This window comes from Phoxinus phoxinus (assembly GCF_949152265.1).
Source record: "Phoxinus phoxinus genome assembly, chromosome: 5".
Classification (NCBI taxonomy): Eukaryota; Metazoa; Chordata; class Actinopteri; order Cypriniformes; family Leuciscidae; genus Phoxinus; species Phoxinus phoxinus.
The window spans coordinates 22984968-23127374 of NC_136880.1; the positions used below are offsets into that span (position 1 = coordinate 22984968).

General features: G+C 37.7%; 10 protein-coding genes across 17 annotated transcripts in view; 6 read left to right on the forward strand and 4 right to left on the reverse strand.

The window, feature by feature from the left end:
• Positions 1 to 7374: 7374 nt before the first annotated feature.
• Positions 7375 to 17411, reverse strand: dusp12 (dual specificity phosphatase 12). The gene is made up of 7 exons (XM_079612149.1): positions 17236 to 17411; positions 9685 to 9953; positions 9244 to 9357; positions 9048 to 9166; positions 8810 to 8897; positions 8306 to 8489; positions 7375 to 8071 (listed from the first exon to the last, which is right to left on the reverse strand). The coding sequence occupies exons 2-7, from the start codon at positions 9945 to 9947 to the stop codon at positions 7922 to 7924; spliced, it is 918 nt and encodes a 305-aa protein (XP_079468275.1). The 5' UTR covers positions 9948 to 9953; positions 17236 to 17411; the 3' UTR covers positions 7375 to 7921.
• Positions 17004 to 32438, forward strand: rxrga (retinoid x receptor, gamma a). Of its 2 annotated transcripts, none has more exons than XM_079612147.1 (10): positions 17004 to 17207; positions 22697 to 22902; positions 26607 to 26745; positions 26863 to 27042; positions 27146 to 27306; positions 29632 to 29761; positions 29844 to 29976; positions 30243 to 30334; positions 31561 to 31666; positions 31818 to 32438. In XM_079612147.1, exons 1-10 carry the CDS (start codon positions 17177 to 17179, stop codon positions 31963 to 31965), a joined length of 1326 nt encoding a protein of 441 aa, XP_079468273.1. In that variant the 5' UTR covers positions 17004 to 17176; the 3' UTR covers positions 31966 to 32438. The 2 variants fall into 2 exon arrangements, with proteins under 2 accessions (XP_079468273.1, XP_079468274.1); XM_079612148.1 differs by lacking the exon at positions 17004 to 17207 and adding an exon at positions 21135 to 21301.
• A 5184-nt stretch (positions 32439 to 37622) lies between these two features.
• On the forward strand, positions 37623 to 44004 carry prg4a (proteoglycan 4a). 4 transcript variants are annotated; one of them, XM_079612560.1, is made up of 15 exons: positions 37623 to 37682; positions 38117 to 38171; positions 38897 to 38997; positions 39078 to 39194; positions 40139 to 40252; positions 40434 to 40487; positions 41097 to 41162; positions 41308 to 41385; positions 41882 to 42211; positions 42465 to 42551; positions 42636 to 42775; positions 42863 to 43019; positions 43105 to 43212; positions 43605 to 43733; positions 43869 to 44004. In XM_079612560.1, the coding sequence occupies exons 1-15, from the start codon at positions 37652 to 37654 to the stop codon at positions 43973 to 43975; spliced, it is 1674 nt and encodes a 557-aa protein (XP_079468686.1). In that variant the 5' UTR covers positions 37623 to 37651; the 3' UTR covers positions 43976 to 44004. The 4 variants fall into 4 exon arrangements, with proteins under 4 accessions (XP_079468686.1, XP_079468689.1, XP_079468687.1 ...); XM_079612563.1 differs by lacking the exon at positions 39078 to 39194; XM_079612561.1 differs by lacking the exon at positions 37623 to 37682 and having other exon boundaries at positions 38121 to 38198.
• A 4-nt stretch (positions 44005 to 44008) lies between these two features.
• On the reverse strand, positions 44009 to 68829 carry LOC306998462 (nucleoprotein TPR-like). Its single transcript, XM_079612559.1, has 51 exons — positions 68594 to 68829; positions 68020 to 68124; positions 67863 to 67918; positions 67670 to 67766; positions 65411 to 65514; positions 65123 to 65287; positions 64940 to 65032; positions 64768 to 64848; positions 64595 to 64682; positions 64120 to 64260; positions 63900 to 63994; positions 63588 to 63785; positions 63380 to 63487; positions 63045 to 63265; positions 62723 to 62883; positions 62507 to 62634; positions 62124 to 62272; positions 61069 to 61231; positions 60846 to 60980; positions 60623 to 60763; positions 60297 to 60465; positions 60046 to 60218; positions 58833 to 58985; positions 58618 to 58734; positions 58307 to 58510; positions 57193 to 57383; positions 56932 to 57079; positions 56534 to 56671; positions 55911 to 56042; positions 55615 to 55745; positions 55299 to 55509; positions 55072 to 55218; positions 54051 to 54249; positions 53177 to 53373; positions 52898 to 52971; positions 52615 to 52805; positions 52282 to 52530; positions 51822 to 51970; positions 51137 to 51217; positions 50841 to 51041; positions 50641 to 50775; positions 50411 to 50501; positions 49764 to 49951; positions 49568 to 49639; positions 49389 to 49480; positions 49192 to 49301; positions 46370 to 46468; positions 46111 to 46270; positions 45901 to 46010; positions 44539 to 44634; positions 44009 to 44277 (listed from the first exon to the last, which is right to left on the reverse strand). Exons 1-51 carry the CDS (start codon positions 68742 to 68744, stop codon positions 44222 to 44224), a joined length of 7044 nt encoding a protein of 2347 aa, XP_079468685.1. The 5' UTR covers positions 68745 to 68829; the 3' UTR covers positions 44009 to 44221.
• Positions 68820 to 79881, forward strand: odr4 (odr-4 GPCR localization factor homolog). 3 transcript variants are annotated; one of them, XM_079612571.1, is made up of 15 exons: positions 68860 to 68959; positions 69659 to 69762; positions 69839 to 69976; positions 70073 to 70168; positions 70375 to 70481; positions 70572 to 70608; positions 71678 to 71815; positions 71927 to 72022; positions 72100 to 72159; positions 72256 to 72387; positions 72830 to 72917; positions 73309 to 73494; positions 74918 to 75034; positions 75325 to 75429; positions 78994 to 79881. In XM_079612571.1, exons 2-14 carry the CDS (start codon positions 69664 to 69666, stop codon positions 75390 to 75392), a joined length of 1362 nt encoding a protein of 453 aa, XP_079468697.1. In that variant the 5' UTR covers positions 68860 to 68959; positions 69659 to 69663; the 3' UTR covers positions 75393 to 75429; positions 78994 to 79881. The 3 variants fall into 3 exon arrangements, with proteins under 3 accessions (XP_079468696.1, XP_079468697.1, XP_079468698.1); XM_079612570.1 differs by lacking the exon at positions 78994 to 79881 and having other exon boundaries at positions 68820 to 68959; positions 75325 to 76199; XM_079612572.1 differs by lacking the exon at positions 78994 to 79881 and having other exon boundaries at positions 68895 to 68959; positions 72262 to 72387; positions 75325 to 76133.
• pdca (phosducin a) lies at positions 76193 to 80742 on the reverse strand. The gene is made up of 4 exons (XM_079612573.1): positions 80483 to 80742; positions 79423 to 79488; positions 79021 to 79169; positions 76193 to 78161 (listed from the first exon to the last, which is right to left on the reverse strand). Exons 2-4 carry the CDS (start codon positions 79466 to 79468, stop codon positions 77643 to 77645), a joined length of 714 nt encoding a protein of 237 aa, XP_079468699.1. The 5' UTR covers positions 79469 to 79488; positions 80483 to 80742; the 3' UTR covers positions 76193 to 77642.
• A 20017-nt stretch (positions 80743 to 100759) lies between these two features.
• On the reverse strand, positions 100760 to 105069 carry ptgs2a (prostaglandin-endoperoxide synthase 2a). Its single transcript, XM_079614397.1, has 9 exons — positions 104447 to 105069; positions 104200 to 104316; positions 103965 to 104108; positions 103549 to 103853; positions 103348 to 103431; positions 102788 to 103034; positions 102416 to 102702; positions 101959 to 102106; positions 100760 to 101522 (listed from the first exon to the last, which is right to left on the reverse strand). The coding sequence occupies exons 1-9, from the start codon at positions 104505 to 104507 to the stop codon at positions 101110 to 101112; spliced, it is 1806 nt and encodes a 601-aa protein (XP_079470523.1). The 5' UTR covers positions 104508 to 105069; the 3' UTR covers positions 100760 to 101109.
• Positions 105070 to 105630: 561 nt separating this feature from the next.
• On the forward strand, positions 105631 to 122050 carry pla2g4aa (phospholipase A2, group IVAa (cytosolic, calcium-dependent)). 2 transcript variants are annotated; one of them, XM_079614392.1, is made up of 18 exons: positions 105631 to 105754; positions 105982 to 106072; positions 106757 to 106838; positions 106927 to 107075; positions 108930 to 109043; positions 109166 to 109203; positions 109341 to 109485; positions 109595 to 109731; positions 109827 to 110049; positions 111437 to 111551; positions 112135 to 112272; positions 113087 to 113176; positions 114271 to 114336; positions 115567 to 115806; positions 117188 to 117372; positions 118346 to 118535; positions 119769 to 119926; positions 120020 to 122050. In XM_079614392.1, exons 2-18 carry the CDS (start codon positions 106040 to 106042, stop codon positions 120149 to 120151), a joined length of 2235 nt encoding a protein of 744 aa, XP_079470518.1. In that variant the 5' UTR covers positions 105631 to 105754; positions 105982 to 106039; the 3' UTR covers positions 120152 to 122050. The 2 variants fall into 2 exon arrangements, with proteins under 2 accessions (XP_079470518.1, XP_079470519.1); XM_079614393.1 differs by lacking the exons at positions 105631 to 105754; positions 105982 to 106072; positions 106757 to 106838; positions 106927 to 107075 and having other exon boundaries at positions 108952 to 109043; positions 109352 to 109485.
• Positions 122051 to 125915: 3865 nt separating this feature from the next.
• arpc5a (actin related protein 2/3 complex, subunit 5A) lies at positions 125916 to 128291 on the forward strand. Its single transcript, XM_079613576.1, has 4 exons — positions 125916 to 126148; positions 126700 to 126773; positions 127861 to 128037; positions 128119 to 128291. Exons 1-4 carry the CDS (start codon positions 126010 to 126012, stop codon positions 128179 to 128181), a joined length of 453 nt encoding a protein of 150 aa, XP_079469702.1. The 5' UTR covers positions 125916 to 126009; the 3' UTR covers positions 128182 to 128291.
• A 5908-nt stretch (positions 128292 to 134199) lies between these two features.
• The window catches only part of ivns1abpb (influenza virus NS1A binding protein b), a 10951-nt gene continuing 2743 nt past the window's right edge, over positions 134200 to 142407 (forward strand). The window contains exons 1-12 of the mRNA XM_079614498.1: positions 134200 to 134620; positions 136255 to 136403; positions 137307 to 137427; positions 138513 to 138685; positions 138779 to 138854; positions 138946 to 139119; positions 139213 to 139338; positions 140105 to 140212; positions 140483 to 140600; positions 140900 to 141124; positions 141845 to 141966; positions 142049 to 142175. Coding sequence (XP_079470624.1) covers positions 137317 to 137427; positions 138513 to 138685; positions 138779 to 138854; positions 138946 to 139119; positions 139213 to 139338; positions 140105 to 140212; positions 140483 to 140600; positions 140900 to 141124; positions 141845 to 141966; positions 142049 to 142175 — 1360 coding nt within the window. The 5' untranslated portion in view covers positions 134200 to 134620; positions 136255 to 136403; positions 137307 to 137316. The remainder of the gene's footprint in view (positions 134621 to 136254; positions 136404 to 137306; positions 137428 to 138512; positions 138686 to 138778; positions 138855 to 138945; positions 139120 to 139212; positions 139339 to 140104; positions 140213 to 140482; positions 140601 to 140899; positions 141125 to 141844; positions 141967 to 142048; positions 142176 to 142407) is intronic.

Genomic DNA, 142407 nt, shown 5'->3' on the forward strand with positions numbered 1-142407 from the left:
GACTTATGCACGACACAAATCGGCACAAAGCCAAATGATTTTGTCTCATTTATCATTAACAGCAGAAACTCCGTCTTACTCCGTAAATACATCATTAGAAACTATGAAGGGTTTATTTTTATTTGTGTAAATTCACAAAAAAAGCTTTTGTAAAATGAAGAAAACAAACAGGATGCCGCTTTCTGCCGTCCTAGTTTCCTTGCTGTGAAGTTTGTGGAGCGTCATTAAAATGAATCAAAACTTGTCACAGTTTTTTCTTTCGTTTTGTTAACCTGAAAGTTAAATTTAAATATATTTAATCAAATTTAAATATTTATAATAAAATAAAAAATCATTCTGTTTTTCTCCATTTACAGAAGCACTGCAGGTGCGTGATGACAATGTGAATTGGCATGTTCTGTTTTTTTATGCTGCTATTTGCACATGTAAAACTGAACAAAACAAATGGGTCACAGACACTTATCTATTCTAATCAGGAAAGAATAGATATATTGTGGCCCTTGAGTTTAAGATGAGACCCTAAAAAAATACAATTATGGCTATGCCACTGCAACAGGATTTTATGGCTCAAAAAGAATGATATAGGAAAATATGGAGCTCATACTCAAGGAGGAAAAACACCTCAATTTTATTCAAAAGTGCAGGTTCTTATATTAATATGGCCAAAAATAAAGATGAAATTCTGGTATAGCTTGTAATGTAATTCAATGAGATCTTATAACAGTAGCAGACTATACGCCTACTGTACAAAAAAAATATATAAATATCAGTTGTCACTCTATATATACCAATAACTGTTCTTCTGTTTTATGATCAAAGCTCTGTAGTTTTTTTATTGTGGACGGCAAAAATATAATGCAATACAATACAAGGATAGAGAGGTGTACAAATAAACATTGATTCCTTGATTCCTCAAGATGTATAATATTTTAATATGATCTTTTTTTGTGGATAGTTCAGTAATTTGAGCATTTTCCATGAATGTAAAACTTTAGGACAGGTAGCTCAATGGCTTATGGAAGGAGGAAATGTAACACCAGCTCTCAATGTTCCACAATGTTCTCTATGTCATCTGGTTGTCAAGCCACATTACAACAATCAGATTGCATTAAACCTTCCTGGATAGCTATATATTGCATTGGTGATAGACTCTCAAAGGTCGTTGAAGGTTCTTTCATGTGGACAATGTTTTCAGTTAGGGATCTGTGCTTGATGCAAAAGACTCCTGATAACTGGTTGATTACAAGAGACTTGAAGAGTCAAGCCATGCACACAAATCAAAATCAGCTTGTACAGCAGGAACATGCACAGCAAGTGTGTCTGACAGGCGGTTCTGACCATTTCACTGATTACAGAATCTGAGCCTCCTGTATGATATGATGTGGACTAAACTCACAACACTCCAATGCAATCACACACATGACATGTGATGTGAGAGACTTACATGAAAACTCATTTGCATTTAGAAAAAAAACTATGGGTTTGAAGTCAAAGTTGGAAATATAAGTCATGATGAAATGGATTTATGTTATCATTTTCCATTCTCCAAACTGACCCTGAAAACTGTGGCCAGACAGCAGCTAAATGGTCACGCAGCTGGTTAATGCAACTGTGTATTTTGCAATCTCTTTACTTTGCATAATAAGTGTCAGAATATCAGAGTGAAACTTTGTTAATCGACAAACTGTCCTACTAACACGTGACAAGTTCCATAGTTCTATTCTATGGAACATGTCACATGCAGCAGTGCTGTATGTGTATGAATAATACACAGCTATTGACCAATCAGAATCAAGAACTGGAAACGAACTGTTTTATAATAAAGCCCCACACATGTGCAGTGATTCACGTTCCAGCTGCTGCCCTCCACTGTACCGCACAGCTGAGAACAACAACACCGAGCAGACAGGTGCAGCTGCGGCAGTGGAAAAAATGACATGCAAACATTAAATATAGCTTAATTACCACAGCCTGTCGAAAAATAATTAGATGCTAACAAGCATTATAACTGTCATATAAACTGTGGAATAATGAGGTCATTTGATGTATTACTTAACTGGTTATCTAATATGGCCAAGTAAGGTAAAGAGAAATCACTATGGGGGGCAGAGCATGTGAGCGGTGTGAAAGTGGAAAAATGACAAAGTGTTTCTGCCGCATATTAAAATAACTATATAACTGTATATAGTAAATATTGGAAATAAAATGTATATACCATTTATAGAGTCGGTAAGAAATCTCTTATGCTCACCAAGGCTGCATTTACTTGATCAAAAATACAGTAAAATCAGTAACATTGTGAAATATTATGAAAATGTATTTAAAATAAATATTAATCCATTTTAAAATGTCATTCATGCGATTGCAAATCTGAATTTTTCTTCAGTGTCACATGATCCCTCAGAAATCATTCTGATGCTGATTTGCTGCTCAAGAAACATTTATTTTTATTATCAATGTTGATGAATAGAAAGTTTAAAAACGACAGCATTTATTTAATAAAAAATAAAAACTTTTGAATGGTCATGTATATATAGAAGTCTGCATGCACATTTTACTATGGAGTGAACTCTGAGAGGGGTTTCTCTCAACAGTGAATGGGGAGCAACAAAGGAACGGGAAATGGAAAACCCAGAGCGGAGAGATTACACAACACTTTGGGAGGGGAGGACAAATTGCCGGTGCTCCACTTTACTCATGTGCTTTTGTGCGGAGGAGAAAAAGAAAAGGACTTAAACACAAAATTCTGTGCAAGCGTTGGTCTATAGAATAAACCATATGACTAGCGCTTCAGTGGTCCTAGCTCTCTTGCCCATAAACACATGAAAAAGGTCACAGGAGAATGTCCTCAATGTCCTTGAGCAGCAGAAAGCCCTCAGTCAGCTCATCTTCAGACCTGCTAGGGTCAGTTGGTGTAGGCCATCTAATAGCTTTGGCTTTATAGCAGTTTAGGTTCCAACCACAATGTTGTATTTGGTTTCCAAAGAAACCTTTTTAAATCTGGGAGCACAGCCATCTGTGAGGTCTGTAGGAAAAAAAAACTTTTCTGGAAATGGAATAAAGGACTGATATGTATGAGGAAAAACCCTGAGCGATCATGCTCAGCAAAAAACCTAATAAGGTTCCTGTCTTCATCTATGCCATATTGACAGCGGGTGCTGTCAATATGACAAAGATGGAGACAGGAACCTTATTCTTCTGCTAATGCTTTTGTAAACACAGAGATGAACAAAACTAAAGAATCTATGCTGTCCAAATCATAATTGCATTTTTAAATGCTAATTCGAGGTTGTGCAGGATTGCGGCTCTATTTGTTTCGTCAAGGAGGAAGACTTTTTAAACAACCAATTCTCAATTGAACACACTTTGCAAAACCTCACACATATCCTCTTCTGGAAAGCCTGAGGCTCTCTGATGACCTGAAATGACCAATGACACAAAATCATTTTTACGGGATGTCTCTTTAGCCATTTAAACAAATGCCAGATAGCTAAATATTTAGACATAACTGCACTTTAAAAGGGGTGAAAGCGTTTTAAAGACCACCCTTAAGAACTCATTTTTACACACGCATTCAGAATGATTTGAAAACTGAATCATTATTAATATACTGTAGTAGCACAATAACTAACTAAACCAATAGAAATGTCATGGCCACAGAGCCAAGATTTGTGTCAAAAGAAAATCCTTTCTTTAGAAGAGAGATTTAATTCTGGGCTTTGACTTCTACCACACAGCAACAAATCTGGCTTTCAAAGACTAAGATGCTGTAAATTTCGGGGGGACAGGGGGATCTGAGAGCTTTTCCACTGACCGCATCCTCCATTAAAGATCAAACAGTCCTTAAGAAAAACTGGACTGGACTATAAGATTAATAAGCCAAGTAAACATCCAATACAAAAGGCAAAAATACACAAAATCCTGCAAGTTTCACTCAAATTACATGAATGAGTATTAGTTGAGTGTAACTGGTGAATTTTTATATAATATTTGCATACATAAACACATTTTTTAATGAAATGATTTACTCTCCAAGGATGAATTACACTGAAGAAATGTAAAAAATGCTGTTCTTTTGAATGTTCTCTTCATCAAAGAATCCCCAAAAAGATATGAATTAATGACATTACGGGCTTGTGATGCAACTATATTGCATAACTGCTCATTCACAAGAGAAGACAAAGAAGGAATCAATAGTTCATGTTTAAAAAGAAGCGTCTCGTTGCAGATCATGCTAAAGATAGAGGCGGCGGATCAACTGTAAAATATGTACTTTGATGACATTTTCTGCAGCTGCTATGTCCACTTACAGTATGTGTTTTTGGATGAAAGAGTTACTGCATATCAATGCTGTGACACATCTTAAAGCGAGCATTTGGAGACGTGGCATGAAGAGCTCAATCCCCCTGAAATCAATTAAAACGAGTCCAAGGTTGTTTCAGTTAAGACTGTGTCAATCATGTAGACATGCCATGTTTTTGATTCAGACTCCAAAGCTAGACACGTGGGCAAAATGAAATCTGCTAGACATATTTGAGAATCAGATCTACTCTAGTTTAGCTGGATAATCGGATTAGAAAAGCAACATCATAACATTTCACATGTTAAAGGAATAAGCTGCTTATTCAAAATGCAAGATTGGCTCAAATGAATAATTTAACCAAGAATTAAAATTCAGTCATTTACTCACTCTCAAGAGTTTCTTTGTTCTGTTGAACACAGAAGATGATATTTTGAAGAATGTTGGTAACCAAACATTTTGTTGTCCCCATTGACTTCCATTGTACAATAATAGTACTATGGAAGTCAATGGGAATGATAAACTGTTTGGTTAGCAACATTGTGTGTGTGTGTGTGTGTGTGTGTGTGTGTGTGTGTGTGTGTGTGTGTGTGTGTGTGTGTGTGTGTGTGTGTGTGTGTGTGTGTGTGTGTGTGTGTGTGTGTGTGTGTGTGTGTGTGTGTGTGTGTGTGTGTGTGTGTGTGTGTGTGTGTGTGTGTGTGTGTGTGTGTGTGAACAAAGGAACTCATACAGGTTTAGAACAACTTGAGGGTGAGTAAATGATGACAGAATTTAAATTTGATTTAACCAAAAACTGATTTAAAGCAATAGATCTCTGAAAAATACCAATTTAGCAGAAGTCCATCCATGTGCTCAACATCTGATCCAGACATCTGTGGTTTGCTACTGCTGTTACGCAAATGCATTCACTTCATAGATCTGCAGGAAATAGCAGGGAAACTGTCTACTGCTTGTTTGTGTTGCTACACGGACTCATCTGATCTGAGACAAATAAATACTTGTCTTGCATGTTAAATCATTTCAAATGTGGAACTACATGTTACAATATATTGCAGCATACAATATTGGTATCACGTATAATAGCATTTTATTTTGAGTCATAAAATTTAAAATATAGGCAAACTACACTTTTTATGTTCAGTCTTACACACTCAACCGATAGCATTTTCACATTTGTAAGAACAGCATCTTTTCTCATTTCCAGATGAATGGCATGTCTGTGAAAACAGATATTTACACTAACTACTATTGAAAGGAAAGAATAAACAAAAACTGTGTATTTTAGGCCAAATTGCTACTACTGAAAAGGTCAAGACTATCACACACAGCTTAAGTGGGTCTCTGAACCAATCAGATGTCAAACTTTTCCTCACCTCCATCTCAGCTCTAACCAAGACCATGACTGCAACATCGGGAGTGGGTTGACCAAGCACTTTCCTGGTTTCTCCTTTATATGTGATGTGTACCACACATACTCCAGCCAAAACTTTTATACCATTACATTGATATTTAATGTTCCTGAAAAAGCAAAAACAACTGCATATATCGTGTTAGTGAATATCATTTTGAGGAGATACATTAAGTTTACTCTGCTCCTCTATTCCTGAAACCCTGCTCCTCTCTCAACTGATGTCATGTCTCTTGCGCAAATACACAGCGGGCGACTCTCTTCACACTTCACAGAAAGAGTTCAGGTCATTACATAGAGGATATGACCCTCATAAACACAACAGGATTTCACAACTCAATGCCATAACCACCCACAGTGAAATGCAGACTCTCTATATAAGCATCATACAAACATGCGCTGCGGGTCAAGAGAAAACTACATGCCCATGAATCTAAATTAGTGCTACATATCATACAAATACAAAGTACATGATGACAAATTATGGACCAAATTCTGTGGCAGCATTAAAAAAAAATCTAATTTTGTAAGAGGCAGATTTAGCAAGTCAGGAGTCAAGCATGTTATATCATCCTCATATATCTAGTACTTCTCAACCAAGTCAAAGTGTCTCACATTTCCACTAAATGATGATCATCTGTCATCTATAGTGCAGGTGTAACCAAGAACTCAGTCCTTGTTCTCCACTATTTTGAACAGCACGCACAATGTAGTCCAAGTACTAGTTATTTGTCGCCACCTACTGGATAGAAAACCCACTTTGCAATATATATGCAAGATCTTTGTTTATTTATTAATGCAAAAGTTCACCTGAATAAAAAATTAAACTTACTGGTTAATTTAAACATACATACATACATACATACACACATATATAATATTATCTTTTTTATTTTTTTAAGAAATGTGTACTTTAATTTAGCAAGGATAAATTAAACTGATCAATAGTGACAGTAAAGGCATTTATAATGTTAGAAAATAATTTCATTTATAATAAATGCAGCTGTTTTGAACTTCATATTAATCAAAGAATCCTGGAAAATGATAATAATAATAGTTTCTCGAGCACCAAATCATCATATTAGAATGACTTCTGAAGAATGATGTGACACTGAAGCCTGGATAAAATATGCTGAAAATTCAGCTTTACAATCACAGCATTTTTTTACATTTTAAAATAAATAAAAATATAAAACAGTTATTTTAATTTCACAATAGTTTTGTTTTTACTGTTGATCAGTGTAGGGTGTAACTAATTACTAAGTAATGAGTTACTGTAATTTAATTACTTTTCTCTTGAAAAAGTAAAGTAAGGGATTACTCTTAATTTTTCTGTAATTTAATTACAGTTACTTCTGATGTAATTGAGCTAAATACTGTGTATAGACCAATCTGATCACACGGTAATTCGTATGCATTTTATGAGGTGGCTAAATCGTACGACCTCACTCGTACAAATTCGTATGAATTAGCCACCTTGTAAAATCCGTATGAAATGTCATGAGATCAGACTGGTACAAACCAGTGGTTCTCAACTCCAGTCCTCGGGACCCGCTGCTCTGTACATTTTGTATGTCCATTCATGATCTGAATCAGGAGTGTTAAATAAGGGAGACACACAAAATGTGCAGAGCAGTGGGTCCCGAGGACTGGAGTTTAGAACCACTGGTATAAATAGAACAATTCTACATAAAACAATAGTGGGTTTAACATCAAAATGTATTGTATGATGTTAAAAACTATGTTTATCATGTAACCTTCTCCCTTTAAATTGTTTGGTCAGTTTAAGCATAATTCCTGCCATTTTTTAGTATTTATTTGAAAGAATTAAAACAGTTTCATGTCTATCCTTCTGATGTTGATATGCGATTTAGAAAGTAATTAGTAATTAAATACTTTTTAGAGAGAGTAATTAGTACAGTAATCTAATTACACTGTTGAAGAGGTAATTAGAAATGAGTTATTTTAGAGTAACTTACCCAGCACTGCTGTTGATCAAATAAATGCAGCACTGGTGAGCATAACTCTTTTTATAAAGGCCTCAAACTTTTGAATGGTGGTGTAGATAAAATAAAACTTTACAATCAAAGTAAAGCACAAGGCTATTTACATGGTATTTCTGATATATGAAATGTTTTTATGTATTATTTCAATTTAAAACACTAACAATGACAAAGATATCGGAGCATACAATACAGATCTTTATTTGTGGGTCATTTGAGTGCAGATATACTGATGTGTTTGATTTCATCCACTCTGTTCTTGTGCATCTGGAAGGCCGGCGTCACCCAGCGCCCACACGAACACTGTTCACCGTACCAGTTAAACGAGCCCAGCTTCGAGCTGCACTTGGGACACAAAAGCTACAAGAGAGATTTTACAAAAGCTATTACTTTGAAATATATTAAAAACACCAACAAAGAAACAAAACGGCAAAGCCACTACAATCTCTAGCCACAACCTACCCACATAGAATATCATGCGATTATCAATCTTAAAGCCAATAGTTAAAAAAAAGTAAATGGACATACAGGACATACAGGTTTGATAATACTATTTAATTGTGTGTCCAGATGTGTGAAGCAGTCAGGTACTACCTGTCCATCCAGAACACCTAGTAAGGCTTGCTCCATCCATTGCACCGGCTCTATAAAGAAGGATGTGCACTGTCTCTGATCTTCAGCTGTAAGGCTCACTATCCTCGTCTTCTTATGAGAGAACGAAGAGGCTCCTTCTCCCACAGAGTGACTGAGGATGCTGGAGTGACGGAAAAGTGTGCGTCTGTTGGGAACGAAAGAAAACAGCAGGTTAAGACACTTTAGTTGGTGAACGTGCTTTCACAAAAGTACAACTTTGTTGATCCTGGAACAACATTCCAATCAACCAATCCGATTTGAGGTTTGCAGTTTATGTCAAGATTAGGCTTATAACCAGGGTTAGGTGCTTCTACATCAGTGTTATTCACCTATCATTTCCCTCTGATTTTAGGGAGACCTTATGGGTAGGGGTAGGTTTAGGGTTAAGACTACATTTTCGGAAAGAAATGCTGTTCCAGGATAAACAAAATACGTTGTGTATAAAAAAAATATATACAAATTTACCTGCATTTTCTACATCTGTATACAGCTTCTGCATTCTGGGTTTGTGCAGGATCAACAGCGAAGACTTCTTTTGGCACATTTTGGAGCTCTGAATTAATCAAAATACATGACTTTAATATAAGTTCCTTTCATTACTGTATTTAATAAATATATAGACCATTTAACTATGGGTGTATAAAGTTGAAATAATTAACACATATTTACCAAATATATTAAACAAGTTTAAGTATGTCCATACCTGGATATTTCTCTGTAATTTTCTTCAATCTAAACTGTTTGTATAAGGGATTTGTGGTATCTACTTTACAGTCCATTAATTCATAGAGTGCCAGCTGGTCCAGAAATTCTTCATTCATTCTGAGAAAATGAGCGGAACGGAACGTTCTTCAATAATAATGCTAGTCATCACAGGATAAATAATGAAAAACACTCACTTAACATCTGGTTTTAAGTTTTGGAGTTTAGAATATGCATCATGTAGATTCAGGTGTTGTGTTTTCATCAGGTAAGCAGTCACCACAGCAGCACTTCTGCTTTGCCCAACATGGCTGCAAACAAACAAACAAATAAATGAATACCCTATATAAAGAAAAAAAGTGGAATAAAATAGCCAAATAGCAATAGAAAATTATATATAATATTTATAAACATATTTAATAAAAATATTATATATATATATATATATATATATATATATATTCATCAGAAAGAAAAACACTTTCTTACAACTTGCATACATTTGAAAATAAAATATAACATTTCACTTTATTAACATCAATTTATTCAATTTGTGAGTATACTATGCACTGTTATGCATTATATAATGTATGAATCTTAATCATTCCATTTTTTTTTATATAAATGATTAAACCTACCAATGCACAAGAACTGCTGGTGATTTGGACTCATCTTGTGTGCTGAGAGCGTCACATATAAAGCTGACACAGTCATCCAGTCTGCTCAGGAGATCTGTGGACGCATCATCCAGAGCTCGGACAAATTTCGTGTGGAATCCAGACACAGCAGGATCCTCTGAGTCAACGCTGAGTATGTGTGTTACACCGGCGTCTGTCAGGCTCTGAGTATCCTTCACATCGGACACAGATCCAATGTAGAGTCCAGCCTCCACTCCTATCATGGTGTTCTGGGTAAACACAACAACACTTTTCACATCAATATGCACGGAGAGTGTAACTTCTTAGCTACACGCCTGTTAATAACTGCTACATTTCCTGGGCTTTTTTATTTTTTATATATATAAATTCATAAGAGAATAGATTTTATTCATACAAATGGATTTAGCCCGCGGATCTTCTAATGATGACTTTAATGTAAACATCAACGCTACTGAACTCACGTGTTACTTGCTGTCAAGATGGAGGTCCAGTATAATAAAAAAGTCCGTGGGAAACAAAAATAACTTGTTAGTTCCGGACATATTATGGCTTCACGATGCCTCTAGGTGGCGTTAATAGAAAATAAATACTTCGTTGACATTGCAATGTTGAAAAACGTGGTATGATTTGTTTAGCTAAGTCTTGTCATTTGTCATTGATTTTTAAAACAATAAAATAAAAAACATCTTCTTGTTATTATAATTTTTTTAATTTGTGGACTTCAGTTGAGTTTGTAGGCTAATCATTTAGGTAGCTTCTGGGGACACATTTTTAAAACTAGGCTATAGTTAAACATAGGCATATATAAATGACATTAGCAAATTAACTCTTACAAACTTAAAATTGATCTACAGTCTGTGCTGTTTTAGAGAGAAAAAAACAACACCTAAAAAGCATGTCCAGCCAGAAGTTCCTCGAGAACACATGCTTGATTTATTGTAGTTAGCCTACTAAAGCAGTTTAAAATCGAGCTGTACCTTACAATATTGCCAACTCAGGGAACTGTGCTGTATTAGATCTTATTTGAGCTTTGAATCTTTTTTGCATCCTATCGAGTTCCCATGGTGTGTTCTGTATTTTTGCCCTTTTGGAAGGCTTTTGGCTGTCCTGCATGTGCTCAATGAAAGCCAACACTATGACATTTAAACATGAGTGAAGGAGTTCAGTCAACTGCACCTCATGTCAGACACATGCTGTCTTTTTCAATTACATAAATGGCTGCTCATCTAGCCTATAGCATGCCATATACATAAAGTCTTATAATCATGAAAATTGCATCTTTTCTCAGAAACTGACTAAGATATTATAGACTACAGTGGGATTAGAAGTATTCGGTGAGCATGATGTCAGAGTATTCTCTATGGCATATGATGTGTTCTTGGTGGACACAAAAACAAGTCACTGTCCCATTGCAGAGCAGATGCCTGTGCTTTAAGCTGACTGGTCCTCTCAGGACAAGTCCAACTTAGCCTCATGGTCCCTCAGAATCCCTGTCCAACCTGTTGCACGTATGTCTTTCTTGGGATGCACAGCATTTGTACATTGTCACATGAATCCCCAATCAGCAGAAACACACACATTGTTCTATTTTTTTTTCTTTTGTAAGCAACTGTCATGGGATGATTAGGGTTATTGATTTTGATAAGAACATTAGAAGTTTGCACCAGAATCTTCGATTTGTCTAGACCCGCAAAGGCAGATTTAGGATTAAGAGCTTAAAGCAATGCAAGGACTGATGCTTTCCTATGAACATCTGTGCGGACCTTCTCCTGCACTCTTTGTGATTGCTTGAGACATTAAGAGTTCTTCATTTGCTCTTGCAACAGGACATTGTTTGATAGGAAATGATTAGTACAGATAATTGTCAAAGTTCCTCTGTGACTCAACATTTTCCATGAAATGTCATTTACACTCAATGATTCTTCGAGAAGAAAAAAGGCACATACAGATGTATATTGCATTTAAACAAATATTTATGCATTTAAATTTATATTTCTCACATACTAGTAGTATTCATGATCACAGTTAGGCCAAGAGACCAGCTTTTTAGTTCAAAACAAATAGTGTAAGACCATTATCAAAACTAACTTAGCATTTCTGAGTATTTTTCATCCTCTCTCTCTCTCTCTCTCTCTCTCTCTCTCTCTCTCTCTCTCTCTCTCTCTCTATATATATATATATATATATATATATATATATATATATATATATATATATTCTTACATACGTGCATGCATATACATACATACATACATACATACATACAGTATCGGTCAAAAGTTTGGAGACATTACGTTTTACTGATATTTTCTTAAATTAGTCTCTTGCTCACCAAGGCTGCATTTATTTTATCAAAATATATGGTAAAAACAGCAATACAGGATGATTTCTGAAGGATCATGTGACGCTAAAGACTGGAGTAATGATGATGCTGGATATTCAGCTTTACCAACACAGGAATAAATTATATTTTAAAATATATTACATCAGAAACCAGTTACCGATAATATAAATTGTAATAATATTTCACAGTATTACTGTTTTTATTGTATTTTTGATCAAATAAATGCCTAAAAAAAAAAGTAATGTTTTCAAACTTTTGACCGGTACTATATATTTGTATATAAGTATATATTTGAAAAAAATCCCCGCGAGTAAGTTAATTTGGTCCATTGTTTAATAATTTCAAACATGAGGTGACATGTTTAGCTTAAAAACTATGATATTTATTTAAGATAAATTACAGTTAAACAATGTCATGTAAATGCAAAGATTTGTGGCTGAAGTGTCCAAATATTTTTGTGATTACTACAATAAAACTTCCTCTCCATAGCCTATACCTTTCCTCAGATGCACCTGGCCTTGGCAGCCTGCTTGAATCCTCCCTGCCGAGCTCGTGATTGTTATTCATTCAAATGACTCTAGCAGAGCTGAAGCAGAACGCATCAGAACATTAGTTCTCCTCAGCTGGCAGCCCAAGACGTGTGTGTTCTTGAGGCACAATTGATTTTGCCCTGTTGCTTCCTCTTTAAAGTTCACTCAGGGTAGCCCTACTTCGGCTGTTTCTATTTCGGTGCTTCAAAAACCGAGAGCTTCATTGCCAAGTGTGTTCCTGCATTTGCCTATGGTGATTAATTAAACCATTGTGTAATATATTTTTTGATCGCTGTGTTCTTTCCTCTTTTCTATTTATGTACGTTTTTGAACACGTTACTGCCATTGAAGAAAGTGTCCCATGATCACGATGACAGAACTTTCACTTCACATTTACTATATTGACTGATTTCAAAATGTTGTAGTTCTTTTCTGTAATTACAGTTCTGTTTTAGGCTATTATTACTCTCATGTTTTCCATAGTTTGGGAAAAAAATATGTATCTCGGCTATGTTAGTTTCATTCATTCATTAAATCAATCAATCAATCAATCAATCAATCAATCAATCAATCAATCAATCAATCAACTAATTAATCCATCCATTTCAATTCAAGTTAAATTTTATTAGAAACCAACAAATGAAAGCCAATCAAGAAGCCAAAATCAAGACCAGAGAAACTCATCCGAGTCATCTGATTCGGACATGCATTCTTTACTTTAAACCTTTAACCTCTATTTTTAAACACCTATTAATTTGCCGGTTTTACAATGGTTTCCCCAAATACACTTCCCTTATTTTATAGTTACTCCTCTTTTGTGGTCCTGCATGTTGGCTTAAGTTTAGCACCGATGTGTTGATCAGTATGTCACGGGTCACGTCCCATGAGCTCCTCTGTCATTCGGCTTGAGTAAGATTTATGACGCACATCCTGTGGCGAAAGAGTAGCAAGACGCCTCTTGTGAGGTAATGCTGGCAGTCCTTTCTGGAGGTCAGCTCCAGCTCTCTTTCTCTCGCTTGCTCACAAAGCATTTGGAGGAAATTTGATATTATGCCGCTCTGACATGATACTGTGGATTAACTTCCGATAAAGTTTAACCCAGTTTTCTAGTTTTCGATAAAGTCAAATTCAATCGAATAACTCGTTTGAAGTGCGAAGTGTTTGGCTTTTCCTGTCTTACACGTTCTTGAGTGGCTTAATGTGATGATTACTACCATGTACACAAATAAGTTAGTGTGCAACGACATTAGGGTCCCTCATTAGATGTCTGAAGACCAGAGTTAACCAAGCAATAAAATAGTGATTGACATTTTTTTTATAGCTGTGAACCAAATTAATAAGTATAAAATTCAAGAAGTTTGCAATCATGCAATCACAACATTTTAAGCAGATCAACATGCTGTATTTTGTGATTTGTCGAATTGGTCTGCATCAAAAAAGAGGTTTCACACCCAAAAATTTCAGCATGTTTTGCCTTTGTGCTCAGAGATTAATGACCTGTGAGATTGATGATACATGGCGTGGTTGAAGCCTGTGTGTGTGTGTGTGTGTGTGTGTGTGTGTGTGTGTGTGTGTGTGTGTGTGTGTGTGTGTGTGTGTGTGTGTGTGTGTGTGTGTGTGTGTGCGCGCGCACGTGAATGGGCGTGGTTTGTGTATAGGGACTGATTAAAACATGGTGGGGCTCTGTTAATGAGTGTTTGACAGATGGAGAACCACCCCCCAAACACACACACACACACACACACACAATCTATTCGATGCGATCAGTTGAGCAAAGAGGAAGGTTGTTTCTCAAACAGGTTTTCAATTCACTCGATCAGATACAAAAGCTGAATATTATTAGTCTAATTCAGTCTAATAGTTTAACGGAATATTCCTGGTTTAATACAAGTGAAGCTCAATGACAGGAATTGTGGGATAATGTTGATTACCACATAAGTATATTTTTACTTTACCTCAAAAAGTACAAATCTGGGTTATAGTGAGGCACTTTAAATAGATGTGAATGCTCACTGTTAAAATGCTCACGGTTTTAAAAGTATAAGATGAAGTGTTGAAATGAAGTGTAAAAAAATAGTTTACTAACATTTTCTTTGTAAAGTTTCGTAACATCGTAACTTTTAACAATTGATAAAAATGTTACATCTCATTGATACTTTTTGTGCAATCTGCTTACTCCCCCACTGCGGGTTATCAAATCGTATTAATTCATATACAAACTCCCCTCATGTCATTCCAAGTCTGTATGCATTTCCTTCTTTTACTGAACACAAAAGATATTTTGAAGAATGTTGATAACATCCCATTATGCTTATCCATACAATGGAGGTCAAAATATTTTCTCCACACAAAGTCATACAGGTTTGAAATGACATGAGGGTGAGTAAATGAGGATTACCTTTAAGTGCTTTTATAATATTCTAAGCTTCACATTTTAAATTCAAACATTGACCACATTTACTTAAGTGTCTCAACTTAAGCACCATTTTTGCTTTTTTTTCAATGAGGGAAATCAACCACAAATACTGTTGATTGAGCTTAATGAACTCTGAATATTCCTTTAATAAGAAAAGGACTGACAAGCAGAGTGTAAATCACTGTATCAGTCAATAAGAGCAAGTTAGGGTTTGATATTCATGAATATCAATGTGTGAGAGTCAGTGAGACCCCTCTCGCATGGAAAACAAGCTTGAATATGCACATTTCATAAATGTGTGGCACATTTGTCTGGCTGTGTGTGTGTATTTGCCACATGGTGCCCCCAGACACGGGCTGTTGTCTGAGGGGGAGATGACCAGACTGCTCGTTTCTCTCGGCTGGTCTCAGGACAGTGACTGTTAGGTTAAGGGGTGGGCCGCTCTGCTTTTAACTGATGATAGATGATTGCAAGGGTGAGGTCTCCGACACTCTGCAACTGAATGGTCCATTGGCAGCCATTGTTGTGGACAAACAGCAGGATAATCCCGCAAGCCTTCCCTCAAATCTGCTGTGATTTAGGGTTATTCTGGATCTCTTGACCACCTGATCTCCTTTAATTTCATCATATTTACATAAGCCATATAAAAAGCAATTACACCTTGCACGGTGAAAGGTGTTTGCCGTTCTCCTCATTAATGAAAGCAACAGGATTGAATACATCACCAGGAATCATTACGTCGCTCATGTTCGCACTGAAATCTAATCCTCATTCTTGTTACCCCCTTTTCAGCTCTAATATACTTTGCAGATCAGGGCGATTGTAATGCTCTGGAACATGTGGCTCCATTAGAGGGATAAAAGGGTGGTTGATAAATTGTCCTTTTAGTCCCTTTCTTTGACTCCACAAATTTACATTATCTAACAGGGAACAAATGAAAAGGCCCTGATTAGTGTGGAATGAGTTGGAAGAGAAGCCATTCATCTTTGTTAGCATCCCCCTGTGTTCTTTTATGTTGTGTTTTTACAAGGATGGGAGCCAGTGTGCTTTTCCCATTCGACAGCCCAGCTCATGGACTGACAGAGTGGTCATCACTAACGCTCTCTCTCTCTCTCTCTCTCTCTCTCTCTCTCTCTCTCTCTCTCTCTCGCTCTCTCTCTCTCTCTCAGTGTCCCCCTTGAACAGGAGTTCAACACTCTGAATGCCGGTGACTTCTGAATAACCTCCTGAGGTAGTGGGAGCTCACCCTTAAATGACCCCTCACTCTGAAGAGATCTTGGGGGGCGTCGAGGGGTCTTCAGACCCTCTGGTAGCCTTGTGGGGACTACTGAGTGCTTGGAATTTGTAGAATTTTTTTCCCTTCTCCAAAATCTCAAAGGCCATGGTCAGCAGATCTTGCACTAAGCAGTTTGTGGACAAAGAATATTATAATAATCCCCCGACCCAGTAAAACTGCAAACGAGAATGCTAATCTAAAATAATTACTTGGTGTTGATACAGGTTTAATGAAACCTCTTATTAGCCTATACGCTAGTCATTTTTTAGTATTAAACATTTTATTGTTTAGAAATTATATATTTATTTCATTTGACAACCCTATGGCATCTTCTTGCTTTCAGATGTAGCTAAATGAAAACATTTAAATTAGCTTTATTGACACTACAAAGGTTAGGCTACAGTGTGCCAAAGTCTTTAGTGGATGATTCACCAGCACTAGTCTGAGTATAAGACAATAAATAAAAAGAAGAAATATTATAATAAAGCTGAAATATTAAATGTTTTAAACCACATTCACACAAAAACAAAAAAGTAGCTAGTATGTGCATGGTGGTGTAATATAGAAATAGCTGTATTGCATATTACAAAAATGCTTTGTATAATAGTTTACAAAAATATTTAGTAAAAGTATTTCAGTGTTTCTCTTCTTAACTTTAGTGGATCATAATACGTTATTATGAGGAAAAAAATATTTTGTATAATTTTCATTTTGTGAATTGTACAGTTTGAGTAGGCTGTCATTGGGAGAGGTCTTGGCTTCGCCACCCCCTCGGTGGGGCCCCAAGTGTGCGCAGCGAATCCTCAGTCAGATCGCGGACAGCAGCGGGGAGATGCTGCCGTCCACAACGGCAAAACAAGACACTTTACGGGAAAACTGGACAGTTCTTTCATATTCGCCAAAACATGGATAATAACGACACATATCTGCATCTTAGTAAGTGCTTCGTAGTTTTATGTCTTACTTTATTCCCGGAAGTCTGTTCTGTTTTCTTTTCAAGCCTCTGTGTTTGAGTGTCCCCCCGTGCCGTATGTTATCTGAAGTACGGATTCTTCAGACGGACTTTGATTTGCTCATAAATTGTACGTGCGTGAGTTATCGGCGCAGTCGTGTCATGTGTATTGACTTGGAACCAGTGCCAATGTTAAAATCAGGTGATAAAGATTGTGCCTCTCAGTCAGGGTCAGGGGTTGGCACTTTAATTGCGGTTATGTAATTTATAGCTTTCCAGAGCGCCTCTTGTTAAACTGTTTGCTGTCGGGTAGTTATTAATGGCTCTCAGTCGGTATCTGGACAGCAGTGTGTCGTAGGTTATTTATTTATTTGTTTATTTATTTATTTTGCAACAGTTTGAATAGAAGGTGTAGGCTATAAAATCACCCATATGATCATCCATTCACGGATATAGAATATCAGAATTCAGAAAATCAACTATGTGGAAAATGTCTATTTTTACTCATCTCATGCCGAACGAATTTCTACGTAACGTTACACGCTCGGTTTGAGTCATGAAGTGATGAAATTCCTCAATTCGTTTTTCACCGTAAATACTTCACATTCTACCCTGTGCAGTAGGCTTGGGGTTGTGAAAATCATTATTTTGTGACATTATGTTAACATTTTTGTATTATCATTTAAGAGGACGTTATTTTAACCACCACGAACGACTTGTTTAATTTAGCTAGGAAATCCTCCTGAGAATGGTTTACTGCTTTCCCAGCTTGTGAATGACTGAGGCAACTCATTTGTCGTCCAGCTTTTGTTAGGATGACTTATTTGGTGTGATTTAAACGGCTGAACTATTATTTATCACCTGTACAGTCCATCATTCAGGTCTCTGGGGTGAAAGTGTGTGGACATTTCTCACAAAGGGCCCGAACTGCTTGTCACAGCACATAACATCCAGCCTGGAGTCAACTATTGCCTTCATTAACACCCTCCTTGTTGTGTTTATTAATCTCACACTGGGTACCGTTGCTATTTTGAGGCAAATTGTGGACTATGAAGTCTATTTTAAGATTTTCTCAGGCTCTCGATGAGTTGCGCGCTCTTTTATAATGTCAGTCGCTGCCTCGAGCTGCGTAATTTGCGTTACGCGCGTGTCATTTCACGCACGGAGAATTTTCGCACGCATACGGCCACAACGGGGTCATGCTAAGAGATAACCGTAGGTATGGGTAGCCTATAGCAAAATGAATGTAACAAAACAAAAAAACAGTGGAAGTCGTCACGCTATTCATTGTGATACACGTAGGCTATAGCCAGGACATAAGGGACACACAAGAAAAAAGAGAGCTACAGCTGCATAGAATTTCTCTTAATGTCTCCAAATTTGGAATGGACAAATCATATCTGATGATTAATGACTTTGTGTATCCTGCAAGAGAGAGGACTTGGCAGGCCCTTCAGCAGTGTTGTAGTCGTGTGTTTAGCTCATGTTCCAGTAAACAGTGAATAGAGGGCATGATGAACACGTACAAGGCCAGTGTTGTGTCTTGGGTGTTTAAAGACCCTTTTTCCTCCTTGTGTTTGTGGTGGTCTCTTTAGATAAAGACCGCCGTATCCTATTCCACCTTCACTGTTGCAACTGAAAGCAAGTGTTGCCCTTCTCATGTTCTAAAAAGAAACCTGGCAACCATTGCTAAGACTGGCCTCTCATCTGTGTGTGCTGTTAAAAAAAGTATTGAAAGATTCAACATTGTATTGAATTTTACTACAATAACATAACACACGCTTAGCTGTTGGCCAAATCTGTTGGGATCAGGCTCTGCATGCATTTGCTTGCATTAAATGTAGATTGCTATTCTAGACCAACACAAAAACACTGGAACGCAATGCCTGATCCATTAGATAACATTCAGTTGAAAAAGCCCCCACCACCAATGGTGAGTACCTTCAACTGGGTTGTTATTCAGCTTGCTAATCTAATTGACAATTTTTCTGCCCCAGTTATGCCAGTCTCTCCCAAGGACAGTCTCAGAGAAAAAAACATGTTCCAGATCGCTCTTTGTTGTGTCACTCCTATTCCAAGGTCATTCCTAGATATACATTTATTTCAGTAGCTTCTTTTACTCATCTGCATCGCTTTCTGTGATATCAAATATCATATTAAATTCAAATCAAGCCCCGCCCCACATTTTTCTTGTTCGAGAAGCCATTTCACTTGGATATACGTCACAGTAGGGAAGAAAAGCCTATCGCAAACTTCTTTTTCATGCCGACTTCAAGAATTTGAAAATGTTTGTCTTTGAAGTAGTGATTGATAGACTGCCTATCAAATAGTTTCATTAAACACACAACCACAAAGCCAAACCAGCACACATTCCTTCCCTGACATTTAGAACTAAACCTTATTATCAGATTTTGGGCTTGCATCAATAAACCAGTTCCCCTGTGAGCCACAGGATGATAATCTCTTTAATCTGAGTAGGTAATCCAGCATCAGTCCGCCACACATCCCCAGGGGAATTCTTCCATCCAGCCTCACCCCCTTATTCATGGATACTTTAGGATCCAGCATATATACATGTTCCTGAAAGATAAACAAACAAATCAACAGCAGGTTGTCAAAATTGCAAAGTATAGGTCATGGCGATGGCAAAACAGAAAAAGTCAACACTCTCATGGCGATTTGTAGCGATTTTACGTTTTGACAATTCAAAGCATTTCTTCTTACACCCGACTGACAGTTATAGCTTTGGATTGGACTTTCATCCATTTTCATCCTCAACTCCCCCCAATTTTTTTTTCCATTAGAATCACATTATACGAATTCATGCAAAATCCCCCATCTCATATTTTCTCAATAGATTGGGTTGGGAAAAGTAGTCCACATTTGCATGATGGCATGATGTTCTCTGTTTGAAAACCAGTGCCAGTCTTGAAATATGTACAAAGCAGCAAGTACAATCAAATAACAAAGATGTTCTTCTACAAGGTCTTACTAAACGCTTAGAAAACACAATGTTCTCTATCCTAGAGTCAAGGTTTCTTCTTTCAAGCTAGACGTCAATGTTTTTGTGTTAATAGCATTGTTAAAATACTAAACAATTGAACTATACAAGTCATCTCAGGTTATTATTGTGTTTTTGTTTTTTAAATGAGTTCACTGAATTCGATTTTATATTGTATAGCCCAGTTGAAAGAGTTTTTCAAATTAATTCAGTTTTTTATTGCTCATAAAACAATCTAGGTTACCCACATGGCTCCGATACACCATACATTTTATATGTGTGTGTGTGTGTGTGTGTGTGTGTGTGTGTGTGTGTGTGTGTGTGTGTGTGTGAATATATATTATATATATTATATACAGTATATTATATGTTTAATTGTGCAACAATACACTTCATAGGCAAATCTCCACTCCAAATCCTATCGAACCACTCAGCGTAGTAATGACAGCCTCATGTGTCTTTACATGATGCAGCCATATGGTAAAGCAAGCTTATTGAATGTTTGAATGATTGAGTGTCGGTATTGATCTTTCATAATCTTCTCAACTAGAAAGCAAATTATTGCTTATCATTGCTTCGCAGCAGTTGTCTGAGGCCAAAACCAGAGTAATGGCTAATCTTGGCTCCGATTACAGTGACACAGAACAGTGACACGAACTCTGCTGACCTGCTGAAGTTGTGTGCTTGAGTATCTACTTCCGGTTTCCTTTTTTATCTGGCCCTAAATGTGTTTTACAGTGGAATCCATTTGAATATCACGTTCCGTCTGATCTACAACCAGCAAGTGTGAAAGAAAGTCGATGTGCCCTTTGAACATATGCACACCCAGTCATTCCAAGGATAGCTGTTCCTTCAGATCAGAATGTGACATTTAGAAGTCATTAATACCACCAGAATCTAGCCAGGACACGGAGACTAGCAGGCTTGAGTAAGTGTGGGTGCTGAGGACAGCTTTTGCATGGTCATTCAGGGCATGTCACGGCGGCAGAGACATTTCTGTGTGAGGAGCAGGAGGCGTCACAACAAAGATACACTTGGGAAACAGCCGCTCTATCATGCCTTTAAAATACAGCGAGAGTGAGTGAAAATGCCTTGCTGGAATGATTTGACTGACTTTGAATTAATTTTGTGCACGTGCTTGATTATAACATGACCGTTCAAAATACAACATGTGTATTGTGAAGGTTTGGTGAGGGACGGGTCTGCATCTAATCTCCATATTGCATGATAGACTCTTTATAATTATCCATGTTGGTGTTAGTATTTAAACTGAAATTTCTATTTTAAGGTATTTAACTTATGTTAAAATAAACTTTGCTTAATATATATATATGTATAGTATAACCTTTTAATCGTTTAATCTTTAAAAGAAGATTGTTAATATGAGTCAACCAATCAGGTTTTTCAATGACCAATGCCGATATCTAGAGAGCTGATAAAATGTAAAATTCAATTATGACAAATGAGATGTAGATTCCTATTTTACACATTATTTACTCAAAATTCACTTACAATGTTTATGTTGATTATCCATTGACGAGGATTAATTATCAAACATTATGCCGATTAATTATCTGGCTGATTTTGGCCAGTCATTTGTTAATTAACAGACAATTTATTTATATTCATTTATATAATGTATAAATAATGAATATGTGTGCATTTTGCACCAAAGAGTGAGAGATCTGAAATTTGATGTGTGTCTGAAATTTGATGTGTGATGATCCATGAGTGCTCGCAGTCACAGCTAGTCACTTTTATGACCCCTATACTGTGCAAATGCCACCAACCATTACCCCATCACTGACACGGCCCCCAGACGTCTCACAGCATTTCTAGCATGAAAATGTCAAACTGTCACAATACATCTTCTGTATTTATATAGTGGATGAATAGAGAAAAGAGAGAAATATGAACAGGTCAACCATGTATTCAAATCTTTTTCAAGATTATTAATTATTATTCACATTATTAATCACAATTACAATTATTTAAGTTTAATATTTATATTTTTAATATTAATAGTTAAAAAATATTATTTTCCTAACATAATAATGGAGAAAAAAAAGTTTATATTAATTTTCAGTTCCATTTACTGTTGATGGCGGATACAGACCTATATATTCAAAGAACATCTTGCTAATGTTCCCATTAAGAAATGAAAGTGTTATTTCTGAACGTTATCTGAATGTTAAACATTTCCAGTTTATTACATGTTCTAAAAGTGTTTTTTCTTGGTTATATTAACATTAAAGGAACAGTTCACCCAAAAATGACAATTCTGTCATCACTCACCCTCTAGTTGATTCAAACCTGTATGAATTTCTTTCTTGCTGAAGAATATGATCAGACATCATATTAACGTTACTGGAAGAATGTTTGTTTATAACTTTGAAAGGACCTTCCCACATTCTCAAAGTCCTGAGAATGTTCCCTGTTTGCTGGAGACTAATCACCTTTTTCTGTTCTCAGGTTCTTCTTTGCAGGTAACACATGGTCACCTGAGCTCTCCTCCGTCCCATCCTCCTCTCAGCTCCATGGTGTCCCACCATCACCCCTCCATCATCAACGGTCTAGGGTCGCCATACTCAGTCATCACTTCCTCCTCCCTGGGTTCGCCTTCAGCCTCCATGCCCACCACCTCCAGCATGGGTTATGGAGCACTCAACAGTCCACAGGTACAGTCCAGAGAAAGACAGTCTATGACAGTGGTTCTCAACCAGGGGGTTGTGGAAGCAAACGTCCACGCAGGCCTCAAAATTAATTAAAATTATTTTAAATAAGAGTAAGCTATGCTGTTGAAAGTAGATGAGCACAACAACACACTTGTAGCCAATCAGCAGTAGGGGGCGTGTCCGCTCGTGATGGGGGAGGAGATAGAGTGAGCAAAAGACTGTAGAAAGAGAGATGGCTGAAAGACATTACAATAGAGAAAAAGTCAACTCTGGAAAAAGAACGACTATAATCAGGCAAGATCTTTAGGACCCGCTTATCTTTAGGATATTAGAAAAGCTTTTCAGCGCTTGAGAGACCTAAGCGGGAAGACCTGAAACCGGACACCAGGTTGCATTGTTTCTGCTCCATACATGAGTAACATTGGTTTAGACTAGAGTGCGCTGCTGGTGACTAACAACCAACTCTTGCTTGTATATCTCGTGTACTGTATGGTCATTTTTTCTCTTTATTTTCGCAAATCTTGATTTTGCCTCACTTCTGCTATGATAAAGAGACATCCAATCTTGCATTGCGTGTATTTTGGGGGGTGGAGCAATGAAGAGAGGGGGGTGTTTTTTTGGGTTGAAATCAACAGTGTTCAACAACGATTCTCAGAAATCACTTTAAAATAAGATAAAACAACTAAATCAAGATATTTCTGTGTTAATTTAGCGCCTCAACAACAGGGTTGCCACTGTTTAGAAAATGTGCAGAGCAGCGGGTCCCGAGGACTGGAGTTGAGAACCACTGATTTAAATGAATAAAATCTTAAAACTCTATGTGCATTTTTAATTTAATGAATATTTTACTATACCAAGCTAGTAAACCATGAGCAGGTCATGTCAACTTATTGGTTAAAAACATTGGGAACACTGAAGAACTTTCAGCTCCTAAAACTTTAGGAATCCTGAAATGTTATTATTTACATTTTTTACTTACAGAAGTTACTTTTTAAATTTACAGAAAGGTGTTCTCTTTATAAGAAGTTGAGAAAGAAAACAAAACTAGGACTAGGGGGCCTGGAGTAAAAAAGGTTGAGAATCACTAGTCTATGAAAGATTGTAATGCTTATATCATGAGATGGAGCATAAAGTCAGCTTTTAACATCAGAAATGACAAACATGACATTTAATGATTCGTGTACTATAGCATACTACTGCAAATTCTCCATTATACCATATCCTCTCTAAAAGAGCACAACCTCTTTTCTTTGGATAATTTGTGCTATTTCATGGAAGAGTTAGCGGAACATCCAAGCTTCCGATCAGAGGAACTTTCACTGCAAGAGGCAGCGAGGCAAATGCAGAATGCTCTTTTAATGCATCTCTCCTTTCCTCTGCAGGGCCTCCCTCCAGCCCGAGGGAGAACAGCCCATTCAGTTTAGTCTAGCCTAAAAAGAGCTAATGTAGCGTGACGGACAGCCCTAGTATAACCTTGGCTCACATGGAGAGAGATATCATTGCATCGAGGCTGCGCTGCAGCGAGCGCAATATGCAAACACTTCAAGAAAGCTGTGGAAACCTGCCATACTATTAGCTGTAAATAGTGTCATGTGTGAATGTCTTGCCTGAGAGCAGGGACGCCTCTATAGAGGAATGCTTCTCGTGAGCGAGGGCCAAGAGCTCTGAATAATATATGGGCTATAGGCAGCAGATTAAAGAGAGCGAATGTGATGGTGGCCGCTGTGCATCACCTTCCCGGCATCTTTCTGCCTCACTGAATGGCTCGCCGTTTCAGGATAGCGCTCTCAAAAAAACACATGTTTGTGTGAGTGTGAATGCGTGAGTGCAAGCAATTCTGCAATGTTCTCCTGTACTGTAGCATTAAATGACTTTTCACAGTGAAGTAGCTCACCAATACCCACACAATGACACTCTTCCTCCATGCTTCACTGTGGTAGAGATGCATTTATTATTATATTTCTCTGCAGATTTTCTAAGACACCGCTCTCTGGAGCATCATTTCATTGTGATTCATCACTCCACCACACACAACTTCCCATATTCTGCCAAAAACTTTATTCTGTCTTTGATGTTTATCTGAGACAGCAATGGATTTTTAAGGAGTGCACTTGCTTAACTTTAGCTCATTACTGACCAATAATTTGTGGTTAAGACCATTAAAAGCCTTGTTTTTAGTCATTTTGTGCTTGGCCCCTTTTTCTTTCTTTTTTTTACCCAGGAGTACTGCCGAATACACTGACAAGTATTTATAGTGAACTAAAATATGTCATTTGCTGACATATTTAATACATTTAAGTTGTGATTTAATACATTTAAAATATATTAACTTTAAATGTAATGTCAAATAACAGTTCAAATTATAATCAAGTACTTTACATGTGCTTAAGTTAGTCAACACATCAGAATAAGTGTTCTTCTAAAGCATTACAAAATTATTAAATTATCAAAACCTATTGATTTACAATGTACTTTAAAAGTAAAATGTTTAATTTGACATTATTGCAAAGTGTACTTGTGAGTTTTAAGAAACAATGTTGAAAGTGTGCTTTCTTTGAGAACACTTAAGTGGACCTTTATTAAATTAATATTATATTATCTGCAAGTGCAGTTATTTTAGGAATACTTTTAATATTTGAAGTACACTACAAGTGCACATTCAATTGAGCACGCTTCTTTTTCACAAGGGTTAACAAGCTCATATTCAGGTCTGATACTCTTCTGGTATGGAACTATCCAGTAAATTCAAATAAAGTTGAATTGTCAAAAATACATGAATTATTCTGCATTTGTGCAGCAGGAGTTGGTTTGTTGTTGCGTATAATGCTTGAAGATTGAGATTAGTGCACTGTTGAGTTGAAAGCTAAATACTGCGTCTTTGCAAAGTTTGGGGAAAGATGACATTTTATGAAATATGCATTAATAATTGCACAGCTCTAAGTTTCATTAAAAATGCACATCCTGACATTGTACACTGTAAAAAAAATGTTGGTTTAACTTAAAAAAAAGCAAGTTACCTTGTTGCCTTAATTTTGAGTTTGTTGTAATTAAAAATTTGAGTTAATACAATGAAGAAGAATGGTTTAATAAACAGAAACTCAAAATTGTATGTTATCTTCACACATTAGTTATCGAAGTTGATTTGACAAAAGATAAAAAGTTGTGATAACAAATCATGAAAATATTTTTTTACAGTGTAGTTTATGATCCACTTTTTAAGCTATTATTGGTCTATTAACCCGTTGGGGTTTAGTTGGTTTGTTTTCAATTTCCATTCATTGACCTTTCTATCTCTCTCTGGGCATGCGTGTCTAATTCTATAACAGCCATCTGATCTGTACTTGACCATCATCTTGTTTCGCTCATAAAACCTGCCATGCCAAGTGTTTGCTGCCCTCTACTGGTGATGACAAAGTTCATTTTACACTTAGCCAAGTTTGATTGCAATTAATGAATGTACAACATTTAGCTGAAGCACTCTAAAGTTGATATTCCATTGTTGCAGTGTTTCACATTTCGATCACGTAAACACCTTGAAAAATGTATACTACACATGTCTAATAAGGCTCAAAGCCACAGAGAGTGAATGCAAAAGGTGTAAATGAACATTCCCATTCAGCCAATCACGTGATTCAAAGAGGAGTGGGGAAACCACACACGCAAACACAAGCTCACTCAATTGTTCGTTTCTCTGTCTTTCCCTACAGATGAACTCTCTGAACAGTGTTAGCAGCTCAGAAGACATTAAACCTCCTCCGGGACTGGCGGGACTGGGCAGTTACTCCTGCGGCAGCCCGGGGTCCCTCTCCAAACACATCTGTGCCATCTGTGGAGACCGATCTTCAGGTAACGCCACTGCACACTAGTGCGTGTTTAGCCATGCTCATATTCTCTTTGACTTGAGCCAGACTGAACTTGTATTCCTGGATATGTTTAAAGACAGATATCTTTCTCTACCTATAGGGAAACATTATGGTGTTTACAGCTGTGAAGGATGCAAGGGCTTCTTCAAGAGAACCATCCGGAAAGACCTCACATACACGTGTCGAGAAGTTAAGGAGTGTCTGATAGACAAGCGCCAGCGGAACCGCTGCCAGTACTGCCGCTATCAGAAGTGTCTGGCCATGGGCATGAAGAGAGAAGGTGAGTGACACAAATTAAAGAGATCTTCATCAATGACTTGTGCAGGTCATTTGAACCATTTTTGCTTGTGTATTATGCAATTATTATTTTTTCGCGTGTACAGCGGTGCAAGAAGAGAGACAGCGGGGTCGGGAAAGGAGTGATAATGAGGTGGAGTCCAGTTGCAGCTTTAATGAGGAAATGCCAGTGGAGAAGATTCTGGACGCTGAGCTTGCAGTGGAGCCCAAGACTGACGCTTACATGGAGTCCAGCACGGGCAACTCGGTGAGACACCTCATGAAGTCTTTTAGAAAGCAATATGATGTCCCTGTGAACTGCATTTCATTTTTACTTTTAAAACATTATGGAATTCTGATAAATATTAAAGATATTATAAAAAGCTTTGAAGGCACAATACTGTTCAAATGTTTGGGGTTGGTGAGATTTGTCATTGTTTTTGAAAGAAGTCTCTTATGCTCACCAAGGCTGCATTTATCTAACATACTGTAAAAACTGTAATATTGTGAAATATTATATCAATTTAAATAAATGTTTTCTATTTTAATATATTTTATGATATATTATGGTAAAGCTGAATTTTCGGCATCATTACTCCAGTCGTCAGTGTCACATGATCCTTCAGAAATCCTTCTAATATGCTGATTTACTGCTGAAACATTTTTTTAAAGGGATAGTTCACCCAAAAATGAACTATCATTTGTTTCCAAAATTTTCCAAAAATGAAAATTCTGTCATCATTTACTCACCCTCAAGTTGTTTCAAACCTGTATGAGTTTCTTTCTTCAGTTGAACACAAAACACTAGACAGTTGAACACCAGACAGTTGATGGACCCCATTGACTTCCATAGTAGGAAAAAAAGATACTATGGAAGTCAATGGGGTCCATCAACTGTCTGGTCACCAACATTCTTCAAAATATCTTCTTTTGTGTTCAACAGAAGAAAGAAACTCATACAGGTTTGAAACAATTTGAGGGTGAGTAAATGATGACAGAATTTTCATTTTTGGGTGAACTATCCCTTTAATATGATCAATGTTGAAAACAGTGTTGCTGCCTATTTTTTTTTTTGATTGAAAAAATCATTTTGATGAATAGAAAGAATTTTTGAAATAAAAATCTCTCTTAACATTAAAAATGTATTTACTGTCACTTTTGATCAATTTAATGTGTCCTTGCTGAATAAAAGTATTCATTTCTATATAAAAAAAACCCTGAAAAAATTACTTTTTCAAAAAGATAATTACTGATTCAGTGAAGAGAAATAATAGCTCACTTATGAAGTGTCACATTAACCATGAAATTATATATTTTTAAACTGTCTTTTTTAAACATTAATAAACATTAAACATTAATAAACATTAATCGCAGACTTTGGTGCACTCAAAAAATATTGATCAATATAAATATTTCTGGTCTTGTTTTCCCAGGAAAAAAATATCTACAAATCCTTAAAACTTAAAACTTCAGAAACCAAAAAGTTTATAAGAGCAAGACTTAAAGCTGCAGTCCGGCACATTTTGGGGTTTAAAAATATCAAAAAATAAATTTTTGAAAAAAAAACGTAACCAGCCAGTGTTCAAAACGATCTGCTTGCCTTACCTCGATTCAAAACGGTAAGCTTGTAATAATGATTTTAATTCCTGTGGTACTGGTGGATTTCCGCGGGAATTTCGAGCATGTCTTTGCGTCATTACATCACTTCTGTACACATAGAGAAGGAGTCCCCGGCTAGCGTGTGTGGATGATGGAGGTGGAGATTTAGCTTAGCACTTGGTATGGCGGATCCCGAAAGTTTTAAAGCGACATTCACCAGTGACAACTGGAGATTCACCAGTTGTAAAACACAAAGACTTCGGACTTCAGAGTGGCTACAGAAAAAATATATTTTTCACGTTTTGACGTGATATAAGCAATCGTTAGATTTAATCAGCATGATATAGCTACTGCAATGCTTCCCCCCACCCCCCGAATTTGGTCAGAACAAAAGTGAATGTTACTTACTTGTTTAGATGAGATTTCCCGATGAAAATTCTAATGTTGACACTTTCAAAAAGTATATTGCTGATGACAGTACAGTATCCACAGCGACGCGGCAGCGACAAGTTCTCCTCAATACATTGTGTTCATCCGCGCTGTTTCATGCCGATTTACTACCCACGCACAGTTAATAATTCCGCGAATAACTGCAATTGCAGATTTCGAACAGAGATGGCGACAAAGAGGAAAAACGACGGACTGCAGCTTTAATAAAGCTGTTTTAATATAAGTTTTATATTAGTTTTGTTATTATATTGTATTTTAATTGATATTATCTTTCGCTATTATATATTATATTTCATTTTTCTTTTACTATTATAGCTTCTCAAATAACTTGATCTTGTTTTAAGGATGGGGAAACAAGATATTTTGCAGTGCAATATTAGGATCTTTATCCATTTGACAAGCAGGAGGAATACCTCTTTTTTTCTCTAAATCAAATGTTGGCGCTGTCTTAAGAAACAATTGGGATATTAGAGAGAGATTTCATTTTAATTCTTCAATTTGATCAACTCTTTAATGCGTCCGTATTTCTGTCTCTGATTCTCAGACAAATGACCCAGTGACCAACATCTGCCAGGCCGCAGACAAGCAGCTCTTCACTCTTGTTGAGTGGGCTAAAAGAATCCCGCACTTCTCTGACCTCCCTCTGGATGACCAGGTCATCCTGCTTCGAGCAGGTCAGTATCCCTCTATTCAGATGTTAAATGTGTCTGTAGAATGTACCACACGCTCTCAGTGTGTGTGTGTGTTTGTGTTTAGGTTGGAACGAGCTGCTCATCGCTTCGTTCTCACACCGTTCAGTGACGGTTAAAGACGGGATCCTTCTGGCCACCGGCCTACATGTCCACCGCAGCAGTGCTCACAGCGCCGGGGTGGGCTCGATATTTGACAGGTCAGGTCGCAACACAGAATCCACCTCACCACCTCAAACCCACACTTAAAAAATGCATGTTCTAAAAACGTATCAAGCCAAGTGGCATTTTTTCAAAGTCGGCATGAAACAGAAGTTGCGATAGTTTTTTCCTCTATTGTGACGTACTGTAGATGTCCAAGTGATGGGCGGGACTTGATTTTGTCCATCGGTAATTGATTGGATGGTTGTGTTTTGAATCCTTGTATGTCCAATATGCTAATCTAAATACATAATAATGTTTACAGGGTATTAACAGAGCTGGTGTCTAAGATGAAGGACATGCAGATGGACAAGACAGAGCTGGGCTGTCTAAGAGCTATCGTCCTCTTTAACCCAGGTAAAGACCTGTCCCGAGCCTTCAATTCTCAGAAACACACACGGTCCAGACAATTTCAGACAGACACATCTGCCTAAAGTCAAGTCACCTTTATTCATACTGCATGTATACATTGTTTCAAAACAACTTTACAGGGATAAACAGGAAAACAATGATTAAATGATGCAAACAGAACAAAAAAGCAGCCCTAAAAAGACAATTGAGACAAAAGTGTCATTATTCAGTTCAGTTCAGGGTTGATTCAGTTCTGTTCAATAACTGTGCAAAGTTCATCAATTAAGGAATGAGTTCAATTCAGCAGAAAGATGTGATGTCATTAGCTCAGTTCAGTTCTCGTCCAATTGTGTCAGTGCATTCAAGTCAATAATATTGCTGCTTTATATAAATATCCAGCTTTTACCGAATTAGCCTACTGGGTTTTGATTTATGGGAGGCTCTTCCGGTTTGCGGAAGGTCCACTTATCTGTCAGTTTGACTGAGTGAGCTGTCCATTTTCCCTCATGTTTATTTTCAGATGTCAGGAGAATAACGTAACGCCTGGTATTTTATTGCGACATGGTATCACAAGAATATCTATTTCAAGAGCTCTTTTTTGAAAAAAAAACAAAACAATTTTGGCGTCGCAATATATGGTTTTATTAATCAGAATATTTGAGTTGATGTTATATAAAATATAATGTTAATATTTAAAATTATTGATTAATATATTCTTATATTTTATTGGCATTATATATAGTAATATTTTGGTCTCTAAGGTTACTGTTTGATGATTTAAGGCTTTTTCAACAGCTTGTCAATGCGGCAGTATTTTTTTTTTTTACCATTTCTCCCCTCTAAAGGGTAAATGTTAGTACCTTTTGGAGACCTTTTTTAGGAACAAGCTGTTGTACCCCTAACACTTCTTTTTGGTTACACTTTTATTTTACAGTACTTTTACTTACCCAAGAAAGTACTGATAATATACGGTAACTACATGGGTTAAGGTTAGGTTTAGGGGTAGGTTCAGAGTTAGTATCTAATTATTACCCAGTTATTGTAATTGCTATAAGTAGTACATAGTATGTACGTGCGGAACAGGACTGTAAAATAAAGTGCTACCCTTTTTTTTCTAACAGTGTAGAATGATTGAATGAAGACATTTCTTGTTCAGACAGCAACATTCAGTTTTAAGTCAGGATGATGAAATGCATGCGTTCTTATGTTTTATGTAACTTTCCCTTTTATAGATGCGAAAGGATTGTCAAACCCATCAGAGGTGGAGGCATTACGGGAAAAGGTGTACGCCTCACTGGAGGCCTATACCAAACACAATTACCCCGATCAGCCTGGCAGGTAGTTCCCGCACTGATATATTATTGGTGCAACAGCACTGCTGTTCTTCTGTATTTTTAAGACTGACTCTGGCTCTTTATTCGTGTAAATAGACACAGGTCATGCGGGTATAGTTGTGGAGTCTGAGTGTTGTTGTTTATTCTCTTTTCAGGTTTGCCAAGCTGCTCCTCCGTCTGCCCGCTCTGCGCTCCATAGGACTGAAGTGCCTGGAGCACCTGTTCTTCTTCAAACTTATCGGAGACACACCTATAGACACTTTCCTCATGGAGATGCTGGAAGCACCGCATCAAATCACATGACAAAAGTCTTGCTGCATGTACATATCCCCCAGCGCACACTTAACCCCATTATAACAAAAATAAGTTCTTATTTTTTACCAAGCACAATGTGAAGAAGAAGAAAAAAACGAACACAAAAGATTTGTATTGGTATTTTTAAAGAAAGAGACACTGTTAAAAGTAAAATGTAAGAGTACTGTAAACCTTTATTTTGTACATAGATTTTACCAACTGTGATAGCTGCAAAAACTAAATGTGAAAATATTTAATTCAAAGCAACACTGTATAAACAGTCACCAGCAATGAGTTCAATTATGTGAAAATAAAATAAAAAGTCTTTTAAAATGTTTTGTTCTTGCTTTATTTTAAAATAATCTTCAGTGGATGAAATGTGAGATGCATATTTCCACCTTTAACAAACAAGCTATACAATTATGAGTGAGTTGTAAAATAAAACCCAGATTTACCTTCTTTTGTCCCAGAAACACAATCACAACCTTGTCTTGTTTTATTGAATCATGTTATTTAGGTCTTTGGTGTTCAAATATGTCACTGCCATTGTTTTGTCTCAAGATGCACATCAGTAATGTAACGTTTATAAAAGCCACTGAAATGTCCGAAAGCCCTGTCTGTGAAACTTATATTTTTAATTTATATCAAGTTATAATTATGAAATTACATCTAATTATAAAAAATATATATTTAGTGATTAAAATGTTTTACTAAACCAAGTAAAATATTAATTTAATGTGACAATGTTATATCCAAGTAAAAAAAAAAAAAACATTCATTAAATTTGATAAAATGAGCCCCAGTGCTGTAACTTTATAGAAGTGAGGTGTCATAGTGTTATTCGGGTCTGTCTGATTGTTCTAAATCAATTATTTTGTGACTCACTGGTTGGGAAACTACTTTCTTCCCCTAAAATGAAAAAGCACTTGTAAAATGTCTGGAGCGGTCAGAAAATAAACACCATTAATGCGTTTCTCAGCAGGCATGAATGAAATGTGCTTCTTTCATCCGTCTTCTGTTGAGTGTCTAGACTGATGGTATTTATGGAACTGAAAATGCACTTTATGTGTCCATGTGTTTCGATAACAATGCCATAACAATATGTGATTATATGATTTCTTAAATAGACATTAGACAAATGTAACAAAACAGCAATATAACACACATGAACACTGGATTTAATCCATACTAGGTCCAACATTTTTACAGATTCTACCAAATCTAACATTCGTTATATGGATTTAATCCACAATCCATCTCCGCATGTGCACAATTATATAGCTAATGAGAAACCATGAAATTATATCACTATTATAACAATATTACCCCTATATCTAGATTACTGTAGCTAAACCAAGCTCTTTATCTTAACATTATACAGGAACATTACAGAGTAGGGGTGTAACGGTTCACAAAATTCACGGTTCGGTTTGATACGATACACTTGTGTCATGGTTCGGTACATTTCGATACAGCAAAAAGAAAGAAATGCCAGAGAAATTTCTTATATTTTTATTAAAACTAACATCATAAAGTATGATAATTTTTTTACTTTGAGCAATGAAGGAGCTATACTTGACTTTTCTTAGGAGCATATAAAACAAAACAGCTCCTTGGACAAAATGAAAAGTAATATTGTAGTAGGCCTAGTTATAAACAAAGGTTTATTTTAGTTCAGATTAACATTTGAGGGCAGCAATTGTATTCATAATGTCAAAATAAAACCGACGTAATGTTACTTGAAAGCATTATAGCCTACTAGTCCTGCCAAACTTCCATGGTTACAGTTAGTAGTGTTACTACAGTAAATCCATGGTGAATGTAGCTGATCTGTGGACACTGAATAGTTCATGGCACAATGTTTCTTCCTGGTTTCACGTCAGCGCTGTTTGATCCGTTAATAACGGAGAAATGTGAATGTTTCTCACTAGATCTCGCAGCGATGTTATTACTTCAGTGGCAGAGATATAACAAGTATATATAACTATAAACCCAACATATTTCATACATTAATGGCTATTTTGTCTATTTACAGCTATTTCTAACACATAGGCCTACAGTATATACAAAAGTTTAGGGCCAGTAAGAATTTTTTTTTAAATTAATACTTAAATTGTAATAATATTTCACAATATTTTTAGTTTTTACTGTATTTTTTATAATTAAAAAAATGCAGCATTGAAACTTCTTTTCAAAAACCTTAAAAAATATATATATATTTTTAACCCCAAACTTTGAAACTGAACAAAGGAACATATCAGACACAGAAACAAACTGAAAACATGACATTTAGAGCACCAGTAAATATTTAATAGGTTACATAAGTGTTAAAAAGTCTGCAAGATATCTTTGGCTTTGACGCAATGTATTCCTCTGCCAAGCAATGTAGTTCCAACGAGGTTGCTAAGCAACACATGCAGCAACCCTCTTACTGTCTATGGCAGCAACAAAGAAAGAATCACAAACGGCAATTGCGCAGTAATACTAATGTAATGCAGTCACAGGTGTATGTTTGTTGAGTAATTTACAACGGCTTCGAACGCGGCTCAACCTATCAGAATCAAGGACTGGAACTATCCGTTTTATAAATTACGATACAAACCTCACAGTACCCGTGTCAATAACATCCGCGGTGCAAAGATGAATAAATCTGTCAACCTAAGCTGTGATAGTGCTAGAACAACACTGATTTTGTGATGTGAGACACTCAATAATGTGGCCTAAACTGCCCTTAAATTGTCTCTTTCTAAACAAAAAAACAAAAACCCATACTAAGAACACGATCTGTCTCTAAGGTTTTGCTTTTTTTCATTTTCTCAAACTTTGTTCAGACTATTAACAACAATGTCTGAACAGAGTCCGGCTGTATTGGCTTTGATTGTTGGGGACATGTGGACTAATGCGTCTGAATAGTGGGCGTCCCTGAGGCAATGTTGACTTTTTGAAGCACATGACCAAACCAGAGGATTGAAATAATCACTGCAGTGTGTTTGGAGGTGTGGTACACACTGCTTTAACATCTGAAAGACATTACTTCAGAACAAAAACCACTTCCCACAAAGAGGATGTTTTCTCTCTCTCTCTTATGTTTCTCCGCAGCACATGGTCATTTTATTGCGTCAGGAGCTGAGAGAAAAGCCGAAACATTTATTACATGGCACAATATAGTTTTTTTAATGACTACATTGTTGGATTTGGTTTGATTTTGGGTATTAAGAGGTCATTACGCCACCATCCTTCTCAGTTCAGCTTATGAAACAACCTTGCATACCATATCAACCACCCAAACAATCACCAAACACTCAAATGCCCTTGACCTCCTACATAAAACCAAATCTTGGACCACATCGAGTGACTCATGAGAGTGAAACAAGAGAAATGTGTTGGGCTTTTTGTTGAGAGTTACATAGTTTAATTTTCATGAGCACATTAGAAAGGTCAAACACCATCTGTGACAACTAAATAAAGTCTGGGAAAAGTGCAGGACCTCTGCAATGACATGGTTTGGTTTCTCTGAATTTGATTTAAAAGTTTCATTTTGACCCATAAGCTGACCACATTAGGAACATTTATGCACTAAAATCCAGTATCAGAAGTCAGAACCACTGGACACTGGCCATTTTAATAGCCATAATAAAAAGTAAAAAAATCGAATTAACCGCTCATCCCATTTGTGCAACATTGATATCCAAGGACATTTTAACAAGGGTCACTAACTCTGTCACACAGTACTGCGGACAAATGCTCTGGTGTTGTCACTTTGCTGCTGCTGTTGTCTAGTGTGTGTGTGTGTGTGTGTGTGTGTGTGTGTGTGTGTGTGTGTGTGTGTGTGTGTGTGTGTGTGTGTGTGTGTGTGTGTGTGTGTGTGTGTGTGTGTGTGTGTGTGTGTTTATGTGATTTATGAGGACACAAATTTGTATAATGACGTGTATTACGTGGAAAAGGACTATCGGCTGGCCTCGAAGAGATTCTGGCAAACCGTCCGGCGACTCAGGAGAGGGAAGCAGTGCCCCACCAACGCTGTTTACAGTGGAGGTGAGCAGCTGTTGACCTCAACTGGGGATGTTGTCGGACGGTGGAAGGAATACTTCGAGGATCTCCTCAATCCCGCCGTCACGTCTTCCATGGAGGAAGCAGAGGCTGAGGTCTCAGAGGTGGACTCGTCCATCACCCGGGCTGAAGTCACCGAGGTAGTCAAAAAACTCCTCGGTGGCAAGGCACCGGGGGTGGATGAGATCCGCCCTGAGTACCTCAAGTCTCTGGATGTTGTGGGGCTGTCTTGGCTGACACGCCTCTGCAGCATCGCGTGGCAGTCGGGGACAGTGCCTCTGGGATGGCAGACCGGGGTGGTGGTCCCTCTTTTTAAGAAGGGGGACCGGAGGGTGTGTTCCAACTACAGGGGGATCACACTTCTCAGCCTCCCCGGGAAAGTCTATGCCAGGGTACTGGAGAGGAGAATACGGCCGATAGTAGAACCTCGGATTCAGGAGGAACAGTGCGGTTTTTGTCCCGGTCGTGGAACACTGGACCAGCTCTATACCCTCTACAGGGTGCTGGAGGGTTCATGGGAGTTTGCCCAACCAATCCACATGTGCTTTGTGGATTTGGAGAAGGCATTCGACTGTGTCCCTCGTGGCGGCCTGTGGAGGGTGCTCCGGGAGTATGGGGTCCGGGGTCCTTTGCTAAGGGCTGTCCGGTCCCTGTACGACCAAAGCAGGAGCTTGGTTTGCATTGCCGGCAGTAAGTCAGACTTCTTCCCGGTGCATGTTGGACTCCGGCAGGGCTGCCCTTTGTCGCCGGTTCTGTTCATAATTTTTATGGACAGAATTTCTAGGCGCAGCCAGGGGCCGGAGGGTGTCTGGTTTGGGAACAACACGATTTCGTCTCTGCTCTTTGCAGATGATGTTGTCGTGTTGGCCCCATCAGACCAGGACCTGCAGCATGCACTGGGACGGTTTGCAGCCGAGTGTGAAGCGGCTGGGATGAGAATAAGCACCTCCAAATCCGAGGCCATGGTCCTCAGTCGGAGAAAGGTGGCTTGCCCACTTTAGGTTGGTGGAGAGTTCCTGCCTCAAGTGGAGGAGTTCAAGTATCTTGGGGTCTTGTTCACGAGTGAGGGAAGGATGGAACGGGAGATTGACAGACGGATCGGTGCAGCTTCCACAGTAATGCGGACGATGTACCGGTCTGTCGTGGTGAAGAAAGAGCTGAGCCGCAAGGCGAAGCTCTCGATTTACCGGTCAATCTACGTTCCTACTCTCACCTATGGTCATGAGCTTTGGGTCATGACTGAAAGGACAAGATCCCGGATACAGGCGGCCGAAATGAGCTTTCTCCGCAGGGTGGCTGGGCGATCCCTTAGAGATAGGGTGAGGAGCTCGGTCACTCGGGAGGAGCTCAGAGTAGAGCCGCTGCTCCTCCACATCGAGAGGGGTCAGCTGAGGTGGCTCGGGCATCTGTTCCGGATGCCTCCTGGACGCCTTCCCGGGAAGGTGTTCCGGGCACGTCCCACCGGGAGGAGACCCCGGGGAAGACCTAGGACACGCTGGAGAGACTATGTCTCTCGGCTGGCCTGGGAACGCCTCGGTGTCCCCCCGGAAGAGCTAGAGGAAGTGGCTAGGGAAAGGGAAGTCTGGGCATCTCTGCTTAGACTGCTGCCCCCGCGACCCGGCACCGGATAAGCGGAAGAAGGTGGATGGATGGATGGACGGACGTGTATTACACTGGTATACTACAACTTAAACGTGGTTTATGAAGACATTTCAGGAATCCTCATAATTCAAATAAAAAACTATGTTTTATTAAAAATGTAAAAATGCAGAATGTTTCCTGCGATGGGTAGGTTTAGGGATAGGAGCAGTGTAAGGGGATAGAGTATACAGTTTGTACAGTATAAAAACCATTATGCCTATGGAGAGTCCTCACAAGTATTGAAAAACAAACTTTTTTTGTTTTTGTGAGTGCGTGTGTGTGTGTGTGTGTCTGTGTGTGTGTGTGTGTGTGTGTGTGTGTGTGTGTGTGTGTGTGTGTGTGTGTGTGTGTGTGTGTGTGTGTGTGTGTGTGTGTGTGTGTGTGTGTGGGAGGTTTGATCCTCTAGTCTGTACATCATCATGCTTTAATTGGGCTGCAGTGGTTAATTAAAGTTTCTGGCCAACAGGAGAAATCCAGCTGCCATACAATATAAAAGAGACAGAAGAGCCCAAGGACAGAATAAGGTGAGTTCACAAAGACGCTTCTTTTCGGTAAGTCTTTCTCCACATACACTCAGAAAAATATTTTTGATGCAGTTCAATTTATTTAAACAATTAATTTTTATTTAACACCATTGGAAATATGTATTTTTTTAATATATTTTAAAATGTAATTTATTCCTGTGATGGTAAAGCTGGATTTCCAGCATCATTACTCTCTTTAGTGTCACATGATCCTTCAGAAATCATTCTAATATTATTTACTGCTCAAAGAAACATTTTTTGAAAACATTTTTGCTGCTTTTTTGTGGAAACAATTTTCAAACATTTGTGGTAAGATTAACAAAGAGAGAGACATTAATATTTGACAGTAAAGACATTCATAATGTTCCAAAAGATTTATATTTAATGAATGCTTTCATAAATGTAATAAATGCCGTTCATTGAACTTTATATTCATCAAAGAATCCTGAAAAAAGAATCACCATTTCCACAAAAATATTAAACAGCACAACTATTTTCAACATTGATAATAATAAGAAATATTTCTTGAGCAGTAAATCAGTAGCCTATATTAGAATGATTTCTGAAGGATCATGTGACACTGAAGACTGGAGTAGCCTGATGAGCTATACAATTCACAGGGTTAAATTACATTTTAAAATATTTTTTTATTAATTAAATGCAGCCTTGGTGAGCATAAGAGACGTCTATCATACAAATGTCAAATGTTTTCCATCTTTTGACAGGTGTTGTTTATCAGTGTGCACTGCTACCATGACTGGATCCGCTCTGGTTTCGTCTCTCCTGGCTCTGGCCTGTGTTCTCCTGCCACTGTGTGCTGCTCAAGGTGAGTCGCGGACTTTCTGGTGAGGTCCATCACGGTTCTGGTAAGGTCTGGTCGAATGCAGCTTGTGTTGTTGTGTGCAGGCAGCTGTGAGGGCAGATGTGGCGAGCCGTTCGCCCGCGGACAGGTCTGTAACTGTGACTACAACTGTTTTGTCCACGGCGAATGCTGCAAGGATTTCGATGACGTCTGCACCGTCAGTAAGACCCTCACCATTTCATAATAAAGTTTCTACTCGTTATTTTTTTTTAGTAGCCTAGCCTAATGATTTACTTATTTTTAAAAGTTGGATGATAGTAAAATATTCAAAATTGTAAATTATAAATGCACGCTGGGGAGCTTTTTAACACCTTTAATGGGATAGTTCACCCAACTATCCCAAGGTGTTTAAATGTATGATGGATACTTGGTTTTCCTTTTGCTTTTCCTTATTTTTCTATTTTTATTTAGTCATTGTAACGTCGACGTTTCTCCATTCATTTTTAAACCTTAACCAAATATTTTTTTTGTAAATAATTGAATCAATTAATTATGTGAAGCCTGTCATATGAAATAATAGTCCGATTTTTTTTAATTGAACCGTTTATTGAACGTTTAGAAATATATAAAGAATTTTGATTATGTGTTTTGGGGTTTTGCATTTTTATGGCCAATTTACTAGATATAGTGAGTAGTACTTGTAAGTATACTTGTTATTCATATGACCAAAAACTAGCTTGTAATACAAAATCAGTACAACAGATTGTACAAAATGCATATACATATCAGTTGTGTCTTAATAAGATTATATTTAAATGCTTTTAGTTTTATGTGCATTTAAATGTATCATTTGATATTTTGACATGATGATTTTTTTTGTATGGATAATCAAGTAGGCCTAAGTCTCTTCAGTCCAGTAAATGTTCATCTTGAAATATTAATATCAAAATTAAAAGTTATCTTCATATTTACTTTATAGAAATCATGAAAGATTTTATAGCAAAAAGACTCTTGTACCGTGTGTAATCATTGTGCAAGATTGTGTAAACAGTTTTTTTCCAGCAAAATGTTGATCATGTTGATAATTTAGAGACCTTAGAAATGCATGTGTCATATATGATAGGGTAGGTTTGACAGGGTTAAAACTGTTGTGTGTGTTTGTCAGGGGACTCATGCAGGGGTCGCTGTGGTGAGCCGTTCCTGCGCGGGAGACAGTGTGAGTGTGACTCTGACTGTGTGCTGCACAACACCTGCTGCCCGGACTACAGCCCACAGTGTGGTAGGAGTCGGACAGACACGAGCTTTACACTACGACAGGGCTTTTACAGCATAAAAACACTACCTAACATGACTATATGCCACCTAGATTACATTCATTCAAATAGTTATAAATGACATGCATATTTTCAAAATGTAATGACCAGTTTTATTTTAGTTTTGACTTTTCCTGTTTTCATCAGATGCTTTCTCCAAATTGCCAGCTGCAAGAAGCTCAAAACTGAACAAACCAACAGGTATCTATTTAATCCTCTTTTTTTCGTATGACTATGACCGTTCCTTAACCATGATTTTACTACAAATAAAACCAAATAGACGTTATTGTACTTGAACCATGGTATCCATATAGTTATTATAATCAATCCACCAAAAAAAACATGGTTACTACTACACTTTTACCATAATAAAATATCATAATTTTGGAGACAGCTTGAGGGACCCCTTTAGTGATGATTGGCTGTATGTACAGTAAATTCAGGAAAAGGTCATTCCCTCAAGCTACAACATGTTAGACATGTCAAAATTGTCTTCAGTCCCTCCCAAGACCACCAAAAATGCCTGTGTGAGAGGACTCAAAAAATGAGGAGGAAGGTACATGTATGTTTAATCTGTGGAGATACTGAACAGGATACAGACTAACCCAATCTAACGGGTTATTGAGATTTGTTCACTCGCACAAAAGTCAGGGCCAGAAGATAAAACAAGGCATATTAGTGAACGACAGTGGTTTATGAAACAGCAATCACCAATGGTGAGCCCGTCTGACTGGAAGCCCGGTAGCTCTCATTTTATATGAACTTCAGATTGGATAATGACAAAGTGTATTTTTATGTTGTGTATTTTAGATTCTACTGAGGAGTGTATGGCAGCATGTCTCGCAGCCCAGCAAAGCCCAGATCTTAAGAGAGATGGTGAGTTCAGAAAGCAGATTGGAAGCAGACTTACATTTTATACATACACACACACTAAGATTTATTTGGTAAGATATTTTAATTTTTTTCAAGTGTGTGTGTGTGTGTGTGTGTGAACTAAATAACTTTATGGCTCTATCTGAAGCTCCATCACTTCCTGCTGGTGGCCCTTCGCCCCTGGAAATCGTCCTCTATGCTCCTCTGACACCCTCTGACACACCAGGTAACAGCTAAAAATAAATAAATGTAATGGGAAAGAGACAACTAATTCAAAACTGAAGACATTTATATCAGGCCTGGTTAGGGAGGCATTTCAGAAACTTGGTGGGTCTTGCCATGGTTGGTTAGATTTGATTCAATTCATGATTCATAGGGTTTTGCCTGAATTTAAAAGCAATTTGTGCAAATTCAGAATGATTTGAATAAAATGCATTTGAATGATTTTGATTAATTTCTCAATGTGTCTTGAGCAAGAAAAAGAAACTACTTTATTGCATCCAAATTCATTTAGTCAGACGAAGAGCAGGCACATTGAAATATAATAATGTAATTAATCGTGTATGTAAGTAATGTAATGTTACCATTTTTTCTTCTTTTAAAAAAACCCATTGTTATTCCACGGTGTGCGTGTTTGGGGGGTCTGTCCCTCCCTTAGACCCCGAGTCCTTAGCCCTGATTTGATAGTCAAAATATGAACCAAATTACATACGTCTTCATAGGTATTGGTTTCAACCCTTCCGGGTTCCCTCTACTTGAATCCGGTCCTGCTCCTGCAGCTGGGCCACTACAAGCAATGGGACCTTCCTCTGGGCCACTACAGGCTGGGGGAGCTTCCTCTGGGCCACTACAGGAAATGGGACCTTCCTCTGGGCCACTACAGGCAGGGGGACCTTCCTTTGGGAATCCCCTAACCATCCCTGTGCAGGTCTCCCTCTCTGTCAGCGGACAAGGTGACGGGCCATCCAGCGGACCTGGCTCTGGTTCAGGTCGACTCAGCACTCCTACAGACATCGCCCAGGCCATGCCAACCAACAGTCCTGCGGGAGCTGGTATGTAAAACTTATGAATTTGTTCATGTTCCTGAAATCAACACTGATGTATGAAAATATTTGAAATGAGTATTCAGTATTTAAAAAAAAAAAAAAGAATGATTGTCCCCTTGAACGATGGGGTAAAAAAATGGGCATTTTACTTTTAAGGCGGCATCAATTAAAATCTTTCATGGTATATACTTCTGATTAATCAGTTAATTATGAAAATTAAATCTGAATATATTTGAACCATTATTCTGTTATTTTTAAGATGCAAACTCAGACCCTGATCTCTGCAGTGGCCTTGCCATCGATGGAATGGTAACTCTCTTCAACGGCACAGTCATAGTTTTCAGAGGTAAAACATCTGTATATATTTTGTTGCATACTGTGCAGTTTTGTTTCTAAAGACACTAATCAAGAAAAGTGCTTTCCTTCTCAGGTCACTTCTTCTGGCTGCTGAACCCCAAGACCAAAAGGGCCAGTCCTGCTCGTAGAATCACTGAAGAACTGGGCATCCCGTCTCCCATCGACACAGCTTTCACACGCTGCAACTGCCAGGGCAAGACCTACATCATTAAGGTACTGAAGAACGTGCAAAATGTTGCAAACCAACTGTGTTTGCAACCCCTGAACAAAACACAGAATTGTACATTTTCCTTCACTAAGGGAGACAACTACTGGAGTTTTGAGAATGGTGTTAAGGAGCCTGGATATCCCAGATCGGTGTCCCAGGACTTTGGTGGGCTCACCGGGGAGATCGGTGCTGCTCTGCCAATCCCAGCCACCAGAAAGAGGCCCGAGTCTGTGTACTTCTTCAAGAAAGGTGCTCTCGGTCTCCTATGTTTGATAAGCATCATTAGAAATAACTAAAATGAGAATATTAATCATAATTAGCGTTTTCTAATCAGGAGGCACAGTTCAGAAATTCTCTTATCCCCCTGGAAGTGGACCAACTTGCAGTGGAAAGAAATCCAAAAATTCAGTCTACGCCAAGATCCGCCGTGCCAGACAAGCAGGTACTTGAAGATACTCAACCAGTGCATTGAAAATAATAGCAACAGAAGTGTTATTCATATGCTACTCTAATATTCATTTAACTTTTTCACTTTACATTTTAAATTTAAGTCCTTTTATGTACGCTTTGAAATTTGCATTCGTTTTTTAATATATATATATATATATATATATATATATATATATATATATATCCATTTAAAAAAGCTTTATTTTTTTAGAAATTTGAGTACTTCAGCGCTTTAACTTGTTTTATTTCAGTTGGTAGCAGACAACATTTCAAATTTTTATTTTCTAAGACTTTATTTAATACTATCAGTTTTAGTTAATGACGACAACACTGTAAACGAATAAATACAAACTCAAAAGTAATTTAATACATCTCATTTGACAGAGATCCAGTTGTCTGGGGAGATCAACATCAAACTCAAAATGAAGGGCTTCCCGACCCCTGTGACATCAGCCATGTCCATGCCCAACCCCAAGAAGTCCGATGGTTTCGATTACTTTGTTTTCTCATGGCGTGAGTAACAATATTTTGTCTTGCAACAGATAAAAAGTATTACGTGTGTGTTTAGAAATTTAAAACACATCTCAGTTTCTTTGAATCAGTACATTAAATCAGTATATATGTAATAACACAATCTGTCATTTACAGCTAAAGCCTTCAATGTCAAGATTAGCGGTGAGCTGCCTGCTTTGGCAGCCCCTGCCAGCCATTCCTCTCAGCAGAATGACATCAGCAAGTGGCTCAACTGTGCCTGAAAGACCCGCACTAAACAAACACCACCAGCAGCTGCATGGCGAGAAAGATTCTCCATTTATTAGCAAAACCTTTAAACATAGCGTCAGGATGATTACTCACAAAATATAAAAACAAATTGAACATTGAAAAGAAACATTAACCAAAGTAAAAAAAGCAGTAGGCTGATTCCGGGGGCTTTGAAGAGTGTCGATCACGGGCGTGTGATCAGTGTTTCTGCTGGGCAGACGCTGTGAAGGCAGGGGGATTTAGAAGGGAGAGCCTCTGAATCCTCGACCCCGGCCTCCACGAGGAAAATCAATACCTACAGGATAACACACCAAATCGAATCTCACTCTTAACAAATTGAAGATTTTTGTAGATTAAGTTTCTACAATAAAATAAAATAATTCTACAGAACAAACATCCAATTTAATACAAACTGTTGATTAATGTCCTGACAAATAAAAAGCTTCTGTATACATTTCAATTAACCTTTGCTTCAATAAAATGAAAGCTTTAAAAATCCAGTCTGTGTGGTGTTACTATACAGTACGTGAGAGAATGTGAGTACTGGGATCCTAACCTCTCCTGATGAGCTGGTTCCTCCGGGGCAGCTGGTGCTGAGGAAGGAGTCGGCTTGCAGGCTTGGCCTGACCAGTACTGCTGCTAGTGCTGGTATCTAAAGACAACGAGAAGCGGGGTGTTGTTGGTTTCATGCAAGCAATAAGGTACGAGAGGCTGTGCTGTATCGTGAATAAGTAGAGCTGTGTCCGAAACTGCTCAATCGTTCACTCATTCACTAATCCCTATATAGTGTATGGCATTTGAGTGCACTATATAGTGGATAGGGAGCGGTTTCAGACAAAGGCTAGGACTGTCTCAGAATATTTATGAATATAGGACTGACCTGAAGGAAAATGCTATGTCTACTGTAAATGCAGGTACACCCGCTTACTCGATCTCTCACAATACTCTACTATAGCTTCAATGAACAATATCAATGAGATCAAACATGCGTTTAAGTTTCTAAGAGTGGTTGCTAGGTGTGTTGGGTAGTGAAGTGATACATAGAGCCGTTGGGTGAAGCGGTCATAGGCGTGTTTTATCGTGAATAAAACACGGTTAGTTCCAATCCTTGTTTCTGATTGGACAATAGCCATTTTATACATAGTTTTACTATATAGTTTCACATTTTCAAGAAAAGTTTAAATAATCTCTCGAATTACAAAAAAAACGTCATGTTTTTGTCAACTATTGTGAAGTAAAACAAAAAACATTTTCATTACACCATAAATGCATGTGCAAACATCAAGATTTTAAAAAAGGATTTTTTGGTACAAATAATCCATTCACATAATTCATAAATACCATGATTTAGTTAGAAGTTGAGGTTTTATTATAAAAAAAAATTATGAATAAAGCCTTGTGTGATATAATGATGATAACAATGCTTTCCTTAACAAGTAAAACTAATTTTACTAAACTACTTGATGTTTCTTTTCAAGAATTTCATTCTTTACTGAGGCTTTTTCTTAATTTCAGAAATTAAATACATTGGTTACACTTTATTTTAAGGTGTTACAGTGTCATACATTTCAGCACTACATGTACTTACTATAGGGTTAAGATTGGGGTTAGTTTGCATGTAATTATGAACAATTTTAAGTAATTACTTTAGCAACTACAGGTAATAAGGACACTGTAAAAAAAAAGTGTTACTGTAACCGGTCCTACTGACCCACTCAGAGAGGGATTTGAATTCCGTGGTCTCCGGTGTGGGAGGCGGTGCTCTAACATGGACGCTAAAGACCGCAGCCTCTAGCTAGCATGAGTCGCTCTTGAGATCAGGGGAGGGAGGTTTACGCACAGCTCTTGTGGCCTACGACAGTTACATTACCAATAGATTTTTAAATGAACAAAGAAGCTAGTATGAAATGGTGTGTACCTGCGGAGCTGGATGTGGGCTCTTGACTAGTGGAGGGCATGCTGGCATCGTCGAGCGGCTGAGTGGACTCCATCTCCGACTGGCCCTCTAGACAGGCCTCACTACTCGCCCTATACACAGAGCACAATTACTACCACTCCACTGAAAAAAAACTGAAAGAGGTGAAAAAAAACTGAAAGAGGTGAACTAGCAAACTGAGTGAGCGCCCACCCTTCACTCTCGGCCTCGGCCACAAAGACATCATCTCCATCATCTCCCGGGACAGCTTCGCCTGGGGCGGCCAGACTGGCGGTGGACGTGCTCACCATGGGAACCGACTGAGAGGCGGTCTCTGACACATCAGAGGGGTGACTCTCTGTGAATACAGTCACTGTCCAGACAGATGAAAGTGGGAGGAGAACCGTTAGGTTTGACTAACAGTCATATATATCGACTAAATGAACATAACCTGACTTCACCAGCTGCTCACCTGGAGCAGCCACTTGTAGAGGGGTGGTGGGGACACTCCTGCCTCCAGATTCTTCATCGTGAGTGGGCAGGAAGAGAGGACATTCATACATGCCCAACCCTGGCGAAGACAGACAGCCTCTTACTTTTATGTGACACACATTACAGGAAGAATGGCAGCAGGTCTTACGCTGCATTCACATCAATTATACAACTTACAAGAATGATCACAATTACTAATATTCAAATAGTGAAAGAAAAAAGAAAAAGAAAAGATCTGACTTATTTCATTTGACATCATGTAAAGTCCTAAGCAAACTAAATGTTTTGCAGTCATTAAAGCAGTACATGACTTATTTAGCATTATGAGCATTGTGTCAACACTTTTAAATGTAAGGTTCTGTTTGTTAACTAGGCATGCATATTGGTCACCAGATGATATTTAAAGGGTTAGTTCAAAAATGTAAATTCTGTCATTAATTAATATACGTATATGTATAATATTAAAATGTGATATTTTACAGCATTTATTGATCATGGTTAAAGTTCATTTATAAATATACTGTTCAATTAGCACATGCTGGTTTACAATGCATGAAAAAAACAGTATAACCAGTGGAAGACGAAGATTACAAATTGAGTACTTTAGTTAAAGTACAGGTAACCTCATAAAATATTACTCTAGTAAACGTATTAATACGTATACGGAGTAATACTCCTTTTCAATTTTACTCGAGTACCGGTACATTAAAAATCAAGTACTTTTGTAATTTTACTCAAGTATGAAAAGTAAAAAGTACTAATCAAGATTTAATAACTTTATATTAAAAGGGGTGGTATAATTCCCCTTTTTACAATATGTAAAATAAGTATCTGATGTCCCCAGAGTCTGTATGTGAAGTTTTAGCTCAAACTATCCCACAGATTAAATATTTTATAGCATGTTAAAATTGTCCCTTTTTGAAGGTAAGCAAAATCAATGTTTGTGTGTCCCTTTAAATGCAAGTGAGCTGCTGCTCCCGGCACAGAAAGCGGAGCTTCAAGAGCTTGTGTGTTAGCAGGCAGCTTGCAGACACGCACTAAAATGTCAGAAACTGTTCTGGCTTTTATGTTCAAACCGAAGTTGGACAATGATGGAGAGACATGAAGAATGCAACAGGATGTTTCTGAATGGTTAGTTGAAGATGGTTAACTCCACATCAGCTACATAAATTCATCAATCATTGATTAGCATATTCTGTCATGATAATCTATAAATCGCTAGTGTTGCAAGTTGCCTACAGAGTGACATGTTATTGTATTTGTGTAACGTACTGTATTGCAATAAATGTGAAAAGACTGACACGACAGACTCCCAAATGTGCTCTACTACGACAACTCTTCCTCTACTCAAGGACTCAGCCCCATTGTTGGGTTTTCCCAGGGGATAATGTACATTTTAGGGTTTGTGATGTCACTAACCCGGGAGGAAGCTTGTGTAGTCCCTCCCGATCAGTCATTTGTTTTAGTCCTTAAAAAGAAAATATCTCCCTTTGCTTTGAGCGTTGTAACTTTGCAGATGTTGTTTATGCTCAAACAGCAACATTACACTAACAAAAGTTAGTAAAGTCATAATCTACCACCCCTTTAAGTATTTTATACAATCCTACAGCTTAAATACCGAGCCTTAAATTGCTGGGTCTGACATCATGAATTATGAATTGTCAAGTAGCCAGCACTAGTCAGTAAGGAAGATTAGTGACTACAGATATATAATAATATGTGTTGATCTGAAAGTAAGAAAACATTTTATTTCATTGCCAAAACTTGCCATACACTATCAAAACATTAAATAAAATGATCAATTTAGGTTACTGATACTTCATGTGTACACAAGTGAAAAAAAACTAAATATAACTTTAAAAATTATGAAATAAAATGAGCAGCTGCAATCAGATCAGTCCAATTTGCGAATGAATCAATCGGTGTGATTTGTGAACCGATTTAATAGGTTCATTGAAAAAAACAAAACAGCTTGTTCACGAATCGGGGAGCAGGTGACAATTTATTCAGTACAAAATAACAAGGAACGTTTTAGGAAATGTAGTAAAAAGTATGATGATTTTAATGCTTTGAAATGTAGGGAAGTAAAAGTTTCTCAAAATAAAAATACTCTAGTATAAACTACAGATACTTGAAAAATGTACTTGGAAAAATACTTTGAGTTATACACTGTGGTGGACACTAACAATTTTAAAATGTACACTACTGCTCAAAACGTTTGGGTTTGGTACAATTTGAAAACGGACAGTAAAGACATTTATAATGTTACAAAAGACTTTCTATTCACTAAAGAATCCTGAAAAAAGCATCAGTTTCCAGAAAATATTAAGCAGCATAACAGTTTTCAACACTGATAATAATAAGAAATGTTTCTTGAGCAGCAAATCATCATATTAGAATCATGTGACATTGAAGACTGGGGTAAGGATGCTGAAAATTCCGCTTTGCCATCACAGGAATAAATTACATTTTAAAATATAATAAAATAGAAAACAGATATTTTAAATTGTAATAATTTCACAATATTATTGTTCTTACTGTATTTTTGATCAAATAAATGCAGCCTTGGTGAACGTAAGATAATTTTTCTCAAATACATCAAACTTTTTGAATGATAGTGTATTAATAAATAAAAAAGAATATAATAAATACTGTAAAAAAAATATGTTGTTCAGAGTTTCCTCAGAAACTAATGTTAGAGCCAAAAGGACATGAACGCACATAAAACAGAATCTCCGGGTTGTCATCTTGTAATCTCGAAACAAAGTAAAAGCATCATTACTGTGTCATGCTGGTTCTCACCTCCATGTGTGGCCAGATGGCTCAAGTCAGAATGAGAAGAGCTGGCCTGGGGCATCATGTCCTCAGGAGGGCCGAAACGGAAGCGAGGAACGCCAGCCACCTGAGGAGAACTGAGATGGAGAGACGCATCATTAACAGAGGTGTTTAATGATGTGTCCCTTCTTGCTATAAAATAGTGAAAAGCTTCTGTGACTCACTGAATGGCCTCTGCAAATCCGTCTGTGCGGTGTGGCACCACAAGGGTGGGTGTGCTGGGAACCATTCTGTCATCATCATCAAAGAAGTGTTGCTGTAGGAACCAAAAAGATGGTCAGAAACTCTGAAGCCTTAAAGACGTGAGATGTTTACATTGGTATTACACACAAAGTTCACTCACCATGCTACCGATTCCAGGCGTGAGCTGGGGTGCACGACTCATTGAGGGCCGCCTGCTCTGTCCTGGCTGCCTCTGTGGAAAATAATGGTAGAGTCATCAAAATTATTTAATAAAGAAATGGGCTATGGGAATTATGTAGTGACCAAAAAAACAAAATAAAACTCTTATGCTTGAGGGCATGGTTTGTCATCCAAACCTGCATGATGGGGGGTCCAAGCTCAGGGATGGGGTGGATGTTGAGACGTGGGGGTGGGGTGTGATGCGGTCTCCGGGGGGATTGGGGCAAGCGTAGGCCCAGGGAGGAGGTGGTGGTGCTGGGGACTGGCTGGTGCTCTCTCACGGGCTCAGCAGGGAAGGACTCCAAGGTGCTGACACTAGCTTCACCTGTGAACACAGAGAGTGTTAATTACTAATGCTAGATCCGATAAACGTATTGTTTAGAAAGGGCCATATTCTACACTTTCATAATCTAGTCGTCATTGCATAACCTTTTTTCTATGATGGTGATCAAAGAATTCTGAAAATAAAATGCATCACGATTTACAAAAAATTTTTTTTACAAAATATAAGCAGCACAACTGATTTCAACAGTGATAATACGACATTTCCGAAGTTTCTTGAGCAGCAAAACAGGAATAAATTACATATTCAAATAAATTAAAACTGAAAACAGCAATTTTAAATTGAGATGTTTTACAATATTACTGTTTTTACTGTCATTTTGATTTAAAAAAAAGCCACCTTGGCAAGCATGACAGACATTTCAAAAATAATCTCCACAAACTTTTGAATGGCAGTGTGTACCATAGCGTTAGCGACTGTGTCGTGTGTGTGTTTTTGTACCACTGCTCTGAGAGTCCGCTTGCTTCTGGATTGACTCCGATGCTTCTTGACTCTCTTCATTGTCAATGCCTGGATCATCTGCCCCATCTCCCTGCCAACACACCAAAAACCACCATAACATGTTAAACACTCAAACTCACTAGAAGAATAAAAGAATTTCAAGAACTGTAGTAAATTAGGATCATCTTCTAGCAACTTAATCGTTCTTTTAAGTGTTATGTAGACGTCACCTCTGCCTCATTCCCCTCATAGGCCTCATTGGCATCTGCACTCCCACTGCCTTCATTACTCTCTTCGGCTGCTTCTGCCATGCCTCCATCACCATCTTCATCATCTTCGTCTTCAGCATCATCATCATCTTCATACTGCAGAAAGAAGAAAGGTTAATACATGTTGCTAATTACATAGCTTCTCTGATAAACACACTGACCTGTCCAGGCTCCTCCTGCTCCTCCTCTTCCTCCTCTGTGCCACTATCTGTCTCTATGATGATGACGTCATGCTTATACTCCTCGGATGAGTCGTGTCCGCTGATCTGAGTCTCGGATGGTTGGGACTCACTCACTTGATCCATTGGGACAGACTGAGACAAAGATTCTTCATCTCCCTCTCCTAACACGGGATATGCTTCCTGTGAGCAATGAACAGACATGATTAGTGCACTGGTTGTTCATTGCTGGGATGAGTAGTTAGTTATGCTGTTATTAAGGGATAAATGGCTGGTACCTCACTGGCATCAGAAGGCTGCTGGACTTCTCCTGAAACTTCACCCATAGCATCATTACTCTCCTCAGTACCTGAAGCATCCTGCAAAAAGTGCATTGTGGGATGATGTATAAATCTAAAAGAGCAAATTTTCAATGGCCAAAGCACTAACTACACAAGTGTTTCCTGCACCGCAAATGGAGCATCTACAACAAAGAAATTAATTTTACATGAGCTGTGAGTTTGCAAAGACTGGTAATTATAATATAAAGACAAAACCTCTTTCTACAGACACATACAGTGTGACCAGTGTATCGGATTCAAAAATGAATGAGCAGATTCCTTTTTCCTCCTGATGCATTCTCAATCTGACAACACATTTTTCATCCCTGGTTCAGTTTTGACCCAGTCTAATGTAATCTTCTAATAACTCATAACTTAATTTTTAACAAAAAAAAGGCTCCATAACATCATGTGAAAAGCCTCAGTTGATACTCAGGTCAAAATCGGCCCATGGCACAATAAGTGATGCAATGTAAAAAATATAGATATATTATATCTTTAAAAAAACATTCTTAAAAAATATATAGTCTTAACCCATAACCAAAGTATTGTTTCCCCACTAAAAACTATGGATTTCTTTGGAAAATTATGCACTCTTTTCCGGGATTTTTGATAAACAAGCATCAAGGTATACACTGCTCACCTCCAGGCCCACTCTTCGTATGATGCGGAGCTTCTTAGTGATGGGTGGGTGGGTGGGGTCGTCCTGAGTGGAGTCGCTCACCTCGGTGGAGCTCTCCTGCTCTTCCTCTCGCACTCGTTTGGGCACAGATGAGCCTGCTGTCGCTGACACTGACAGAAGAACGGTACGATAGTAAGAAACCTCATATTAATAAAAGTGTAAAAAGTGTAAAAGTTGTAAAATAACAAAATGTTAATATATACCAAATCTGATTCATATCATCACACTTAACATTTTGGGTCTTATTATTTAGTTACTAGTTAATATTATTTGGTTACTAGTAAACATTATTTCTGACCCAGGTCAAAAATCAATGTTGCTGCAATAAAATAAAATAAATCACGTAAATCACGTAGAGTAAGATTGGGAACTTGTATGAACGTAAATAGAGGTTGACTTTAATTATATTGGTTATTTGTACCTGTACCAAAGACAGCAGTGGAAGTGGATGGCCTCTCCATCTGTGAGCTATGGACTGCCTCCATAATGGTCGTTGCTGGTTCCTGACTGGCCTGCTGCTGAGTGGGCTGGACGAAAGCTGTGGCTTGACTCTGTTGCAGGCTGAGCATTGGCTGTGTTGTCTGTATGTTAGGGCTGGTGGAGCGCACTGAGCCGCTGGTGCTGCCATAGACAGTCACATGCTCTAGTGGACCCTCTATGGATGGCATAGCTGATGGGACAAAACAATGACAATTTACCACTTATGCACTAAAATAATTCATAAGATTTCATGAAGCCTGACCTTCAGCCATACCTTCCTGCGTTTCGACCTGTGTGGTGGGCATGACTGTGGCTGTGGGCGTGGTTGCAGGACCGGGTGTTACCATTGGGCGGATGCTTGCCCTAGGAGTGGACTTGCTCCCTGCAATTGGTGAAGGCTTGCTGGGGGTGGCAGCGACTGGTGTGGGCTTGATGTTAGCGGTGGGCGGCTCGGATGTACTGGCACTGATAATAGATGAAATATGAAACAACAATATTGAACACTGCTGCAATAAAAGATTCATCCTCTTGAATTCCAGCTCTAAATGGAGAACTACCTTCCTCTGTCAGCAGCAGGTGTGGGTTTGAGAGTGATCTGTCGAGCATCTGATGACCTCTGTGCCTCCTGAATCTGGAAAAGATCACAAGTACTTTGATCAATAAAGGACAAACACTTAAATATTTACCTAAATCCTTTAAAGCCCAGGATGTCTCTAGCCAGATATATAAAAAGTAATAGTTAAAAACCCATGAATGAAAAACAGACAGATAGTATTTCTACATATATCTGTCAAGAGTAAATATAGGCAGTGAGTACAGAGACTGTGGTACTGAACCTTGCTCTGGCCAGGCTCCTGAGCTTCATCTCTCTGTTCTCCGTGTCTCTCCTGTTGCTCACGGAGTTCCCTCAGCTCTCTCTCCTGTCGGCTCAACCGGCCTTCATACTGTGACTTGAGCGCACTCATCCTCACATCCAGCTCCTCTCTCTGCTGCTTCAGCTCCTCGTTCTCTTTCGCCAGCTGCTCCTTTGCACCTAAACACACACACATTTAGATTTTAAATAGAGACTTTTATATTGTACTTAAAACTGTGCTTGTAAAACCAAGGGGTCTTTATATTGTGCGAAGTCTGGGGTCTGAATGATTTTTCTTATGTTTTTGAAAGGTCTCTAATGCACACCAAGTTGCACATGATCCTTCAGAAAACATTTCGATATAATGATTTGGTGCTCAAGTAACAATTCTTATTATCAATGCACGTTGAAAGCAGTTGTGCTGCGAAATATTTTTGTTGAAACCATGAATTAAGTTTTTCAAGATTCTCTGATAAATAGAAAATTCAAAAGAACAGCATTTATTTCAAGTAGAAACTTAAAAATAAATAATCTTACTGACCCAAAACTTTTGAATGGTAGTGTGCCATTCAAAACAGAATGTTGACGTAGGATATAAAAGGCCAACAGCCTTTAGTTTATTAAAGTTGTTTTTAAAAAAAAATGTATTGTGTAATTTCCACCCTTTTCCATTTTTAGCATTATTTCAATTCAAACTGTCAAATACTGCTAAAGAAATTGATCTTTAAATGCCAAAAATGTATTTGGATCTTTGTCTTGTAAATAATGGTCATCATTTTCTAGATGGACTAAACAGCTTTGGACACTAAGAATATCTGCAGGAATGATGTGCTTGGCATGTGTTCTGGTTTACTAACTGTTAAGCTGGTTGATCTTCTGCTTGGCTCCCATGAAAGCTTTTTTGGTCTTCTCCTCTTTGTCAGCGATCTGCTGTCGAAGCTGCTCCTCCAGGTTACCCTTCTCCTGTAGCTCTGCTTTTATACGGTTGAGCTCTGGCTGCACCTGTGCCAGCTGCTCCTGCAGGCTCTTCAGCTCCGCTTCACGCTCCTGCACCGTCTGCACCCAAACATCACCACATATACGTTTTGAATACGCTGCTGGCAAACTCATTGAGTTATGCACTTCATAAACAACAATGACGGGGATGCAAGAACACCTTCAAACTCTTTTCCACAAAGGCCACTAAAGCCCAACAATAATATTTGTCTCACTCCATCAAACTAACTTCACACTTCACCATCTCAAAAGTTAATGAACAAACACTTCATTACTGTTTCACTTCCTGGAATAAACACTTTATTACCATTATATAACATGAGCTAAACCAGAGAAGCCCACAATGGCAGTGTTTGTGACTTGAGTACTGTGTACTTTTACAGCACCGGACGTCCCAGAGAACTGAGGGATTATACAATGTGGGTCTGTAAAAGTAATCAGGAAGCTTTAATTGTTTGATTTGTACTTGGAGGGTTTCAATAAAGATTTTTAATCTAATGCAGACATAAAAGGTTAGCTCACCCAAAAATTAAATATTTAATTAAGGCTGTTATTCACTTATAAACATTGATCAATACACATTCAAAGAGCACATCAAAAATGGTAAAGAGAAGCTCAAATATGCTTGCTTGAGATGCAAGAATCAATGAGGTTTGCTCTTGAGGTAAAGTATGGATGAGGTTCCATTTCCCAGATTTTATGTGCTCTATGTGCATTAATGTTTATATGTGCATAAAATTCTAAATACATTTTCCTAAATTAAATATCTCTTCAGAAGACATGGAATAAACCGCTCGCTTTGTGTGGATTACTACTACAATGGCTTTACAAACTTTTTTAGATACGATTGTCAGAACAGCACACTAAGCCTTAAATGAGTACCTTCTGTATGCTGTCCAGTTGAGTTTCCAGCTCTGAGGATCTGTTCTGTGCCTGACTCAATGAGCTCTTCAGGTTCTGAATCTCCTGCACCGAGGCCTGACGGTCTTCCTGCTCCTGTACTGGTTTAGAAGCAGCCTCTGCCACCATCTGTGAGAGAGATGTGACCGACTCAGATTCTCAGACCTTAAAAAAAAAAATCTAAATGATAACCACCTGTTCTGGTATACCTTATCATGCTGATCTTTGAGCTCTTCGTACTGGGTTTTGTAGCGACGACCTATCTTCTTGACCTGTGTGATGGTTTTGAGTTTCTCCTGGGTGTCCAGTGTCTTTGCCTCCAGCTCCTTCTTCAGATTATCCCTTTCAGTGGTGACCTTCCCAAGGCTATCCTGCAGGTTCTGCACCTGGCTCTGAGCTGTGGTGATTGAAGCTTGGCTCCTGTTTGGTAGGTAGAGAAAGAAGACTGCTCTTTTAAAATGGAAGTTTTTTTGTTTATTTGTTTGTTTTAACAATGTATGATTTAATCAAACTGCACAAACTGACCTGGCCACCTCATTCTTGAGTTTCCCCGTCTCCTCTGTGAGCTGCTGGATGCGTTTGAGATTGGCTTCTCTCTCAGAATTCAGCTTCTTACTTTCCTCCTGATCGCTGTCCTTCTGCTGACTCAGCAGTTGCTGCATGACCAATACAATTATAGAGTTAGATACTGAGAACCGCACTACAAGTCAAGTTTGGTCATGCTCGACTGAATAAAACTAACCTAACATACTAGTATTTAATATTCTACATGTTTCATCCAATGTACAGAAGTTTATGCATGAGCAGTGAGATCCAGAGACCTGTGTGCGGGCCTTCAAGCGCTTGACATCGTCCTCGAGGAGTTTCTTCTCAGCCTGTAACATGCCACTCTTCTCACTCAGCTCACCATTGGAGTCCAGCAGGGGCTTGATGTCTGCTTCCAGCTTACGAATCTACAAAATGACATGCAATCAAAATCTGATTAGCAATGTTTAAGCAAATATACACAGACTGACCTGTACACATCAATCGACTACTATTATTAAAATCTACAGTTAAGCTAATCTGACTTCACTATTACTAATGGAGTAATATTTTATGAATCATTAATTTTTTTATGACAGCTATAGGACACTCAACTTTTTAGACTTAAACCCCCTAATTTACCAATTTGAAGACTTTTTAAGTTATCCACATGGGCCCCAGCCCACTGGTTGAGAACCAGTGTTCTACCAAGATGTGCACCGTAGTGATCTGTTGTAAAGTCTCTAATTACCTATAACCAACTACCTTGTTTCTTGAAATAACATTATTTCTAATTATCTATAAAGACAGTGCCTGTCATGGAGATCAAGTCTTGATCTCTGATGATCACCTTAGCTAATAAATAAGACAGGAAATGGTCTTAATGAGTGAGGTACACAATGTGCTCTTAAAGTCTTGCCTTGGCCTTAGTCTGCTGTAGTTCATGCTCCAGTCTGTTCTTCTCATTCTTCAGCATCTTGTTGGTCTCGGTCAGAGCACTCATACTATCCATCCGCTTCATCATGTCTTCCTGCTGTGTCAAGGTCTTTGTCGTCACCTGCAGATCGAGATGTTAACTGACTGCAGCATATGTTTTTTGTTTTTTTCAAAATCAGATCAAGTTCGGTGAAGTGTTAACTAACTTTAATGTTAAATGTTTTCTCTTGTGCCAACTAAACATTTAGCAACAACTAAGTATTTAAAAAAAATATAACAATAGACAAACAGATCCCATTTAGACACTCATGCCATTGGTTAAGCCAACCAATTGTAGATAGAGAGAACATTTAGGAAAACTAATTGAAAACACTTTAAGACCTGTAGCTTTTCCCTCTCTGCATTCAGGCTGTCCTGTAGTTCCTTCAGCTCTCCCTCTAGGTACTCCATGCGCTGTTTATAGCGCAGGGTCTCCACCTCCGCCACTTCCAACCGGGTCTCTGTAATCTCCTTCTCCCGCCGTACAAACCTGTTGGGAATGAGAGGCCACATCATTTCTATCCCTTTATTTTATAGTACTGCAAAGCATTTTGACAGCATGTCATGACCCTTCAAAAGGGTCACGTTGCCAAGGGGTTGTACCTGAGAATGTCCAGGATCTGCTCATGAGACTTGCCCTCCTCATTCAAAGAGATGTTCAGACTGCTCTCTTTAGCGCTCTGCTGCTGGGTGCAGGCGGTTATCTTGCTGCTCAGGTTCTCCATCTGCTCGTGGAGCATGGTGTTCTGCTTCTGCAGCTCCTCAGCTCTCTTCTGCTCTTTAGAAAGTTCTTCCTGAGGAGAAAAATTAACTTCTATTGTATGGATATGTGGCCTGTATTGTAACAATACAATGGAAATCAATGGGAACTGAAACTGTTCGGTTATCAAAATTCTTCAAAATATATTCTTTAGTATTCAGCAGAAACAAAGAAATGCATACATGTTTAGAATGACATGAGTGGGAGTAAATTATGACAATTTTCTTTTTTGGATTGACTATCACTTTAAATATATGACCAAGAATTCACTTCAGTGGTTTACGAAAGATTGCAATAATTATTCATGCACATAAAGCCAAGGCTAAATATAGCTGCAAGCAGCAATTAAGGGGTCAAGCACACATATGGCATGATGAGTTATGCAAGCATGTCTGGGAGCATCAGACCAACTGAAGCAATGAGTAATTAAAGACATTTTGAGTCAAAACCGCTTAAAAATCACTGGTAATGATTTAATTGCTTACCACTTTTGACAATAAGTGGCACTCTTACCAAATTGATGTATGGTCAGTGTGAGGTGACAATTACACACACAATGTTGAGTCAATATACCAAAGCCTTGCAGAGATACAGCCTCAGAGAAATGACATGTACTAAGTTTCGACTTTGGACAGTTGGTGGCGCTAGAAGGATTGAGTTAGAGACTCCAAATTTGCTGTGGTTGATTGAGACTCTCCTCTTTCTGTGTACCAAATTTCATAGCCTTCCCACAAGGAGTTCTATAAGGTTCTATAAGCTGCCATAGACTTGAGAGCGGAAGGAGGAAGAATAATAACACTTCTTAACAGATACAACGAGTGCCTAAACACCTTCAGTGCTTGGCCCCTAAATATAGTATTTAATTTATGATGGCCTGTGGGGCTCTTTCTAACATTATGCATCAGTCGGTTCCTTTTTTTTTACATACTTCTGCCTTTGCCAACAACAAGATCTCACCTTTAATCTCTTCTCTTGCTGTTCCCAGCCTGTCCGACCCTGATGCAGTTCAGATGCAGCTTTCTGAGTCTTCTCCTCTAGCTGCTTCAGGTTCTGCACTGACGACTGCCACTGTTTCTTGGCTGCCTGTAGGGCTTCCACATCCGCAGCATGCAGCATGAGCTCTCGCTCGTACTTATTCTGAGCCTCTGAAGCCAGCTTAGCCTTGAGCCAGAAATGAGACAGAGGTGAGTAAACATCCAAGAAAATCAGTGGGTAGCTGAGCTGTGTAAAGAAACAATTCTGATTTGTTCCAGGAGTGTCACGGCTACCTGAAGTTTGCTGTCCTGCGTGGCTCTCTGCTCCTGGGCCACCGCTGCCACAGCTCTCTGCAGGGCATCCTGCAGCTCCGCCTGCATGTCTGTTACGCTCCTCTTCAGTTCCTTCACCTGTTGTGCAGCCAAAAGAAGGGGTTGCAATCTTTATAACTTTACTATACAGAACAGCTACAACAAACATTGACGTGCCATTCGAGTGTGTTCCTTACCCGTTCTTCAACACTATCTACAGCTTTCATCTTCTCCTCCTGGAGCTCCAGGTTTTCCTTCTCTGCTTCCAGCAACCGGGCTTCCAGCTGCTGGTTCAACTCCCGTGCTGTCTTCAGCTGGCTGTCAATGGAAGTTCGTGCCTGCTCAGCCAACTAAAAGTAAAACATAGGACAAATTTTAGTACTGTGGCTACTTGGGACTTACGTTAAAATGGGGCAGTCGTGGCCTAATGGTCAGCGAGTCACTACTCCTAATGTGTGTGAACTTGGATTGGTTAAATGCAGAGGACAAATTCCAAGTATGGGTTACCATTACCAAGGTTTAAACAGGTTATCACTAGGGATTACCCTAGTGGCCATTTCGAACAGCCATTTCGAGCCGCGCCTGCAATTTAGCAACTCTGTCGCATCTCTCTGCCTCCCGCTCACACACACACTGCCCCGGCGCCGCCTTTCCACTCACGTCACTTTTTAAAAATCCCCGCCGAGAAGCTTGTATGTAATCGGAGGACAAATGGCTACTTAGTTTCGAAATGGTTTGAGTACAAGGTGATCGCGTTGAAAATAAAGGCGTTTGTCTAGCATTAGAAGCTCATTTGAAACATTGCCGCGGCTCATTTAAGAAAATGACAGCTCCGAAGAGTTTGCCGCTTTAGTTCGAGGTAGTGCTAACAATAATAAAGAAAGATGATGGACATCATCACCTTATATGTTACCACTGAAATGTAGATGTAATGTATTTCCATATTTAAGCACTGTATCACACAAGTTGCAACTTACATCTGTGTCATTCTTTTTGGTGAAATGGTCCCACACACTACTCTTCCTCGCACGCTTCCTCCTGTCGTCTGCCCTGGCTCTAACCTTGAGTGTTTTAGCCTGTAGCCTTTACTTTTCGCAAACATTTTGAGCGCGCGAACCCAAACGCTGTGACTGCGCGCCAAATGTTTTTATTAATTTAAACATTTTTATTTATTAAGTACAAACAGGCGAGTTATGAAAAATTGAGTGTGAGGGATTTGTTCACTTTACACAAAAATATCTTGGAATGAGATGGCTCATAACTGTAGTAGTGTTTAGTCCACTGTCTATAATAGCCTAATTTAGAGATCCTTTTTTTTTTTTTTTACTGACTACGACAACTTGAATCGGTTAACGTTGATACGGTCAACCATCGGTCAAACGGTCATCGGTTAACATCCCTAATTATCACCTGCTTCTCTTTGTTTATAGACTCCTCCAAGCTGAGCACCATGGATCTGTACTGCTCTACGTTGGTGGTGGTGTTCTTCAAACGCTCCTTCAGGTCAGAGTTCTGTTCTTCAGCCTGCTGTAGACGTGCATGGAGCTCATCTACCTCCTGCTGAGGAACGCCAGGAGCTGAAACTGCACATAACAGGAACAATATTTACAGCACTGGAAATTATGACACTCACAACTCCATCCTCTAATTTCTGTGTTTACCTTTGGGTAATGTCCTGACAGGCTGTTTAGGTGCTGTGCCAAGGTTCTCGCTGTTCAGTTGCTGTCTCATGGAGGTGACCTGCTGTTCAGCAGTTCTTAGTAGCTCTTTAGTTTTCTGATGTAGTGCTGTCTGTGCCTCCAACTGCTTCTTAACCTCGAGCAGCTGAACCTAGCCAACAGAATTAAGACATTATTAACAGTCTTTTAGGTGTAGCCAGGTCCACTTGTGGGGTTGTATAGGTTAGATAAACAAGTTGTTTGATAAACAAGTTGAACATTGTAAATCTTCACTAATAAAAAAAAAGGGACTGAATTTCCAAGCTTACATCTTGGTTGCGTTCCAGTGAGTGTCTCTGTTCCACCTCGTGTTCCAGTTTCTTCTTTAACTGGATAATCTCTTTCTCCAGGCGCTGGGTCTGGTTGTTGTAGCGCTGCTTGGTCTCAGTCTCAGAGCGCTCCATAAAAAGCTGTGACATGAGGAAATTAAGAATAAGGCCAAAGAGTAGAGTGCTTTGACAAAGTTGGTTGGGATATGTATACAAACTCTACCTGAATGGATTTGAGGTTGGTGAGCAGGAGATTCTGGCCTCGCTGCTCAGTCAGGACGGACTCTTTCTCCTGGGAAAGTCTATTCTCCACCTGCCTCAGAATGTCTCGTTCCTTACGGGTATTCTCAACACGCAACTGGTAAAATAAAATACAAAAAGTTGACAAAAAAAAAAACTGAATGTTAGTTTGCTGGTGGTCCATAAAGTATTTAACTTTGCCTCACCTCAGCCATGGTTAGTTTCTCATTGGCCTCCCTCAGATCTTGAGTCATTGTGTGAATGATTTGCTCATGTCTCTGATGAGTGGCATTCATCTTTTGATTCTTCTCCCGCAGGGCTTCAATCTCTCGTTGGAAGCCATTCACATTCTCCTGAAGCATCTCGTACCTGCAATGGACCAATAAAAAATGTAAGAATTCAATGCTTTTCAAATCATGAGTTCGAATTTGAATTAAACTAGCTTTTCAAAAATATTCACTGTCAATTAAATTTGAATTTTAAATACCATTACGAAAATTCCACCAAATTTTGAGAATTATATTATTTTTTATTATTGTTGAAATCAAAACTAATCAAAATCCGGACCGTAAATTTAAGTAGGGTAGATTCAAACAGTTAGGATAAACTAGGATAGGATTCAGGATAAACAGTTTGTAAGCTCTATATTCTAAATCGCTGAACACATGCTGAACACTTTTGGCAGAGGTCAAAAGTCCTTGCGTTATTCAGCCTGAAAGTAGCACTCTAATGTTGATTGACAGGCTCTAAATACACACGACAGAGGCATAGAATGTTATCTCAGAATTGTCTTACAGTATTTTTTGCCTCTGAATGTTTTTAGAATGTTGCAAGTTGTAGAGGAATTCGGGTGAGAAAACAGCAACATGAAAATAAGCAGGGCAGTCTCAAATCTGCCCCAATAGCTCTAAATTGGAGTGCGCTGAAGTTCCATTTTTTACCACAGATTTACATTGGAAAACTGTGGGACGCTGTAGAACTGGGGAGGGCTCAGTCACCCTCTGCCCCACTTAGTACTATGTACCATTATACATACGCAAAACTTCCTGTTTACTTCCTGCTCACTTTCAACTTCAAATAGTGTAGAAAATACAAAAAATTGCATAATGCTGCACAAATTTACGATCTTATTGATTTTCTAGTGGACGAATATACAGCTATGGCTGGACTGCTCAAGTTAAAGTGAGGTAATATAACATTAAAAGCCAACTTAAATTCAGATCCCACGCAAACTGAGATTTTTCAGACAAGTTGTGCTCACCGTTTAAAGGCGAACTCCAGCTGAGAGGACAGTTTAGCCTTTTGTGAGAGCAGGTCAGACACTTGACCACGAAGCCTCTCTGTCTGTTCGTTCAGAAGCTTGTCGTTTTCTGCCTTCTCTTTTTTATATGTTGTGAAGGCATCATTAAGCTGAGGGGTGAAAACATGCAGTTTAATGGTTAATATTAAATGTCCAAATGAGATGTGCTACAGTGTCATTTTATAAGAAACAGTTCACCCAAAAATGAAAATTGTTCAAATTTACCTGTAACACAAAAAGAACAGTCTAGCAGAATGTCTATGCTTCTCTTTTCATTCAAAAAAAGCATACAGGTTTGGAAGAAACTGGAAGAATTATCTCTTTAAAGTAGAGAACAGCCTAACCTGTTTAAGTGCTGCTTTAGCCTGAGTTGCCTGGACAGATTCTGAAGCTGCAGACCTCAAGGGTGTAGATCTAGTGGACATGGGTCCTGACCTGCTGGGAGTGGTGGACTGAGATCCAGCCTCTGAACCTGAACACAACCACAGGACTTTGATTTAACATTTCATCAAATGCCAATACAAAGGAGAGGCATTTTGGTCTAAGGGGTAAATGTTCACCCTGTGGTGGGAGCTCGACTCCGGCTGTCTGCAACAGGATACGATACATGTCTCTTTGTCGGATGGCAGAGTCAGCCAGCTGCTTCTGGTGGTTTTGCTGATCTTTGATCTGCTCCAGTTCCTTCTGAACCTTCTCCAGACTCTGTTCCATCTCTGTTTGTCTGAAAGAGCAGATACTGATTTTCTTTTACTGATCTTCATAGTGTTACTGAAGAATAGCAGGGCAATGTACATATTAGTTCTGGCAGATCTTCTCGAAGATGAAATATGTTTATTTATTCCAGTGGTCTATATGCCACTCCCAAGATCACAAGGTCAGTACCTGGCAGTCTTAGCTTGGTTCTGGTCCCTCTGTCTCTGCTCCTCCAGGTCCCTGATCTGGGCAAGAAGGTTCTGGTTCTGCTGCTGAAGCTCTTGGACGCTTCGGAAGGCCACCTGCCGTGAGCCCTGGACCTCAGAGCTGCTGCTCACAGCTGAGCTTAAGTCCTCACGCACCACCTGATTACCACGTGCCTCCTCCACCTCTACCAGCAGCACACTTACCTGAATCATGAAAAAACAATTGGGAAAAGTATGTTGATTTTGTGATCAGAATTACTGTGTTGTCTGAGCCTGAAACAAGGTGTTTCATCTCAATGTTTATTGTAAGAGGCTTACCTGTTCAGACATGTCTGCTAACTGTCTCTTTGATCTCTGATTATCTCTCTCCAGCCCTAAAGCTCTCTTATTTGCTTCATCTGTCACCTTCTGCAGCCGATGGACCTCCTGATATACAAAAGAAAAGACTAAGATTAGCATCTTCTGATTGACCATCATGTTTTTTTCTCTTTTGCCGACTCTCATATATGTGCAAATCTTCACAAACCTTCATAGCTTGCTCCAGTTTGGCACAGAGGCTAGACATGGACTTCTGCATGTTCTCATATTCCTCTCTTTGGCGTTTCAGGATAGGAGCTTTGTTCTCCACCTCCAGAACTATCTCATCTAGAACCTTGTTCACACGCTTGCTCTCCAGTTTCTCCAGGTACAGCTGGTCTTGTGCCTCCACAAAGGCATTATACAACTGAGAGCAAATACCGACAAGTTACTTATAACAACAAACCTAATATATTGCTGAAATCAATCATGCTAATGGAACAAAAAAATTATGAATTATTTTGTGATAAACATTTTATACCTCCATTAGCTTCATGCCCGGCTTAACAATCTTGGCCACTGCAGCTGCAGTTGGCGAGAGGTTTGTCAGCTCCTCTTCTGTGAGTGCTGGAACACCTTTTGAAGTATACAAATTCAGACTGAAATCTTGCACAATTACATGATTCAAGAATCTGAAAAGATTCTTCAGCCTAAAACAAAAACCGACACAAACTCAGGCAGGTTTTTTGTCTGTGCATTACCTCTTCTCTTAAAGTCAGCAAGGCGTGTGTTAGAGTTCTCCAGCTCTTTCTCCAGATTCCTGACCTTCTCATGTAGATCAGACTCTGCATTCTCCCTCACACCCTGCAGCTCTGACAGCTTCTTCTCTGTGACTTTATTGGCTGTTGATAAAAGAGGCATTTCAATTTGGTACATTTAAAACATTCACAGTGAGAGAAAAGTTGTAAACACAACCAAAACAAGACAGAGATAATAGATATGTTCAGAAAAGCATTTTGATACTATTGATATCCCTACTATATCTGCAGTATTTGCATACTGTGCAGATTTTGTGCATGCAATACCAGGGTGGCCTTCTACATTTCCCAAAATGTGCAGTATACAATAGAACACACTATGTGTACTATTATATCCCACAATGTAATGTGCTCAACCTTCCTTTTTCAGTGTAATGAATGAATCAGAAAAAAATCATTATAAAGGAATTGTTCAAACCTTCCATTGTCTCCTTCAACAGTTTGTTGAGCTCTTCAACAGCTCTGTTCAATTCAACATTCTTGGCTTCAGCGTCTGCTGCTGCATTCTGTGAACAAACAAAAGGATTCAGATTTGAATCATACCACACATTAACGTTGGACGCTGCACAACAAATATCAACATTTACTGACCTTGTACAAATTACAGAGTTTAAGGTTAGCATTCAGCTCATTGCGGTACTTTTCCTCCATGGAGGCCCGTTGTTCTTTAGCCTAAAAATATAAGACAAACAACGCACCTTGATAAAATTTCTCTTCTATGTCAAGTGGTAGAGCAAACAAGAATAAGAAGGGGATAGTGAACCTCTTTGAGTTTGTTCATCAGATTCTCAGTACTCTTCTGCATGTTGTCGTTGTTTTTCTTGAGCGTGTTCACTTGGTCCTGAAGTCTGGTCACCTGATTATGAGATATATGATTGATGCAGGCAGGTGGTCTAATAAGAATACAGCCCAATATTTAAATACACGTCTCAAAAATTCCTCACACCTCTTCCTTCTTGGTCTCTAAAGAGCACTTGAGCTCCAGGACCTCTCTGCCCTTGTCTCTGAATACTGTGTACAGCTCGTCCGTCTTACTCTTCAGCTCTGAATTCAGCCATGTGTTCTGGTTCTGGAGAAGCTCCTTTTCTTGCTCCATTCGCTTCTCACGATGCTGATGAGAAAGAAACACAGTAAACCATTTAAATAATCAAATAAAAATATGTAATCAATGGTCAGATGTATTAATTAATCATATTAGAGACCAAATAACAACTAAATGAGAGTCACTGGTTACCTGAATGGAAACTTCAGATGACTGAAGTTCATCTAGTTTAAGCTGGAGCTCCATCTTAATTGTGCTGGTCTCTGCGAGTTTGTCATTGAGACGTTTGAGATCCTCTGTATATTGACCATAAGAGACATGTTAGCTATTACACATATCAAAGGTACTGGTACTTTGGTTTGTTTATTTATATATATATAAAACTGCACAAAACAATGGATATGTTCAGAGAGGAATACTACTACTAAATGCAGTATAGTATGCATACTGTGCACAGATTTTTGTTTGAAATAAAAAAAAAGTGTGGCCTGTTACATTTCCCAAAGTGTGCAGTACACAATAGAACACATTATCCGCTATTATATCACACAATATTCAGTCCTCCTTTTCCATTGTGATGATCGAATCAGAAATATTATCTGATGAAATGAACAACTACTTGACAAATTTTTTTGACATTACAAAAAAAAAAAAAAAGACATTTTCAAAAAAAGGCTAATTTTTTATGACAATTATTTGATTGATTAAATAAAACTATGCATGTGGGCAATTACCCTAATGATACATTTATTTCTGATTGACATTTTAGTTGAACAACTAAGAAATACTTAACTGTTACATTCCATTCAGTTTAACTTTAATTTGTTAATATAATTAAGTTTTATAAAGAACTCAGAACATCAGCATATTCATTATGTATCAAACAGTATCAAAATTGGTATGAAGAGTTTCCACATTTCTGTACAGCAATAATGCTATGTGCAACTAAAAAGCCCTCTACCGGTAATTCCTCAGTTAAAGGATTAGTTCACTTTTAAAGTGAAAATTCTGTCATCATATACTCACCCTTAAGTTGTTTCAAACCTGTATGAATTTCTTTCCTCTGCTGAACAAAAAGGAAGATATTTAGAAGAATGTCAGTAACCAGACAGTTTCTGGTTCCCATTGACTTCCATAGACCAACGCTACTTTTGCGTCATCGAAGGGTAACGCCCCTTTTTGGGGGAAAACAAACGGATTCCCCTGAGAACAGAACTCGCTCTAGATCTGCAAAATGTTTCTTAAAAAACAAAAATGGCACAAACATACACACTCTCTTTGCCGGCCGAGGACGTTGAGGGGTATTTAAAGAGTAAGTAGCCTATTTTTTTTGTCATTAACACACTCACAGTATGACAAACTAGACGACGAGGCCATGTCAAAAGGAGTCGGTGGTTTAACTTACTTGGATCATATTTCACTTGATTTATTTTAAGCTATTGACATAGTTTTGTTATCGACTAGCTATACTAGTTAGAAAGACGAAGCTGCTAGCAGCTAACGTTAAAGTTACGTGATTAGCTCTCACTAGGCACGCTACCTTGGCTGTTAACTGATTTTACTGTTGAAATAGTGGCAGGCTAGGACTAAAGTGGACTTGGCTGGTTTCTGCTTGTGTCACTAATTCAACCCCCCAAACTATGTGTATTTAACATGAAGTAGTGTACTTGCTAGTTACTGGCTTTAATTTCGTTATCATACCAACTAAACTGCTGCTAGCAGCTTCGTCTTTCTAACGTTAACTAGTAACGTTAACAACGTTAGCTAGTCGACAACAAAACTGTCAATAGCTTAAATCAAGTGAAATATGATCCAAGTAAACCACCGACTCCTCTAGACATCGTCTAGTTTGTCATACTGTGAGTGTGTTAATGACAAAAAAAATAGGCTAACGTTATTTGGTGATTCCACGAGACAGTGGTAGATGTCTGAAACTCTGAATAGTCCATATCTGGCCACTACGTGGGGTCATTAATCCAGTTTTCGACCATTTCAAAGGGACACCTCTGTATCCCCATATCCAGTAGCTTCTTTAAATACCACTCACGGTCCTCAGCCGGCAAAGAGTGTGTATATTTGTGCCATTTTTGCTGTCAAGAAACTTATTAGACCGAGATCTGTTCTCAGGGGAATCCGTTTGTTTTCCCCCAAAAAGGGGCGTTACCCTTCGATGACGCAAAAGTAGCGTTGGTCTATAGTAGGAAAAATATATACTATGGAAGTCAATGGGACCCAGAAACTGTCTGGTTACTGACATTCTTCTAAATATCTTCCTTTGTGTTCAGCAGAGGAAAGAAATTCATACAGGTTTGAAACAACTTAAGGGTGAGTATATGATGACAGAATTTTCACTTTAAAAGTGAACTAATCCTTTAAAATGAAAACAATCTTGACATAAAACTCCAATGTCAATGACAACCTTGATCACTGATGTAAAAAATAGTGCCATACCACTGAAGTTTTCCACTTCTTGAGATCTCTTCTCAAGCAACCGTGAGAGCTCTCGGTTTTCTGCCTCGATTTCATACTTGGCTCTTGGTGGCGTACTCTGAAATACAAAAACATTGGGATATTTACATCATCTTTAACTGCTCAAAATATTAAGGCCCATACGAAGCATGGCAGGTGAGAAACTCATAGTTACCTCTTGCGTTGTTCCTTGCTCTTCCTCTATATCTTTCAACTTCTTAAGTTCCTCAGCTTTGAAAAAGAAAAGAAAAAAAAGAAGCACAAGCACGTTATACAAGAGCTCTGCATCAATACAATCCATATATAAAAATAGAATAAAGCACAGTACTTACTGAGATGGACATTCTCCTCCTTAATACTATGATACTCTTTACTTTGGGACAGGAACTGCTCCTGACTCTCAGCTAGCTTCTTCTCAAGATTAAAGTATTGTTGCTCTGGTGATTAAAAACAAACATGTTTCACTGGGACAATTAATACCAATAGCTCTTTTGACACCATTTATTATAAAGACAGCTGATTTAGGAATAAAAATACCACGAGAAGTAATTAATTATGCTTTATAGATTTATAAGAAATTATCTTTATTTCTTAACATAATTTCACACATATTCTTTAAATGGAGAAGACAAACATAATCTGTGACCTGTCACTACATCTCAGTAATAACTAGTTAACTAACGTTATTTATAACTGTTACCCAAAACTTTTAAGTAGACTCAACTTGGTAGATAATTTATGCAGAAGATACAAGCCTCTCCAGAATAATTACCCAAACAACTTGTTCTTCAATCTGCATAAACGCGTTTATGATGCCTAAACATGCTGTCTAGTCATGCAGTACACTACTTTTTAAGACACACAGCTATTGAATGACTATCTGGCTCGCCTGCTACCGTTACTCACCGCAGTCTGCTTTATACCGCTCGTGCTGGGATTTCAGTGAGTCTATTTCCGTCTGCTGCTCTGATAGAACCTTCTCGAGCTTGTTCTGAATTGCTTTCGGCAGTTTGTTTATCTCACTTCTCTCCAGCGTTTGCTGAAGAAGTGCCGCCATCTCTCCGGCTCACAGCAAAAGTTAGCATTAGCTACTGCCACTACGTCATATGTGAGCGATACAAACTGAAGTCGCAAAGCAGCACGGACCTTCAAGCCTATTGTCCAATCAGGTCGCTTGAATTGAGTTGCGTGTGATTGATGCGACGACGCGTCACACGTATTGGTTCCACTGAGAACTCATCAGCTGTTTGGAGAAGTGTGTCTGATCTGAAGGTACGTTTGGAGGATTTTCTTTGCTATTCTTTCAGAAACATCCTTGTTACATTGAATGTTTCGTAAAACGTCATTATTCTCACTGATTTTATAAAGAAGTTTACTCTTGCAAATGTATTACTTTTAGTTTTCATTCAAGACTGTCATTCAACTGTCTCTCTTCTATATTTTGGAAATTAGCTGTAGAAACAGTGATTTCTGGCATAATAATAATCTTTCATACTGTACACATGTGTGATGCATAAATGTAATTTTAGCATTCAAAGTCATTTATTTTATTTATTAGTGTTTTTTAGGTTTTTTTTTTAGACAAAATACTATTTTAATTTTAATACTGGCGCTTTATTGGTTATCGGTCATAACATGAAAATTATTTCACACAATATTTGTCACGATCAAAAGGCTGACTAAATGCACGTTTTCCAGTTTGTTTGTAATTTACTGTCATTGAGAAGATTGACACTGATTTAATGATTAATTTGCTCTGGTACAGGTTCAGGTAATAATGTTAATAGTAAAAAAATAAATTTTCCCTTAATAACTGCAATACCTGTCAGTGAAACTCCGTATAAAGGTATTTTAACATTATTTGGCATCTGTTTGGGAAGTGTAACACATGTTTTATAGTTATTTTACAGCTATAACTTGCAAACAGGTTAATATGACACAATATTGATATTTATTCTTGTTTATTTGCAGGCAGAATGGGTAGGAGTTACTTTGTGGATGAAACTGTGGAAAAATATCTTGGTGGTCTTCTGGCAGATCCCGGATCATGTGTGACTGGATTCCTGGCTGGTCAGGTGAGGAAACAAAACTAACCTATATTTAATCTTGTCAGTTACCAGAACAACTTATCCTAACATTTTCTTTTTACAGTCCTCTCCTCAGAGAGATTTTGTGGTGCTGGCCGTGCAGACTCCTCAGAGGGAGAGTGAGGGGCAGCTGAAGTCTTCTAGAGGAAGCGGCCCACTAGATGACATTGATGTGGAGTGGGTCACAGAACATGCCAGGCAGGTGGGTAGCCTGATGTCTTCCACTCACACACAATGGCTTTGAAATGTTTTTATAGTTTAGTTGTACAGGTAAGGATTTTGACTTTCTCTATTCTAGGTGTCCCGCATGTTACCAGGAGGTCTTTGTATTCTTGGCTTGTTTTTAGTGACCCCACCTGAACTCTCCAAAGATGCCCAAAACACGTTGAAAAGGGTACTGTTTTTTTTTTTAAATACATTTTATTTAATAAAAAAAAAACATTTATGAATTTTATTTTAGGTTATTTAAAAAATGACATTTTACTTAAATTATACTAATAATTAAAAAATTGACTGGACCACATTTTAGCTTTTATTAAAGATGATTTTGTTGGCCATCATAACTTCATCACTTATTTTTGTGCTGATCTCTTTTTGTAGCTTATATTTGCCATGGATAAATGCATAAGTAAGGGAAGATTGTGGGAACTGACAGAGGAGGATGTGACCGATCGAGTCACCCTGCACATCTGCTCCAAAACAAAGAAGTATCCTGCACACTACATCCCTATCTCTGTGATCTACAAGCATCACCCACTATGAATAACTTTGCATGATCCTTGACTTAAAATGTACAGAACTGTCTGCAAAACGCTTGATGTAAAAGATCCAAAGGTGAGAGACATTTTGGGTATGACAGTAGTATCGTCAAAACGGTAGTACTGTAAGTTATGTTGTATTTGCGTCAGGTACACAATTTAAAACGTTCATTTGAACATGGATCTATGCAAGAACATTTACAAGACAGTCTTTTTGAGTGCTGCCACCTTTTTGCTGTGACCTTAACAGTACATTACTATAGTGAGTAGAAACAATATTATAGTGTAAACTCATTTTACATTTATTAATTTTAATTTTTACTGTATAAATGTGTTTATAAAAGATAGATGCCTTTATACATTTTAGGGGTCCTCACACCGATGTTTATATTGGGGTTCCGTGGCATCTAAAAGACTCGACGCTTCACTGATCCCAGTTCATGTTACAATTAGATGTTGCACGTCATTGTTTGCACTGCGGGAAAGAGACTGAAAGAATTTTTAAAATCAGCAGCTTAAACGTTACTTTTCAACATCATAATATCTTTATATAAGGATGTATTCCTTTGCTCATTTGACAGATTCTGGAACAGATGTAATGGTTTGTTTCTAGAACATTTCTAGATCTTTGCAATGTCGAATGCAATTCCATTCATCAGCATAGCAGTATTTGCACAAGGTTCTTATCAGTCATATCAATCTTTATAATGTGATACATTATAAATGTATTATATGTTTTAATATACATACTTCCCTCCAGTCAGAGGTGGAAATTTCTAAATATGGGGGCAAAAATGCCCTTGTATGAGTTGTTCTTTTATATTTAGAACATGACAGTTCAGTAATATGACACGAATATCAGCACGATTGCAAATGTGATTGATTTTGTACAACAGTTCAATAAAAACAAAACGTTATTATGAAATTACAGTTTAGACACAACGTCACTATTTATGTTTTTGCTCTATTTCACTACCAAAAATAGTTCTACACAAAGTTTTGTTTTGAATCCGAGTTGTTGAACAAATCAACCGAATCAATGATTCACTAAGCCTACTGAAACTGCATGGTATCTTGATGCTGTAGCTGGTATATTATCGTGAGATATGTGTATGGTATCGTGACAACCCTATACTGATTTATAGAGTTCGGCCAAGCCAGCAGACTGGAAGTATCAGACGTGTGTCTCGTCATCCTGGCCCATGTTGACCTGCTCTGTTGAGGTGGATTTGCAGATCCCTTTGACAGGATCTTCCTCTGATAACACAGACAAGTGCATGAAGGTGAGACAGAAGTCAGATGGGGTATATGAAGACAAGACAGTGTTGTATTTGTGAAGGATTTTTGTGTAGAATTTTGATGTGAATGTATCTTTCTTTGCCCCCCATGTCCAGGATTGTCTTACGAGGTGGGCTAAACAGATTGAGGCTGGTAACTGTCTCATAAGTGGCAGACAGGCATTAGATGACTCTGAACTCATCTCGGCACAGGTAAAAACATAATTCTGTCATTTCTCTTGTCATATTGATTTAAAATTTGAGATGAAGTATATATTTTTTTCTTTCAGAAAAAGAACCTAAAGACAACCCATCGTCAGACTTTCCCAGCACGGATCCTTGTCTCAGATGTGAGCTCATTTCAATCTTATCTCATAATAACGAACATTATCAATGGGATATATATGTGTGTAGTCAACGGTATAATGAGAATATTGATGTGACAGGAGCAGCCAGAGCTGGATGAGCGGTCCAGTGCACTAGTTCAGCTGTGCAGTGGCTCCGTGAGGGTTCGAGGGGTGGTTCACTGCAGGGCCTACATCCACAACAACAAACCCAAAGCCAGACATGCAGTACAGGTCATTAAAGCCTATTCTCAATGCTTTATGCTTAGGAATAAGTCATATTCTGGTTACTGGTACCATATCAGTTATAAGACAATATGTATTGATATTAGATATTTAATTGGTAATGCTTATTTTCCCTCATTTAACATTTAAATTACCTTGGTGTCATCTGCAGTAACAACATCTTTTGAACAATAATAATTAAATAACTGTTCAATATAATCGTAAACATATCTTAATGTACATTTTTCATATTATATATTTAAGGTTGTGATGCCTGAATTAATTTCAACTAGCATTTAAAACGATTTCTTATTGGTTTATTATTCATTTATTTAGACAAAATAAGCCATAACATGAACATTATTTCACACAAAATACCTGTCTAAATACACTTTTGCGTATTTGCCTGTTATTGATTGATACTGATTTAATTTCTCCTTTGCACTGGTAGGCCATTAAAAGAGACATCATAAACACGGTTTCCTCCAGAGTGGAGATGTTTCTGGAAGATCTTTTAATAAGTGAAGGGAGTCGCAAAGGTAAAGTGGTCCATCGTGTCATACATATTGACCTTGAAAGGAAAGTCAACACAAAAATGAACATTCAGTCATCATTTACTCATCCCCATGTCGTTCCAACCCTGTATGACTTTCTTTCTTCTGTGGAACATAAAAGAAGATATTTTTAAGAATTTTGGGAACAAAACATTTAGAGTAAATCTCAAGAGTTTTCATTTTTAAGGTCAACTATACATTGTTCCACAAGTTCTATAAACATTTGCAAACATCAAACTGAGCACTAGATGGCAGTACGGTGCCACCCTTTGTCTTCAGTCAATTTTGTACATAGGACAAAAAAAAAATGTTGTACATAGTACAGGAAAAAATGTATTCCTAATTCAAGACATGAGTTCCCATATTGTTTCTCTAGGTCTGTGCACTGGGCAGCAGGCTCTTCCTCGGCGTGTGTTTGCCCCAATGCCCTTCTCCGGCCTGTCTGTCTGTGACTACATGTTCCCAGATGAAAGTACAGCTGATGTGGCCGATCGTCTTAAAGAGATGCTGGACTGGGAAACACCAGAAGAGGACATAGATATTAGTCTGGAGAGCAATCAGTGTATGTTTCCCATATTTAAATATGAGAGTTTAGAGCAGGGGTTCTCAACTTTTGACCTCAAGGTCCCCTTTCTTGCAGAGTTCAGCTCTAATCTTGACCAAACTCACCTGCCTTTAACTTTTTAGTATTTCCAAAGAACTTGGCTGTGTCCGAAAACACCCCTCTACATTTAATAGGGTACAATTTGAAAGGACAGCCATTTGTAGTGGGGTCAAAAACCATAGAGGACGTTGTTTAGTGGTGCACTCATTCAATCCCACAACAATGCACCACAACAATGAGTGTACAACCGATCGTGCTCAACGGCTACGTAATACCCATAATGCACCGTGAAAGTCGCACGCCAAATTAATTCCTGCGTCTCGCCAGAAGATGGCGCTCACAGCTGAATCAGCCATCCATTTTCCAAACCACTAATCGAATGTGGTATAAATTCATTTTTAATTGATTATTAAATTGTTAAATTAAGGTTTATACATAGTTTCCATGACAGAGTTCAAGATCTATCTTTTTCATCTTACTACTGGAGGTGCCAGTGTTCTATCAGTTTCAAACGATTAAACAGCAGGCACAAACTACGCAAAAACGACAGCCCTTCCGACACGGTGTGCGAATTCACTCACTTGTTTAGTTGTTTTCATTCATTCTCATTCATTCACACACTATATTAGTTGACTAACATAGGGAATAGTGAATGAGGGTATAGTGGGTGATTTCAGTCCGTGATTAATGATCAGCTTGTTCAGGTGTGTTTGATTAGGGTTGGAGCAAAACTCTGCAGGAAAGTGAACCTCGAAGGCCAGAGTTAAGAACCCTTGCTTTAGGATTTAATTAATTCTCTCACTTTATTTGAGTGTCTCATAAAATTTCACAATTGTATTGGTTTGTATCACCTCTAGGCTTTTTTAACCTGTTACTAGGGTGTTGTGCAATGTAGAGCAAGTCCTTGCAAAGTCTTTGGGATTCAAGGATGACTGAGCACATTGTAGGGACGTTCTGGTTAAATGGTCAAGAATGTGTATAGGTGTGTGATTTACAGAATGCTAAGTGATAAACCTTTTCAAAGGAGCACATATAGACACACCCCGCCTCGTTCCCCTCTAAAATAATGGCCAGCTACACCTCGCATCTTGTTCAAACCAGTTTAAGCCCACAAATGTTTTTCCATGTATGGTTAAAAGGAAAAACATAAGTGATATGTTTAACCGGAGGCTATCGAATGTCTGATGCCTTTGTAATAACTGGCCCTTTGGGAATTTTGGATTATCGTCTTTATGACAACAAAACTCGGCCTCCTACTTGGAAAGAGGAGATTGTTTTACTCTTTTGTTTTTTTCCCCTCTGGTTGCATTTCTCTCTCTTCGGTCCTAAAAGCCTACTTTAACTAGATGTCTCTCCCCCCCCCCCCCCCCCCCCCCCCCAGTATTCTCGCCCGAATTGGAGATGACTGACAGCCACAGTGATGATTCCAGAAAACATGTCATCTCAGAAGTTCAAGTTGAAAATCCCCATATTCACAAAGCCCCTCAATACTATGCTGGTAAGTGCCTAATATTATTCATAATTATTAGTATAAATATTAAATCACTCTCTATTTCTTACTTCTTATTAATACAATAAATCATTCTCTTTGTATCATGGTATTAAATGGGGCTCGACAAAATTGTTAATGATACATTATCTAATGATACAGTGTGAGTGACTCCATGTTCTTGTTATTTTCTTTTTGTGATTTTTCTCTCTCTCTCTCTCTCTCTCTCTCTCTCTCTCTCTCTCTCTCTCTCTCTCTCTCTCTCTCTCTCTCTCTCTCTCTCTCTTTTAAACACACAGGTGTGGCAGTAGCAGCAACCATTGCTCTCCTTGCCACAGCCACATCTCTGCTGTATTTTAGTGAGTGAAACTGGAAATAGCAAATATGTCTGTATGAATGTACAAGTGAGTGTATATTTGTATAATATACTATAGAATCTTTCAATACACTATAAAAGATTTCAAATATAATCGTTAAAAGTTAGACTATATAACAGAACAGACAAATCCGTTACTTTGAAACAGTTCACATATTTTTGATAGTGTTGCTCAAAAATGTATATTATTTTTAAATAAGTTAATTGGGTAATAACATACCAGTGGCAGTTAACTTAAGGGCGAATTACACAATCATGTGTTTTGTTTTTTGTTTTGTTTTTATCATTTTTTTTTTCTTGAGAGGGGAATGAGATTTCTTACAGGTAACATGTTGTCACTTGTGTAACCTTAATAATAGATCAAATGAAAAGCGTTAACTGTCATTATCCTACATGTCTTTGCAGAATGATTGTGGTTTTTCTAGTATTGTGCCAGTATTCTCCTGTATTGTCATGTCATTATCAAACCAGTTTCTTCTGGCTTCTGTAACCGCTTGGCACGAAAGGGGTGTGTGTGTGTGTGTGTGTGTGTGTGTGTGTGTGTGTATGTGTGTGTGTGTGTGTGTGTGTGTGTGTGTGTGTGTGTGTGTGTGTGTGCGTGAGTGTGAGATGATCAGCCATCTTCAACCTTCACAGACGAAGGACCCCCTGGTAGTGCATACCTTATGATTTTTACATTGCAAATCAATTAAAATAAATCCATGTAAATATTGTGGCATGGACAGTGAAACATTTAGGTGAACTTTAGTTTATATTTATTATTTACTTTTTCTTTTCATTTTTTTTTTCTTAGTTTAAGATCAAACCTTAATGGTTGTACCCACGTTCTAAAGTACCAAAATCATCATGTGTATCCTTAACAGAGTCATTTAGTTTTCACAATGATATGCTGACCTAAACCCACAAGCACTTGCATATGAATACTCTCTCAAACACTCAGTAATCCTGTGATTGTGTGATCTTTGAGTTAGCTGGGTACATGTCAGGACATGTTTTACCTGAAGTTTTAGTTGCATAGTCATGAAGACATAAAAGACAGAGGAGGGTTCTTGGCCTCTCTGCGTTCATTGAAGTAAGTCTTCCGATTCATTTAGTGTAGCGTGACAACATAAAATCACACTTTTTCTGATATAATTTATTCTTTAAGCAGATAGTGGCTCGATACAAAATAGATGACAAGTACAGTGTCATTGTGTGGAAATTTGACTTTCACACCAAATTGCTCTATGTGACAAGCCTTACTAATTTAAAAAAAATATGGATTCTCCGTTCTTTTGAAATCAGAGTTGGAGATGGAAAACAAGGACATTTCAGGAGTGTTTAATTTCTGTGATGAATATACACTACCGGTCAAAAAGTTTGGGTTCAGTTTTTTTTTTTTTAAGTCTAATTTGAAATGTAATTCATTCCTGTGATGTTTCTGTTTCAGCTTCATTACTCCAATCTTCAGTGTCACGTGATCCTTCAGAAATCTTTTTAATATGCTGTTTTGGATCTCAAAAAATATTAAAATAATATTAAACATTCGGGAGCGATGACATTTCGATGTTGAAAACGGTTGTGCTGCTTAATATTTTTGTGGAAACTATCAATTTTTTCAGGATTCTTTGAGGAATTCAAACTTTAAAAGAACAGCATTTATTTGAAATAGGAATTTTTATAACATTATAATGTCTTTACTGTCACTTTTGATCAATTTAATGGATCCTACATGAATAAAAAATCTTACTGACCCCAAACTTTTGAATGGTAGTGTATGTTACAATTTATTACATTCAATATAAAATATTCCATCAGCTTCTTCACAAACCATTACAACGTGCAAATTGTGAGTAAATATTTCTTTCCCCTGAAAATGATTTTTGTGGGGGATTTTTGCCTTTGAGACAAATAGTCTGAAACGGGATCAGGAAAGGACCTCAGTTTGGGACTCAAACTTGTCTTATATGGCTCTGACAAATCAATCAGTTGTTTCACTTTCTTCTACTTTTCAGTAATCAAAAGCTACTGGAAAGATCAAAAAGCCATGGAAACTCATTGGAAATGAAACGAGCATGACTGTATGCCTTTGATAACACTATGAAGAATTGAACTGCTGTAAATTACTTGTTAGTAAATGCCTTTAAGTGTGCGTGTTTTTTGGAGGCATGGCCCAGTAGTCACAGAGTCCTACTCAATCTATCTCAGAAACAAGTCTGACAGGTTGACTAATATAATTCACTTCCACCCTTTAAGTTTCCATTAGTCAACATTCGTGTTCTCTTCCTCATCGGGACAGGCTGCAATCTCTTTCCCTGGCAACAGGCCGTACTCATTTAGGAAGTTCTCCACATCCGTGGCAAAGAACTCCTCATTCAAGTGCTTTGTGAAGCACAGGAAGTTGCCCAGCAGCTCTCCAGCCTTGTACACCAGCAGGGTGGGCAGAACGTCGTCTGAAAAGCGCTCGCCGGCCCCGGTGGCAGAGGCTCGGATTCGGCAGAATTTGACGGTGGAATATTCTGCCGCCAGGCAGGTCAAGCTGTTGTTGAGTGCGTCACAACCTGCGATCCCGTCATCGTAGATGTGCACCACCACTACTGTCAGGCGGTGCTCTTTCTCAATGACATCCAGGAAGGCCTCCCCGCTATCCAACTCAAACACGGCATCAAACTTAGGCCCGAAACTCAGCCGCCCGTGCATCTCCTGCATGCACTGCTTGCGATACTTACGCAGACACGCTTCGTCCTCTTCTTGGATCATCTCGTATTCATGAACGCTCATCTGCGTGTGGTCAGACAAAGCAACATGTTAATAAACATTACAAAACACTCACACTGCCAGTCAATAATCTGGACACGCTTGACGGAATTGTTTCAGAAAATATTGTGATGATCTTACAAACCATTTAATTGAAATTCTAAATTAATAATAATTTTTATTTATAAATTATTTTGCCTATGTATGATTTTTTTTTTTACAAAACGAAGCTTAAATGTTTTTATTAATGAATTACTTTAACTGAAAATTTAAGGAAAAAATAAAGAATTATGTCTATTTAGCAAGGATCCATTTAAATTGTAAAAAAAAATGTTCTTTTAAATACTATTGTTTTGAAATTTCTATTTATCAAATAATCCTGAAAAAAAAATTATCACGGTTTCCACCCAAAAAATAAGCATAATTTGTTTCTGTTTTCTTGATAATTGATAATAAGAAGAAATGTTTATCACAGGAATAAATAAAATTTTTAAATATATTAAAATAGAAAACAATAATTTTAAGTTGTATTAATATTGAATGATATTACTTTAGTTTGTGTGTATTTTTGTTCAAATAAATGGAGCCTTGGTGAGCATACAAGTCTTCTTTAAAAAATATCACTGACTCCAAACCGTAGCGTAGCATTTAATACAATTTATAAAGCATTATGACTCCCTCATGAAAATTTATTTAACTTTCTTATTTTTTCACTGCATGATGTCATGTCATGTTATTTTATGATTTTGATGACTACTATCATTTTAAAATGTGAAAAATATTAATCCTATAGAATGAGTAGCCATGTGTATTTGGATTCTTGGAATTAAAATGATTTCCTCATTGTGTTGTGTAGATATCAGTTGGGTATTTTTCACAATACCTTGCGGCCTATCTTTTCCTGCGTGTTGTCGTTATTGGATCTGGGGTTGGACATCTGTCTGAGGAGCTCTCTCTTGTTGGGAGGGATGCTTTCATGGTCCTCACTCTCAAGTTTGAATTTCCTCCAGTCATGGATCACACCTTTGGGCCCTGAGTTGCAATGGATTGATGGATGAATCTAGTTTAAATCAGTTTCCAGGTCTACAGTCTAATTTAGCCTCTATATTAAAGATAATCTTAGGCGTATCACGGCATAATGATGAAAATCTCCAGTACTATCTCATCATTACTGTATAATCAATAGATTTTTGCATGATTTGTTCTCCAATTATAATGTGGATCTTTCTTTGTTTCATTAATTAGTCATTCTTTTAAAAGTTTTTATTTTTTTATTTTTTTTTACCTGTTTGTGTTGCTGGTAGTTCCTCAATCTCAGGTGAACCTGACATGATGATTCTTCTATGGAGACCTGTTGATAGATATTACAGATCTTATGCCCATTTTGTGCAACATCCTCTAACAAAATAACTTGAAGTGCTTGACATTTCCTCACTCCTTTTTATATTTCCAGACCATAAGAGACGAACAAACAGATGGGAAGTTTTATGTTTACCGTCGTTTACTGGTGTAGTCATTCTGATGTTATCTAGCGTGTAACGTAGATTTTATTTCTGTTGCATGAGTTTTTGACACTGTCAGGGTCTGTTACAATTATCCAGGTTGAGGTGGAATTAGCAGATTACTCTCTTATAGGTGATGGATTAGATTGCAATCAGATTATATTGATGTGAGTAATGAGTTTGTTGCACAAGTGCCCACAGTGTTTCTGTTTTCTTACAAATAAAAATACATTCTGAGACTGATTGCGTGGCAGTTGTAGCAATGCTTCACACACATACATCTGAATAAATGTAAAACCGCATGCAATCTGAAAAAAACAAACCCCTAATGTTTATGTGGCCTTCTCAGAGTGCTTCCAATGTGTATGTCAGCAGCTGGCTTAAAGAAATGTGCTGATCAGTTACTACACTGGATGCTGTGAACAAGACGCACTCAAACACGCCAGAAGTAATCTTGTTCAGTCCGACTAATTGGCTCTATTTGACATATTTTCACTCCCATAAACATATTCCCTTTCCAAATGTTGCATTATTCATGCAAGCAAGTCTAAGGCCTATGCATGTTTTAAGCTTGTATGTTATTGCAGTATCATAGACCAGAACATTTAAATCTTTGCATTTGAATAAAAAATTATCAGAAATATATTGTTCGCCAAGTTTTTATTTTATTTTATTTTATTTAGAAAAATGTCCTGTCTGAACCAGGCCTTGTATAGTAATTTCAAAAACAGCAACAAAAAAAAATAATATATGAGTATATATACAGAACTACTATCCCACAAGGAAAACCATGTTTGCAGTGGTCATTAACCAGAAGAAGAGTTAGAGAAATGTCATTCTTACCTGACCGTTTGCTGCGATTGCCTTTCTTTTCCGTGCTCTGTCTCGGATAATAATGTCTCTGTCTGCATGGACATCATGGTTACATCTCGGTAATAATTTGGTGTGGTGTAATAGGATTACAGCAGAGGAATTAAACCAGCAGATCACAGAGAGATAAACTGACAAAATACAGGTCCCTCATTATTACAATAAGCTCCTGGCACTTTCCATATACTGTAAATCATCCAGCTTCTATTTTGTCAGACACACTCTGCAGTACTGTATTTACACTCTGCAGTACTGTATTTACACTCTGCAGTACTGTATTTACACACTCTGCAGTACTGTATTTACACTCTGCAGTACTGTATTTACACACTCTGCAGTACTGTATTTACACACTCCGCAGTACTGTATTTACACACTCTGCAGTACTGTATTTACACACTCTGCAGTACTGTATTTACACACTCTCCAGTACTGTATTTACACACTCTGCAGTACTGTGTTTACACTCTGCAGTACTGTATTTACACACTCTGCAGTACTGTGTTTACACTCTGCAGTACTGTATTTACACACTCTGCAGTACTGTATTTACACACTCCGCAGTACTGTATTTACACACTCTGCAGTACTGTGTTTACACTCTGCAGTACTGTATTTACACACTCCGCAGTACTGTATTTACACACTCTGCAGTACTGTATTTACACACTCCGCAGTACTGTATTTACACACTCTGCAGTACTGTATTTACACACTCTGCAGTACTGTGTTTACACTCTGCAGTACTGTATTTACACACTCTGCAGTACTGTATTTACACACTCCGCAGTACTGTATTTACACACTCTGCTGTACTGTATTTACACACTCTGCTGTACTGTATTTACACACTCTGCTGTACTGTATTTACACACTCTGCAGTACTGTATTTACACACTCTGCTGTACTGTATTTACACACTCTGCAGTACTGTATTTACACACTCTGCAGTACTGTATTTACACACTCTGCAGTACTGTATTTACACTCTGCTGTACTGTATTTACACACTCCGCAGTACTGTATTTACACACTCTGCTGTACTGTATTTACACACTCTGCTGTACTGTATTTACACACTCTGCTGTACTGTATTTACACACTCTGCTGTACTGTATTTACACACTCCGCACTACTGTATTTACACACTCTGCAGTACTGTATTTACACACTCTGCAGTACTGTATTTACACACTCTGCAGTACTGTATTTACACACTCTGCAGTACTGTATTTACACACTCTGCAGTACTGTATTTACACACTCTGCAGTACTGTATTTACACACTCTGCTGTACTGTATTTACACTCTGCAGTACTGTATTTACACACTCTGCAGTACTGTATTTACACACTCCGCAGTACTGTATTTACACACTCTGCAGTACTGTATTTACACACTCTGCAGTACTGTATTTACACACTCTGCAGTACTGTATTTACACTCTGCAGTACTGTATTTACACACTCTGCAGTACTGTATTTACACACTCTGCTGTTCTGTATTTACACACTCCGCAGTACTGTATTTACACACTCTGCAGTACTGTATTTACACACTCTGCAGTACTGTATTTACACACTCTGCAGTACTGTATTTACACACTCCGCAGTACTGTATTTACACACTCTGCAGTACTGTATTTACACACTCTGCAGTACTGTATTTACACTCTGCAGTACTGTATTTACACACTCTGCAGTACTGTATTTACACTCTGCAGTACTGTATTTACACACTCTGCAGTACTGTATTTACACACTCTGCAGTACTGTATTTACACACTCTGCTGTTCTGTATTTACACACTCTGCTGTACTGTATTTACACACTCTGCAGTACTGTATTTACACTCTGCAGTACTGTATTTACACACTCTGCAGTACTGTATTTACACTCTGCAGTACTGTATTTACACACTCTGCAGTACTGTATTTACACACTCTGCAGTACTGTATTTACACTTTGCAGTACTGTATTTACACTTCGCAGTACTGTATTTACACACTCCGCAGTACTGTATTTACACACTCTGCAGTACTGTATTTACACACTCTGCAGTACTGTATTTACACTCTCTGCAGTACTGTATTTACACACTCTGCAGTACTGTATTTACACACTCTGCAGTACTGTATTTACACTCTGCAGTACTGTATTTACACTCTGCAGTACTGTATTTACACACTCTGCAGTACTGTATTTACACACTCTGCAGTACTGTATTTACACACTCTGCAGTACTGTATTTACACACTCTGCTGTACTGTATTTACACACTCTGCAGTACTGTATTTACACACTCTGCTGTACTGTATTTACACTCTGCAGTACTGTATTTACACACTCTGCAGTACTGTATTTACACACTCTGCAGTACTGTATTTACACTCTGCTGTACTGTATTTACACACTCTGCTGTACTGTATTTACACACTCTGCAGTACTGTATTTACACACTCTGCAGTACTGTATTTACACACTCTGCTGTACTGTATTTACACACTCTGCTGTACTGTATTTACACACTCTGCAGTACTGTATTTACACACTCTGCAGTACTGTATTTACACACTCTGCTGTACTGTATTTACACACTCTGCAGTACTGTATTTACACTCTGCAGTACTGTATTTACACTCTGCAGTACTGTATTTACACTGCAGTACTGTATTTACACTCTGCAGTACTGTATTTACACACTCTGCAGTACTGTATTTACACACTCCGCAGTAGTGTATTTACACACTCTGCAGTACTGTATTTACACACTCTGCAGTACTGTATTTACACACTCTGCAGTACTGTATTTACACACTCTGCAGTACTGTATTTACACACTCTGCACACTCTGCAGTACTGTATTTACACACTCTGCAGTACTGTATTTACACTCTGCAGTACTGTATTTACACTCTGCAGTACTGTATTTACACACTCTGCAGTACTGTATTTACACACTGCAGTACTGAATTTACACACTCTGCTGTACTGTATTTACACACTCTGCAGTACTGTATTTACACACTCTGCAGTACTGTATTTACACACTCTGCTGTACTGTATTTACACTCTGCAGTACTGTATTTACACACTCTGCAGTACTGTATTTACACACTCTGCAGTACTGTATTTACACTTCGCAGTACTGTATTTACACACTCCGCAGTACTGTATTTACACACTCTGCAGTACTGTATTTACACACTCTGCAGTACTGTATTTACACACTCTGCTGTACTGTATTTACACACTCTGCTGTACTGTATTCACACACTCTGCAGTACTGTATTTACACACTCTGCAGTACTGTATTTACACACTCTGCAGTACTGTATTTACACACTCCGCAGTACTGTATTTACACACTCTGCAGTACTGTATTTACACTCTGCAGTACTGTATTTACACACTCTCCAGTACTGTATTTACACACTCTGCTGTTCTCTGTTCTGTATTTACACACTCTGCAGTACTGTATTTACACACTCTGCAGTACTGTATTTACACACTCTGCAGTACTGTGTTTACACTCTGCAGTACTGTATTTACACACTCTGCAGTAATGTATTTACACACTCTGCAGTACTGTATTTACACTCTGCAGTACTGTATTTACAATCTGCAGTACTGTATTTACACTCTGCAGTACTGTATTTACACTCTGCAGTACTGTATTTACACTCTGCAGTACTGTATTTACACACTCTGCAGTACTGTATTTACACTCTGCAGTACTGTATTTACACACTCTGCTGTACTGTATTTACACACTCTGCAGTAATGTATTTACACACTCTGCAGTACTGTATTTACACTCTGCAGTACTGTATTTACACTCTGCAGTACTGTATTTACACTCTGCAGTACTGTATTTACACACTCTGCAGTACTGTATTTACACTCTGCAGTACTGTATTTACACTCTGCAGTACTGTATTTACACTCTGCAGTACTGTATTTACACACTCTGCAGTACTGTATTTACACTCTGCAGTACTGTATTTACACTCTGCAGTACTGTATTTACACACTCTGCAGTACTGTATTTACACTCTGCAGTACTGTATTTACACACTCTGCAGTAATGTATTTACACACTCTGCAGTACTGTATTTACACTCTGCAGTACTGTATTTACAATCTGCAGTACTGTATTTACACTCTGCAGTACTGTATTTACACTCTGCAGTACTGTATTTACACTCTGCAGTACTGTATTTACACACTCTGCAGTACTGTGTTTACACTCTGCAGTACTGTATTTACACACTCTGCAGTAATGTATTTACACACTCTGCAGTACTGTATTTACACTCTGCAGTACTGTATTTACACACTCTGCAGTACTGTGTTTACACTCTGCAGTACTGTATTTACACACTCTGCAGTAATGTATTTACACACTCTGCAGTACTGTATTTACACTCTGCAGTACTGTATTTACACTCTGCAGTACTGTATTTACACTCTGCAGTACTGTATTTACACTCTGCAGTACTGTATTTACACACTCTGCTGTACTGTATTTACACACTCCGCAGTAGTGTATTTACACACTCTGCAGTACTGTATTTACACTCTGCAGTACTGTATTTACACTCCGCAGTACTGTATTTACACACTCTGCAGTACTGTATTTACACACTCTGCTGTACTGTATTTACACTCTGCAGTACTGTATTTACACACTCTCCAGTACTGTATTTACACACTCTGCTGTACTGTATTTACACACTCTGCTGTTCTGTATTTACACACTCTGCAGTACTGTATTTACACACTCTGCAGTACTGTATTTACACACTCTGCAATACTGTTTACACTCTCTGCAGTACTGTATTTACACACTCTGCAGTAATGTATTTACACACTCTGCAGTACTGTATTTACACTCTGCAGTACTGTATTTACACTCTGCAGTACTGTATTTACACTCTGCAGTACTGTATTTACACACTCTGCTGTACTGTATTTACACACTCCGCAGTACTGTATTTACACACTCTGCAGTACTGTATTTACACTCCGCAGTACTGTATTTACACACTCTGCAGTACTGTATTTACACACTCTGCAGTACTGTATTTACACACTCTGCAGTACTGTATTTACACTCCGCAGTACTGTATTTACACACTCTGCTGTACTGTATTTACACACTCCGCAGTACTGTATTTACACACTCTGCAGTACTGTATTTACACTCCGCAGTACTGTATTTACACACTCTGCAGTACTGTATTTACACACTCTGCAGTACTGTATTTACACACTCTGCAGTACTGTATTTACACTCCGCAGTACTGTATTTACACACTCTGCTGTTCTGTATTTACACACTCTGCAGTACTGTATTTACACACTCTGCAGTACTGTATTTACACACTCTGCAGTACTGTGTTTACACTCTGCAGTACTGTGTTTAAACTCTGCAGTACTGTATTTACACACTCAGCAGTAATGTATTTACACACTCTGCAGTACTGTATTTACACTCTGCAGTACTGTATTTACACACTCTGCAGTACTGTATTTACACACTCTGCAGTACTGTATTTACACACTCTGCTGTACTGTATTTACACACTCTGCAGTACTGTATTTACACACTCTCCAGTACTGTATTTACACACTCTGCTGTACTGTATTTACACACTCTGCTGTTCTGTATTTACACACTCTGCTGTTCTGTATTTACACACTCTGCAGTACTGTATTTACACACTCTGCAGTACTGTATTTACACACTCTGCAGTACTGTGTTTACACTCTGCAGTACTGTGTTTACACTCTGCAGTACTGTATTTACACACTCAGCAGTAATGTATTTACACACTCTGCAGTACTGTATTTACACTCTGCAGTACTGTATTTACACACTCTGCAGTACTGTATTTACACACTCTGCAGTACTGTATTTACACACTCTGCTGTACTGTATTTACACACTCTGCAGTACTGTATTTACACACTCTCCAGTACTGTATTTACACACTCTGCTGTACTGTATTTACACACTCTGCTGTTCTGTATTTACACACTCTGCAGTACTGTATTTACACACTCTGCAGTACTGTATTTACACACTCTGCAGTACTGTATTTACACACTCAGCAGTAATGTATTTACACACTCTGCAGTACTGTATTTACACACTCTGCAGTACTGTTTACACTCTGCAGTACTGTATTTACACACTCAGCAGTAATGTATTTACACACTCTGCAGTACTGTATTTACACTCTGCAGTACTGTATTTACACACTCTGCAGTACTGTATTTACACACTCTGCAGTACTGTATTTACACACTCTGCTGTACTGTATTTACACACTCTGCAGTACTGTATTTACACACTCTGCAGTACTGTATTTACACACTCTGCAGTACTGTATTTATACTGTATTTACACACTCTGCTGTACTGTATTTACACACTCTGCAGTACTGTATTTACACACTCTGCAGTACTGTATTTACACACTCTGCTGTACTGTATTTACACACTCTGCAGTACTGTATTTACACACTCTGCAGTACTGTATTTACACTCTGCAGTACTGTATTAACACTCTCTGCAGTACTGTATTTACACACTCTGCAGTACTGTATTAACACTCTCTGCAGTACTGTATTTACACACTCTGCAGTACTGTATTTACACACTCTGCAGTACTGTATTTACACACTCTGCAGTACTGTATTTACACACTCTGCAGTACTGTATTTACACACTCTGCATTACTGTATTTACACATATATTGTTGGATCTGTTACTAGGTAGGCCCTTTAGAGAAGCATTGTGGGAATTAGATATAGATCAAACCATGGGGAACTGTGAGGGTGTGTACATTTATTTGTCCTTTAGAATGAAAGGTAAAATATATTAAGTGTTTTTGATTGTTTTAATTTAAAATGTTTTATATAAGTATTTGTTTATAAAATGTATTTACCAACTAAACAGTTTTGAGTTTAGTGAATTTCAGAACCATGTTTCTTAATTACTGTACTTGTTTCTTATTGTAAGAAATTGTAAGACTTGCTCATGAATAGGGTTGATTTAACTTTTAAAAAATTTGTTTGGGTGAACAACCAGTCTAACTTGCAAATATTAGTTTGCAGCTGTTTGCTTTATTTTTTTAAAGTTAACTCGTTCATTTTTATAGTGAGGGTCACTTTTATGTCTAACCTCATTATTTTAATGAATCATTAAAGGCATACTATTACTAATTTGACTCATTAAGCCCAATTTTACCTCAGAGGTAGCAATTAAAGGTAGGGTAGGTCAGAATTGTCTAAAAAAAAACTTTTATTCAAATTTGTTTAAACTGTCTTTATATACCAATGCATAATTAAAATGCAAGTACTCTGAAATAGAGAGTATAAAAAACCGAGTGACTCTAGTGTATTTAATCTTCAATAAACACAGCTCATTAATTCCATTCACTCCCACCTAAAAACGGGTGCGCGACTGCGCGCACGTGGGCAGAGCCAGTAATAGAGCTGGTAAGTCCCGCCCCTCCGTAAAACCCCGCTGGACCTCAAAGCTGAAAAAGCGTCAATGCAAGTGAATGGGAGAAAATAATTATTTTCTGGTCCCGTTTGAATTGTGCCATGAATGTGAACATATGTTGTCTGTGAATTTTTTATATAATCTTTCGTGTGAAGAATGCTACAATTTAGCGGGTAGAAGTTTGATACGGGTAGACTTTATGTGAGAGCACTTTGTGGACTACAACTCTTCGCTGCTTTCGGCGCGTTTGAAACGTCAACACCACTAGCTCACGGCTCTAGCTCACGGATCCCGCTAGACATGGCTGTCTTTGGTGCACTTCACCGCCTTCTTTCAGGGAGAGGACAAAATCGTTGAGGTTGGCGAAAATCACGGGTAAGTCAACTTTATGGGGTGACGTCACATAGGCGACATGTAGTCTTTCTCGTTATGTCTTTTCCACAACTGCTAGCCGACGAATCATACCATATACTGTCAAACTTGTAACATGAAAGATTATATAAAAAATTCACAGTCAACATATGTTCACATTCATGGCACAATTCAAACGGGAACAGAAAATAATTATTTTCTCCCATTCACTTGCATTGACGCTTTTTCAACTTTGAGGTCCAGCGGGGTTTTACGGAGGGGGCGGGACTTACCAGCTCTATAGCGGCGGTAGTCATGGCAACAGTGACAGTCGCGCAAGCCAATCCTGTGATTCGTCCCGAATGGAAATAATGAGCTGTGTTTAATGAAGATTAAACGGTCTAGAGTCACTCGATTTTTATACTCTTTTTATCAGAGTACTTACATTTTAATTATGCATTGATATATATAGAGAGTTTAATCAAATTTGGTAAAAAGTTTTTATATAAATGCTACCTACCCTACCTTTAATGTCAACATTTTGAAATAATCTCTTAAAAACATACTCTGTTCAGCTAATTTCAATTCCAAAAAAGCAATTGCTTCTTCCAGACCTGAAAAAAAAATCATCGAAATGTCTATATTGAATATAAATGTTTTCAGGAAAAGAAAAGATCTATAAATGTATTTATTTTCCTTATCCAGCAATTACAAATGAATAGAAATGGTGTGGGATTTCTGTTTGTGTGTAATTCAATGTGTGTATTTTTAATGGTAATCTTAATATACCTCACTATTTTGTTGCAATTGCTGGCGAATACATAATATCTGGTGTTGCCTTATGTTTAGGTGAAAAAGACTTGATGTACAGAGTACAGACTGATTTCCCCTCCTGTCTGCACATGACTTTGGAGACGATTCTAACATGTTGTTTCATGTCCTTTTCTCTGGGCTTTGCTTTCTCATCTCATCTGTATTCCACCTTTACATTCCCCCACATTCTGCAATGGGACGAAAAAAGAGGAGTTAATTATTCAAGAAAACGGAAACACTTGTTAGCAAAGAAATTTGTTTTTCATCCATCGCTAGATGGTGGTAAAATCCACTGAAAAGTTTTGAAGGTTTGAAAAACTCTTTTCTTGATCTGCAGGGAAGGCAGAGACCTCCCCTTTTGTTATGATTTATCTGGGGCAATCTGCCCACACATTTTTTACACAGTAATTTCTTTGGCATATTTCTGAGCCGTTAACACACCCTTTGACATTGTTGAGCGGTGGGAACTGTATAACATTCTTTTGATCCTTTAATAAGTCTACCATTATTCACTAAACAAATACCTAGCCTCTTTCATGATCTGTAGAGATAAGAGCTCTGCACTCTTTATTCAGTCTGTACTGAAGTTGACATGAATGATGAACTTATGCTTTTTCACAGTCAAAAATGTGCTCATCCATACGGTAAAATACTTTTTTTTTTAAGAAATACTATTTATTTTTATTTACTAAATTAATTTCAAGCATAGGCTGTGTTAGGCCATTACTTTAAAGGGTTGTTAGGACCATGAGAAGGTTCAATTCCGTAAGATATGTCTAAAGTAATAGTGTGTATATGAAAATTAGCCACATTTAATATAGCCTTGTATATTTTAGAATTTATAACCTTGTTTATCATTAAATGATTATAACAAACGTGAAAATAAAAACCCTGCTTTGTACCTCAAAACTTAATAATGCAGGTAGTATAGAATAAAAAGAAATCTATTATCTCGTTGAGTATATCGTATTTTACGGTAAAAGCCCTGTTAAATCATTATTATTTTTCTCTGTAGCTGGTTGCACCAAGTAGGTTTTTACCCTTTTTTCTGATGTAAATTATTTGTACAGTGTGTATAGGCCTATACAGTGTTCTGCTTAAACTGCAGAAAAATCTTCAGATTGATTATAGCCCTACTAAGTTTTCTACTTTTACTCCGCGGGGATGCATTAAGTTGATTCAAAGTGACAGTAAAGACATGTTTAATGTTTAAGATTTTATATTTCAACAAAAAAAAACTGAAAATTCCAACATTGATAATAATAATAAATGTTTTTTGAGCACCAAATCAGCATATTAAAATTATTTCTGAATGATCATGTGACACTAATGACTTTTAAATGGCAGTTTATAAGTTCATATTTGCTAGCTCACTCCAACTGACCTTTCTGAAAGTAAACTATCCTCCTCCGCAGCAGTGCCTGGCACTGCGTATTTAAAGCAGTCAGACAGCCTGTTGTGTAAGAAGTGAAAGTTTGAGGAAGCATGAATCTCCACTTTTATGACAGACCCAGCAGGAAAATTTGCTCTACTTTTTTACCACAGAAGCAAGTACGTTTGTTTCCTGCGATGACCTCATATGGTTTTATCATAACCTGCTGCGCAAATGACACTCTAAAACTCAATCCTGGAAGTTCTGGAATGCTTTGTATGAGTTCGTAACAGATTGAACCACTGACTAAATCTGATATTCCCTTTACATAAATTGTTTTCAACTGGATATGACTAAGAAATATGCCAATTGTTTGTTTATGTTATGAAAATCAGCACACTGGGATTTTTTTTTCAGACCATAGTCAATAGTAAAACAAAAATGTTCATTATTATAGCAGATGCCAAACACACTGAACATTTTAATAAGTTCAATAAACTAAAAACAGTTTGGAAAACGATTCCCTAATTTTTTCGATGAAAACAAAAGGGGAAAAGGTAAGCAATCAGCTAGAAGTAGAGAAAGCAAACTCTTCATGAATAAATGAGTAATAAATATTAAGTATAGTTATTTAAATATTATATAAACATTAGATTAGTTTAATGTGTCAGTTTCACTTAATTTACTCAAGAATGTTTACTAATGTTACTCATTTAATAGTAAAGATATAGTAATTTAATTAACATTATATTATGTACTGTTAACATCCTAAATATTATTATTCTCAACCTGGATCTTTAATTTTAAGCTATGGAGACTTAAAACATGTGCAATCGTCTTCCAACGTTTCTTCAAGTAAAGTGAACTTGTTTTAGTACAATTATAGTGAGGATATATCTTGACAATACCTTGACACACTAAAATGAAACGCATGATCTTGAAAACCATGCCCGGAAAGTTCACTGTAAAAAATGTGGCTGCGATTAGTTATAACAACTTAAAATTTGTTGAGATAACTTTAATATCCAACTTAACTAAATTAAACTAAAGTTAATTAGTGAGTATTAATTGCCATCAGTTAAATCCAATCAGGTGTGAACATTCCTGGTTTTCTGTTATAATCTTCTGTTGAACACTGACTTGCCATAGAAACAGGGTAAGTTTGTAAAATATAGCAGAGCCAGTGTAAATAAAGAGGGTGCAGAAGGAATGTGAATGACCAGGTGATGCGTGTCTGTGCATGCATATTTGTGACATATCAGAGCCAGTGCATAGCTGCATTTCCATCAAATTTCCTGTTTATACTTGTAACGTTGGTTAAAAATCAGAAGCGGGGGAAAGTAGGATCCAGTTGCAGAGAAGGTTTATTAAAGAAATAACAAAAATACAAATGACTAGGCAGCAGGAAACCGGAACTAAGAACCTCAACGTAACAACTTGGAAAGGCTTGACAATTAGCCAATTAGCACAGGAAACATGGGAATTTAATACACAGAGGGTACCAAGTTGAGACACACCTGGGAACAAGCAAAAGCTACTGTAATTAAACTGTGTAGCTTTAGACTAAAAACAGAAAAGTGTTTTCGTTTTTTTTTGTGTTTTTTTTGTGTACAGACGACATTGTCAAAACAACCACTGCTCACACAGATCCGTGAAAAAAATATTAAAAGCGGTGTATTATGCTGTCAGGGCAGTAGTTGGCGATGTTACTTTAAGTGACAAACTTACACACTTAGAAAAACTACACACCTGAACATGTAACAAGCATGCGCATGACGCCAGCGTTTTCACAAAAATGCGTTTTTGTAATTTACACGGAGACAATACGTATATTTATTATATATTTATTGTATATTTAAGTATATACAAAGAGTATCGTTTTCAAAAACGTGCATTTTGAAACAGGCCCCTAAAACATCATAAATGAACAGCCTTAACGCATACAGCGGTTTCTGTTTTTAGTTCAAGACAGTGTTGTGTAAATGGCCCCTGAAACTACACAGGACTGCAACATGTGGCACAGGACCAGAACAGGGCAGAATCTAACCTAAAAGTCCACATAACAAAACAATACTGGATAACTTCAAAAGTTACATTGAAACTCTCTGCATTGATGCAAATTGCTTAAAATAAAGTACAGTGTATATTTGGTTGAAATATCAATGTGACACTAAGTATGAATACAAATTACATTACACAATACATCAACATCATAGACAATATATTACCAACAAAAAGAAATCAGCCTAGACCAGCATGGAAACTCACATCCAGGATAGATGATAACTGTGGCTCTGGATTTAGTTCTCAGTTATTACTCTCATTTCTTTTATACTTGTTGGATGATGACCAGAGCTTTTCCCGAAATGTCGTAAAAACCACTACACGAAGTGGTAAAAACCACTACATGAGCAACTCTCTCAGCTATGATGGCTGAAGAGCATTGTCCTGACTATTCCCATCATTGGTGTATATACTAAGAGTTTCACATCTTACATCGCAATGTTCTTCTTCCATGTGACCATCTACCTATTAACATCACACCAACTCAAAGTATCAAACCAAAGCAAGGACATCAACCAAGAAACAGCAGAACTCAGCCCATCAGGGAGAGAGAATGTGAGTGTGATACTGAAAGTGAAGAGGATGAGTACTACTTCAGAGTGGAGCCCCTTATAAGATAAGACCACAAGAAAGCAGTGATCTCCTAGGAAACAGGGATCTGTTACCACCACAGTCCGTACCTTGTGAGTCGCTATTTAGCTCTCCAGTGTCGGAACCAAACCCACAGTCACCTTCCGCCGAGTCAGAGATAAATCTTCCAGAGCCAGCCCCTGCACCTGCAATAAGACAAGAGCGTCATGAAAACGAACCAACTGTTGACCCAATGGAACGAGACTTACCTGTTGTCGAAACAACTGAAGCGCTTGGGTCCAGGTACAGGACCTCAGAGGAGGAAAATGAGCATCAATTCACCAGCAGGAAGTGACGGCCACCAAAAAAAGTTTACATATGACAATTTTGGGACCCCATCATGCTAATGTGCATATGGTGGGAAGTAACCACTACCCACACTTTGTATCTAGTGGAATGACCGCTGCGACACCCTGGTTATCAACACCACTTTGTTACCCCCAGCCCTCATTTGTGTGCTATTAACTCTGAAATGCACTACCATATGACCCCCCCCCCCCCACACACACACACACACACACACACACACACACACACACATCACTAGTCACTGTATGGTCTGTGTTGAAGGTATGAAATGCCACTATACACCACATTACCCACTAACTTTATTGCCCATAGTGAGAAACTATTGCAAAAAAAGAGAAAACAGACAAACAATGGACTGTTACCAAATATTAAGAAAATGGACTGTTGTGCGGTCTTAAAACTGTGGACACTTTGAGTCAATTTTTAGACTTTCTTATTGACAATTTTTGAACCTTTTTCTAGCTTGAAGGACTTTTTGGATTAATGGACTGTTTTTTTCCTAAAAGAGACTCTGTAGTTTAAATGACTTTCTTGTTTGACACTAAACCATGGGACTATTACCAACAAGTGGGTCTTGCCTATTAAGTAATACGGACTATTGTATGGTAAAATGATTGTTTGTTGCAGAAATACTGAAGAAAAAGAAGTAGAAAAAGAAATATTGTGCAAGGAAAATGTTAGTAACAGTGTTGTAAAATCTGATGTTGCACAACTGCTGGGTGGAGTTAAATACTGTAAATTGAGCATTGCTGTAACTGATTACTTTAGCAATATGATGTCGGGACGACATCTTTTTTTGAGGGGGAGAGTCCTTGACTGAAAAAGTGACAGACTTGGCTGTTGTGTGACAGTAATTGCACTTGTATTTATCACAAGGTTGAACCCAGTTATTCATTAGTCAGCTACTTATTGATTATTTTCTGTTATATATTGAATATCGTGACGCTTCAATAACGCGTTGTTCCCATAACAGAGATGTAAAGCGCTGTTTCTCTGCCCTTTTCCAAGGCTCATAAAAATAAACATAAAAATTGGGTGGTTGAACGTGATTTCACAAAGTACCACATGTTCCTGGATCAACATCTTTGTTGATCCTGGAAAACCTTTTCAATCAACCAATCAGATTTGAGGGACAAGTTTACAGTTTAAGTCAAGTTTAGGCTTAGAACAGGGTGAGGTGCTTCAACATCAGTGTTATTCACCTATCATTTCCCTCTGATTTTAGGGAAAAGACTCTGTACATCATCACAGCCCTGCATGTTTCCACCTTGAACTCTTCATCCACTGATGATAGGGTTAATTCAGAGTTATAACTTTATTATTCAGATTTGTATCTTTATATTCAGATTTGTATCTTTATATTCAAATTACATTTATATATTCACAATTTACTTATAGTTATTATTTCCTATTTGGCTCCTCATTATTATAATATATACATTATAACATTATTTACGATACAGATATTAATTCAATAACCAACCGATCAACACCGAAGAAGTGAGGCAGGTATTTTCTTTTTTGCAGGTTTGTCTTCTTGCCTATGATGGCTGTCCATAATCATCCCCTCAATACAGGTGGTCTGAACTCTCTCATTCACTCTGTATCTCTTTCATTCACCGGCTTCATTTCTCATTCATTTCTTTCATTCATTTCCAGTCCCATTTTTGTGCCAGATGTCTGTTGCGCATCAGCAAGAGACAAAACTCTTTATTCAGAAATTCCTGCTCCACACGCACAGACCACCAGGTTTAGTGAATCATTCAGTCTTGTGCAGCTTTTTTGAGTATGGGTTTACAAAATCGACAAGTACAGTTATAGTTGCAGCTACAATCCGGTTTACAGCAAACCATGAGTCAGTGGGAGAAATGTGTTTGATGATGATTCTCTTGCAGGGAAGTAAAGAAAGCAGTCGGTAAAGCAAATCTATGCATTCCTAGACAACCCATTCATACTTTTCAAAACTGGAGAGAAAAGTTGAGACACAATATTCCGCTTGAATGTTTGTCATCGTCTTTGACATCACTTTGAGCTAAGTAGTGACAGTATGAGGTGAAATCATCAGCGGAAGACGTCTTGAGTCTTACACCCCGCTCAAAACAAATAAACAGCCCTGTATCCTTGGCAACAGGCCTTACCTAAGAGATTTTAAAAATGTGCCGGTTCTGAGCTGAAGGAATCTGACTGTATATTACCTTCACTCTTACAAGTACAACACATCCAGTCAATACACACCCACTCACCCGTCCACTGAGCCTGCTTTACTTCAGATGTTTAAGCATCTCAAATATTTAAAACATACAGAGAGACATTTTACTTCTAAGAATCAGATCAGAAATGCATAATGAAAAAAAATTAAATAGTGACAAAGTAACTGAAATTTGGAAAAGGTTCTGTTCACTATCTTAATCCGGTGACTATGTTGATTATATGAAATGTTAACTGTTTTCAGTTCCTTAAGAGGATGTATATAAACAGAAAGGAGATGCATACACAGGTGCAGAGGTTTTGCGTCACTCTGTATATTTGATATATAAACAGTGTGGTGGTGATACTAATGTAAATTTCCTGTGTTTGGTAAATTCAGATGTCAAGGCTTATATAACAATATTGAGCTTTATGAAATAAACACCAAACAACAACTCTAATAAATAGTTTGTGATTTTTTTAGAACAAAAACATATTTTGAGTGTCTTGAATGTTAAGAAAGCAATGCCTCATCCAGCTGACCTTAATATGAAAGAACTTCTATTTTGCTTTTTAAAAACAAAAATAATCATGATAAATTATATTATCAATATAACAATTTAAGAACAAAATGTTTTGTAAATAATGTGAATGTCAGAATTGTAATATTGCAAAAATAATGTTGAATCTTTTTTTTTTTTTTTCTAAAAAAAACTTTAAGGTTTAAATCTCAGATTGCCAAAATGGTCTCAGACATTTGGACACCCCTGAACATCTGTATTATGTGACGGAATTATTTGAAATATGAACCATCATGATCGGAAGTGGGGGGGGGTTTTGTGTGTATTGTGTAATGCTTGTGTTGAGAAAACTGTCTAGTCCGCTGTCATCATCTGACCTCATACAATCAGATGAAACCTGCTGGTGACCTGCAACCGATACGTATATAAGATATCATATACGTATATTGTGATATCAAAGACTATACGTATTAACTAACATTTAAAACAAATTAATAAATTGTATGTCAAGACAAGTGCATTAAAATATGTCATCCCACACCTTATAAACCAATTTGATTTATGCCAGAATTGTCAACGCTTGTCTTGTATGACAGATTTATACAGCATTAATCATGAGTTGGTCATAGTTGTGGTCCTGTGAAAACAATTTAAAATTAAATGACGTGTTCATATTCACCTGTTATACTACACAATCACAGCAGTGTGAAATGGAAATGTTCAAATCTACATTATCTAGATTATCTTTATGTGGTAATGACAGCTCTGTCACCGCTTGTCATGTTGTATCAGTTCTAATCATCAATTTGTCATATGTTGTAGTCTCATATCAGTGTCTTCACACAAAACTGAATGACGTACACTATACTTTATGCAGTCTGTATAGGCTAATATTTATACATTAGCAGTGTATTGTCAGGTGAAATTGTCTAAAAACTAACTAAAGTATTTATGTGTGGATGTGACTTTTAGCCGACAAAAGACTTCTATTCAGTCTGGACTGAACATCAATTTTGAATGATTTTCTCATTCAATCATACAAACACACTAGAGACAACAGTGTAATAAATGGCAACTTGCAGTTGTCCCCTTTCTAACCCATACTCTTTTTTTTGTATAGCCTAAATGTATTTTGATTCAGTGATGTTAATATTTTGACTTGAATAAAATTAGTTAATTTAGATGTTACCATTTTAGGTTACTATTTTTTCAGTGTACGGTAGTCGCTAAGCCAAGACCTGAGCTAAGTTCTGTCTGTTAGAATCGGGGCTGGTCAACGCTACACAATCCTTGGCCAACTTTTCTTTTACAACCAGTCAGTTTCCAGCTCTTTCCTGATTCTCACACAACACACCTGTCCTGCATGTGGGTTTCGTAACCTAAATTGCATCAGCGATTTGTAACCCCAGCTGAACTTTGTGAGTGATGTTGTATAAATCCAAGCCTTTGTTACTTTAGTCTCCTTTTCCCTTAGACTAAACATCCATTTCACTTTCCACTGTCACTTAGGTAATTTGGCTCACCACACCAGTGATACATTTTTCAGCAGGTTTTGTTTGGCATGCTGGTGCTTGCAGAGCCTTTCCTGAAAGTTCCCAGTACCACCCAAAGAATTGTCTCAACACAATGAAGCCTAGTTTCTCGCATTAATTTATTTGATTTAGAACATGTCATTATTTTAGTTTATGGTGGGTGCAGTGCAATTAAGTTTTTTTCTTGCCTGTGCTGATATGTTTCTCCCTGAGCCTTTGCTTCTTTCTAGCACAATAATGTAAGTTTCACCCTTTATTTTCCCTAACCTCAAATTATCCCTCATAAATGAGAAGCCATGAAGAAATTGAATATTCAATATTCTATTATGTTTCAGCTACCCTCAACCACTGTATTTTTCCACACTTCCCTTTATCTACGTCTTAAAAATAAATATTTCCTCCTCACACAGAACCTGCGGTCTTCTGCATTTGAACTTAGCTTGTCGTCTGGGAAAAGTAAACTCTGCTAGTCTTCTAATCGATTTTTTTCTTCCAGTTAACATGTTTAAGGCACCAAACCCCTTTCCCAGAAGAGTTGCCTGCAACATTTTCCTGCCCCAGACGAGCACATTCCCGCACGTCACCATGTGCAGTTTTCTGTGTGTTTTTCCAGCTTGATTGTTATGGAGCTTGACAGTGTATGTTGGCACAGGTCCATACGTGGTGTTATTTTGTCTGGGTTCATTGCAGTCAGTATTCATCAGATCATGCACAATCAGTGGAGAAGTTGATCTGCTGAAGAGAATCACTGATTCACTGTTATCTATTATTTTTAAATTTCCATGCAGCCTCTTTGGCAAACATACTGCTTTGCAAGTTCAGAGAGTTCAGCAGTCTGAGTTTCCCTAGAAAGACTTTTAGTAAAAGTAATGTAAGAAAAGATTTAGCAGTTACAGGCAAGCACAGTGGATGAAACGTCATAACTTTAGCACAATCCAATGAATTTAGAGAACAGTAGAACAATTATTTTAGGATAATATATTCTGTACTCCTCCGGATGCCCATATAAGACTCAAGTATCTATCCAATACATTTTGTGTGGCCACCTTTTTTTTAAGATTGGACAAAAACAACATTTGCTGGACTTTTTTTAAATACACTATTGTTCAAAAGTTTGGGTCAATTATGTTTTTGAATACAGAAAATTGTGAAATTAATAATAGCTGTTTTCTATATTAATATCTCAAAATGTAATTTATTCCTGTGATGGCAAAGCTGAGTTTTCAGCATCATTACTCCAGTCTTCAGTGTCACATGCTGCTCAAGAAACATTTCTTATTATCAATGTTGAAAACAGTTGTGCTGCTTAAAGGAACACGCCGACTTTTTGGGACTTTAGCTTATTCACCGTATCCCCCAGACTTAGATAAATCCATACATTTAATCTCCATACGTGCCGTAACTCTGTCTGACGCACCTACCGCTAGCCTATAGCTTAGCACAAAGACTGGAGGTAAACGGCTCCATCTACTGTATACTGCTCCCAATAAGAGACAAAATAACACCAACATTTTCCTATTTACATGTTGTGATTTGTATAGTAACGGCGTGTACAAATAACAAGGTCACATGAGACACAGCCATCTTTTAACCGTATACATACTGGGAACTATATTCTCAGAAGGCGAAGCACTGCTACTTGTGCGGAGTGATTTGTTCGCAGCACCAGAGAAGCCCCGTGGTGAGGAGCAATCACAATAACACTCTTTCCGCTGGATCAGCTCTCAATCTCTTTCCGCTAGCTGTGTAACTTACGACTCAGTCCTTCTCTCTCAGTCGTGGAACGGCTCATTATCCGGTCTCTCCACGCCAATTACTGCAACAAGGCACAGGTGTTCATCATTTGCACTTGACCTACTTACGTAGCGCTCCGCCTCCTTTCTCTCTCCCCCGTTACAGACTGCGCTGAACCACGACCCCCTCGCCACAGTTCCCTTTAAACGGTTAGAAGATGGCTGTGTCTCATGTGACCTTGTTATTTGTACACGCTGTGACTATACAAATCACAACATGTAAATAGGAAAATGTTGCCGTTATTTTGTCACTTATTGGGAGCACGGTGAATAAGCTAAAGTCCCAGAAAGTCGGCATGTTCCTTTAATAGTTTGTTGAATCATGCATTTTTTTTATTTTTTCTATTCTGATTAATAGAAAGTTCACAACAGCATTAATTATAAACCTTTTATAAAATTATAAATGTCACTAAAAGTATAAAAAATACATTTTCCTGAAAATTGGATCCCAAAAGTATGCATATGTGTAGAAATTAAGTTTTCATCTGTCTTTGTCAGGTGACGTCACACTCGCGATACACGAAGTGCATTATGGGCGTAACCGCCATTTGTAAGGTATCGATGCTGGGGTATTCTGATGTTGGAGAATTGTGTTTTTCATTCTTTTTTCAAACTAAAACATCCTTAACATGACATTATCATCATCATCAATACAGTAAACCTATCTTTGCTAGTACTACTGTGTCCTTCGGTGGGAATGTAAATAAATCCTGTACACAGCCGTTTATGAAATGTCCGTGGGCTTTAAGAGATTTATAGTTTTTAAATTGTTCACTGGTATATGCGCTTATACCATAAACAAGATAGTTGACAATGTCCAAGTATGAGGATGAGGAAAACAATTCGCGATCAGCACTCCAACTCACTGCAGTCAGCTCATATATGGATCTATGTTCTGAATGGATGACAATGTCTCCAAATAACGGTACCTGCCATAGTTATCGAGTTTATTGCGGTACGACATTTTCTCCGTTTTCTTGTGCTCCTCCAGTTTTGCGAGTTATTTACTTGTTTTCTCTACTATTGTAATCTCTTCAATGCTCACAGTCAGTAGCGATACCTCAAAAATGGCGGCGCGGTGACGTCACACACAACAAACCCACGTGTCTGACAAAGACCGAATCGTGCAAGTAAGAATAATTGCCAAAAAAGGGACACAAAACATATTATTTAAAGAAAGTTTTATTCAAGAAATGGCCAATACTGTCAACAGTTTACTGCCATTTGAAATGTGGATGTTCAAATTTAAAAAAAAAACTCTACATTTAAAATTTTATATAAAAAATCTCCACTTGTAACAAAAGCATCTGAGAACACCTCGTGATATATTTTTTTTCAAGTATGTGAAAAGAATATTACAATGGATGTAGTAACATGTCAATAACAATAGAGAAAAATCAGCAATAAATACATCATTGAAATAAATTATTAATATACATAAATAAACAAATAAATATCAATTTAAAATATAACATCAAGTATCATGGTGAAAGTGAGAAACCTTCAAAAATCTTTTAGAGCTCTGAACTCCGCTCGTTCAAGACAATCGTTGGATTAATATTATTTTGTGTGGAGTGCACTGAGCTTGAATTCATGTTTTCAGAACTCTGAAATTTCACATCAGGCACCTGAAAGGACACCATCGGACAGGATCCATTGATATTCAAGCACACCAGCTTCTTGAGTGAGGCTGTGTTAACAATGTCAAATCCAACTTTCCCACCAAATGTGCTGGGCATCCAGTATTCAGGAGAACAAATAGCATTTCCCATGAGGCCTTTGAGAGAGTAGGGGGCTCCCATCTCCACAATAGTCTCCCCAAATACAGCGTTGTGTCTAGGTTTCTCCACAAGAAGGCCAGGATACAGCTCAACCGCATCTATGTGACCGTACAGCTTCTTCAGTTCATCTGCCAGCTCCTTGTCTCCTGTTTTACCATACAAAAAAGTTACAGTTAAATAAGAGGTGTATTTTTCCTAATATTCTCATTTCTACATCTGTATAAAAATGAATAAAAATCTGTATAGTGGTAGTGATAACTATGTTAGTGTACACACCAACGGACGATAGCATTCTGTTTTATAAGCGCACATAGTTAAATCGCCTGCTATTTAAACTCGGGTGTATTCTGATTGGCTGTTAATGTTTTCATTGTTCATCAACTGGAAAAAAAATGTTCTGAGATTGATTCCAACAATATAGTTCTTCTGTGTCATTATCATTATAGTTGTAGTGTATAGTTGTATAGTTGTAGTTCCGTATTCTCATAGAATTGGAATGACTATTAAAACGTTTTAGTTAGTTATCCTCTTTGATGTGAACCCTTTAGGATTGTCACCAGTGATGTTCACGGTTTGTCTTACCTGTCATCTCCTCAAAGGACGAGTAGGGTTTCATGTTGAAGCGTTTCCTGTAGGCATTGAAAGACTGGTAGCGCATCTGTCTTGAATGCTCCAGAGCTTTAACAGCAACTCCCTGAACTGAAGCCGGCAGGTTGCGTCCACCAGCTACCTGTTCACGCAAACATGAGATAAATTAACATGAGATAAATTAACAAAGACAGTAAAGACAAAGAGATTTATGCACACTCATGTCGTTCTGACTTTTTTCTTCGGTAGAACACAAAAGACTTTTTGTGTCCATGCTATGAAAGTCAATGGGGTCCAAATCAACATTGAACCTCACTCACTTTCATTGTATGAAGAAAAAAACATTAAAATGATACAAAATATCTTCTTTTGTGTTCCACAGAAGAAAGAAAGTTATACAGGTTTTGAACAACATAAGGCTTCTCTGAGAATCTTTCCAAGTGAAACTCACCCTTCCAGACGTCTGTTTGGTGAAAGACTCCACCAAGTTTCGGATGCCGTGTTCGGTCACTATAGAGTTGTTAAACACAAACTGGTGGTAGCCGTAGACCTGATTCTGGATCTGAAAGCTGTCGGGCATCAGCGGGTGCCAGTGATACAGAGTGTTGAATTCGGAAGCAATGCGGTTCTGGTACTGGAAGCGTTGATTGAAGAGAAGCTCTGGGTCAAACTTGAGCTTGAAGTTGTAGCCACTCAGATGCTGAACGTAGTCCTCGATCACGATTTTGATGGTCTCACCTGGAAGAAAAAAAGTGGAAATATTTAATCTCTCCACAAAATTGTGAAGATTATGAATGTTTTAGATGATGCAACCTTGACTCACCAATCAGGATGAGACGAGTGGTTTGGAAGATTCTTTCGTCGTCCCAGTCGGGATGCTCTTGCTTCATGATATCACATACACGGTTGTGTTCACGGAGCCAAATGGTTGCATACATCATCAAACCTGGAACCAGACCGAAGGCCTCATGACCCACAGCAAATTTATGTTCCTCCGGGACTTGAGGAGGATAGTGCATCTCCACCTGGACATCTTTCACCAGCGGAGGGTACACCTCACCATCCACAACCTAAGGGTCAAACATATTTTTTCAATAACTACTTTTTTCACATTTAACCAATACTTATATCCACTTAAAAGCTGTAGTTCCCCTAAAGATTTTAATTTGGTCATCATTAACTCATTCTCATGTCGTTCCAAACCTGTACTACCAGTATATGATTTTCTTCTTAGGAACATAAAATATCTTGATTAAAAGTCAATGGGGTCCAAGGTTTTTTTTTTTTATGAGGGTGTGTAAATGATGACCGAATTTTCTTTTTTGGGTGAACCATCCTTTTAAGTCATGTTTCAATGTTTCAATCCATTTGTATAGCACAAACCTGATACTTTAGCTTTCCATCTTTAAATAGACGAAGTTTGTGTTGTCTCTCCAGCGTCTCTCCATAAATATGCCCCAAGTCCACCTAAAACATTACAGAACCTTTAGAAATTGCATTATAATTCCATATACACTTTGGATGGTACGTAAAATTTTCTCTCCAAGTAAAATGGTTAATAACAGAGCTTTGAATGCCACTTACTCCATGACCCAAGGCTTTGGTGAAGGCTGGTCCTTTTTTAAAGTCAGACTTGAAGAACTGATGAGTGAAATGCTGGGCGAAGAAAGCAAACATGAGGCTGGACCTCTGTGGATCAGGGATGAACTGTTTCCTCAACAGCACCTTCTCCACCACCTGCTTTGCATTTGGGAGATCAGGCGTAGGGCAGTTCTGGGGCAATGGGGCGAGAGTGCGGGTGTAATAGGACAGGTTAGAATACGCTTCCCAGCTTTTGTAGTTATAATCTGCATTGTACGTCGGTGGACTGTCGATCAAATGGGACCTTGCTGTAAAACAAGAAAAATGTAATATTACTTTGTGCATTTATTTATTCTTATTTTTTAATTACATTCCGTTTTACTATGAATCCAGTTAAAAAGCAACATCATTCAACTTACATGTCAATACATAGCTCATTATGGCATCTCTCAGGTAAGGAATGTTGTTGATAATGTCCCAGATCCATTTATAATGTGTTAAAATGTAATGCACTATGTCTGGCCTTGGTTTCAGAGTTGATCTGATACGTGTGAGAAGTTCAGCTGTGAGGAAAGAGATAAAAACAGTTTTGAGTGCACACATTTCCTCTATGTAAATTATTTATCTGTAAATACAATGCATGACCAGACTTACGTGTCGTGCAGTTTTCACCATAATAACCTGTCCTGGTACAGTCGCATTCATAAGCATCAGCACCTTTGGATAAACACACACCCTGGTTTTGGCAAGGCTGTGTACAGCAAGGGTCGTCTGCAAGAAAAAGTCATAACGTTAAAAAAATGAAGATTGTTTCCATGCATGATAATACGTTTTTTGCATGGGTAGAACCGTCAAACTGTGAAAGAAGCAGTCTAACATTGCTAAAGCTGAATGAACTTACATCCTTCACCGGGAAAGATCCAAAAGCTTAAAAGTAGCACCAGGCAAACCAGTCTATTCATTCCAGAGGTGTTATCTTTAATGTCTCACTCCGAAGCAGAGACGCGCACTCTGGTACAGCTCGTGGAATTCTGTAGCGGCTTGAAGCGATCCTGCGCCTTTTAAACTGTTCGAGAAGGAAGTTCTCTTGCGCAATTTCCAAGGTGATTCGAAAAAAAGGTTTGTAACTTCACACCTAACGACTGCATTTTTCCACAAGAAGCACATTCATCAAGTATTTTTTGGGGGGGAAATGTAGCCTATTCATTTATTATTAAAAAATAAAAAGTGATTTGTTAATGTAGCATAGCCGCATAGCCTATTAACTGTTGGTAAAACCCGTTGACAAATATAGCCTATATAAAAACTGATTTTTCAGATTTACAATAGCCTATAGGCAATTTCGGATTTTTTAACTGCTAGGCTACTCAAATGTTCATATAATTATTTTTTGTTTGTGTATAGCCTACTTCCAAAATAGGCTGTATCTGATTCAGGTAAAGTAACTGTTTTATAGACATGGGTTTGGGTGGAAAAAAGGAAACATTTCTGCGTGAACCGTATGATCAAAATCAGACGCGATATGTAGGCTAGATTTGTAGATAGCAACAGCCAGGCATTCCTTTCCAGCTCATGAGCGCCACCTAGAGCAAATGTCGCTATTCATTCGTAATCTTGCATGGATTCAATTTCTGAGTATATTTTTAGATGTTATAATTGAATTCTTATTATGAAATAAATCTCAATTGAAAACCTAAACACTTGGATGTAACTTCAGATGTATATTATGAGGGGGAAAAAAGAAACAAAGACAACATTGAAAGTCTAGCGCTAAAATAATAGCCTACCCATCGGGGTCCTTTTCATGTGTCCATCAGAGTTGAAATATGAAGAACCGGGGCGGGGGAAGAGTTGCGTCCGCCCAAAAATTGAACTTATTTTAGCGAATCGATTCGTTTGAATGATTCATTTCTTTGAACCGTTTAAACCTATTCACCAGTCATTTGAGTCATCGATCAGTGTTCACATTTGACGTTTGGCCCTACTGTTTTGCCAGAAAATCCAATAATTGTTTTATGTTTATGTTTCCAACATTTCACCTATCTCATATGCGAATCGGTTCTACCAAATCCTTACAATGAACAGGATCAACTGAACGATTCATATTCATGACACATCTTTAGTCCGCCCAGTTTTGAGCATTCCTTCTGGCTTCCTGAATTGAATTTCTTGTCGGAGAGGGTCCAACATCACTGTACCACCAGTTATGGTAAGTTCTTGCATGTTTAATTTATATGTTAAGTCGTAAAACGTTGAGTATCAACGCGTGTAAATGAACAAAATCCTGCTTCATAAGTTTCTATCATACTTTCCTCTGAACTTAGAGCGAACTTTTGGGTCTCAAGACGTTGAACTCTGTGTTATTCGACAAGTATCATGTTTCAACCTCTTGTGCGTTTTTTTTTCTTCCTCTTTTTTTATTGTCTAATTTGACAGTTGTTTTCCGGACTGTCTTGAAATAAAGTGCCTTCTTGACCTCCAAATTGCTGTCAGAATGTCATCCATAGACCCCTATCAGTACATCATAGTAAGTTACTCTTTAAGTTTAAAGCATCATGTTAATGAGAAACGTTAGCTTTTTTAGAAAGTAGAGCTTGTTTAATTAACATGAATGCATAACAGAGGCGCAGGGTTCATTATAGTCACTAATGTTAACATTTATGGTAGCCTAACACTTTACAATAAGGTTCATTAGTTAACATTAGTTAACTACAAAGTTGACATGAACTAAGAATGAACAATACTTCTACAGCATTAATTAATCTAAGTTAATATTAATTTATACATTATCAAAATCAAAGGTTGTATTTGTTTACATTAATGCACCATGAACAAACAATATACAGCTGGATTTTAATTAGCTAACTTTAACAAAGATTAATAAATACTGTAACAAATCTATTGCTCATTGTTAGTTATACATTAACTAATGTTAACTAATGAACCTTATTTTAAAGTGGTACCACATTTATTTATGTCATAATTTATTTGTGGTTTTTATCAATGTGCTTTAACATTTGAGACTCTAAGAAAGTTATAAATGGAAAACTATAAAGCTGCAGTGGTTGGAGTCATTTGCATGTGACAAATTATTTGGGAATAACCTGTTGTCCATTTCCTACTTCAGTAGTTAAATGAGCTTCCTTTATAGTCTACATAGATGCCTTTGCCACTCTAAATCCCTGCCATTGTGGATCTTTCAAATGTGCAGGTTGAGCATCAGTATTCTCATAGATTGAAAGTGATTGTGGTGAGAGCTGAAAATGTGACTAAAGGAGCATTTGGTGATTTATGTGAGTATATATTTGTACAGTCTTCTTGCTATTTGAAGAAACCCTCAAATGAGCATTCATACTTGAGAGATTGTGTGTTTGTTCACAGTGGACACCCCGGACCCTTACGTGGAACTGTCAATTCCAACCACACCAGAGTCAAGGAAACGAACACGCCACATAAATAATGACATTAACCCGAAGTGGAACGAAACGTTTGACTTTGTATTGGATCCCAATGTACCCAATGTTTTGGAGGTGAAAAATTCATACTCTAAATTACGTTATGTCTGTGTATACAGTGCAGTGCAAAAGTCTTAGGCACGTTAGTATTTTCTCCACGAAAAAAAAGTTAAGCCAGTTATGATTATCTTTTGCTGTAGTGTGTCAGCAGGAAATATAATTTTACACTTCCAAACATAATTTTTTGCCATTAATTGTAATGGTATCTTGTAATTAACAAACAGAAAAATCTGAGACAGACTAAATCCAGAAGAACCGTGGCAACGTCTCTAAGAAAACAACTAAGACAAAAGCTGTTTTAAAACGCAAAGGGTGCTCACATCAAATATTGATTTGATTTAGTTAATAGAAGTTAATAAATAAATAAAATATATTTATGACATTATTTTTAAGCATACTCACTTTACACCATTTTTACACAAAGTGCCTAAAACTTTTCACAGTACTGTAGCTTTGGAGGAAGGTTTCTTCAAGCGTCATGTTGGATATCTTCTGGATTTAGTCTGTCTCAGCTTTTTCCATTTCTTCATGTAATGGTGAGGATGGTGAGGTCAGATTTCCGTGTAGAGCATACCGCCTGTTGTCAGAAGGATCTATTTGCAGCCGTATCAAAGTTTATTAAACAAAAATCTCAGGAACTAGGAAAGACTATGAACTAGGAAACAGAACAACCTGTGTAATTACGAAGAGAACAGACAATGAACTGAAATAAATTCATGGCTTAAATACACAGTGCATGAAACTAAATTAACAACAGGTGTAACACATAACCAAATCAATGAAAAACCATAGAAACCATTTTCTTGGCCGAAGGATACAGGACAGACATACATTTCAGGACTGACTCTCTTGGTCGAAGGGGAACGGGCAGACATCTCACTTGGCTGACTAGAAACAGGCAGAGGGGAGGCAGGGCGGGAACACAAACTCTTAACAATGCGGTGCTGGGTGAAACTATGGCTGCATTTACACTTGGCATTAACATGCGACCTGTATCTGGATGTTGTCAACATACACATTGAAAAGACAAGTGTAAACGCCCTTCTGATCGGAATGTTATCCGATCAACGTGTCCAGGATCGGAGGTAGTCGAGGACGCATTGTGATCGGATCTCAGTGTAATGAAAACGCAATCCATTCACAGGTGGACGTCACACAAAACACCGCCCACTGTCATTATTCCCCCTCCTCTCTCCGGAACTGAGAGCTGTGTTGTTTTGCGATACAGTCGAGTGCACAGTACATGTAGGCTACATCGCAAATATACTGTAATGTTTGCCTTCGCAGTTCACACCCGAAAGTTGCAGAACCATTCATTTTCTGTAAAGAACCATCCTTTTTTTATTTTACTTTTTTTTGGAATGCGAGATCTGATCTGTTATCCAGATACAGATGTGTCCTGATTGGCTTATGATCCGATCTGCTTTATCGGATCACGGTGATCGCATGTTAATGCCAAGTGTAAACGCAGCCTAAATTAACAACAGGTGTAACACATTACCAAATCAATAAAAAAAACATAGCAACAAACTGAAAACTAGGTCAATACTAAAACACATAGCAAACCCAGACAATCCCTATACACATTAGGGGTGTAACGGTTCACAGAAGTACCTCGGTTTTGGGGTCACGGTTCGATACGAGTTTGTTATATTTACATGTCAGTTGTTGTTTTTTATAGTTTAAAACGTAACAAAGTTATTTTTGTGAAATGTTTTGCCTTAAAAGTGTGCCTATGCTGTTGTTGGCATGTATAGTACTGTATATGGTTTATGCAGGATCCATGAAGGTGTTGTTTTGCAGTTTAGAAGTATTAGAAAATACATCAGCACTGTATGTTATAACACTGTTTGGATGCTGTTTTTTTAGATGACACTGATGGATGCTAATTATGTAATGGATGAAACTCTGGGCACAGCCAAATATTCCCTCACAAAGCTCAAAGTGGGGCATACAGAGCAAGTGTCCCTCTCTATCGGCAAGGTAAAAGCTAATTTTGGTTTACACCTTGACCCTGTTATGAATTTATCATACATTAACTTGAGCATCATGGTTACTAATTTTAAGTGTCGTGTTGTTTACTTTTATTCTCTGATTCTTGCTAGACGACCAAAGTGTTCCTCGACTTGTTCTTAGAAGTGTGGTATGTATGAAGAAAATGTTATTTTTGCACATAGTGGATATTTGAGCTCCCTTTTGTGGTGGTTCATATTGATTTTGTTTTGTTGGTTTATCAAATAAGAATGAGTGAGGGACTGAAAGTTAATAATTTTTGCACAGTTCGTCCACAGACTTGCGCTTCAGCATGGCACTGTGTGATCAGGAGAAGCTTTTCATGAAGAAGCGCAGGGACAGAGTTATGCTCAGCATCAAGAAGCTTCTCAAAATGGAAAACCCACGCTTCCTTCCAGCCTCACCGAGAGAGGTAAAGTCAAAAACTACACAAACTGCCTTATGAACAATGCCATACTAAAAAAAGGATTGTGTGGCTAGTGTTAGAGAGCCTGTGTGATTGCAGTTCTATGTGTGCTCAGGTTCCCACTATCGCCATAGTGGGCTCTGGAGGGGGTTTCCGTGCGATGGTGGGCTTCTCTGGTGTGATGAAGGCTCTGTATGAATCTGGGGTGCTTGACTGTGCAACATACATGGCAGGACTTTCTGGATCAACGTGGTCAGTAAAAGCCGAATATTCAGATATTTAGACTTGCTTACAACCATTTGAAACCATTCCGAACACTTCAACAAATCTTGGCTATATTTCAACAGGTATATGTCCATGCTGTACTCGCACCCTGAGTTTCCTGCGAAAGGCCCAGTGGATATTAATAAGGAGCTGATGACCAGGGTCAGCAATAACCCACTCAAACTGCTCCTACCCCAAAATATCAACCGGTACGTCAAAGCACTGTGGAAGAAGAAATCGGCCGGACAGCCTGTCACCTTCACTGACATCTTCGGGATGTTGATAGGAGAGACTCTCGTTCCTGGGGTGAGATACCGTGTGCAAGAATACAAACTGGGTTATTGAAAGTTCTTACTGCAAAAGGACATCAAGAGCGGCATGCCTTGAACTGCGCTGCACTGTACTCTATTTATACACTGGTCAAGTACAAAGACTCCTTTGTTAGTTGTCTCTCTATTATGCATCCAAATGCAAATGGACCCTTCTCTTTTGGGGAAGGTCCCTGTAAATCAGGAAGATACTTCTCAATAAAAGAAGGCACTAGTGTACACTACCGTTCAAAAGTTTGGGATCAGTAAGGCGCTTTTTTTTTAATACAGAAAGAAAGAAATTGTTACTTTTATTCAGCCTGGACATGTAAAATTTATCAAAAGGGACAGTAAAGACATTCCAAAAGATTTTATAATTTTTTTTATATGCATTTTACTTTTATTTTTTAAATGCACTGTTCCTTAAATGATCAGTTTTTCTGTGGCTCTTCAAAGGTTAAAAAAAGTCTTTGTTACAGGGTTCGTACAGACTACAATGGGAGATCTTACTTATCGAACGATATCTTGATTATCTTTCAAAATCTAAAAAAGATAAATAAAAATAAACTAATAAAACAAAATGGTACAAATAAATTGCAGCACATGCTATGACTGTGGTAACCATTGAACTAACCATACTATGACAAAGCTATCGCTTTCCTTATTAAATGTTTTTATTCTCATGAATATATGATTGACCTGAAGAATGAAAGTTGTATCATGTATTTGGATATTTATTGGCTCTATATCCATATCAGGTGGGCTGCAGCGTTAATTTTGTGTGAAAAGATTGTTTTATCAATAAAATTAAACAAATAAAATTAAACATTAAATTAATTCAAGCGCTTTTCATAAAGTTTTCCAGGGTTTTCGAGGGCTTAAATGTCAAAAAATCGAATCCAAGTGAATCAAGATTATTTGTCCTGTTTCCCAATACAAATATCTAAACATCTTAGATTTATTTGAGATGCAACTAGTCAAGGAGTTATAAAAACTGAATTAAGCTGATTTTTCCGAGCCCAGTGGCAGATATTTGTCCTTGTTTCAGTCATAAACTCGCTTCATTTTGATACATTTCACAGAAAACAAGACTTTATATTTCATGTCATTTTGCATCTCAAGTATTTTGTCTTTGTTTTGTCTTCAATTGATTCCTTAAATTTTCTTTGCTTGGTCTTAAAAAGGTATTAAAAAAGAACCTTCATAAAACCTGCAAAAACTGATTATAATACACTCTTGGTACCAACCTTTTAGAGAACGCTATGTAAAAAGCATTGTTAATTTAAATTGTTGACTTCCCTCAACCTCGACAGATGCTGTGAACAATTAAAGAAAAAAGTTTGATCATCACGCTTACTTTGTGTGTTTTTGTGTGTTTTGCACAGAGAATGGACACTAAACTGAGCGCCTTGCAGGGAAAAATTAATGAAGGTCAGAGCCCGATGCCTCTCTTCACCTGTCTGCACGTCAAACCTGATGTCTCTGAGCTCATGTTTGCTGGTAAGAAGACAGTTCACGTTCAATTGGCTACAAATACCAGCAAATAATAACATTAGAATGATACATTGTATTGCATTGTCCGTTATTTATGGCTGTGTGAATGTATAATTATTGTCAAAATAGAATGAGAAAAGATACTGTCATGATAAACAAAATAGTCAAAATTTGTATGACACCTCCTCCTAGCCTCCATGGAAGCTGAACACTATCGATTTGTTTATATTTGCTTATTACTGTGGAAAACATGCAAATATTTGTTATGGGGCCTAATGATTGACCCGCCGTGAAGTCAGTCTGAAATTACACAGCTCCTCTCACAAGTGTAGACACTATTTTTAGAGACTACTGTACTAGTCACTGTGTGGGTAGGTTGTTTTCTGTTCAATGGGATCAGAGCATGTGACTAAGCAGGTGATGGTGGAAGTGGAAGTAATTGTAAATTAGTTTTTGTCAAGCGAGTCACTTACTCTTCGCATTTGAGTGGACTTGAGTCATATATTATTATTTTAGTAGGGCAATGTAATATTTTGCAATGTCTTTGCATGTCATTTTCACTTAATATTTTTTTTCCTATTTCAATCAGACTGGGTGGAGTTCACCCCATATGAAATTGGCATGGCCAAATATGGCACCTTCATGTCTCCAGGGCTGTTTGGGAGCAAGTTCTTCATGGGCTGTGTTGTGAAACAATATGAGGAAAACCCTTTACATTTCCTCATGGGTAAGACTGGGATTGCTCTGAATTTCAACATAAGGGTTTACTCATTTAGACCACCTCAATACCCATGTAGTGACAACAGTACAGTCACTCATGTACTTTACAATTACTCATACTTCCCATCGGATATATTGAATATTCCTGATATTAATTAAAAGTGTTAGTTTACCCAAAAATGGAACTTCTTTCATAAATTACTCACCCTCCTGTCATTCCAAATTCGTAGGGCTTTTGTTAATCTCCGGAAAATTCACATTCAAATTCATATGGATTAGTTTTAAGATCTCTTTATGAACTTTGTTAAATGCCAAAGTGTCAGTTGTGTATCTGTCAATGGAGGGACAGAAAGCTCTCAGATTTCATGTTTTTCACAAAATGAACACAAAGATGAATAACATTTAATTTAATCATTTACAAGATTAAGTAAGATTTTTGAATGTTTTTGAAAGATTTTAGTTCACATAAAGATTTTGAATTACTTGGCAACAGCAGCTGTTTAGCTGAAATGATGGTTCCTCAGATAAAAAAAAAAACATCGATTCAAAGCGAGCACTGAAATATATGTCATCAAAAGGCTGAAAAATAGAGATATAATCATGTTTTTCATGCTTTATTCTTACTAGTATGAGCAACTCTTTATATAAATGTGTCTTACGTTGAATCAAGATCACTCATCTTGCACAAGCATCTTGCACCCTTTTGAGTTTGAATATGAGCTATACATCAGAATATATAATCCATCATAATCCTGTTTACCAGTTCCAGGTATTGTTTGCTGTAGTATGTAAAGTGTTTGATGTAAGTGTGTGTGCTGCAGGTGTATGGGGGAGTGCTTTCTCCATCCTCTTTAACCGGGTTCTGGGGGTGAAGGAGACATCCAGCAGTAGCACAATGGAGGAGGAGCTGGGTGAGTAAGATTGTTCCTCTTACTCTTCTAGCTATCAGAGCCAAAGAACTTGATGAAAGGGACAAACTGCACCATTTTTCAAGAGAACACAGATGTAGGACTATTTAGATTGATATCATATCATCGAGTTTGTATCCTTGTGACATACTAAAATGTGCCATTACTAGTTCTTCTAGTGAAAACGTACAGATGACACTCATGAGTGCAAGGTGTTGGTGTGGAAAGATAAGATTAACACACTGATCTACTCGCTATTGCTGTGTGACCTCAAAACCCACAGTCAAACCCCCTGCAAATATTCAAAGTTGTAGTACAGCAACATATAACACTAACAGATGAGTATGTTCGGCATGTTCATGTTTGTTGCACTTTGCATAAATGCAATTAGGTTTTGAACTTTGATAAAATAACATTTTAAGACTTTAGGACTGTTATAGATTTTCTGCTCTGAGACTTTATTTTCCACCACATTATCATTACTGTAATCAGCACAACAAACACTATCATGATGTACACTAAGGGGCTGTTTACATGACACCGTTTTCAACTAAAAACGTAAACTTTTTATGCATTTTGGCCGTTCGTTTACACGACAACGTTTTGGGTGCCTGAAAAAGCAATGTTTTGAAAACAGGTTTTAAAGTGCAAGTTTTTTGAAACCGGTCTCCGTGTAAACAACAAAAACGTGAATCTCTGGAGACGATGACGTCATGCACATGCGTATTATGTGTTCAGTCTATAGTGTTTCATCGGCCTGGCAGCAGAATACAGGGGGTTTTATTCATTTTTCGCAGATCCGTGTGAATAGAGATAGTTTTGACAACGGTGTCGTCTGTATGCGGAAAACTCAAAGGAAAAACTTCTCTGTTTTAAACATAACATGTAAACGTACCCTTAGATTAACAACTAATGTACAAATGTGTCATTTGTTTTTTTTGTATAGCTGGGGATCACAATGCAAAACAAAAACTTTATATATACATCTATGCAAAATGTAAATGCATTTTTGTGAGGTTCACCCATAGGTTGCAACTGAGAACAGGGAAAATAAAGAGGCTCCGTTTGTAACACTGTTCGTGTCTTCTGTTTTTCAGAGCAAATTAAGCCAGAGCATATTGTGGGTGATGATTCAGCAGATAATGACGAGGAAACTCAAAGAGGTGAGAAAGAGCTCTTTTCACTCTCTTTTACTTTATCTCTCTCACATACATGCTTAGTTTAATTCAAGGCACAGCAATAACTATTTAAAGAGTGTGTTAGTAATGTGCGCCTATATGCGGGTCCACAACGCGCGTACACTCTGCTTATTACACACACAGGGACGCGCAGCTGCATGCAAACTAGCCAAATATATTAAAAATAAAAGGATTACAATGTAAAAGATTAATATTGTGTACATATGAGATAAAATATGGTGGAATCCGGCTTGTCCCATAGATGGTCTGCTTGCGCGCTTTAACTCGCGCACGAGCAGATCCTTTGTCTTTCCGCTTGCAAATTCCATCATGGTGTGAGCGCAACTGGCTTTTAAAGGGAATGGGAAATTACACTTTAATTGTTTTTTTGCACATTACGCCCAAAACACATCCATTACTCATTAATAGAATAGGGATAACCCTTTTAGACCATACGCTGGGTGTGCAAACCATTTTTCCCGTCGTTAAACTAGCAAAAGTGGATTCGGACACACCCTAAGTGCACTTGCGCCCTGCGCTTCTGACCATGCGCTTAGATTGTTAAAATAGGGGCCTTAGTGTTGCTTCATTACATCCCATGTTTATTCATCATGTACACGTTTTTATGCCTTAAACATTTGGTTTTGTGTGATATGCTAAACATGATCTATCTATCTATCTATCTATATATATATATATATATATATATATATATAATATATATATCGGTATTTATTGTTATCAAGGTAACATTAAGTCTAAAATGTTGTCCATTTATTTTTTTATTGTGTTACCTAGGTAACATTAACAGTTTAACATTTTATTTTTTCATTTATTTGTATTGTTACCAAGGTAACTTTATCTTGCTGTTTAATGTTGTGTCTATTTATTTTTTTGTGTTACCAAGGTCGTCAAAATGTTTTGCACCATATGCAATCATGCAATAATTTTCCAGTAAAAGTGTGTGTATGTATTCATAACTTTCAAATCATAGTTGCTTAATTTTCAGCTGTTATTGCCCTAAAAAAACTAATACATTTGTAGAGTTAAAAAATAAATGTATACAGTTATATAACGCTATGCAAGTATATTTTTCTGATGCATATAAAATGTTACACAAATATTTTTTTTTGTTTTTTGTTTAGTGAAAATAGTAGGTCAAAATCTATAAGAAAAATGAGCAAGAGACTCATTGTTTGTCTCTCTTTCTTCCAGGAGGCACAGAGTCCGCAGAGGCAGAAGATGAGCGGCAGCGTCATGCTCAGGCTAGCTGGGCTCAGCGCATGTTGACCTCCATTATGGGGGACAGCACCCTGTTCACCACACGTGAGGGCCGTGCCGGCAAGGTGCACAATTTCATGCTGGGACTCAACCTGAACTCTTCCCTGCCCTTCTCTCCCTTCAGCAACCTCACGAGCCAGACCTCTGTGGATGAGGAGGTTGATGCTGTTACAGGTACTAATTAGTCATTTATCTGCCACTTCTGCAAATTTACAAACATTTTCAGCCAAGAACGCCCAAATATGATGATCCCTTTGCGAGGACCCCCTTCCTAAAACAGAAAAACTATTACAAAAAGAAAAGACACTTATTTTCATTTATACAAACCTCATTATACTGTATGAATTAATAACTGTGATATTATAAAGACATTTGTTTGATGTTTGTAACAAGGTCAGATGTTATGGGAAGGAGGCGGGAACCGGCGAACATTTCACAATTTTAAAACAAAAATAAAACAAATACAAAATGAAAGTATAAGCCAGCAGCCCCTCGTGGACGACTGCTGGCCACACAAAACAGAAACAAAACACAACATAAAATCAGGCCTGTTCCTCTCTCGACTTCACTGTCGTCGCTCCTCCTTTAGGCTTCCGCTCCTCCGTGAGAGATACGAGACCGGGGCGTTGCGCAGGTGTCGCTCATTATCAATCACGCCATCGGCCTCGCGCCATTCTCCCACGGCCCTCGACCTCATCCTGCTCGCCACAATGTTGTTAAATAATTGGTTTGTATATTATCATTATATTAAGTGAAGAAAAACTGGAAACTATATCTTTTGTAATATTAGATGTACTAACATAAAGAGAAACATTCAAAATTATTTATATAGTTATTTTATAAAGACTGATTTACCCTTCGCAAGATTTAAACCTTCAACGTTTTGGTCCAGAATTGTACTCAGTGTTTTGTCTTAGTGCCTGAAACCTCTACTTAACCGGGTCTCGAGAAGTATGCGTTTAAAAGAAATGGGTGTGAGGGACTGTAGGTGGAACAATAGGCTGAAATCTGGTCAGGTGCCACAGGACTTGATGATGGGCTTTCAAATATTATGTGGTGCCTGAGTGGGAGGAAGTCAGTCAGCTCAAAACTTCACATCTAAGAAATACCAACACACCCACTGCAGATTAACTTTTCTCCCACGGGTCAAATATACAGAAATACCTTAATACATCACAAAGGAAGCATCTTTGGCACTTGCTTGTCAGAACAAGAACACTGATTGTGTTAAAATGAGAAAATGTTGATGTGTCATTCTGTTCAGCTGGCTGATCAGTGAAGGCAGGGTCTCATCTGATTATTACAGATAATTATAGCACTGCATGTGTCTGTGGCTCAGCAACAGCCTACTTCCTGCTGACAGTTGGGTGTGAGATAAAGATAAGCTCTTGTGAGAATTTGTACAGTAACTGAACAAATGATGACTTGCAAAAATTTCAACATAGAATATTCTTTACTCTCAAACAACTAGGGTGAATGTTAGTGATGACATAGTGCCTTTACAGGTCATTGCCACAAACCACAACAGTAACATTCAAATAAATCTTTCCTGCAGATCCTGATGAGTTTGACAGAATCTATGAGCCTCTAGATGTGAAGAGTAAAAAAATCCATGTGGTGGACAGCGGGTTGACCTTTAACCTTCCCTATCCTCTCATTCTGCGACCTCAGAGAGGAGTTGACCTAATCATTTCCTTTGACTTCTCAGCCAGGCCCAGTGACTCCAGCCCGCCATTTAAAGTGAGTGTCTGCCCAAGGCGTGTGCATGACGTGTACATATGAAGAATAATATGAATGTATTCAAATGTGGATTTACATCAGACAAGTTTTCATTGGTTTAACGGTTTCTGCCTTTAAGCTCAGTTGCTCTGGTCATATACTACCGTTCAAAAGTTTGGGGTCGGTAAGAATTTTTTTTTTTTTTATGTTTTTGAAGGGGGTCTCTTACGCTCAACAAGGCAGCATTTATTTGATCAATAATCCAGTCTTCAGTCACATGATCCTTCAGAAATCATTCTAATATGCAGATTTGGTGATTAAGACAATTTTGGGTTACACTATATTTTGACGTGTCATTGTTACAGTGTAATTATATTTTAAAGTAATATTAATATGTACTTACTATAGGGTTAAAGTAGGATTAGCATGTAATATGCATAATTTACTGTTATTACTGTGGTAAATACATGTAACGTATGTAACAGACACTGTAAAATACCAAAATGTATTATTATTATTATTGTTGAATAATTTAAAGTTTAAAAGAACAGCATTTATTTGCCACTTTTGATCAATTAAATGTGTTCTTGTTGAATAAAAGTATTAATTTCTTTCAAAAAAATCTTACTGACCCCAAACTTCTTAATGGTAGTGTACAAATGGTTTTTACTAAAACATTTTTAATATAGAAAAATACTATCCAGAGAATTCTGTGAACATTTTTGTGAATATGTTTGTGGAAACATTTTTCTCATCATTATTTGATTAATAGAAATGTTAAAAGAACAGCATTTATTTGATTTTAAAGACATTATAAATGTCTTTACTGTCACTTTTGATTAATTTTATGTGTCCTTGCTGAATAAAAGTATCAATTTAAAACAAAAACAAAAAATCTTACCGACTCCAAACTTTTAAATGGTAGTGTATGTTTCTCTGAGCTGTTTTTTCAAAGTGTGACTGTCATCTAATTGTGTCCTTGTTTGTCTGTTAGGAATTACTGCTAGCTGAAAAATGGGCCCGTATGAATAAGCTGCCATTCCCCAAGATCGATTCGAAAGTATTTGACCGAGAGGGTCTGAAAGAGTGCTATGTGTTCAAACCCAATAAGGGAGAAAAGAACTGCCCCATCGTCATTCATTTCGTCTTGGCCAACATCAACTTTCGGAACTTTAAAGCCCCAGGTGAGAGCATCTCATTGTAATACTACACATGCATTTTAACAACCTGTCAGTAAATAGCTAGTTAAGTAGTCAAGTTTCACTACCTTTATGAATTTATGTTCTTAAAATGTTTTAAGTCTAAATAACAGAAACAGTTCTCATCTCATTTCAACTCAGACATGACCTGTAATAAAGTTAGTGAGTGAGTCATTCCTGCTGATTCAAGTAGCGAGTTGTCTGACTGATTCAGTCTATGTTTCAGACTCTGTGGCTCCAATGTTCAATTCACTCTGATTGACCAGTCTGGTCCACTCATTCATAAACAAGAACCACAGTGATTTGTTTGCAAATTATGCTGCACATTGTGCTGTTTGTTTGTTTTTGTTTGAGGTCAACAAGGAAAACACAGTAGAAAGTTGTGTCGATATAGTATTTGTCTGTGCACATAACTCGACTGAAACCGTTTAAAAGTTTGGGGTCGGTAAATTGTATTTATTATTTTGAAAGAAGGAAATGAATACCTTAATTCAGCACGGATGCATTAAATTGGTCAAATGTAACAGTAAAGACATTTATAATGTTCCAAAAAAGTTATATTTCAAATATTTGCTGTTCTTTTGAACTTTATATTCATAAAAGAATCCTAAAAAATGTTATATAGGTTTTTACACCAAAAAAAATACATATATATATATGTATTATTTTATTTAAAGTTATAGTCATTTTTGTGGGCCGGGATATTCATTTTAGTTTGTATTTCAGTTTTAGATTTTTTTAGCACATCAAGTTAAACTAAATGAAAAAGAGAAATGGTGAAAACTAGCTGAAATTTCAGTTTTCAGTTATTTCAGTTACCGGTAATGTTTATTTTTTATTTAAAAAAAAAATGTTTCTATGGATGAGGTTTAGTTAAAGGTATAGCGGAGGATTTTCTTTTTCCGGATGGGTAGTCTATACTATTGGTCCACCTAAGTGTCAATCATTCTGGTGATATGTTTACGTAAGGCCGTCGTACGTGCTCGTCCCTATGTTTTTGCTTTCTGCGCATGCGCACTTTCAGGTGTATTATGTGTGATGAGTTACGGTTTCAGCCATTCCTTTGAAAATGGCTGAGGGTCGAAAGAGAAAAAATGTATACGAAGTGTATGATAAGAAGAGAAAGGCCGCAGAATATAGAAACAAGACCAGAGTGAATATTTAACTTTTTTGTAGAATAGGTCAGATTTAATTGTTGTCTTTTCTGTGTTCATGAAGGAGTTCCTAGAGATTCAGACAAGGATATAGAGTTTGGCGACTTCGACATATTTGACGATCCAGCCTCTCCCTTCTCTACTTTCAACTTCAAATACTCCAACCAGGCCTTCAAGAGGCTTCATGACCTCATGGAGTTCAACACGCTCAACAACATTGAGGTCAGTTCTAATCCTTCTAACTCTGATTCAAACACCTTCACAGCAGTTTTTGCAGTTCGTTTTTGGTCTTCATTCTACTGTTTTGTTTTGTAGGTCATAAAAGAGGCTATTAAAGACAGCATTCTGCGGAGACGAGAGAACCCATCATGCTGTTCGGTTTCCCTTTCCCTCAATGAAATTGAAAACAAGAAGTTTCTGAAACGAGATACCAGCATTGCAAAATGACACACCTAACAGATAGCTATGCAAACAGCTATACGCAAAAGCCTTGACATGTGAGACGGCATTGGTCCACTGGTGCTTGATGGGAGTCAGTGAGCAGATTCATCAGAAAAGACTGGATTGACCTTATTACAGGGTCATTTTTATGTTGCATTCCAGAAGACTTTGAATTTTCCCACCTCTTACTTGAAATTAACCACTGGAAAGAATGAATAATTCTCTGGCTAATTGAAAGAATTATTCACTGGAATTTAAATAATAAAAATGGAAAATAAAATCTTGTTCAAAATATAAACAGAAACTATAAAAGTATATCAATGATACAAAAATAATAATAACTATAAAAAATAAATAACAACACTGGTGCCAACCCTGACTTCAATAAGAAGCACTGTTTGATGTCATTTTCAATATGGCGGCAAATAAATCGGCATTCAGTAGGTTATTTTCAAGTAGAGGTGCGACAGGTCTGTGATCAGGTGGTCTGGATTGATCTAAAGGTGGAAAATGGAAAATTTCAATTGAAGTTATGCCACCTCTGGAATGTGGAATCAGGAAAACAGAATCTACAGACATTTTTTTTTGTATGTTCTGCACTCATTTTGGGTGAAATTATGTGGAATGGATTTAAATATGGTAATATGTGTTTACTGATCTGACAGCTGAGAGCACTGCACTCTTATTGGTCACTGAAATTAGCCAAAATATTTAATAAACAAGCACTCAATGGGCAGGGGACATGAAACACTTTGTAAATGAGAGCCATTCTGTTAGTCAGTGTGGACCATTTTCAACTTTATTTCAAAATGATTTTTAAGTCACTATGTGGACAAATTATCCAAACCTTTAATGTTAAAATGCTTACAAGTCTGGCTGTGTGCTTCTCTACAGAGTCAAATACTGGCAGCTTTGTTTTCACTTAGTAAATACTGTTCTGAGAATAATTTATGGTCTCAATGGTGGCTTGAGCTTCAGGACACGCTGTTCCTCATGTGTTTCTGCAGATGTGATTAGAAAACAATTTATGTTCTCCGTTCGGTTCTACTGTGACGCAGATATGACCACTAGATGGTTGATGGTAAGCCTTGCCTTCAGGACAGGATTCATCTCATATTTTAGGGGAAGATTCATTGCTTAGGAACTGGGTTTAGCTGCTTTTATTTATTTTGCTTACAAATGTTGTCTCCTGCCCAAGGGGTGAAAGGAAGAAGGTGAAATGTCATCACTTCCCACGCAGGACTCCACCTCTTTGTGAGGTGTCAGGAACAATGACAAGATGGGACATGTTGTGAAAATGTTTTCATTTCCTGTTTGTATCAGATATTTGTGGCGCATACATTATCTAACTTCCCACATAGTCATTCCTCTGGTTTACATACTTTATGATGAAAGTGTACACACGATTATTTATTTGTATGCTTGTTGTGTTGTTTGTTATTTTTTATGTTGTTTTAAAATTCATTTTAAGATTTGTACATCTCAAAATCAGACATTTGAAATAAATGTCAATGGGAATTAAGTGATTAAGTAGAGCACAGGTAAGGTCATTCAGAAAACTGAACTTAGGTCAGTAAGATAAAGGTGGAAGGTATAGATACTAGAAAGACTGGTTGTGTGGTAAAAAATAGACCTTAAGTGTTAGCACTTTTAACTCCAAAATAAATATCAACCTTTAACACATTCCTTGCTGTTTGTGGTCTGTACAGTTGGTTTTGAAATAACTTAATTTTGATGTTGTGAAACCCACAACTGTCAGATACTTTGAAAGTGGAGATGTACTGTATGTTTGTATGTTCATGTATAAAAAAACATAACTATGAGTGCCATGTACCTTTAAGTGATGTTACTAGACCATGTAATGTAATGTGCATAAACATAATTAAAGGATTTCATACCAATGAATGGTCTGGGGCCTGCTTTCACTAATAGTTAATACTTTTTTGCCAGTCCTTTAAACAAAACCAAAACACTTTACTGTGAAAATAACAGGGTTTTTTTATTCATTCATTTTTAATATTTTCAGCAAAAAGGCACCTCATTTGTGAAATGTCTAGGTGCTGGAAAAAACTGTGGTTGTTAGGAATTTCCTGAAAGTACTGTAAGTAGCCTACACTGAATGTAAATTGCAAAACCTCAACTGAAAAGTACGGAAGCCCTGAACCGCAACGTAAAAAAAAAAGAATAAATCTACGAAAATGAAGTCATAGCAATACAAGATTAAAGTCGTAAACTTTTGAGAATAAAGGCAAAATTGGCAGAATAAAGTCATAATATTTTGAGAATAAAGTAGGATATTTTGCTTGAATAAACTTAATTATTTCTAGAGAGGGAAATTACAGTATTAAAAGTGTCACACACACTGATAGGAGAATAACAGCCTATTTATTTATTTTTCCTTAAAAACAAATCTTCATGCCTCAAAATAGCTTGAATGTAACTCCCTTGCCTCATTTACTAGCTATACGTGGTCTTTGAATATGCAAATTAGCCCCGCCTCCAGCTCAGAGATCCACTCGTTGACTATCACACACGGTGATTGGATTGAAGGTAGTTTGTGACGTCAGAAACACCAGTGATTTCAAACCGCGATTTTGAGACTGTCTTTGGTTCACTGCCGTTTTAAGGAGAAAATACTCAGCAATGGTGCTGACTTATGAATTTGCACATGATTTGTCTCAAATAAGCACAACATAGACATAAACAACATTAAAAGCTTGATTTTCACCACAGGGGGACTGTAAAGTTAATTTAATTTTGGCTGGGATTCGCTTTGGAATTCTATGGAAGCTATAGGCCTAGTGCAATTTGCATTGGCACAAATAAGTTTACTAGAGGGCTAATGCCGAAGTAGCCTATAGCTAGTGAGAATTACACACACACACACACACACACACACACACACACACACACACACACACACACACACACACACACACACAAACCGTTTGTGTCATCCAACCTTTAATTCTTCACATCTATTTAATATTAAAAATAGTATAAATGTTCTAAAGTGGAAATTATGCAGTGACTACTTAACAGCTAATAGAGATAGCTCTTTTTATCACGCTGTAAAGCAGCATATTCCACAAACAATGCAAGAAACGTAATAAAGTAAACTGTAACTGACTTTCATAAAACTTTGAATGGTGGGCACTGACGTCACTGCCATTTGGCTGAGGTGCCTCACGTGATCCACTTTCTGGTAAGAGATCCTCTCATCTCCCTATAAGACAATATCTGGCCTGGCCTAATGATACAGTGCTATTGCCCACAATGCCCAGGGAAGAATTTACAAAATTGATCAATTTGATGCCAAGTTAATGAAAATGAATCCATGACATTCAATAATGGGTTTTTATGGTTGTTAATATTAAAATGTCAGATGTCTTTCTACCAGTGGTGGACAAAGTACACAACTTCCTTACTTGAGTGAAAGTAAATATTTCATCTACTTTACTAGCATAATAAGTATATTACACTGGAGAAAAATGCAAAGGAAAATAAAAAGTATACAACTTTATAGATTTGTTTTGGAAGAGTTTTGTTTTTTGACACAGAAAGGGGTAACAGTATGGTGGATGCTGAGAGTTTTTAGCAGCTTTAGTGCCATAGAAAGAGGAGCTGGAAGGCAGGTGAATTTCTGCACACCCTTCAAACTCAATAATTAGCTTCTGTTGGTAGCAGTGCTTGCCTTCTCTTTGATAAAAACACAAGTCAAAAGGTCAAACCCTTGTTGCCTGTTGTCGCCACAGAAAGAGCCGGTGCACAGAAGGGGGACCTGCTGGTTGAGCTTCCACATAGCAAGAAGGGCTATAAATATGTTACAAAACTAAAATGTGAATTAAATAATAGAAACTTATAAATAAATAGGCTACCTGCTATCCTAAGCTACATATAAAATGAGTTCACTTGTCTTAATCTGAAGTTACAGGTCACCAATGGTCTTACAAATGTTTAATTCTCCCTAACAGCCAGTTATTATTTTATTAGTTTTAATTTTTATTTCAGTTAACTAAAGTGTTTTTTTTCACACCCAGTGCTACTTTAGTTGTCCTAAAAAACGTTATATTAGTTCAGTTTTAGTCTACAATCACCTCGCTAACTATAGCTAGTTACTTTTATTTTGTAAGGGTTAGCCTACTTTCGCTTCCAAAAAAGGAATAGACCACGTGACTTCCGTTTTTCGTTCATTCTTTCTTCAAAAAGGAATAACCAGAATAACGATAAAATGAACGCCAAAAACGAAAAACGGACCGTTTCTAATTGGTTTTGATTCTGACACCAAAAACGGTTATTTGGTTTTTCGTTTTGAAACAGAAAAACGAATTACGGATTATCCACCACGTGACCTCCGTTTTTGGTTTATAAACGAAAAACGAATTGACTGAAGTTCAAAGACTCTCTTCATTCTTTGTTCAAAAAGGAATCACGATAAAATGATCGCCAAAAACGAAAAACGGTCCGTTTTTAACTGGTTTTTCGTTTTTTTATTCTGACACCAACAACGGTTATTTGGTTTCTCGTTTTGAAACAAAAAAACAGAAAAACTGTATTTTCGTTTTATAATTACAAACCAATTACGGATTATCCAGAGATCCCCTGACCTGTAGTGGGATTGAATGTGAGATTGAACAAGTGCACTCAATAACGTCCACAATGGTTTCAGACACCCGAAATGGCTGTTCCCTCAAATAGTGCATAATTAAAGTTGTTTGGCTTTTAGTATGAATATGTTAGCCGTACTGTTATCTTGTGCTCAAAACAATCCGACGTTGGATGCTGACGTCAACCCGACTTTATTTTCCTATCAAAATTATCCCCTGATTGATGTTACTACTTTGTACTCAACTCAAGGACCTTGACAAAAATGAGTAAAAAGTACGATATTTGACTTTCGAATTGTGAAGTTAAAGTAAAAAGTTTCCAGAAAAAAATTATACTCAAATAAAGTACAAATACACAAAAAGTTGCCCAATTGCCCATCGTTAATCTGCCAATCTCCTGCATGAACATTTTGGCATTACTTTTGTTAGTCAAAAATGATGGCATGGCCTATAATTTAGCCTATATCGCCATCTGCTGGACTGCTGGGAAAAATAGAAATCCCAATTACTCAGACGACTTTAGTATTAGCTCGTGCCTATGACCAAAGAACAGTATGGCCCGGGTTGACACACAGACAGAGCTTAAATTAAGCCAGGATTAGGCCTCATATAGTTCAATTAGGGCATTTAAGTAGCTTTTATAAACGTGCCTTAGAAAAAAAACATTAGGGCCTACTGGTGTGTGCATCTTGAGACAAAACAATGACACTGACATATTTTAAGATATGTCAGTGCTAGTTGCTTTCAGTTAAAACAGCTCAATAATGCATTACTCTGGAACTAGCCAATGCCTTGTCTTTGAAACCGGGGTTCAACACATCATCACAATAATAATGCAGTGCTGGACAACATTATTAAGAATAAAAAGAGTTAACTACATTAATTTCACTGATTGAAACTAAAAAGAATGAGGTTCAAACAACATCCCATCCAAATTGTAAAAGATTAGGCTACTAAACTGGGAGCCAATTCCTTTGCTTTAAATTACATTTATAGTGTTAGTTCAGGGGTGTGCACACTTATGCAGTTAATTATAGAGATTGTTATTTTGAAAGGTGAAAGTTCTAATCTAACTAATTAAAATAAAAACTAAAGGATTGATTGGGTGACATGAGATGACACGTGTAGGTGTTGATTCCGCCCACAGACACTAGAGGGCTTTCTATGCGGAAGTCAACAAGCACCGAGCTGCTTCCTGAAAGTGCTGGGACTACTCCGCATAAACTGGCATTTTCTGATTGATTGATCGAACCAGCCATGTCGAAGAACACAGTGTCTGATCGATTCAGAAAGGTTGATATAGATGAGTACGACGAAAACAAGTTCGTCGACGAGGAGGACGGCGGAGAAAATCAACTAGGTCCGGATGAGGCTGAGGTGGATTCTCTCATCAGATCATATCCTTTCAGTCCATTTACTTTTATGGTTACTTTTCATAGATTTTCTGCTCACTTGTAGTATGGCGTGTTGACTTGTCGCTTTCTAAAACACTTGATGTGTTGGCGTTAAGTTTCTAAAATTGATTATTTGTGTACTCTCGTCCAGACATGGACATGGGTGTGGTAGTCAGTCGCTTCATTCATTTAAGACAGGCATATTTCATATTGTCATCACAAGTTTGCATAGCGGTTTCAAGTCTTAAAGGTTTTTTAAAACCGGCAAATTGCGGCTATACTGTTTAAAGAGTGTAACGCATAAATGCTGTGCCTTAGATGTGGCAATTTCTTAGAATTGTGTTTTTGTAGAAACACTTCCGGATGCCATCGACTTCCGGTTGCGAGATTGAAATCCTGAGGTGGCTTTATAATATATAGTTTCCCGCAGCTTATAAAGTGACAATTATAATTGAATCCATATTAGTGATGATGATTATTAAGAGTGAATGTTATTAGTGAGAGAGTAGATGTGGTTTCAGGCATCCTGTTGTGCTTTCCTTAGCGCCTGATACAGGTAACCTGATGGGGGCTTTGCAGGCAGTACTGAAGAATCCACCCATCAATACAAAGAACCAGAATGTGAAGGTGAGTAAATGTCAAATCACTCTGAAGTATCTTAAAGTAAAGGTCATGTTAAACTTTTTTTGAACATTATCATTCCCTACCAATGGTTCTCTCTCCCGAACACTATTCAAAGTTCCCATGATTTTTCCAGTTGTTCATGATTTACTAAATAAGGAGTAAATCATACTTTTTTACTCACATTATAGTCTTTAACTATAAAAATGTATAACAAATGCACAAAGAGTTATCGTATACACATTTTTTTATTTACTTTATCAGTTGAATGTAAAAAAAAAAAATTGTTTTACCTTATGCTTGTTTTGTCTTATTTAAATAATTAAATAATTTTGCCCGGTTTCACAGACAAGGCTTAAGCTAGTCCCAGACTAAAATGTTTAATTTAAGTCTAATTTACAGACTTTCCATGGTCACGGGAAACCTTAAAGTATTAGGGAATTTTAAAATTGTAATTTCCAGGTTTGTAAAAGTCATGAAAATGTATAAAAATCTTGGCAATTTTATGGCTGTTTTGATCACAAATATCTGGCTGTAACAAATATTACAGTGTAACATAATGCCCTAGAGATAGGTTACTACTAGTAACACAAAATACATTTCTTTTGAGCTAAAACCCAAATATTGGGTAGAATGACATAGATAAAATATATCAATGTCAATTTTATTTATATAACACCATTAAAAACAACATAAGTTGACTAATGTGCAGTGCTTTACAACAATAAATACAAAACAAAGATAATGATAATGAATAACAGTAGTAAATGTATATTAATAATAGTACAAATAATAATAAAAGCAAATCATTATATTTATTGTATATAATTGATGTATTATAAATAAATATTGCTCATAGTATTTATAGATGATGATGAAGTATTGTCAAATACACCTTTCATGGCATTTCTATATTTGCTTAAAATTCTCTTGTTTGGATGGCCATCTGAGATTGGAGGTGTATAATCTCGAATGATTCATTTATTTTCAAGGGTAGTTCATTATTTATTTATTTATTTATATATATATATATATATATATTATACATATACATTACATATATTTATATATTATACATATAATGTGTGTGCAGGACCGGGCAGAAGGCCTCGTGCTGAAAGTGCTCAGCTCTTTCAAGGCTAGCGATATAGAAAAGGCTGTTCAGTCTCTGGATAAGACTGGCGTCGATCTGCTCATGAAGTACATCTACAAGGGCTTTGAGAAACCCTCTGACAACAGTAGTGCCATCCTACTTCAGTGGCATGAAAAGGTAAACACATTTTTTACAGGAATAGTTGACCTAAAAATGATGATTCTGGCTATATTCACTCGTGTCTGTCTGTCTGCATAGGCTCTCTCAGCAGGCGGAGTGGGCTCTATCGTCAGAGTGCTCACGGCCAGGAAGACCGTGTAATGGTCAGCACCTCAGCGCGGAGGGACTGGCTGGCACAAGCCCTCGTTGTCTGGTTTCTGCCCACTCTGCCAAACTGTGGAGGATGTCCAGTCACTCACCTCTCACCTTTTTTTAAAAAAAAAACGATCAAACATTACAGTCCCATTTGGATTTGTTGCAGTGAAGATAAGCACCTTGGATCTGTGTTAACAGAAGGGTGATGAGAAAATGTTATTGTTGACCTCAGTAGATCTTAAGCACAGACATTTTAGCTATTATCAAAGGAAGCGCCTCTTCGCTCGTCCTCTTCACATTCTCATACCTGTCCCGATGTAAAGTCTCAACAGAGCAGAACAAAAAGTACATGTAATCACATGACTAAATCATGCTATTGCAATGATGCATGAAGGTACTCTGGAGTGTGTTGTTTTTTGTTTTACTGAAAGGAACAGTTGACCCAGAAATAAATTCTGTCATCATTCACTCGCTCTCTCATATCATTCCAAACCTGTACTTTCTGTCTTCTGTAGAACACAAAAGATGATTTTTGAAGAATGTTTTGAGTCCAAACAACATTCCAAAGATGTTTTATTCTTTTGTGTTCCACAGAAGAGAGAAACTCTTACAGGTTTGAACCAAAATGAGGGTGAATCAATGATAAGAGCATTTTTATAGTTGGGTGACGCTTTAAGAAGTTAATCAAGCTTTAGTTTGTGGAGGATGTTGTCTTTACACTCTCTTCCTCATCAGAGCTGGTCTATGGAACATGCCAACATCAGTATTTGCTTTTTCCCCCACTTGCATGCACGGCAAAATGTATTAGTTCTAGAGTTGGTTGTTGAATCTAGCCTTATTTGAATGCCTGTGCTTTCAAGAGGGAGATTTCCAGCTCATTTTGTATGTGATCAGAGTGCTTATTTTCCTCCACAATCCCTTCAGGAATTCATGCATGTTTCCATCGTCTCTTTGGTTTCATGTCACAACGGGATCACATTTTAAGAAACAGAAAAAAGGGAATAACTTTTCTTAAGGTGCCAAAAAGGTTTTGATTGTCATAACTGTTGATTAATATTAGTGCGTTTTTGTACTCTTTACAAAAACTATGAATAAAAAAAAAAATTAAATGCTGAGTATTATTCAAATTGTCCAAGCTTATGTATATTTTGATCATATCATTTTTTTAACTGTTACCAATCGTAGAACATGATTAGCATAATTTCTCAACATTGAACTCTATGTCAGGTGCTGATGATATAGCTGACCTCTGAGACACACACGTGTTTGTGTACGCTCACAATTCCCACCAAACACAGCAGCAAGCGCTCAAGCTGCAATGGAGAATTTTGCTTCCTATGTGGTCTGCTTATTTTTTCCATACTTGAAGCCATACATTAACAACTTGAGGAAGTCTCCACTTGTTCATTTGCGGCTCGACGTGAATGTTGAGTTTGCATCACGCCAGTCAATCATTTGATTAAGTGCAAAAATTATGAACTAGTTTACCAACTGCCTTATAAAATGTTCCTTTTATATTGTATGGTCCTTTTGAAAAATAAATGAAATGAATACAGTCTTCTTTTTTTCATTTGTGTTGATTAAATGTGCAAACCAGAAGACCTATTTGAGGTGTGTAGGAGGAGATATTTTCTACACTGTTTTTTTTTTTTTTTTGCTGTTTGTCTGTTGTGTTATTTTTAACTAAACCAAAACCATAGAAAACTTTTGTTACTTAAAATAAACATGAACTGAAATAAATATATATATTTAAAAACGTATTTTATTTCAGCTAGTTGCCAAAGCAAAAGTACTCATTTTAAAAAACTATAATTCTAAAAACTTTTTATAAAATTAAAACTAAAAATTGAATGAATTGAAATGAAAGAATTAAAATTGTATCTCAGTGATACTATAACACTGGTGTGTGTGAAACAAATATATTGTGGCTTATGTAGCGTGCACTACATAGGAAGTAGCTTTAAAATGAAAATCATTAAATGTGAAAACGGTATACCGATAATTTACAGAGTGCAGAGAACACTAAATACTGCTGAAGTAGAAAAACATCCGCACCTGCAAACTCATTGTAGAAGAAAAATGACATATTTGTCATAGGGCCTATTATTATTCCAAAAGCGGTTATCTTTGGGGAAAAAAGTTACACTATGATACATTTTCAATATTAAATTGTGTAAATATCCTACATGACTTTCCACACTTTAATAGTTTTTTGCAGCTAAACGCATGAGATGCTGTATGCAGACATCGCAGTCTATACAATGAGAGTCGAGCACGTGCATGTAGTCAATTTATGCTTTTCATAGCAACCACGAGGGGGCGCTGTGTCCTTTGCACTCACATGCTTCTGTGTACTTTGATCAGATCATCAGAAGACTCATATCATCTCAAATAAATGTGCAAATGTGGGTCACAAGAAGTGGCATCATGTACATGTACAAGTTCAAAGATCAATGAAGATGGTTGTGGAGTCTTATATTCTTTGAAAATACTGATAATGAAGTTAAATGGGTATGTGATTTCATGGGAATGAATCACTCTGTCTGTCCTTATTCCAGGTCATTGATCTAAAGCTATAAAGGCATAACAAGTTTATTTTGATTTCTTAGAAACCAATGCATCCAAAAATATTGTAGAGAGAACAGGTTTTAAATGACATTTCTGAAGTCTTATATAAGACTGAGAAGCAGAGTGGGTGGATATCTATGAATTATATATAGTCTACAAAACACTGCAACACGCTGCTGCTGATTGCATTAAAATGTAATTCAAATGATCAAAACCAAGATTTCTAACAAAATGATTAAACCTTTTAAGTCTGTTCCCAAAAATAAGACCAGATTGTATATTTAATCGCAAACATTTATTGATTTCAGGTATGAATAAGGTAATTCTTTGTTGTAAATGGCAATGACATATTGTTACCACCGATATTTGCAAAAAGCTAATTTAAATGACAACATACCTTAGTGATAATGTTCTGACAAGTTGATTGTGCCTTGTCCAAATAAAAAAATCAATACAGACAATAAAAGCATGAACCCTGTTTACCTTTATATTTTCTAATGACAAATTTGAGATATTTTATATATCTAGTACATCATTTATTTTATTTATAACAAAATGTCTGAATACTTAGTTGCTTCCAAACAAACATAAAAATTGCTAGTGTGTTTTTATAAATAATAATATTGTACCTTGCTGAATTTAATTAGAGCCATGAAACACAGTTGTTTTACTGAAATAATATTCCTGAGTCTTCTTGGGAAGTCTTGATTATAGAAGTGTGGCTCAAGACTTTCTGAGAATGATTATATTCTGTTGTCATGCCACAGGTGTGTGTATAGATCATAGATGGGTCACATGCCAGAAGCAGCATAGGGGTTTTATTCACCCATTGTGTTGTACATGGGAACATTGTTTTCTAACCAGCAATGTGTGTGGCAGCACACTATGGAGACATAAGTGCACAACATTTTCACACAATTATAACACTAAACTTAAATGGCTTGTGTAACAAAAGCACGTTTTGGTTCCATGCTTACAAAGTAAGGGACAATATGTCGGCCTATCAGTATGGCAAAATAAACCTAAACAGGGTGAGGGGTGCCATCCTAAAATATGAAAGAAAATAATTGGCTTTTTATTTGTTTTTTTTAATTTCTTATACTAAAGGTAGATTTGTATTTATTTATTAGGACTTCTCTTTATTTAAATTACACTTGTTTATTTAGCCTACAGTATCATTTTCATAATGATTATCACTTCCAAACTAGCTTTAGGGACATAGTGCAACACAACCAATTTCAAGTGAGAGAGTTCAAGGTGGCAGTGGTGCAGAAATCTACCAGAAAGATATGACACAAATACAAACTATAAAGACATTGCAAGGGAAGAGATAAAAACTTTTTTTAACACAATAAAATAATAATAATAATAATTAAATAATAATTATTAAAATTATTAAATTAAATCATTAAATAATATGATGATATTATTAAATCAAGATGATACTGCACTGTTGTCTCTAATTTATACATTAAAATAAAGTAAAATGAAATAAAATAAAAATTTCCATAGAGCTCAGTTTAAAATTGCAGAGTTAAAATAGCAGAGTTTGTGATAAAGTATTATTATTATATTCCTTGACATTTTTTTTATCTTCCTCTCTATCACACTGTGATATACGAGCCTATAAACAATAATAACTGCAAATAAAAGCATTCATCAGATTAGAGGTGTATCTGCAGACTGCAACATCAGTGATGTGAGCTTAGCTGAATGACTTAGTATGCTGTAAAAACATGGTTCAGCTGAGTGCCTTATGTAACCCATGCTCAGCTGAACAAGTTTGCATAGAGAAGGCAAGAGGAGGCATGTCGGTCTATATTCATGTTTCTTTTTCTAAGTGGCTGCAAACCATGGAGACGGCAGGCTGAGGTGGAGGCGATGACGAGGTGCTTACATAATACAGATCTCCACAGAGGAAGTGGAACAAAATACAAAATGACATCACAGGGAACATGACATCTAGGCTATTTACTGCTAATTGTTTTGTACAGCGATACTCCATACAGTCTTCTTTATTGGCCTCATTTATTTATTTATGTACGGTATTTATTTTAAACTGCATGGTCAATTTGACCTGAAATATAGCCTACATTGAAATAAAATTAACATAGCTAATCCTTGATATTTTTAACAGAGACAAGAGGCAGAGAGAGAGAGAGAGAGAGAGAGAGAGAGAGAGAGAGAGAGAGAGAGAGAGAGAGAGAGAGAGAGAGAGAGAGAGAGGATCTCAAAAACAATTTAAACCGTCATGAAAACAAACCATAAAAAGTAAAAATAGCCTAACTAAAACATTTTTGATTATCATGATATCTATCTATCTATCTATCTATCTATCTATCTATCTATCTATCTATCTATCTATCTATCTATCTATCTATCTATCTATCTATCTAATTATTTGCTACTGCTTCAAAATGTAGCACCTAAAATATTGATGTAGACAGTGTGAGGACGCATCTGTTCTACATGAATGAATTTGACTGTGTTCCTGGTGGGCAGTGTTGCCAGATTGGGACGGTGATTTCCAGCCCAAAAGCTCACCAAAACCCGCCCACTCCAAGAAAAAACCGCCCAAAATTTTACTACCAAAAATAATGTGATATCATTTTATGGCCATGTCATTCAAGGTTGATAAGCACAATTTGTATCTCCTTAAAACAAAATAACGATGGTAAAAAATAAATAAATAAATAAATCCAAGGAAAACGGATCAAACCAGGGCAATAATTAAAGAGAATTAGCAAATATGACTTTAAATGTACAGGTGGACACTGTCAAAACGGCAATCAAGAAATTAACCGATGACTTTAGCCCTCGGAAGCACACATTGCAGAACATAACGCAGAATTTAGCAGTCAAAACTGATTCATCGTTGATTCAAACCATATTCAGCAGCTGTCAGGGACAAGAGTGCATGCAGTCTGGACGGTGTTAGAGCTGCAGATGTCTGGTTAGACTAGTGTGCACATGACCATGGAAAGGATTCGTCCCATATTCAATTTCAATTCAAGTCATTCAACTGTGCTCTTCTCATCAGTTATTCGCCATCGAGTCATCAAGCCCCACGTGTACGTTGATAGAGTTGCTCACTATCTCACTCTTTACTGTAGATGCATGCATGTCACTTTGGCATTAGCGATCACTTGAATATACAGCTACAAGTTATCGCGCTAAATCGCGTCTTCCTGCTGATCGCTCGTTGATTGGCTAAAAGTGCGTGCTCGTCGGTGACGTCAACACCAACCCCAGCTGACTCTGCGCTGCGTGTGTGTGTGTGTGTTGTAATGTCATGATGACCGATTTTATGCACTACATGCACACTTTAGTTTAGTTTTTTAACCAATTATACTTTAAAATGTAGATGTTTGAAAACCGCCGAACTGACCCCAAACCAGCCCAAATTTTGTCCACCCGCCCAAAGCCTTTTTTACCCGCACAATCAAATTCAAAACCGCCCAATTGGGCGGGAACCCGCCCAATCTGGCAACACTGCTGGTGGGGGGTAAGAAGAACTACTACTGTGATTAAAGTGAATGCTTGGTGATGACATACAGCCAATCATGCTCACTGCATATTCACACAGGCGTTCGGAGAAACGCGTTTCTCATCATATAGATGCAGATACAGTACAATTAATCTTTTCAGCAACATTTACTGATTCAATTATTACCATTATAATAAGCACGTTGGAGATGAGCGCCATTATTTGTCCCTCCCAGTCCCATCGTGCTACTGTGCTCTCGTCATCAGTGACGCAGCATAGTTAAGCGCGCGCTCTTCGGTGCATCTCGTTGACGGCGGTGCTCTGGACAGATAATCACTCTTTTTCGAAGTAGAGATGATGTTCACGATCCAAAACAGACAAAGGGAATCGGTAAGACGTTTTTCTCATGTTGTGTTTTAAAATGAAAGCGTTTTTGTTGTTTATGGGACGGTTGAAGTGGTGTTAAAGTTAGTCGAGCTTGTGAACTGACTAGGAAAATCCTGTTTGTGTTGTTTGAGGAAAAGCCACTTTTAGTAACGTTATCTGTTTGCTGTTTTACCTGAACGTTTGCCCTACAGCTTGAATTTCGGTGAGGAATATCAATAAAATATTCAGTTTTACTTGAAAAACGGTTGTTTTTGAGAATGGTTCAGTGTAGCAGCTAACATTACAAAAGGCTCTGCTTCTGGTCTTTTACTGACTGGACCTCACAGATCAGAAGCATGCACTTTAACTGACCGTTTAACCATATGGTCCATGACCAGTTTAAACACCATGCTATGTCCGATTTCTAACACAATAAATATGTAACGTTAGTTCACTTAAAGATAAAAATGACAGATGTTAGGTAGACTGTTATTGACCGATAACCTCAGTCACCGTTGAATTGCAAAATGATGTAACGTTAATGAAATTGAATGGTGACTAAGGCTTTCGTTGTGCCTAAATCGTAACGTTAACGCCATAACGTTAACGTTACCTCAATACGTATAAAGTATCTTGTCTTTGTCACATTAACGTTACTCGCCACCTTGCTCCAGACCTGTAATAATATGCTGTTTATTTATGTTGTGCCTGTTTTGAATAAGGGTATGGGAGGTCACGTGTGTTTGTTTCGGCGGTACTGGTATAATCTAGAAAGCTCAGTTCCTCCTCGCGCTCCGGGTCGCGTGTCTCTCGCGCCTTGAACAAACACTACACCCGGAAATATGAAAAAACACTTTGCGTTTGGTTTTGCGTTTGTACAATTTTTATTTTCTGGATCATTTTTGTTTATGGACATAAAATGTAATGTTGGGTTTAGAAAGTATTAGGTCTTAAATATAAGTTTTGTTTTCTAAATAATTTTGCCGTTGTTTAGCCTAACGTACAGTTAAACCGTTTTTAAAAGCAATAATATGACCCGAGAATATCGATACCTGTAAACCAAAAATACTTGTTGACAGATCCAAGTTGGTGGTTACAATGTTGGTAAACCCTTTTAGGCTTCCCACAGCCTTGGAAAACCTACAAATATCAGGGTGATTTAATTGGGATTTTCCAGGCCTGGAAAAGACAAGGGGATTTTCTATAAGCAATACAAAATTTTCTTAATCTGTAAAATGTTTATGGTTGAAAGTTAAATATTCCAGAAATCTGAAACCACTGGAAAGCTCAGGGCAGGGGAATTCATTGGTGAAAAGGTGTGTGAACCCCTGACTATAACTGACCATGATGGTCGGTAATGTCTTTAAAAAAAGTATCTTATGCTCACCAAGGCTGCGTTTATTTAAACAAAAATTACAGTTAAAACCGTAATATTGTAATACTTACCTTTTCAAATAAGTTTCCTATTTTAATATTTTATAATTTGTTCCTGTGATGGCAAAGCTGTATTTTCAGCATCATTACTCCATTTTTGTGTCACATGATCCTTCTGGAATCGTTGTAATAAGCTCATTTGGTGCTCAAGAATCATTTCCTCTTATTAGTTGTTGTTGAATTGTCATGGTTGAATTCAGTGTGTTTCTCTTTCACTTCTTTAGGTCATCATGCACAATCAAGGTTGTAGAACTTGTATTCTTTAACCCGCTGAGTGACATCAGACACGATTGGTGCAGCCACTGTTTCTTCTCTGTTGAAAGGTCTCCTAAAGTGCCTTAGAGCAAGACTGTTCTCCTGTTACATCTGTTTGGTAGGTGTGTCTCTTCACCAGACCTACATGGAATCTGTTCCACGGACTTTCTGTTTGGGGCATTGCATAATTTCAGGATGCTTTCACACTAGCACTTTTGGTGCGCACCTGGGTTCGATTGTCGATTTGGATGATGTGAACGCTGTTTTCTGTGAACCGTGCTCGAGTCCACATAAAGAGGTGATCTGGGGTACGGTTCATGTGAAGTCTGGTACGGTTCGCTGCTGATATGAACGCAATCGTACTAAATCGTGGAAGTGAACCACTATTGATGACGTAGGATTCGATTGTGCTTGTGCATGTTCTCACAAATTTTTCTGACAAGTGTGACCGACACACTGCAAACAGAATATATATAATTTAACGTCTGCTCACCTTTAGCAGAAATGGACTCCCGCGTGCGTTCTTTTGTAGTACATTCGCGACGTGATAGATGGACGCAAGTGCTATTATGTATGCTCTGCCTTTTGGCACCTCTCCGGTGTCGTTACAAAGCAACAGGGGTAAACGTCTGCTGCTTTGATGCAAATGCACCATGGTTTGGAGTCGGACCCAAATAATATAATGTGAAAACAGTCCAGTGGGGGGGAGGAGGGAGCAATTGAATTCTTGTTTGGACCAGGCAAGTGTGAAAGCACCCTTCTTCACATCCCCCACTCCTTACATATTTATAATTTAAGTGTTTAGCTACTTTTGATGATGCCCTCAGCTTCCAATACAAGTGTAGTACTCTAAGCTCAGTTTAATGCATATCGTGTTTAAATCCATTTCGCCGATATCCCCACATAGTCATTGCAGAAAATGTGGTACGAAATGGAACAGATTTCATGTGGGCCTTCTTCTCACATATTTGTTAATGCTAAAAGAGCAGTTCTCATTTTGCTGTTTGCCTCCATTTGATAGATTCATTAAAATGACTCCCAACGGATATTTAATATTTGAAGATGAGAGTTTCCTTGATTCTACTGTGGCCAAGATGAATGCTTTGCGTAAAAGCGGCCAGTTTTGTGATGTCAGACTGTTGGTAAGACCCTCTTTGTTTTAGGAAAAATAAACATGCGTTGTGATACTGTACACATGAATACATACTGTACACTACCGTTCAAAAGTTTGAGATCAGTAATACTTTGTTTTTGAATGAACTTCACAAGGCAGCATTTATTTGATCAAAACTACAGTAAAAACAGGTATATTGTAAAATATAACAATTTAAATGTTTTAAACAGTAATTTATTCCTGTGATGCAAAACTTAATTTTTTTAGCATCGTTACTCCAAGTCTTGAGTGTCACATGATCCTTCAGAAATCATTATGCTGATTTGCTGCTCAAGAAACATTGCTCAATGTTTAAAAGTTGTGCAACATAATATTTTTGTGGAGCCAGTATTCTATGATGAATATAAAGTTCAAAAGAACAGTATTTATTTGACATATGTATCTTTTGTAACATTTTGAATGTCTTTGCTGACTTTTGATCAATTTAATGTAGAATTGCATATTTATTTTAGCTTAAAATGGATATCTAAATAGACAACAAAATAACATTGGTGCAATAAAATGTTAATTGCTGCAGTCTATTTAAAAATATATTTGATTTTGATTGATTAAAGTTTGAATGAATGATTCAATGACTCCCTTATAAAGACTTAACTAGTTTCAATTCTGCATGAATCAGCATTTTTGAACAAATCTCTTGAATAAACAATTCAATGACAAATTCATTTAAATCACATGTCGCCACCTACTGGTGTAACAATCTAATTGATCAATTTTTTTAACTGCTACTGTAGACCAGTGTTAATATCCAAACTATACACTTATCCCAGTACTTCTGTGATAATTTGAACTATTGTAACAGGGAAATAACTGTGTGTGGTTGAAAAGATTGTTTGTGACACTGTTTCATAGCATGACAACGGCTCTCTCTGTCTTAGCGGCAGGGCCAATGCAGATTTGAATGTTTGTTATAGGTTTAATAGACCTAGTTTTATCAATTAATTATGCAGCTCTAATTTAATGCATCCTTGTTGAATAAATATTATATAAACTTTTGTATAAGGCTCTCTGTACCCACTCATAACATTCTTTATAATGGTGGTGGTTCTACAGGTCTGTGGACATGAGCTTATGGCCCATAAGGCTGTGCTGGCCTGCTGCAGTCCTTGCCTCTTTGAAATCTTCAATGCTGACTCTGAGCCACAGGGTGGGATTTCACTGGTTAAATTTGATGACCTCAACCCTGATGCTGTGGAGATCTTGCTGAACTATGCCTACACAGCGCAGTACATATATTCTTGGCATTTTAACTTTTTATTACACATTTATAAATGTCAAGGACACAGGTATCATATATACTTGTATTCCCCTGTTGACAGACTGAAGGCAGATAAAGATCTGGTCAGAGATGTGTATTCTGCAGCAAAGAAGCTCAAATTGGAGAGGGTCAGACAGGTATGTACAGGCATTTACATGGTCAGAATTCTCTAATGTATAGACTACATTACTGTTCATGTTCCCTAATATCCTGAATCCTATTTTGCAGATCTGTGGAGACTACCTGCTATCAAAAATGGACTCCCAAAGTGCCATTTCATACCGCAATTTTGCTAGTAGCATGGGTGATGGGCGGCTTCTGGGCAAGATTGATGGCTATATCCAGGAGCATCTTCAGGAGATCTCAGTACAGGATGATTTCCTTAAACTTCCTCGACTTAAAGTATGTCTGTCTATCTTAGATCCGTTACTACTTAATGTTATTTGCATTTACTTTTTTTATTTTTTATAATTATATTCATAACTGTCTATATAGCTGGAGGTGATGCTAGAGGAGAACCTGAACTTGCCTGGTAATGGCAAACTGTACTCAAAGGTGATAAGCTGGGTGCAGCGCAGCCTGTGGAAGAATGGATATCCCCTGGAGAAACTAATGGAAGAGGTCAGTATTATGGCTTTATATGTACCCTTTCCTTTCGCTTTGCTCACATCTCCTGAATTTCTGTTCAAAGGTTGACTCGGGTTCCCCCCTTCCCCTGTCCCCAAAGTTTTGCCCTTAACCTTGTAAATTTTGCAGTACGTGCTCCTCAAAATACTGAAAAACTGAACGGTTTTCCAGGTGAGCCGAACAAACTATGTTCAGTCTGATGTCTACCCCCTTCGCTTTCGTTCCCTTTATTATACTGACTTTGTGACTTAACATTTTCTCCCCAACAGGGCTTTTTGAACTATTATTCATTTGATTCTAATTGCTGGTCCTCCCCATTGATCTCCCCATATCTCCTGTAGGTTTAGTATACACACCAACATGAGATTTGTCCAGGCCTGAAGAAGAATCCAAGATCCCAACCATCAGTGGTACTAAGTCAACCTACCAAAAGCCATGTGCTCCCATCTGTGCAGTGTTCCTGAGAGCGTTGCAGCTTTTTTCCAATCCCACTGTGCAGCGATCATTTGTTTAGATAGCTCTTTGACCCAAATTTAAGTTACTTATTGTAGGAACGATCTCTCCTTCCAGCAATTTCCACAACCACAGTGACCGCAGACATGCGAAAGGTCATTGCTCCCCAAGGTCCAGGCAGCACACAGTTATCAAGGGCCTCCCTCATAGCAGCTGACTCCACTGCTTCAAGGAACAAGCCAGAACATTGCTTTGTTCTTGTTATGGAAACACCCACATGGGTCTTGTTGGTGTTTTGTTGTTGCAGGTGCAAACGCTGTACTACTCAGCAGATCACAAATTACATGATGGGAGCCTGCTTGAGGGGCATGCAGAGGTCTGCAGCTCTGAGGATGACCACATCCAGTTTGTGCAGGTACATGACTGGTTTTCAGTCCTCCCCTTCCAGTGCGCTGCCTTCTCTGCTGTAAAATAGCATGGCTGCCGTTTGATCATGTTTCACTAAAAGGCAGACCAGTAAGCCACCATCTGTCTTAGCTGTGTTTGCACTGTGGAAGACCCCTTAAATGGTGGTATTGGCACTGGATGGACTGGGTTTAAGCTTTGGCCCCAAGTCTGTATGCATGCAGTAGTGGTAGGGGGTGAAGTTTGGGCAGGTTTAGAGCTGCCTGGTTTGGTTTTGCAGAAGAAGCCTCCTCGAGAGAGAGATGAGATGAGTTCAGGCGCCTCTGGCAGCCTCTCTCCCTCCATCAGCCACTTAAACAAGCACGAATGGACGTACATCGCATCAGAGAAGACCACCAGTAAGTCTATAGTGCTTTACCCATCTCTTTTCTTAAACTTTTATGCTAGAAAATTCCATATGCAGGATGATTATTTCCTGGATCAGGAAATTAAGCATGATTTCCATGCTTAAAGTGATGAGAATTATTTTAGTGGAATTTTATTTTTATTTTATTCTGCTCTAAAATGTCCAGTTTGTGAATTTGATTTAACAAACTTTATTTTTCTAAAATGTATCTTAAAAATCTTGGAATTTAGTTGGTCACAAGAAATGAGAGCCCTGTTTTTAGTGTTTAAATTAACTAGATGTCTTTTGCAGACAATGCATACCTGTGTCTGGCTGTTTTGAGAGGCATACTGTGTGTGATCTCCCTGCATGGCCGCACTAGTCCTCATGCTTCCCCATCTGCTACACCATGTGTGCTGAAGACCCCAAGCTTCGAGACTCAACCAGAAGATCTGCAGGATAAGCTTTTAAAGCCCATGCATTACGCTCGTTCAGGCCTGGGAACCGCTGAACTGGACCGCAAGCTCATTGCTGCAGGTATGCATGCCGAAAGATTGAGGTAGTCCTTAAATTCCCCCTGTAGTCAATAAATTAATTTGATCCCCCAAAACTCATCTTTGATCACCAAAATTATATATTTAAAAGGTTTTCCCTTTGAGGAAAATTTATTCGTGCCTTAAAATAGCTTGAATGTAACCCCTTACACCCTTGCTTCATTTAGTATACTCAGAGCCATGAATATGCTAATTAGCCTCGCTTCCATTCGCTCATACCAGCTCAGAGATCCACTCAGTCAACTTACACATAACGGTAATACATCACATACAAAATTTGCACGCTATATTGCCAAATATACATTATTTTTTATATCAACAGAAAGATATACCAGGATAACCTGGTTTCTCTTGAGACTCCCTTGCTTTGCAGCATAATGATGATATTTCACTGCAGTTTTAAGGATAAAATAATAATAATCCAGTTTAAAAGGATCTATAATTCTACATATTTAAATTGAATTTTTATATATCCCCCCCCCCTTTATTATCAGCGCAGAACATGCATAGATGTCATGTGGGCTATGTGATGTCATTCATGTAAATTTTGTAAAACAAACATTCAGAGTGTTGATAGTGGTGGAGCTGGAGGAGAACAAATACAAAAACAAAAGAACCACATAGCAGCATGACACAACTAATTGTCATAGGAAACAGAAGCAGGTCACAGGTTTGTGAAGATGTGATGTACATATCTGTCTAGGTGGCTACAACAGAGAAGAGTGCTTGAGGACAGTGGAGTGTTATGACACAGAGAAGGACTGCTGGACTTTCATTGCTCCCATGCGCACTCCACGGGCTCGCTTCCAGATGGCTGTGCTAATGGTAAAGACAGTGCATGGTTTCCTATCCTAAAGTAGCATTGCTGGAGCTGCTATTAGAGCTGAATGAATGGTTGTTCTCTCAGGGTGAGCTGTATGTGATGGGTGGCTCCAACGGTCACTCAGATGAGCTGAGCTGTGGAGAGATGTACAACCCCAAGGTTGACGAGTGGATTCAAGTTCCTGAGCTCCGCACCAACCGTTGCAATGCAGGTATGCATCACTTCCTGCTGGACAATACTATTTGTAATGGATTTGACTGAGCTTTTTGTTCGTCCTAAAGACCATGTCAGTGTTTCCCCTACAATGTATTCAGCAGCGGATTTTCAGCGCAGCTGCAAAATTGTTAAACATGATCAGTAATATCACGACATTCACTTGCACACCTAAAACACTGAGACATGGCAACCGGCGGCGCTGCTAATGTGGTGGCTCTGAATCCACT

Bases quoted from the DNA above. Each gene is read 5' to 3' on its own strand.
- dusp12 (XM_079612149.1), bottom strand. From the start codon at position 9,947: ATGATAGGAGTGGAGGCTGGACTCTACATTGGATCTGTGTCCGATGTG. The intron at 8,898-9,047 runs GTATGGACATAC...TGATTAATTCAG, and splicing joins AATTACAGAGAAATATCCAG to AGCTCCAAAATGTGCCAAAA. The intron at 8,490-8,809 runs GTAAATTTGTAT...CGTTCCCAACAG, and splicing joins TACAGATGTAGAAAATGCAG to ACGCACACTTTTCCGTCACT.
- rxrga (XM_079612147.1), top strand. From the start codon at position 17,177: ATGGATAATAACGACACATATCTGCATCTTA. The intron at 22,903-26,606 runs GTACAGTCCAGA...CTTTCCCTACAG, and splicing joins GAGCACTCAACAGTCCACAG to ATGAACTCTCTGAACAGTGT. The intron at 30,335-31,560 runs GTAAAGACCTGT...TCCCTTTTATAG, and splicing joins TATCGTCCTCTTTAACCCAG to ATGCGAAAGGATTGTCAAAC.
- prg4a (XM_079612560.1), top strand. From the start codon at position 37,652: ATGGATGGATGGACGGACGTGTATTACACTG. The intron at 41,163-41,307 runs GTGAGTTCAGAA...CTCTATCTGAAG, and splicing joins CCCAGATCTTAAGAGAGATG to CTCCATCACTTCCTGCTGGT. The intron at 42,212-42,464 runs GTATGTAAAACT...GTTATTTTTAAG, and splicing joins CAACAGTCCTGCGGGAGCTG to ATGCAAACTCAGACCCTGAT.
- LOC306998462 (XM_079612559.1), bottom strand. From the start codon at position 68,744: ATGGCGGCACTTCTTCAGCAAACGCTGGAGAGAAGTGAGATAAACAAA. The intron at 56,672-56,931 runs GTCTTAAAGTGT...CTCGATCTGCAG, and splicing joins CAGAGAGGGAAAAGCTACAG to GTGACGACAAAGACCTTGAC. The intron at 52,806-52,897 runs GTAGTTCTCCAT...ATCTATTATCAG, and splicing joins CCTGCTGCTGACAGAGGAAG to TGCCAGTACATCCGAGCCGC.
- odr4 (XM_079612570.1), top strand. From the start codon at position 69,664: ATGGGTAGGAGTTACTTTGTGGATGAAACTGTGGAAAAATATCTTGGT. The intron at 70,609-71,677 runs GTGAGAGACATT...ACTGATTTATAG, and splicing joins TTGATGTAAAAGATCCAAAG to AGTTCGGCCAAGCCAGCAGA. The intron at 72,023-72,099 runs GTAAAAACATAA...TTTTTCTTTCAG, and splicing joins CTGAACTCATCTCGGCACAG to AAAAAGAACCTAAAGACAAC.
- pdca (XM_079612573.1), bottom strand. From the start codon at position 79,468: ATGTCAGGTTCACCTGAGATTGAGGAACTACCAGCAACACAAACAG. The intron at 79,170-79,422 runs GTAAAAAAAAAT...ATTGCAACTCAG, and splicing joins ACTACCAGCAACACAAACAG to GGCCCAAAGGTGTGATCCAT. The intron at 78,162-79,020 runs GTATTGTGAAAA...GACCACACGCAG, and splicing joins AGGAAAAGATAGGCCGCAAG to ATGAGCGTTCATGAATACGA.
- ptgs2a (XM_079614397.1), bottom strand. From the start codon at position 104,507: ATGAATAGACTGGTTTGCCTGGTGCTACTTTTAAGCTTTTGGATCTTT. The intron at 103,035-103,347 runs GTTTGTGCTATA...TTTGACCCTTAG, and splicing joins ATGGAAAGCTAAAGTATCAG to GTTGTGGATGGTGAGGTGTA. The intron at 102,107-102,415 runs GTGAGTTTCACT...TTGCGTGAACAG, and splicing joins CCAAACAGACGTCTGGAAGG to GTAGCTGGTGGACGCAACCT.
- pla2g4aa (XM_079614392.1), top strand. From the start codon at position 106,040: ATGTCATCCATAGACCCCTATCAGTACATCATA. The intron at 109,486-109,594 runs GTAAAGTCAAAA...ATGTGTGCTCAG, and splicing joins TTCCAGCCTCACCGAGAGAG to GTTCCCACTATCGCCATAGT. The intron at 114,337-115,566 runs GTGAGAAAGAGC...TCTTTCTTCCAG, and splicing joins TGACGAGGAAACTCAAAGAG to GAGGCACAGAGTCCGCAGAG.
- arpc5a (XM_079613576.1), top strand. From the start codon at position 126,010: ATGTCGAAGAACACAGTGTCTGATCGATTCAGAAAGGTTGATATAGAT. The intron at 126,149-126,699 runs CATATCCTTTCA...TAGCGCCTGATA, and splicing joins GGTGGATTCTCTCATCAGAT to CAGGTAACCTGATGGGGGCT. The intron at 128,038-128,118 runs GTAAACACATTT...CTGTCTGCATAG, and splicing joins TACTTCAGTGGCATGAAAAG to GCTCTCTCAGCAGGCGGAGT.